At 40.6% G+C, this 143,134-nt stretch overlaps 5 protein-coding genes and 1 long non-coding RNA gene across 9 annotated transcripts in view; 4 read left to right on the top strand and 2 right to left on the bottom strand.

Moving 5' to 3' along the window:
* Positions 1 to 26,237: 26,237 nt before the first annotated feature.
* On the top strand, positions 26,238 to 63,342 carry mmp17b (matrix metallopeptidase 17b). The gene is made up of 10 exons (XM_073486441.1): positions 26,238 to 26,375; positions 30,104 to 30,236; positions 30,379 to 30,538; positions 30,726 to 30,834; positions 31,017 to 31,194; positions 42,105 to 42,281; positions 44,409 to 44,502; positions 47,878 to 47,951; positions 48,100 to 48,249; positions 62,951 to 63,342. The coding sequence occupies exons 1-10, from the start codon at positions 26,247 to 26,249 to the stop codon at positions 63,340 to 63,342; spliced, it is 1,596 nt and encodes a 531-aa protein (XP_073342542.1). The 5' UTR covers positions 26,238 to 26,246.
* A 1,177-nt stretch (positions 63,343 to 64,519) lies between these two features.
* Positions 64,520 to 65,785, bottom strand: LOC141012763 (uncharacterized). The gene is made up of 3 exons (XR_012180407.1): positions 65,747 to 65,785; positions 64,956 to 65,018; positions 64,520 to 64,869 (listed from the first exon to the last, which is right to left on the bottom strand). It is a non-coding gene; the product is annotated as an uncharacterized lncRNA (long non-coding RNA).
* A 5,795-nt stretch (positions 65,786 to 71,580) lies between these two features.
* Positions 71,581 to 93,377, top strand: setd7 (SET domain containing 7, histone lysine methyltransferase). 3 transcript variants are annotated; one of them, XM_073486274.1, is made up of 8 exons: positions 71,581 to 71,650; positions 72,978 to 73,107; positions 81,366 to 81,567; positions 81,846 to 82,035; positions 85,773 to 85,854; positions 85,965 to 86,082; positions 88,090 to 88,247; positions 92,475 to 93,377. In XM_073486274.1, the coding sequence occupies exons 1-8, from the start codon at positions 71,611 to 71,613 to the stop codon at positions 92,665 to 92,667; spliced, it is 1,113 nt and encodes a 370-aa protein (XP_073342375.1). In that variant the 5' UTR covers positions 71,581 to 71,610; the 3' UTR covers positions 92,668 to 93,377. The 3 variants fall into 3 exon arrangements, with proteins under 3 accessions (XP_073342375.1, XP_073342374.1, XP_073342376.1); XM_073486273.1 differs by having other exon boundaries at positions 72,948 to 73,107; XM_073486275.1 differs by lacking the exon at positions 71,581 to 71,650 and adding an exon at positions 71,892 to 71,933.
* Positions 93,378 to 94,261: 884 nt separating this feature from the next.
* On the top strand, positions 94,262 to 106,179 carry LOC141012760 (uncharacterized). 2 transcript variants are annotated; one of them, XM_073486278.1, is made up of 6 exons: positions 94,262 to 94,699; positions 95,411 to 95,470; positions 102,558 to 102,689; positions 103,589 to 103,735; positions 105,453 to 105,510; positions 105,646 to 106,179. In XM_073486278.1, exons 1-6 carry the CDS (start codon positions 94,535 to 94,537, stop codon positions 105,747 to 105,749), a joined length of 666 nt encoding a protein of 221 aa, XP_073342379.1. In that variant the 5' UTR covers positions 94,262 to 94,534; the 3' UTR covers positions 105,750 to 106,179. The 2 variants fall into 2 exon arrangements, with proteins under 2 accessions (XP_073342379.1, XP_073342378.1); XM_073486277.1 differs by having other exon boundaries at positions 105,643 to 106,179.
* Positions 106,180 to 106,231: 52 nt separating this feature from the next.
* Positions 106,232 to 113,228, bottom strand: rab33ba (RAB33B, member RAS oncogene family a). The gene is made up of 2 exons (XM_073486276.1): positions 112,545 to 113,228; positions 106,232 to 111,368 (listed from the first exon to the last, which is right to left on the bottom strand). The coding sequence occupies exons 1-2, from the start codon at positions 112,770 to 112,772 to the stop codon at positions 110,868 to 110,870; spliced, it is 729 nt and encodes a 242-aa protein (XP_073342377.1). The 5' UTR covers positions 112,773 to 113,228; the 3' UTR covers positions 106,232 to 110,867.
* A 19,890-nt stretch (positions 113,229 to 133,118) lies between these two features.
* hspa9 (heat shock protein 9) overlaps positions 133,119 to 143,134 on the top strand; it is a 31,774-nt gene continuing 21,758 nt past the window's right edge. The window contains exons 1-2 of the mRNA XM_073486270.1: positions 133,119 to 133,417; positions 134,078 to 134,127. Coding sequence (XP_073342371.1) covers positions 133,337 to 133,417; positions 134,078 to 134,127 — 131 coding nt within the window. The 5' untranslated portion in view covers positions 133,119 to 133,336. The remainder of the gene's footprint in view (positions 133,418 to 134,077; positions 134,128 to 143,134) is intronic.

Raw genomic sequence — 143,134 nt, 5'->3', positions numbered from 1 at the left:
ATCCTTAATGCGGCCATATAAAGATGCATTTATGGACCTGTACAAGTTAATATGCATAGCCCTGACACTTCCTGTCACATCAGTGAGCTGTGAACGCGTTTTTTCTTGCCTGGGCCGTGTAAAAAACTACCTGAGGAACAGCAGTGGAGACACTAGGACCAGTAATCCGGCACTTCTGGCTATAAACACAGAGAGAACGAGGACCCTTGACTGCGACAACATCATTGATGCCTTCGCACTCAATCACAGCAACAGACGTATTGTTTTGTTGTGAAGACGTCTGTGGTAAGTGCATGATTTTCCCCTCTGTTGGCTATTACAAATGTAATTAATTTGGTGGTTGAAGCACAAATCTTGGCTCTTCATCTATGATGCTCCAACAATAGGAACACTGCTGATTCATCATTGGACTAGTGTTGGTAACTGGCTGTGTGATTTCGTGATCTGAGCATTTTAGGCCGAAGCGTGCACAGTGTCTGTTGCCTTCTGTTGCTGCTGTATGGTGCTCCGTTGTATTCAGGGCTCGACTGTGACAGAATTGTGTGAAATATTATTTTCAGAGTTTTACATTGGCAGGCTTATGTATGTTGTATCTATAGCCCTTGTGTTGAATACTTTCACATATACCGTATATGCTTATAGTCGCGGAACGAGTATAGTTAATGTGGGCGTGTACGCATGTGTATATACCAAGGGTGGTCCGATGCGACCTCCATAATGAAACGCCCCAAAATTCAAAGCACCTTCTCTTAAGTGTTGAGCATCCCCATAGCACCTGCAACAGAAAATCTCTGGAGCCGCCACTGTTCAGATGATGACCACAGTTCAGTACACAGTCATAATTCCTTAGTTAGTGACAGCGCCTCAGAATTACTTTCTGCATTCAGCTACTCAGAGCGTTACAGCCCTGAGCCACAGTTCAAGCAAAACTTAAACTCCAAGAGCTCCAGAGTTCACATCTGGTAACTAACAACCAGTGTTGGGCACGTTACTTTTAAAAAGTAATTAGTTATAGTTACTAGTTACTTCTCCCCAAAAAATAACTGAGTTAGTAACTGAATTACTCCACTATAAAAGTAACTAGTTACCAGGAAAAGTAACTATTGCGTTACTTCTTTTTTTTTAAGTTTAAATATGTCTAAGAATTTGGATTCTTTTCTAAGCAGGTTTCACAAGCCAGTTGCATAGAGTAGAACTGCATAGACACCTACACAGAACCTTTAATATTTATTGCACCTCAACAGACCACAACTGGTAGACATACTGTACTTCAAGTATTTTCTTCATCACAGAAATACACAGTGTAACAATATGAAGTGCTTTTAACTCTCTGTACATACTCTACTGTTCAAATATTTTCGTAAAAATAAAAGTAAACAGTTTAAATATGAAGTGCTTTAATTCTCTGTAGTGTAAATTAAATAAATCAAACCTTCACACAAGTTACTGTACTGACATACTGTACTTCAAGTATTTTCTTAAAAACGAAAGAAACAGTTTAACAATATGAAGTACTTTTAAAATAGTACTGCAAAAGTATATGAATTACTTGGACAAATCCAAGTTCAGCTGCTTGGACGGCGTGGCTCCATGTCCTTCTTTGTTAGCGGAGCTCACGTTAGCCACACCTGGCCTGCAGTCATCATCAACAGTGTCAACAACGGTGTTTTTGGCCACTAGTTTTGTAGAAGCGTGTGCCGTTGAGAGATGCTTCATTAGATTAGAGTTGCTTACAACGGACGTGGACAAACACTTTGCTCTGGGACATAATGTACACTTCACATGTACGTTCTTGCCTTTTACCTCAAGGAGATTAAAGTAGTGTCTGTACTTCCACTTTGAAAACGACAACTTTCCCTCCGGACTCGCCATTGCTGCAGCTTACCTCTGCTAGTTTGTGTGTGTGTGAGGCTGCTGTGTGCGTTTGTGGTTTTTGTGTAAACTGAACACTGCCTCTGATTGGCTTACGAACTCTTACTCTACCTTAGCCAATCATCATCACTTATGCGGTTGTCTCGCCCCTCCCTACTCAGCTTTGCAGCTCCTGTGGCTGAGAGCCAAGTTGGAGGACAACAGCTTCAACATTAGCTTCAGTTTATAACACGCCACATTTAATTGTCGGTAACGGTAATGGCGTTGTAACGATGGAAATAGTAATTAGTTAGATTACCCGTTACTGAAAAAAATAACGCCGTTAGTAACGTCGTTTATTTTTAACGCCGTTATTCCCATCACTGCTAACAACTCGATCCATCCCTGTACTGACTGTTAGCAATAAGTAACTTACTTTCGTACAGTTACAACAGGCAACCTTGGATTTGTTAGCAACAGCAGCAAACTCAACCATTCTGAATTAAGTAATAGCCAAACACCATGCTATTGAGATAAAATTCTGATTGGACAGAGACACCACTGTCCAACTTTGTAAATACATTTCGAATAGCTCCTTCGTTGTATTTCTCTCTCTTTTTTTTTAATAAATCAACTGTTGTAAACCTTAGCTTAGGACACTACATTCTGACCTCACAGAACAAGACATACACATGTCCTCATCCAACACTGCTTTACAAAATTACCACACTGTAAAACAGGAACCATGATACAGTCATTTGGACTTTCACATTTGTGACACCCTTCCGCAGTAAAACCTGCTTGAAGAACCAAATTGTAAGTCTACTATAATAAGTCTGACTACCACTTAAAGTAATCAGCATTTAAATCAAACGAGTGACCACAAACACTCTTGGACACTCCAGAAATGACTATATCATTGTAGGTGCCACTCTCTGCATCTGACTCTAACAAATTGACATCACTAACTTTCCTGTTCTGACTAACCCAGAGATTAACTGAGAAACAAATATTTAGTGAATTCAATGCCATAATCATAGTGTTTATCTGGATTTTTTTTTTCTTTGTGTAACTTCTGTTCTTGATATTCTGTTCATGATTCTTGCTTAGCCAAGATAGAGAGTTAGCCAATGCCCAGCTGGTTACTGAACTGCCCAGATGTTACCAGTATTAATGAACTGACAGATGAACTCCTTCAAACTATGGATTATGCATGTGGATTTGTGCTCTCAGGATACCACGTCAAGCGACATCCTGAGACCAAAGGGGGGATGATGCGAGAACCACCATTGTTTCTTTGTTCTGCCAGACACACACACGCACGCACACACACACACACACACACACACACACCTGGTTATAGTACATGTTAGAGTGTTTTAATCTTTGTGTTAAATAAAAGACTTTTGAACATTCATGCTGTCTATTTAATATTGTACAAGAGTGAACGTTGCCAACCTCTACTCTGTCAAGAACTCCAAAATCCTTCAACCATTACTAGCTGTTATGGTAATTTTGGTTGTAGTTATTAAGTTAACGATTAATCAGAGTTACAAACAGTTTAGCACCTTTTTCTGAGACTGATTTGGTGAATTGGCTATCTTTTTCCTTCTTCAAGGCAGGTGCCCCGGGGTGATCTAATGTAAATTGGATCTTATTATTAATCATAATTAATAATTATCCCTGATAATCATTAATTATTATTGATAGCCAAATTTAACCCAAAACTCCCTATTACTGTTGCATGAAGCACTACATTATGGTGCCTCGTGTGATGTGAACACAACATGAGTCAATCAATCAATAAACGGACATTCTAAACTTAAAAAAGAGGTGATATTTGAAGCTTGTAGTACTCCAAATGATTAGAAAATTCCTTGCTGCATAAGTTTCACAAATCAGTGCTCCTGTCAACAATTCCACCTGGGCGTTGAAGTACCACTCCAGTGTGTTTCAGTATTTTTATGATCTTTCCTGACAATGTTTTATAATTTTGACAAATAACTTAATTTTGTGCTTAAATTTAAAGAAATTAAGCTGTTGCTAAAATTGAAATGGACTACAGTAGAATCTAGGACTTTCTTGATATCCACAATGCTTGTTATAAGAGTGGCGGGGCTCTTTAAAGAACAGGGAAGTTTGTAGTGAGTGAGTGGAGAGCGATGGTCGGTGGCTGAGCTCAGAGCAGACAGGCTCCCACTTCTTGTAAAATCTACAGTCAAAATAACCCAAAAAGTGGGATTTTTTTCAGCTCCGAAGCTATATTTAGCAAGATGCAGGACCAAATAACTTCTAGATGTGCCAGAACTACATAAATACTACACCGAATCAAAGTTTGGTTGAAAGGGAATTAAATGCTAGATAGTTCACTCTGGTAAAAAAAAACATGACTTCCTGTTATTAATTTGATTACTGTAACCATTCTGCAAAAACTATTTAAATGAATACAAGTTTCTTTAGGGTCTCTTGGAAATTTCAACTCAATCCAGTGAAAAATAAGCAATTGGTGAGGTTCAGAATACACACACAAGGAAGCACAAAAATGCTGAAATTTAGCTCAGAGGACCAAACTAAAAAAGGACCAAAACAAATCACGACTTGAAAAGTATTTGGTAATTTATAATTTAATAGAAGTTTTAACATGTTTTCTTTGTTTTTTTGTTTGTATTTGAGAAAATCCATGACGTCAAGTGGGAAAAGCTCTTGTTTGGGTGAGTTGGCATGAAATAACCCCTTTATGTTTAACTTCCTAAAGCATCCTGCCTACCATAGCTCTACTTCAACTGAACTATCACATGATCAAAAGCCAGAACAGTAGTTTCTGTGTTCAACTACCTTAAGTTTGACAAGAAAGCAAAATACAATAATGAAGATTTCCAAAAGCTGTAGCTACGTCGCATGGTACTAACAGGTTAAACAATGTAACGTTACTAGTTTTGTTTTCGAGGAACCAGATAGTCAATTAAGCCTAAATTTTTTTTAGCATATAAAGTTGCACTTTCTAAGACCTAAGGGCAGGTTACACTTTCAACTTACCTACATCACTGGGGATTAATTTAATCCAAGTAACCGACGCAAAACACGCGAACACCAGCAGACATCCAAATTTTAAAGAGTAAATCCTCATTTCATTTATTACTATCAGTCCGTCCGTTTTTGTCTACCGGCTTGTTGCAGATACCTTCACACCAGAAGGCAGCAGGCAGATGTGAGCGGTTCAGGTAAAGTGCAGATGATGTTACACTTCAGGTGAGGGAGAGTTACAGGTGTGACTGCCCAGCCCCAAGGGCCAAAAACACAATAGCATGCCATAGATACACGGTCACATGACAGGTCATTTCAAAACGCTGATAAACTGTCTGCGAGTGACCAACAGGTGTAATATTTATGTGGGTGCAATAGCGACATCTGCTGGTGGAAGGAGAGGACGACGCTTGTCCTGTGGCCAGGGCATGAGCTGTGTATTTCATGAACTAGTAATTGGTAAATGCTCATTGAATTTCAGAAATAACACAAAGTGATTGTGTATTAAATGCCACAGCATGAAACATCGTAATCATTATTATTATTATTATTATTATTATTATTATTATTATTATTATTATTGATGTTATGGGAATATTTCATAGCTTATCATGTTTGATGAGAGAGATGAACGTGACATTCATGTAATTATGTCTACACATTTTCAGTAAGTCTTAATCACTTACAAAACATTTTGTTCTGGTGTTGGGTTGCAAGTTTTGCAAGTTAATGTTTAGGTTAGGCTATATTTCTGATACATCATGAAAGGTCTGGGTGGAGTATTTCTATTACATGTCAGTGAAATAGATAACACTATGAAAAAGAAACCGGTTTCTGGTGTAGAACATCACTTTTCGGGACTGGGGCCCATTACATCATAGTAACATTGTAACTGAGGATAAACATTGCCTTGATTATTCCTTAAATAGCATCCACCTTCTGAGATCTCTGAAAACCGTATCAGTCTATGCACATCAAATAATTAGTAACATTAAATATGGAATAAGAAATCAAGTATATCAGGAGGTGATTCCTTAACTCTAGCCTATATACTAAAACAGCATAATAGACAGTGTTTCCGCCAGGAATTTTTTAAAGAGTGGCGGCGAGGGTGGGCTGATCGACGGGGGGGGGGGGAGGGGTGCGCGCGACCGGATCGTCGACTAATCGCTGATGACATCATTCATATTTTTCCCATCATAACTAAAATCCCAGGAGGAGGGAAATGCTCTGCAACAATCTGTTTCACTGACTGACAGCTCATGCACAGAAATGAGTCCACAGTACAGCAGCTTTATAAACAACAAGCTGTAAATCAGTTTGTTTTTTTGTAACATATAGCCTACAGGTGCAAAAGAAAATACTGTAGCTACTGTTCATTAAACAATTAGGGAGGAAAACGACACACAGGCCTCGTCACCATCACAGTCCTGCTCAGTCACAGTTTCACTCACAGTTTTAGTTTTTCCTGGTTGGTTGCTGCTGTTGTTGTTGTGCGCGACGTAAAGCTGTCGATATGAGCGGAGTTTTTTTTTTGTTTTTTTTAATTGCCGGCAGCCCGGACACACTGCCCGCGGAAGCGGCAGTTTCTCCTGCTCTCTCTCTCCGCGCCGGTCAAACATCAACCCGTCTGTATCTGCTCGGTTTTCCAAACACAGGTCTGTCTCTAGCGCTGTATGTAGCCTATGGATGTGTCTTGTGTGCAGACGCAACTGACAAATACTTATAGACGGACAAGCAAACTTAATCATCATTTATTTTATTTTGAAAATTGACCGGATTCTCTCGCCTTTTCTGTGCCCGACTTCCTGTCTGGTACGCGCTCGTTCTATCCAGCTTGACTGCGCTCGTATTTTTTTCATTCAGCGCACTCAGCTGTTGTTTCAAGCCGCTACTCTTGTAGCCTACTGTTACATGATCAGCGACTAGTCGACGTCAAGCTCAAAACGTCATTGTGGAGCAGGGGACTAGTCTGTGCAACCTCTAGTGGAAAACCTGCTTTACATTGTTTTAACATAAAAAAAAAAAAAAAAAATCATCATTCTGAAGGTGTGGCGGCTTTTATTTTGCCGTGGCGGTGCGCCACGATCAATTACATGTAGCGGAAACCCTGATAGAATTCCTGACATTCAGTTATGGCGTTTGGTTTTGGTGTGCCACCCCAAGATTTTCAGTGGCCCCATATGGCCACCCTATTAAAAATTTCTGGAGGCGCCACTGATTGTTTTTCAAAATACAAAGCAAGGACATAATTTGAAATGATCTTCTTGGTATCATAGTCACATACTCAGTGTCTAGCAAGTTGAAGGGGTGCACTTGGGTCAATACATCAAACATTGATATATTGATAAGACACTGGTAGTGTAACCTTCCAAATAATAATAAGGTTGAAAGTATACATATTATATTTTGTATTTTCTCTCTCTCTCTGTGTGTGTGTGTACAATATGACAATATGAAGGGCATTATATTTTTAGATTTCATGTAGTACCCTACTACATTTTTGGCAAGATTTTCTTTTTAAAAAAACATTATTTAAAGTATTTTCTTAACAGTATACATGCTCAGTACATCATTTGAACGACTCTGCCGTGAATGCACATATACATACAGTAAGACAAATACAAAACTAATGACTAGATATTATCAGCAATATATAACCATATAACTCTATTCTCTTCCAGACAGGCTCAACAACTTCTTTTGGATGCCTCACTTGTCACTCAAACAGAAGGCAGGGCAGAGGGAAAATCCTGGCATAGATCAGGCAGGCCAGCCAGGTCACCAACTAAGGAGGGTGGGTCCTCGGCTGGAGCGTGACAGTACCCCCCGTCCCACGGACGCCACCAGGCGTCCCAGTCAGGGCCTCCGGAATCCGTCGGTTGAAATCTGTGATCAGGGTGCGGTCCATAATGAACCTGGCAGGGACCCAGGTACGCTCCTCTGGGCCATAGCCCTCCCAGTCGACAAGGTACTGGAGGCCCCTGCCTCGGCGACGGACCTTCAGGAGCCTCCTCACCGTGAACACCTCGCCACCATCAACAACCCTGGGAGGAGGAGGGGGTTTAGGGGGTGGGTGTAGGGGGCTAGAGACAAGGGGTTTCACTTGGGAGACATGGAATGTAGGGTTAATGCGACGCATGGCCAGAGGCAAGGCAAGTCTGATAGAACAAGGGTTGATTACCTTTGAGATGGAGAACGGTCCAATGAACCTGGCATTCAGCTTGTGGCATGGGGATTTGAGAGGCAGATTGTGTGTGGAGAGCAGTACCCTCTGGCCCGCCTTGTATGCTGGAGCTGCAGATCGATGCCTATCCGCTTGCTTCTTGAAGGCATCCAACGAACGCAAGAGCTGGGTCCTGGCCCGAGACCAAGTCCTCTTGCAGCGTTGCACGAAGGCTTGAGCAGAGGGAACTGCAACCTCCTCCTCTTGAGATGGAAAAAGTGGGGGCTGGTAGCCCAGGCAGCAGTGGAAGGGGGAGAGGCCAGTGGCAGAGGTGGGCAAGGAGTTGTGAGCGTATTCCACCCAGGGGAGAGTCTTGCTCCATGAGGCTGGGTCCTGGGACGTCATGCACCTGAGAACCACCTCCAACTTCTGGTTGGCCCGCTCAGTCTGTCCATTTGTCTGGGGATGGAAACCTGAAGACAAGCTGGAAGAGGCACCAATTAGTTTGCAAAAGGCCCTCCAGAACTGAGCTGAGAACTGTGGTCCACGGTCAGACACAATATCAGAGGGGAGGCCATGCAGACGAAAAACATGAAGGATCATCAACTCAGCAGTTTTTTTGGCAGATGGTAGTTTGGGTAAGGGGATGAAGTGGGCGGCTTTAGAGAAACGGTCCACTACTGTCAAAATACAAGTGTTACCATCAGAATTGGGGAGCCTGGTTACAAAATCAATGGCTATGTGTGACCAGGGGCAATGAGAAACAGGGAGAGGCCTTAGTAGCCCTGCCGGAGGCCTGTTACCTGACTTGCTCCTGGCACAGACGTCACAGGCTGCTACAAATGTCTGGATATCCTTCTTCATGGACGGCCACCAAAAACGCTGTCGGATCAAGGCCAGGGTTCGGGTTGCCCCAGGATGGCAAGGAATTCTTGAGCTATGCCCCCATCTCAGCACCTGTGGGCGAACTGAGAAGGGCACAAAGAGATGGTTAGCTGGTTCGTTGCCTGGTCCGGGTTCCCGATCCTGAGCCTCCTGGACGAGGGCCTCTATCCTCAGCAGGGCAGCCCCGACAAGGCATTGAAATATGAGAATGGTCCCCGGAGGAGCTGGGTCCTGAGCTGGGGTGAACTGCCTTGAAAGAGCATCTGACTTGGCATTAGTGTTGTCACGATACCAACATTTTGGTATCGATACCGGTACCAACATGTATTTCGATACTTTTCGATACTTTTCGATACTTTTCCAAATACAAAGAAAACACAAAAAATGTCATTAATGGCTTTATTTTCTTAGATAATCTTTAAAATCTTAGAACTATACATCAGTAAATAAAATAAAATACCATAAAGACAGGCTTTTCAAACACAATTTTAAAATAAAAAATAGTACGGGAAGATGAATAAAATAAAAAATAAAATACGATTCAAAACACTAACATTTTCTTATTGCACTCAAAACAATTTTAGAACAGTGTGTAATAAAATATGATTCAAAATACTAGGCTTTTCTTATTGCACTCAAAAGACTATTTTAGAACAGTCAGTGTGAATAAATAAAAATTAAGTCACAACAATGAGAACAATTGAAATTAAAATAAGCTTAACAACTGTAGCAGCAAAATCTCTTGCTTTTCTTTTAACATTATGTCCCTTCTCCCTGCTCCCTCCCTTGCCTACTACTAGGTGGCTGATTCTGGTGTAGAGTCTCTACTGAGACTGACTCAGGCTTTTTGCCTTGTTGAGATTCTTGGCCAAGAAAACAAGAATGTCTAGGTGTTCCTCGCTCAATCTAGAACGCCTTGGACTACAGATATTTCCAGATGTGCTGAAGACACGTTCTGATGCACAGCTTGATGCTGGAATGCACATATATTGTCTTGCAAACTGAGCCAGGATGGGCAGATCAGCCTCATGTTGACCCCACCAGGCCAGGGGGTCCTGTGCAGCACTTATGTCTCTTAACTGTCCATAGTCAGTCATCTCATTGTTTAGTTTGTCTTTAGGTGTTGTCAGTGTGGAAGAATCTTGTCTTGTTGTTGTTAAAGTATCAGCATCCCTCTTTTCGGAGGTGATTGTGCAGAGCAGGCTTTTTAGATCACCTTTTTTTTTCTTTGCTACTGCACCTGTTGGTTGCTGCTCTGAGTCTGAGTCTTCTCGTTGCTCTGCTGCTCTCTGCTCCCCTGGAAGCAGAACTGTGTGAGCTTTTAGGAGCAATTCCCCTTCAACTTCCTCTTCCATTGTAACAAATGTGCTTTTAAATCTTGGGTCTAGGTAAGTGGAGATGTTCAGTGCCATCTTAATACTGTGGCTATCATATCTCTTTTTAAAGTCTTCTCTACATTTCTCCTTCATTTCCAGTGCCAGTGGACTGTCACCTTCCTCATCTTTTAGGCAGGCTTTCATTTTCCACAGGAGTGGCAGGACTGATGAGAGAGTTGTTTCTTTCTCTCCACTGAGGGCATCTGTGAAATCACTGAGTGGAGCCAGGACATCCCTCACTGTTTCCAAAGTTGTCATGTCTGTGTCTTTGGGCATGAAGTACCACTTCTTTCTGTCATCAGCAAGAACAGCACAGACTGCTTGCTGCTGCTCACAAAAGCGTTCCACCATATCATAGGTGGATCCCCACCGTGTAGGCTCATCATGAATCAGCTTATGTTGTGGCAGCTTTAAAAATTTTGTTTGTCCTTCAGCTGTCTTGACATTTTATTTGATCTTGAGAAGCCTGACACTGTCTTACGTAGCCGGGACAGACAGCTTGCCACGCGATCAATTTCTATGGCTTTCTTGACTGCCAAATGCAAATTGTGCCCAAAACAGGGAATCCAGAGGTAGTTTGAAAATGCCTTGCGGTTGTTGGTAGCATTGTCTGTTGTAATTCCAGACATTTTTGCCATATTAAGGCCCCAGGAGTCCATGATGACATCTTCCAGGGCCTCTTTCAGAGTGTCTGCTGTGTGGCCAGACTGCAATGCAGAGCATCCTATGCACCAGGACTGCATTTCCCAGGATGCTGTAATGAACTGCAGAGTTACAGCCATGTATGAACTCACAGCTCTGCTTGTCCAGATGTCTGTAGTGCAGGAGAAAAATGGGTTGTCTGCCAGCTGTGCACTAATTATTGATCTCGTTTCTTCATATATTTTGGGAATTTCTGTGTACATGAAGAAATTCCTTGAGGGGAGGTCATATCGTTTGTCCAGCTGCTGAACAAGGTTTCTGAACCCAGCCTTTTCAACCGTATATACTGGCACTTGATCCATGCAGATGAATTCTGCAACTGCTCTGTTGAGCCTTTTAGCATCTTTAGAGTCTTTTGAGTATTTTGCATGCTGCTCAAAAACAGCTTGAAGGGTAGGTTGCCTAGTGGGGGCACTGGGTGGGGTCACTCTCTCTGTACCAGAAGCACCAGACCTCTGTAGTGAAAAGATAAAATGAAGGTGATACATTTGTCATACAAGCTGAGGCCTTAATTACGTTGAGATACATAACCTAAAAAATATTTTCATTAAATATAGCCTGTCTTATGTAGGACCAATGTCTTTAAATGATACGTTACATTACTATGCTGTACTCTTTATAACATATTAAATGGCTAAATGTGTATGTAAAAGTTTATTACTTCATAAAGACCATGCATGTGTGCATTTACAGCTGTGGAAAAAAAATTAAGGGACCACCGTTCATTTATTATAAATCAGCATGTCTAAAAAGTTTAAAAATCACTGACTGAGAATATAAATATAATATAATATAATATAATATAATAATATATAATAATATAAATAGGCTATTTTAACCAGAGAAAGTGGTAATTGCAATGCAGCTTTAATTTTTTTCCAGAGCTACTTTTGTGGAGAGTGAAGGGGGCTGGCGTTGCTTGCTTTTAACACTGAATGTGGCTTTTTTTTTTCATGGGTAGGGTATATAAGTTATTACCTGTCGTTCTTTGAACTCCTTGTGCAGGTCTGGGTTCTTGTCCTTTAAATGTTTGGCCAGGTTGGATGTGTTTCCACCCTTTGCCAGACATGTTTTATAACACCGTTTGCACAGTGGTGCTTCGGTGTTCATGGCTTCGCCATGCTCATTTGTTTTGAAGCCGAAGTACTTCCAAATTGCACTTCGCGCACCTGATTTGTCCATAAGTTGCGGAGTGGTGACGGTTGCAGCAGCTGCCATTCTCTCCCTGCTCCTGTCTCTCTCTCTCTTTCTCTCCGTTATCTCTCCCTGTGTCCAAGCTTTCCTCCTGCTCCGTTTGTTGCTCCAGCAACTCGCTCGCTCCCCCACTTGCTCCGACTTCCTCGCCTCGGCTCAAATTACAATGCGGTGACGTCACGCGGCGCCGTTACGCGGCAGCGCGGCGCTATATAAAATGAAATGAAAAAAGTACCGGTCTCATCCAAGCGCAGTATAGTACCCTTTTAAATGCGTCGGTACCGCGGTACCAATTTAGTACCGGTATACCGTACAAGCCTACTTGGCATTTCTGGATCCTGGGCGATATGAGAGAGAGAAATTGAACCGTGAGAAAAAGAGAGACCACCTGGCTTGCCGTGCATTTAGACGTCTGGCGGTCCGGAGGTATTCGAGATTCTTGTGGTCCGTCCACACAAGAAAAGGGGGATCAGCTCCCTCCAGCCAATGCCTCCACTCCTCCAAGGCCAGCTTGACTGCCAGCCTATGCCATAGTTCCTTTCTGCTGGGGAGAGACGGCGAGAAAAATAAGAGCAGGGGTGCAGCTTATTATCAGTAGGTGACCTCTGTGACAAAATGGCCACCACCCCTGCCCCTGAGGCATCAACCTCAACTACAAATTGGACAGAGGGATCGGGGATGGTAAGTATAGGGGCAGAGGTAAACCTGTGCTTGAGGTCAGCAAAGGCTCTTTCTGCGTCCTCATTCCACTAGAAACGAGTCTTATTAGAGGTGAGTGCGGTGAGGGGGCTGGCCACGGAACTGTAATCCCTGATGAACCGCCTGTAAAAATTGGCAAACCCCAGGAACTGTTGGAGGCCACGTCTGGAAGAAGGGGTGGGCCAGTCCGCTACCGCCTTCAGTTTCGAGGGGTCCATCGCGACCTGGGAGGGGGAGATGATGAAGCCCAAAAAGGAAATAGAGTTCCTATGAAATTCACATTTCTCTGCTTTGACAAAAAGTTTGTTCTCGAGCAGCCGCTGGAGAACCTGCCTGACATGAAGCCTATGAGAGTCAAGAGTTTGTGAAAAAAATCAATATATCATCAAGGTAAACGAAAACAAAAATATCCAAAAAATCCCTTAGGATATCATTGACCAGGGCTTGAAAAACTGCTGGGGCATTGGTCAAACCAAATGGGACTACAAGATATTCATAGTGGCCTGTAGGTGTGTTAAAGGCCGTCTTCCATTCATCCCCCTCCCTAATCCTCACAAGATGGTAGGCATTTCTTAGGTCAAGCTTAGTGAAAAACTGTGCCCCCTGGAGTAATTCAAAGGCAGTTGACATGAGGGGCAGAGGATACCGGTTCTTGATGGTGATGTCATTTAGCCCACGATAGTCGATGCAGGGGCGCAGGGATCCATCCTTCTTCCCAACAAAGAAGAAGCCAGCGCCAGCAGGAGACGAGGATGGGCGAATGATTCCAGCGGCCAGTGAGTCTGAAATGTACCTGTTCATGGCTTCTCTCTCTGAAGGAGAAAGGGAGTAGAGTCTGCCCTTAGGTGGAGTGGTGCTGGGGAAAAGTTCTATAGCGCAGTCATATGGCCTATGGGGGGGGAGAGAGACAGCATGAGATTTACTGAATACAGGCTTAAGGTCCATATACTCCTGGGGCACCTTAGACAGGTCAGGGAAATCCTCGGGAGCTGGGGGGGGGAGGTGATTACCAGAAATTCTTAATAACACAGGGGCTGTCCTCTTGGTGATGGGGTTAAGAGAGCTGCCATCGAGGGTCTGGACAGTGAGGGGTTGGTCTAGATCTGAAAGGGGAATTCCGAGACTTCTGGCAGTAGCTGAACAAATTAAGTTCTTGTCGGAACCTGAATCAATGAGGGCTTGAAGGGCATTAGACTGCTCTCCATGGGTGAGCAAAACAGGGAGATAGGATCGCCGGATAGGGGAATGATTCTGGACTGTGCCCGCCAGGCCCCCTACTCTCACTGGTGGGCAGCTCCTTTTAAAGGGCATGACTGGCTAAAGTGACCCACCTTTCCACAGTAGAAGCAAGCGTTCACGTCTCGTCGGCGTTGACGCTCCTCAGGGGTGATCCGAGCTCGGTCAACCTGCATTGGCTCGGGATGGGAAGTAGTGGGCAATGGGGGAGTGGATGGACTCAACTTGGTGAATGACCGGGTCCTCTCCCATGCCCTCTGCCTTAAACGGGCATCGACACGGCCAGTCAGGTCCATGAGGCCCGCAAGGTCTGGGGGCAGCTCTCTTGAGGCTAACTCGTCCTTGACAGGATCAGACAAACCATTCAGGAATGCATCAAACAAGGCATCATCATTCTAACCACATGAGGCCGCCAAAGTCCGAAAATCAATGGCATAATCATAAACTGACCGTGAGCCTTGGCGAAGCGTCATGAGCTCCCTTGCTGCCTCTCTGCCAGAAAATGAGCGGTCAAAAACTCTCCTCATCTCGTCAGTGAAATCCTTGTAGTTTGAGCAGCACGTAGCCTGGGCATCCCACAAGGCAGTTTCCCACTCTCGAGCCTTTCCTGTGAGGAGTGTGATGACGTAAGCGACGCGGGAGCGTTCTGTGGGGAAAGCCAGAGACTGAAGCTCCAGAGAGAGAGAGCATTGGGAGAGAAATGATCGACATGTACCAGGAGCTCCATCATATGGCTGGGGAGCAGGGAGCCTAGGTTCTCTGAAAGGAGAGGGAAGACCTTGAGGGGCAGGGCTTGGCACTGGGGGTGGGGGAGGCGGTGACTGAGAGGGGTTAGTCAGTAGCTGCTGCACCTGGGCAGAGAGGGTATTAAATTTCTCAATAAATGTCAAAAAGTTGTGGTTCACCTGGCTGATCTCCTGTTGATGAGCTCCAAGCAACACACCCTGTCTCTCCACAGCGGTCCTCAGCTGCTCTGCGTCTGCTGGGTCCATGATGACCAGATTATCCTGTCAGGGCCAGTGAGGCCGGAAAAGTTTGTGGACCCAGAAGCAGACTCAGGAGCAGAATGATGGTTAGGCAATTTTATTTTACTGTTCTTCAAACAAAGGAAGTTCATCAAACATAGGTTTTTTCAAGCCAGGCACAGGCTACAAAAAGATCAAACTTAGAAAGTCTCACAAAAAAACTCTGGCAAAAATGCAGGCAGGGCTTGGGCAAAAATCCAGGAGTCAAAAACAGGCAGAGTTCGGTACACGGGCAGGCAGGGGAAAACACAGGCAGCAGTACAAAGGGGCTTGGCTAGACTCACATGGCTGGGCAGAAGCAGGGTTGGCAACGGCTTGGCAGTCAGAGTACAGGCATCCAAAGAAGAGGCAATACATGAACGGGTCTCCTGGGAACAGACGTGATAATCTGGTGAAGACTGTCAGTCCTGGTGTGGCTTTTAAAGCCAAGGCTGATGAGGAGAGTGGAACCAGGTGTGGAGCAGCAGGCAGCGGTGAGTGGATGCCTCACTTGTCACTCAAACAGAAGGCAGGGCAGAGGGAAAATCCTGGCATGGATCAGGCAGGCCAGCCAGGTCACCAACTAAGGAGGGTGGGTCCTCGGCCGAGCGTGACAACAACTCCATATTTTTCTTAAGTTGATCTATCCTTTTCTGCCAATTTACCAGTAGAAGATCTAATTTTTGGCAAGATTTTCAGCAAAAACAACAGCTATAATTTGTTGGTACAGTACATACAGTCGTTCAAAACTGATGCAGGCTAACAGATAGCAATCTAACATTCTGAAAAGGACCATTTTGAAATATTTAGCATACTTTTGATACTTGAATTTATACTTTTTCCTTTTATCTAAGCATCATTTTGAATGATGTAGGCTATTTTTTGTCATAGTAGTTTTTATAGTATAGCCTTCCTACTTCAATAATGTAGGCTACATTTCTCTTCCAACACTGGATACCATAAAATCCAGTTATAGAGTAACACAGTAATTTGTTGCAAAATGTGTTCCCCTGTGGTGTTTGTGTCTGTGGTATCAACTTATTCACAGATAGTGGAAGCAAGACTATGTCTGATGGAAAATCTGTGGGAGTTGGTACAACTGTAGCTTTCCACTTGCAAGGTACACACGCTATAATGTTTTCCAGTATTTCCTCCATTGCTGGCCAGCCACCTCTGCTGACAGTGACGTCAGGAGAGGAGAGGAGTACTCTGTCAGACATGGTTCATGACATTCATTGCAGGCTGGGTCCCAGTTGGCATATGAGGCCATTTGTGGAGTCTTTTTCCTTGTGCTGTCCTGTTCTCTATTTATCATTATACAGTATACAGTCAAGTATACCACTAAATCTAAGTGAGAAAAAAGCCATGACAAAAACATCGAAAATTGGCCTAACTTTTATTAAGATGGTACTTTTTGGGGGGTTAAGACTAAATTCCATTTTTAGGAATCCAGTTATTATATAAAAAAGACCACAGCAGAGAACATCATTACTGTCCTGGCAGCTTAGACATCCACAGTAGTAATCGCAGTTTAACACTGCTGTCTTTGTGGACCTGGAGCCCCAACCTCTCCTCCACCCCAAGATCACCCACCACCAGGTCAGCCTCATCAGACCAACGTCAAGGAAAGCCAATGTCAGTAACAACTTTAAACAGTGTACTATCCTGTTAGCCCAATGCTAATGAAGCCACAGATACTTCATCATCAGCTATCACACTCTTGGAGACATTTCCATCAAATAATTCAAGTGAAATGACTGCTCATCTTTTGTTGAGTCCTGCCCACATCAACATTTTCAAACTTCAGTGAAATCACGTGGAACACATTGTTGCACTTTAAAATCATCCACCAGCCCTTCAGACTGCATTCCCACATGGGGGACACATGTCAGATGGTTGGTCTGAATATTTTAGCAATCATACACTGCTCTCTATCTACTGGTATTTTACCCTCTAGTTTTGAACATGCCACGGTTTACCCCTCTTAAAGAAGCCCTCTCTGGATTCCTCTGTTTTAAAGATATAATTAAGAATTTGGTATTAAAATGTCCAAAAATGACTAGACCTTTGTAATATATTTTGTTGAGCTGCGTACCTACATTTTCCCAAATGTTTCTAACAACATTCAAACCCAGAGAAATCGACAAGTTTACTCAAGGCAGCAAAGTTTTTGATGTGGTCGCCTGTCACTTTTTCCGGGTAGGGAAGTCTGCAAACAAGACTAAACTTATACCACTTAAAAACATTACCTCAACTTGAACATTTGTGCCTGAGTCACATCAGATTTTCATCAGCAATGGTGGTTAAAGGTGTATACATGAACTGTGAAGCCAGTTTGACACCTGGAACAGTTGTGTTTATTTGTGTTACTCATGCAGTGTTTATCTGTCCCAAACAGCCAGCCGAGCAACAGCACACACTGAGGGTGTGTGTGTCTGTGTCGTCAAATTCAGGACAACTCTCAGTGAACTCAGCACTCACCAGACACTCCAGCTTTCCCCCTCTCCTCTCTGTAACGTTACGTTCATGTACATTTCCCCTCAAGCTCCAATCAGCAGTCAACATTATAAACACCCAACAAAGGCGGTCCTCTCCATGGATTGCTGCTGCAGTCGGGTTGATAAACAGGAGTAAGGATGAAACTACTTTTTAATCTCAAAAGTAATCTCTAAGCTCTCCTCCGGTCAGTAGTACTTCCAGATCAGAGCAGAATCCGAAATGACTTGTGGTGTTTATTCTGGGTCTGGTAATCCAGACCCTCCAGCTGATTCCAAGCTCCTGAGCAGTGGCTTTCCCCCCTGCTCCACCTGGCCCTCCACACAGCTCTCCAGAAACATTGAAGATTTTAGAGAAAACTGGTTTATTTTATGAAACAATCATATTTTTGAAAAATTTAAATCTTCCATTCACTTCACAGCATTGAAACTGCTCTGGTCAAGGGACACCAGCACTGCTTTGTCCAAGTGAGACTTTTAATAAGATCAGGCCATTCCTTTTCTATCTGTAGTTTCAGATAAGATCATCCATGCTTTTGTCTCATCCAGACTTGACTGCTGCAACGTACTTAATTCAGGTATCAGTAGGCGAAACATACAAGGGTGCAGTTCATACAAAATGCTGCTGCCAGGCTTTTAACATACACTAAGAGAAGCAACCAAATCAGAGAAATCCTGTCCTACCCTTCAGCGGTTACCTGTGAGTTAACAGTTGATTTTGTGATTTTACTGCTTGTTTTTAAGGCCTTGAATAATCAGGCACCTGCCTATATCTGTGATATAATTGTGGACTAATGGTTCTAAAATCTCAACTTGTTATTATCATTGTGTTTTTTGTTATTTTACATCGGAAATGGCATACTTGAAAATCTATTATTATCTAGTACTGGAACAAAATGTGGTCAACTGGCAGCTCCAACCTCAAAATATCTGAGTGGATATTTGCCCTTTAAACCATTTATCAGTCAAATGATAATGCAGACATGCACAGAAGGATCCCATAGATGCAGGACTTCAGAGCAGAAATTAACCAAGATCCCCAACAAAGCCACCAACCCAGCACTCATCACCCCAAGTGATCTTTGACCTGTCCCAGCAGCTGCATTCATGAGGAAGTAGTCTGTTGTCACAGTGACAGATGAAACATTTAATCTCCATTTACCCAGTACTGCAAAGTTCCCGCAGCACCACTTGCTGCTGCTCTGCTACCCTAAGGAGTTTCTTGTAAACAAACAAAAGTTAAGTATATATGTGACTAAAACATACTGTGTGTGTCTTTGAGGTCTAACAAACACTTTAAATGCTATTTCTTCCTCATAAAACATTTGTAAAGCAGATTTCCATTAAAAGTTTGAAAACCTACATTGTCAAAATACATGTTTACTTGCAGGCTTTGTCTTACTGAAGTGTTTTTTCTTTAACTCTTTCTTTATATTTAACTATATTATTATATTTAAACTATATTTTTGGCTTTTATTTGAAAGGACAGCTTAGAAAATTACAGGAAATGTCTCTCTCTGTGTGTGTGTGTGTGTGTGTCAACAACAATCTGTTAGAAACACACAGTTACACCATTTACTTGCTCCTGCTTATAACCACTTCTGTGAACAACATTGGTCACAGTAGAGATGGGATTTATGGCTCTTTGAGGGGAGCCGGATCTTGGTGAGCCGTTCCTTTCAAAGAGCCGTTCAAAAAACTGGCTCATTTGACTGATTTTTATATTTATTAAGTTTTAAGAAGCCAGCCTGGTGGTAACTCATTTTATCTTGGAAATAATCACTGGGAGGTATGATGGGGTGAGATTTGGAACAAAATTATACAAAATAAGATATCCCACCAATATCAGAGTTTGAATTATTCTGAAATATTGATTATAACCTCATTTGACATGTGTAAACTAGATTTTAAAGTCTGATCTGGATTCATTGTAAATATTCCACAAGGTTGCGCCATATCACTCTGCTTTGACAGTGACATCACTATTGCCTGAGTCAGTTGGCTCTCTTCTCACATCTGCCACTTTCACTGTTGGGTGTTGTGTTTTCAAGTGTCTATGCAAATTATTTGTTGAACCGGACTTAAAAGAAATATTTTTCTGACAAATATTGCATTTTGCCTTACTGTCTTCCACAAGAGAAAAGTGCATCCAAATGCTGCTCCGTTTCCTTTGGCTCATTTTGTCCAAACAACGACGTCAGACACACGACAGACTGACTGTCCTCCTCCTAATTAAGACCGCTGCAGCTGCTCTGCTCTCCGAGGCAGGGGCAGTCACATGTTTCTGTTTTTACGCGAAGGCAGCGTGCACAACTCAGGTGGCGTCATGCTACATTTGCATATCTAATAAGCACCGTGCAGCTGAGCTGCGCTCCTCCCCATGTAACTTTTTTTCCTCTCCTGTTCTCTGTCCCACTCAGGGGAGGAGCAAAGGTGGAGCTTTTATGTGCATCTGCGTGAAACACACTGATAAAAAAAAAGAAAAGAAAAAGAACGGTTCCCAGCTGCGACTCGGTTCCCATCGTTCATGTTAACGAGCCGTTCAAAAGAATCGGTTCGTTCGTGAACGTCACAACACTAGGTCACAGTGATTCCACTCAAATGAATTAAGTAAATCTACACTGAGGAAAAACAGTTGCTGCAAATGTGAACAGCTCAAAGAAGGCTTCTTGAAGAGCATCAGTCAGTGACTCAATCTGCCTCTGATACTATATCAGATCAGAGGAAATCAAGTTTCCTGCAAAAACGTCACATCAGCCCTACATGTGTTTACAGCCATTGTCCCTCAGCAGACAAAGAGCAGATTAGATGGAACATAATGATCCCAGTGGGATGTTTCAGCCACTAATAGGAACTAGATTCAAGAGAAAAAAGAATATTAATATTGCCACAAATTAGTCTATAGCAATATGGAAAATAGGAGCTAGTGCAACATACACTTATCTCATGTTCTTGTCAAGCCTTCTAACAGATTAATTTCACTGTTCCACTTTTTGATTTAGCTTTTTAACTTTATCAAAAGATTTTAGTAGAGTGATATTAGATCCACTTAAAGAAAGAGGTCAAAATGCTGGCTGTGTTGACCCTCAACCAGTTGGTCCAATGGCTTAAACACAAAGAAAGAAGAAACACAAATCTGTTTGTCTTCATTTTACACTGTTTTAATCCTTGCATTAAGAGGATTGTGTGTAAAATGCTAATGCCATCCTGAGAGATACACATGAACATGCAGATATTGCACACATGCAAATACGATGCACTCACAAAATCTAAACCCATCTTTGCTGTGTAACACTCACTAATCCTCTGCAGGTCAAACGCAGTATTCCAGATTCAGAGAGTATCATGCTAAGGACTAATTGTTTTTTGTTTTTTTAATTTTAGAAGAGAGGAATTATATGAAATAAAAGCATTTATCCTCATATATGTTAAATATGGGTCAGGATGTGCAGCTGATAGATGAAAAGAGAGTGACAGAGTAAGTGAACACACTGATGCAGGAATCAAAATTTTCTAAAGTGACAGAAAGACACTCTTTCTGCAAACATGCAAGCCTCCATTTGTCATGGCAGTGTGGCAGTGGGTGGGGGTTAGGAGCTGAATTTTGAGGGACGCAAGAGAAGAGAAAGGACCCATCTGTTCCTATAGTGAGCGATAAAGTGAGAGAGGGGACGGATGCAAAGGAGGAGGAAGAAGGTAAGCATGAAAACACTTCACTTTTTAATGCAGTTCATCTGCTGGACTAGATTTGGAGTTGGGGGGTTTGACATTTCATTTCACGATTATTTTGTAAGTGTTAGATGTTGGACCAGTATAGCTAGAGTTACTGTACAGCTGCAAGCAGTGATAGAGTGACTTGGCTTCTATACAGGTATTTAGTCTCTGGGGGAAAAGGAAGGTAGCATTTTAGAATTCAGTAAATGTTAAATTAAATGTTTGTAAATGTTACCTTCATGAAGCTCACATTTATTTCGATTTAGCCAAGCTAACAAGATTTCACTTCTGCTGGAGAAATTCTGAATTATTTTTCTTGCCTGAAACCTCAAAATTCAGCAATCTGCCTGTAAAGGTTTGGACCTCAAGCCATGGACACAAATGGATGATTTCAAATCTTTCTCACAATCAAAATACACTTTAAAAGTAAATTCACTAATTGATAATTTGTCTTGGAAAAGGCTTGGTTCCTTCTGCTTTGCAGCTTAAAAAAAAAGCTGCAAAGCATGTGGCACATTGAATGCACTGTATGGCTAAAGAATAAAATATTTCTCAAAATCATGAACAAAGTTTGGGTTAGGGTTCACGTTTCTTCGAGAAAATAAAATTTACCATGCTGGGGTCAGAAGCTAGGATGGAGGGATGGGACAGGAGGATATACAGTACATGTTCCAAGACTGCGACACCATAGTCAAGGGTTCCTGTCCAGACTTCTGTCTGTGGTTAGGTTTAGGCAACAAATGCACTTTGGTTTAGGTTTGGGGAAAGATCATGATTTGATTTAAATGTTAATAAAGATCTTATGTCTCAACTAACTGCTGACTTTCCCCCTAAACTTAACCAAAGGACGGCACCTAAATATAACTATAAAAAGTTGAATAATGCTGTAGTCACAAGATTGCCTGCTTTGGTGGAAATCAAGAAAGACGTTGTCACTGAACCACTGATACCACTGATGACCACTGATACATTCAATATTATATATTTTTCTTCATCATGTTAATAGAAAACTTTTCGGTTAACTTGAGCAGCTTAACAGATTTTTTGTTTCTTTTTCTTTTTTCAAGTTGGTGGAGACCAAAAACAAAGCTAAATAAAAGTTAATATTGGATTTACATTAGTCAAGTGGTAAAAAAACAACTGCAAATAAATGTTGCTCTGCATCTTCTGGATATATAAATGCTATGTTAGCCATATCAACCTCTCCTCAAAGGTATGCCAGTGGTGTGTCATATACATTAATGGTGTGTTAACTGGTTGTTCTTCTGCACCCAAGTGCACAAAAAAGCTATCAATGCAGCTTTAAGTAGGTTAACTTTAGCATTAACATATTTTAAGTAATACAAACAAAATGTCAGTTTTTAAGATAAATGGATGAGTTTACAATTTGTCATTCATTCTTTATTCTGATATTAACTAACTTTCAAAAATCCTGATAAACAATAAATAAACAAAATTACCTCCATTTGAGACGAATTGTTTTTGTTTTTTTGTTTCACTGACATTTAGAAAAGAAAATCCAGAGGAAGCTCTCGAAAAGTTTGTTCGAGCTCATGGCCAACCAGACAACCGGTGCTTAATTGATGTATATGACAAAAATCGGTGTTTTTCACAAAATAAAAATAAAAAATGTCATCCTAAAATTAAGTTAATATTACCTTTGTTTAAGGGGGAATGTTTGTTGGTTTTTAACAGTCAACCCCCTTTGGCTTTTGCCCTCTATTCTCTCTGCTGCTTTAATCTCATTACTTAAATACTGTTCTCCTCCATTCATCCCTCCCTTTCATCCTTGATGAAAATGAAATGATATACCCTCTAACTTAATTAAATTAAGCATCTCCTGACTGACACATACAGACACACTCACATCCACCAGTGTCCTGTACAGCAGTCAGTGGTGCTCTCCCCTCTATATTTTATGGTAATTTCCCTCCATCTTCTGATTGCATCCACGATATTGTGTCCCCAGTGGGAATACAATATAGATGTTTTCCATCAACTTCATTCACTTACTGCTTTAACTCATTCATGCTGTTGTGACACTGGGTGTCACTGTGTGTTTACTGATTCTACAATGGGAGAATTCAGTCATCTGACCAGGAATAATTTAAGGCATAGAAAGCCAAAGCAAGGTAAAGGCATTTGTAAGAAAGGGGTTGTGTATGTGGAAAAGTGTGGATTAGTGGTTTACTGTAATTTTTAGGTTCTGGATGAATATATCGGGTGTGAGAGCACACTGTGGATGACCAAAGAGCTGACAACACTTTACTGGGCAGATACAAAGTGGTTAATTTAACAGTTTTCTAAAGGGTGACACAGCACCAGAGTGCTGTGACCAACTAGTTCAAATTGTTTCTGAGTTATGACATCAAAACCAAAAATTGTTACAATTGCCCCCTGTTCTGTAGCCCATCTATGAAGACAGGACAATTCTGCCTCGGGGTAAAATAGCTGCTCACAATGTCCCTTTGTTTTTTAAATGTCACGTTAAAAGTAAATACACAGTATACAGTATATACAGACGACAGTTTTACATGGTACCAGACAGATGACATGCTAATACAAAAGTACACATAAACTTTCAGAATTCTTACACCAACATGAAAACTTTTTTTGCTAACATAATGTGACATGGTAGGCTAACTGTTAGCAAGTCAGCTTTCAATAATTTTCAACTGATGATGTGTGTATAGATGTACATATTACTATATAACCATTTTAATGTTAGCATATATAAAAGGCACCAGCAGTGACGCAAAAGACAGGCTACAAACCACTGCTTTTGTCAAAGTTAGCCATTTTCAACATTCAATCATAAACCCCCCCACAGCTAAGTGCTGTGGTGCCACAACAATCTAACAATACTTCCACCTTCACTCAGGGGCGGTCCTGGCTAGATTTACGCCCTGGGCGAACCATCCCCCCCCCCCTCAAAAACAGCAAAACTATATATTATTTGTATTATTTTATTATATATAATCTTAAATACAAAAGGTAACAAGAACAGAGAAGACATAGATTGCGCCCTGGGCGGTCGCCCACATTGCCCATAGCAAAAACCGGCCCTGCCTTCACTTGACATAGATCAGTCATTATTTTCATGGCTACTTCTCAGAAAAAGGAATAGGCATAAATCTGTTGATTTTCTGGTTAGGAAAATCTCTAAGATTGACACAAAAAAAAATGTCAAGACTGAACCGCAGGCTTGGATTCAATTGCAGACTCAAACATAGAAGAGAAAAATCACTGTCCATTTATTGTACAAGGGTCGGTACACAGGAAGTCAATCAGATCAGGCAGAGGCATAAGAATCAGTAGGAAGAGGCTTGGTCGAAAGGGAGGCTATCATCATATCACTAAACTCACATAAACAACTCACACAAAGTAAAAGGCTGGAATGCTGTCAAGGGGGAACAAGACGACTGTCACAGAGGGAACGGAACGCAGACAATAGTGATGCGTTCCATTGCACTTGGAACTCGGGAAAAAACGACCTGTAAATACTACTTTTTAGTTGTCATTTTCACTTTCATTCAGTGGATCTGTGCTCAGCAGGAGTCTTTGAGAGTATGCTTTAGCAGCCGCCTCCTCCTTTTTAAGTGTGTCTATTTAAGTGTCCTTAAATGTTAAATCAGCTGCTGTAGCCGCCTGCAAAGTTCGCAGACTTTTCCAGTGACACACCCGTTTGCACTGAGCGGCCATGTTTTTCCGAGCAGATGCACTGGGACGCTTTTAGTCAGGAATACCGGCTCGGAAATTCCGACTTCAGACTTGCAATAAATACTTTATACATTATTGGGAAGGGAAAAAGAATTGTGAGGAAAACGTTAAGGTATTGCAATCTAACGTAAAACATATTGCAAGGGAATGCGCGGTATTGCGAGGCAATGCGCAAAATATTGTGAGGGAATGCAAAACATATTGTGAAGTAACGCCACTTTAACATGTTCTTGTACTAAAAATATAAGCCTCAGTTTATGCTACATTTTCTAACTTTAAAGTGAAACTCTCGCCAAAATGCAACCTAGGCTGTTTTTGTGAATGTACCCGAGTCAAACCTTCGTGTAAAAGCATAATTACGACGAAAAAGCCACTTTTAAGATTTACCGTAGTTTCGTTTTCGGGTCAAAATCATTTTCAATTGTGTACTAGGGGCAGCTGTATGGTAGCATCAAAATATTTTTAAAACACTAAGAAGACTCGACACAACATGAAACTTTGCAGTAGCAGTAGCCGTCCTGCCAGTCGAAATGCGTCGATCCCTGAGTGCGGCGTAACATGGAGGAGAAAGCTCCATGTTACGCTGCACTCGGGAATCGACGCATCTCGACTGGCAGTACGGCGACGAGCAGAGCAAGCAACTGCTAACGTGAGTTGTTCAAAAACCTTCTTTTTAGTAAACTCTGTGTACACAGACAATGTTCTCAATGCTCGTGTTCATGTGTAGAGACCCTGGTGATGCTACGAGCAAAGTTTCATGTTGTGTCGAGTCTTCTTAGTGTTTTAAAAATAGCGATTTTGATGCTACCATACAGCTGCCCCTAGCACGCAATTGAAAATGATTTTGACCCGAAAATGAAACTACGGTAAATCTTAAAAGTGGCTTTTTCGTCGTAATTATGCTTTTACACGAAGGTGTGACTTGGGTACATTCACAAAAACAGCCTAGGTTGCATTTTGGCCAGAGTTTCACTTTAACTTAGTCATTTTCATTGCTGTATTTTTTCAGCATTTGCAGCTGCAATTGCAATTTTTGCTTCCACATATTTAACTGTCAGTGTTGTTGGTATTGGTTTTTTTTTTTCTCTGTATGGATGAAAGCACCATCTCTGACCCCAGTGGATTTTACGAGTGGCATTGAAGATTTTTCCTTTGTGAATATTTCAAACATGCAGCCAAGATGGAGATGTGGATTCTTCTTCTGTGCCTGAGCAATGGATGGATGCAAACATCCTGCACTGCTGATGTCACCCCCACACCTTCCTCTTCATCAGTGTCACCCACTGAAGATGAGAGTACCAAACTAGTGGTAAAATAAACAGCATGAGTATTTATAAGGGCCAAGGAATGCACATTTTCAAATACATCAGTTAGAGTGACCTATATGGACCCAGAACAGTGACAGTGAATTTTGGCATCGAATGAAAATGAAATTTGTCATCAAAACAATACCAGAACTAACAAAGGACACATTTGCATTGAAAGATTTGTAGATGAAAAAGTTTTTTGGAACTGAAACAAATATTTGGCACTGAAAATAATTGCATTGAAAAATAAAACATAGACATTAAAAATTATTTAATTCTATTTTGATATTTTTGGGGGAGTTTGATGTGTTTTTCAATAACAATCTTCCGAGTTTTCCATCATGTCTGTCTTTTTTCAGTAACAGGATTTTTTACGATGTCAGTCATCTTTCAATGTCATTGATTTTCAGTTTCAACTGTCTGTCACTGGGCAACTACGGCTCACAGTCTGCTGCATCAACTCCACCACTGGCTGTATTTTTTTTTTAACAACTCTGAGAAAATCACAAGCACAGCCCAGTTAGCCACTGAACATACAGTTAGGAAATACCATGCTAGATAGCCAACTCTTGTCTATTTTGTAGTCTGATTAAACAGTAAATTCATTGTAAGCCACTGAGCTCCCTCCCTCTCTCTGGTTGTACATCAGACTACCAGGTAACCCAGGGGAGTGTGGACACACGAGGACAAAAAATAAAATGCATTTGATTACCTTTACTTCTAAATACTTCTGAATATTTCTGTATCATGTTCAGTGTTGGGGGTAACTTGTTACAAAGTACTCAGTACTCAGATTACTTTTTTGTTGCAATAGGTAATGTTACAGGTTAGTTCTGCAATTCAAGTAATCTGTTATTTTGTTAGTTTTTCATAACAGTAATCAGTTACTGAAAAAACTGCTGTCTTTTCCTTTCATTTTGTCGCCACAAAAATAAAATTAAATCCCTGAAGCATTTGCACTGTTTCTGTTTGTCTCCTGCTGCTTAGCAGAGATGGTGATGGCCAGCTGAAGGTAATCCTACAGCTGCGTGAGTGCACATGCGTTGCTAGCTAATTCAATGTAGCAAGATGGCAGAGATGACAGCGTTAACTCCATTGAAGTATTCACATTATTTAGATTTTTGGGCGAAAAGGACAAGAACAACATCATGGTTAAATACAAGTTGTGCCTGGAGGAAGAGTGCTTGTTGTATTGTTTTCAGTGAAACAGCCGTGCCTAAAACAGGTTGATGAAGGTTCTCAGTCATCCAGGTCATGGTAATTCTAAGTGCTGTATTGTAGGCAACTGGAGCAAGGGAAGCGGAAGCCCTCACTGAACATATACTGTAAATGCTGTGGACAATAACATCAAGTTCACACGGGAAGATGTCAGACGGGACAGTCTGTCCTTCATGGACTGTGCAGTACACATTGAAGAAGACAGAAGCCTCAACATTGAGGTGTACAGAAAACCTACACACACAGCTCAATACTTGCTGTTTGACTCTCACCACCCACTGGAGCACAAGCTGGGGGTCATCAGAACCCTAAACCATCGGGCTGAGACCGTGCCCACTAAGTCAGAGGGGAAGGAGAAGGAACAGAAGCACATCAGGGGAGCACTTAAAACCTGTGGCTACCCTAACTGGACCTTTGTCAAAAGCGCTAAAAGATTCAGAGCAGCCAGACAGGAGGAGACGAGAAAACGTAACAACATCGTCATTCCCTATGTCTTCACCCTAACATCCAAACATCATATCCCGGTTCACTTTAAACCTACCAAAACTTGTCCATCCTAAAGACAAAACACCCAGGCCATAGATAGTAATGTAGTTTATGCTGTTCAGTGCAGCAAGGACTGGACACAGATTTGTACACTGGGGAGACAAAACAACCTCTCCATAAACGAATGGCACAACACAGGAGGGCCAACTCCTCAGGTCAAGACTCTGCTGTCCATTTACATCTGAGGGAGAAAAATTATCCCTTTGAGGCAAGGGCGTAGGTTTGGTCTCAGCTTTGGTAGTGACATTACCAACCTCACCCCACCCGCTTCTTGAATAGGAAGTCGAAACGGTAATACCACGCATTTCATTACCACTAAGTGGTCAGTAGATGGCGACTGTGCACCGCAAATAACAGGCAAAACATTAACGGTATCCAAGATCATAATGGATAGGCCTATGGATATTTAGACCAGCACAGCAGCCCCAGTACTACAAACAAAATGACTACGCATTAAATATCCAGAGACTCATGGCAATGCATATAGTTCAAAGAGATGAGAAACTGTCAATTCAATGGGCTCATTTGACAACATTATGTTAAGTCATTTTGAGAATTTAAGTCTGATCTGATCATCTGAGACATTTTTAAAAGCCAAATAACTGCACAATGTATGCTGGAGGGGGGAAAATAATGATGTGAAGGCTGTTGGTGTTATTGAGTTAAAACACAGTAGGCCTAGTACAAACACTATGTCCATGCTTACCTTGAGCTATTACTAAATCCGGGTTATTAACGGAGGGTATAAAAGAGCCTTTACACGAGGGTGGGAAACGGGGAAGACACACTTAGCTAAACATCGCACTCTGAATGCTATTCGTTTTTTTACGTGATTCTGTGCACACTATACTTACAGCCGCGGTAGTGAAATACGTTCGAATGTCCCTTTTCTTTTTTGGAGGTGGCATTGTCTCCGGAGCTTAGCCTACTGCATTGAAGTAGGAGTCCCCAGTCCCGATTGACAGATGCGGGGCGTTTTAATTTCAGCACATGGACGTTTGTTGTTCTTCTGAGTCGCATGTGGGGCCGCGGGGTTACCTGACTGACACCAGATCAGCAGTGGCCCACTAACCATCACTCTGTCGCAGCCAATAAAAACAACGGATATGGGTCGTCATAGCACGGAATCAATGTCGGAACGTGGCAAAAAAACAAAACGTGAACAAATGTAAAATAGTTTTTATTAATGCTACCATATGTGTACTATATTGAAAATTTGAAATAGTATTTCAACATTGTCAATGAATGTAGATTTTTCCTATATAAAATTAAATTGACAAATATTGGTAGTGACTATTTTGCAATCCTCGAACATTGGTTGTGACATGTCACGACCATCTATATAGAAACCTACGCCCATGCTTTGAGGACAACAATGTAAACATCTTGGCCAGAGAAGACAGATGGTTTGAAAGAGGAGTAAAAGAGTCCATCTATGTCAAACTGGAACGTTCATCTTTGAACAGAGGAGGTGGCCTACAACATTACTTATCACCCACCTACAATGCAGTACTGAGTTCCCTGCCCAGACAACCATTCACACCTGGGCTCGGTCGTGTCCTTAACGACTCTGTTAGGACACACCTTCACAGAGTTTAAAAGCCTGCAACTCCCCTCCAGTTAGGTAGAACTGAAGAAGCCTCTTGGATGAGAGGTGAAACTGAAACAAGTCCAGTTGCCTACGATACAGCACTTTGTATTACTTTTTTCAAACATTCAACTTTTCACTCATACTGTTAAGATGATTTTATAATTTTTAAGAAAAAAATAAGTATTATATTAAAAATAGAAGAATTTTGACTAGTGGTCAAACTGTACCCTACTGTATGAATATACACACAGTTCACAGCTAGTTTATTAGGCACACCTAAATAGCTAACACTAGTGCAGTCTAATACAACGATCCTGAAACTAATGCTTTTTGAGACCCAGTTCAAATTGACAATCTACTCTTCTGTGTTCATAGGATTGGTTGATGAAGTATGGCTACCTCCCACCCTCAGACCTCTCCACGGGTCAGCTCCAGGCCTGGACAGCTGTCACTAAAGCTGTAAGGGTAATGCAGAGGTTTGCAGGCCTCAAAGACACTGGAGTTGTTGGTGAGGATTATAGATGGCAGCTGTGAAAAGCTGTATGCTTTTCTGTGAGACCCAACAATTTAGGCTACTCTTTCTTGTATCTTCCATTCTATATGTGACTCATTGAGTCATCTCTGGGTCTTCTGTGCTTTGGTGTGTTCAGATGAGGAGACAATGGCATTAATGAACAGTCCACGCTGCTCCCTGCCTGATCGAGATGAACCATCCAAATCACTGGCTAGCGAGGGGGAAGAGGGGGGAAACATGAAGAGAAGGAGGAGAAGGACAATAACCATGTGGACATGCAGGAACATCAACTGGAGGTTTGATAAAATCAATTTTTTTGTAATGATTTTAATCTGGTTAACTGGAACAAACATATTTATTTATTTTCTTTTTTTTTATTGAAATAGTGAATAGAGTTATGTGCTTCAAGTTATCTCTAACTGGGTATGATCCTTCCCTTTGTCTCTCTCTTACACACAAAAACACATTCTGTTACATTTTTAGATTGCGTTCATACCTGTCCTCTCCCCATCTGTCCCGGGAAACGATCCACATCCTGATCTTCTATGCTTTAAAAGGGTGGGCAGAGCCAACACCACTGGAGTTCCATGAGGTGAGTACAATTACCTGATGTTGCATTTACGACATAAGGGAGAGGGCTGGTAAAAAACTCAGGTCAGTATCTGAGCACAAGTACCTATAGCTGTACACACTTTGTGCTCTTTGCTCTAGTTGCACAAATTTGCCCTGAAGATCACCATCAAACCCCTCTTTTCTATTATTCCTTGTCTTTAGGTGGGCAGTCCAGAGGCAGCTGACCTACAGGTAGATTTCCTTCATGGTTACCATGGTGATGACTATCCCTTTGATGGAGCAGGCGGTGCAGTTGACCATGCGTTTTTCCCATCAGACCCTGACCGGGCCGGAGGGATTCATCTGGATGCAGAGGAGAAGTGGACCTTCAGACAGTCAGGTGGAAACATGTTAAGAAAACTTCTGCACAGTTTATCTTCAAATAGTCTGACTCACCAGATGTAGAGTGTAGGTTTGAGGCTGCTATTGGCTGACTATTTCAGGAAGCATTCTCTTCTCCTTCTGCTTTCTGCTTGTTACCATTTTCAAAGTCCCCATCACTACGGGAAACAACAACAACCTCAGAGCTAACAACCTAAGTTGCTACCTATTAGATAGCAACTTACCTTAACGAGCAGAAGAGAGAAAATGGAAAAAATCACGTCATGCTGATGACCTTGCTCACTACCACCACCTCCTTTCTGACTTCACCTCAACTGTATCAGCAGCCAAATCTGCCTTCTACCTGTTAAAGATCAACTCCTCTGCCTCAGACCCCAGGAAATTATTCTCCATGTTCTCTTCCCTCCTAACCCCTCCTACCCCTCCCCCTCCTTCCTCCCTCACTGCTGATGACTTTGCAACTTACTTTACCAAGAAAGTAAAATACATCAGCTCCTCATTTACTCCTATGCCCATCCAGAAAGCATCTCCCCCAACCCTCACCTCTCATGGCCTTACCTGCTTCAGCCCTCTCTTCTCTGAAGATGTTCACACACTAGTTAGGTCTAACCATGCCACCGCCTGTTCCCTTGACCCGATTCCCTCCTCCCTTCTCAAAGACATCTTCCACAACATCTTGCCATTCCTCACCACCCTGATCAACTCCTCCCTCACTTCAGGCCTTATTCCAGCTGCTTTCAAGACAGCTACAGTAAAGCCACTCCTAAAGAAACCCACCCTAGACTCAGCTGACATCCGAAACTACAGACCTGTATCTCTTCTTTCATTCCTCTCTAAAACCCTGGAACGCGCCATCTACAACAATCTGTCCTCCTATCTTTCACAAAACGACCTCCTTGATCTCAATCAGTCAGGCTTCAGGACTGCTCACTCCACTGAGACAGCCCTCCTTACAGTGACTGAATCCCTCCGTGCCGCCAGAGCCTCGTCCCACTCATCTGTCCTCATCCTCCTCGACCTATCTGCTGCGTTTGACACAGTCAACCACCAAATCCTCCTCTCCACTCTGGCTGAACTTTGCATCTGACTCCGCTCTAACCTGGTTCACATCATACCTGACAAATCGCACCTTTAAGGTCATATGGAATGGCTCCTTGTCCAAACCCTGCTTTCTGGACACTGGTGTCCCCCAAGGCTGACTACTAGGACCACTTCTGTTTTCACTATACACTAGATCGCTAGGCTCTGCAATCACATCACATGGATTCTCTTACCACTGTTATGCAGACAACACCCAACTGTTCCTGTCTTTTCCTCCATCCTCCAACACCCACGGACAACATCTCGGAATGTCTGGCAGACATCTCCGCTTGGACAACTGTGCATCACCTCAAGCTCAACCTTCATAAAACCGAACTCCTCTTCATCCCAGGGAAAGACTGCCCTAGCATGGACCTGTCAATCACTGTCGAGGACGTCACAGTTTCGCCTTCATCGACTGCGAGGAACCTGGGCGTAATCCTCGACGACAGACTATCCTGCACCCCCAACATCATTGCTATGTTCGATCCTGCAGATTTGCCCTCTACAACATCCCCATCCTTTCCTCACAAAGGACGCAACGCAACTCCTGGTCCAAGTGCTGGTCATCTCCTGCCTGGACTACTGCAACTCGCTCTTGGCTGGACTCCCAGCCTCTGCAACTAAACCGTTGCAGCGTATCCAGAACGCTGCAGCGCACCTCGTTTTCAATCTACCTAAATTCTCCCATGTGACCCCCCTCCTCCGTGACCTCCACTGGCTTCCTGTTGCAGCCCGCATCCGATTCAAGACAATGGTACTGGCCTTCAAGGTCGTCAACGGAATTGCACCCATCTACCTCCAAACACTGGTCAGACCACATGCCCCAGCGCGAGCACTTCGCTCCACTACATGAGCTGGCCGGCTGGTACCGCCATCGCTGAGAGCAAACAAAGGTTGCTCAGCGAAGTCACAACTCTTCTCTGTTCTGGCGCCTCAGTGGACGAAGATTCAAGACTGACTTGTTCAGACTTCACCTCGACCCAGCATAGCATGACTCCCTCTCTACAGATAAGTTAAAACTAAGCATTTCTTTATGTTGCAACTTTACATTTGTTTAGGCTGAATTTTCTATCTTTCTCTTGTCATAACTCTGGTGAGGTTTAGGCATGACAACCATGGCTTGGCTTAAAATACTTGTTTTGGTCACCACAATCATGGATGGAGATGGTCCAACTTCCTGTGAAAAATAGCTGGTTCTGGTTTTGTACAAAAATGGCTAGAAATATCTCCAGGTGTCCTGAAAAATATCCATTACCTTTACTCACACTGCAGTCTGCCATTTGGCAGCCTTGTTGGCTTGTAATTACGCCACCACCATACTTTCCACCACTGATGTAAAAGATGGCTAATAAGAATATAATATGAATGTGATATGCCATGTTTATTACAAATAAATCAACATTGGATGTTTCTGTGGTTTGCAGAAACTTTTACTGCTGACATTATATCCAGGTGACTGACAAAACAACATGACCTTTGCAGTGTAACAGCAACACACATAACAGACTTTCATATGGTAGCAGTTTGATTAGGTTCAGGCACTAAAACAACTTTGTTAGGTTTAACTTACGTGACTTAACTACGTTACTAAGTTAGAAGAATTTATCGCTGACTTCTGGTTTCACACTGGACAAAAACAATGGTCTCCTGCATAAAAGTGCTATGTTTGTTTAAACCAACAACTGACCTGCCTGATCCTGCATAATGTCTTGCAACAGCAGGTCACTGAGTCTGTCTGGCCAAAATGTCCTTTTGACCAACACTTTGGTCCATCACAAGGTATCTTGAAAAGTAATGGCTGCATTTTCATTAAATCTGCTGTGTCATGGTCCCCAGATGATGAATCCGAATGATTTTGGTGAGGGTTAGGGTTAGGGTTAGAGTCCTTAACAATTCCTCTAGCACCATTGTACCCTTTCGGAATTAATACCATATTTATTTGTTTATCTGCTTTCAAACCAGAGATTGTGTCATATGGGTAAATAATAAAGTTGAACATTAACATTCAACTTAAAGAAAAATCTACATTAACAATCTTCCCCATCTTAAACATAAAAGATAAAAAAGTCATTTAGTCATTCAATGTAACCCAGGGATTTTGCAGAATTTATATTCTTGTCTGGCTATACCTAAGCTGTAAATTATAAATAATATAAAAGCAATTATATAAAAACAATAATAAAAGTCAACAAAACACATTTTTGAAGTTTGGCCCTTTCAGCATTCTTGTGATTCTTTGTATGCATATTCTCAGCCTCACTAATCACTAATTTTTCACTGGATTGGGTTAAAATTTGTCCTGAACATCAGGGAGATACTAAGGAAACTTGGCAACATGCATTCATTTAAAAAGTTGTTGCTTGCTTTAGGTTCTGTGTAGTATTAACGTAGTTCAATCAGTTATTTGGTCCTGCATAAAAAAATTTGTGCCACAGATCTTGGTAAATATAGCTTTGAAGTTGAAAAACACACTTTTTGGGTAATTATTATTATAATGATTTTCCCAAGAAGGACTATTTTAATTTCCTTTAATGGTGCTTTTTGTAAGAAAAAAATCAAGAACCATTGAATGAGAAGGTGTGTCCAAACTTTTTGACTGGTATTTTATTGTCAGAACATCAAATAGAATAGCGATTTGAAATACAGTTTCCAGACACTTATGAATAGGGATGTCACAATTCTCCAAAACCTCGTTTCGATTTGATTTTCAATTTTAAGGTCACGATTCGCTTCAATTCTCAATCTTTTTTGTTGTTTTTTTCTTTTAGTACAAATGGCAATGCCATTTTTAGACTAGTCTAGTCTAGGATCATTGGTTTTATGCCATGATATCTTATTTAATTTTTTAATTCTTATTTCCCAAGATTAAGGCCTTATTGTCAAATTTAAATAATTTATTAACAATATAAATGTAACAATAACTTGTTCACCAGTCAATTGGAAACTAACTGTAAACAAGAGAAGAGAAGTCAAAGAGGGTACCTGCCATCTAGTGACTCTTTATTGTAACTGTAGCATATGCGACACGCGCATAGCAAGCAGATGGTGGTGCGGTGAAACGCCACAGTTTGTTGCAGTTTGAACCCCCGCTGATCAGTTTGCCATAAGGCAAAGTTGCTATGTTGTTCTGCTACTAGCATGCTAGACCTACTAGTGATTGTTTGTCTTCATGTTAAAAATAACAGTATTGTCATTACTGTCATTACTGTGTGTTTTAAACTGGGGCACAAGACCGACCAAAGTGAAAGTGAAACTAAACGCTACACAGAAATGTCTGTTGTGTTCCCTCTGTAGTATTAATCAATGCTAAATAACACGTCCTGCTACTGTCCCGTTCTACTCTGCTTATGATCTCTGGTCATGTCTCTGCCACTGTGCCACAGTAAGTTACACATGCCAGTCCTACAGTGATCGTCTGCATCCGCAGATGTGTTTTAACTGGTGCACAAAGCCTCAGTGAATACACACAACACATTACTTTAAACTCAACCTTGGCTTCAATTGTAGTCTGATCGCCAGCTTATGTGATTGGCCACCACAATGTGACGTCTCCAAAAATTGACTGCGTCTCAACTTTTTTGGCACGCACCACCGCAGCCAGAACGGACTACCCTCATTAAAATGAATGGGAAAACCTTTTCACCGCAACGCCGGATCCAATGTGAATCCACTTATTTCAACCTTGGATTTCGAATGTCGAGATCATGACATTATTTTGATCAATATCTGATTTACAATCCCAAAATAAATGATAATGGTTGGCTATATTTAAACCACATAACCTCCAACAATGTGCCTCTTTTGAGCAGGGGTAATGAAGAATCTCATGATGCTTTTCCATCCAAATTCCGTCCAGCTGTGTGAAGCTGTGGTTTTCCAATGTAATTTACAAATATTTCCCCATTCATCTTCAAATATAAACATTCCTCCTTCTCTTTCCCATTTACATTTAACATGTTAGTTGTTTGAATTTAAAGCGCCTTGAAAACTTTTATACAATAGTTATTAGTCTACATCCACTCCCAAATTTGTAAGTTGTCACAAAGACATTTAGTACTGCACTGCTTCTTCCAATCCCTAAGTCATAATTTAATTAAACCGATGCCTTACTCTTAAATATCTAAAGAAACCCTGGTTCTCCAATCCATAATCTTTTTTGAAAGTTTCAAAACTCTTTAAATTCCATTCTCTGAAGCAACAGTATGCTGTATGCATTACACAGCCATGTTTTAAATCTGGTGTCTGTTCTGTTTGGGATAAACTCTACATCATATGCACACCATATTCCCTTGTTAATATTTTCTCTGCATCCTTCAGGTTATGCTCTTTGACTACTTTCTGCTTTTATCCAAGGATTATTTTTATCTGCAAGGTTGTTTATAAGTCTGCTGTCTGCTATTTTGGCTTGTAATGGTGGACCTACAGATTGTTTCTTCTCTATTTCTTTCCACCTTGCCATGAACTGTGTATCTACATAGCACAGTAGCAGTATCACTTTCTTTTTCAAGGGAGACAAGCTACATTTTTTTTAAAAACATTTGTTTATTAAGAATTTTGAGCATTTAACAAACAAATAACAACACAACGAGGCACATAATACAATATAACAGGAGACTTCCAATGAGAAATAATAAGTGTTGAATCTAGTTATGAATGTGAAAGTCCACAGGTTTTTCCTCATTCGTAGCACACACAGAAAATGTTCATGTCACAGTGTATAGTGTGCTACAGTCATTAGAATCAACTGGGCTAATTACATTGTAAAATAAATAATAGTAAAAATAGATCAAAGAAAAAAAAAAAAGGGGAAACTCAATCCATCTTTTCATCCATCCAACCATGATCGTCTACATTGTTATTCTCAAGGAAGTTATAGAACATGTTCCATATTTCCCAAAACATGTCAAGCCTGTTCTGTGTTGTGTAGCTTATCCTTTCTAAAGCCAAGTAAAAAGTCATACCCCTCAACCATTGCGATGTGGCACAGGGTGTATCTGATTTCCATGAGCAAGCTATACATCGTTTGGCTTCCAGAAAACAAATATTCAGTAGAGATCTAACTTTTTTAGAGGTAGTGAAGTCCCCTGGATAGAGATTCAGTAGGCACAATTTAGGACTAAGAGGAACTTCCTCACCTATGATTTGGCTAGCAAGGTCTAAAACTTTCCTCCAAAAAGAAAGAATCTGTGGACATTCCCGGATACAATGAAATAAGGTACCTTTTTGGTCTTTGCATTTGAAGCAAGTATCAGGTATATTAGAATTAAAGTGGTGTAACTTAGCTGGTGTTATGTATAGTCGGCTTAGCCATTTATATTGCAGCAGCTTGGAGTTTGTGTTTATGGATTGGGTCTGAGCTAGAGAACATGCTTTGGCCCATTCCTCCTCTGTTAAATTCCCCTGCAGGTCTATTCTCCAGGCTGAAAGTAAGCGTTGTGATGACTCTTTAGACTTGCTTATGTAGCGTGGTGCAGAGGGAAGTTGCCCTACACTACACATTTAATTTAAAGTCTTTTATTTTGTTCTGCAAAGAGCAAAAATATGTCATATTATCATCACAGTTCGCCACACACACCGTAACTTCACATTCAAGTGTGTGTTCTCGTTCTCTGAACGTATATGATATTCTAACACAGAAAAATTATGAACATCTAGACTAACATCCAAACAATAAATCATGTCTGTTGCATCGCTATTCCAGACCAGTTTCATCATGTACATTCAATATCAACTTGTTTCTCAAATACACAGTCAGCTAATCATGCCTGCCAAACATTGTCACATTAACCAAATCAATCATGTATCTATTTTAAGTTATTTATTTATTTATTTATCTATGAACTACACACGAGCAGTGCGGGCTCTTTAGACCGGCTCATAGTTCTACTCTCCAGCCTCACGCTCACTCGCGGTAAATAGGCAACCAGTGCTAACTACTGGCTAGCCATTTTCAGTACGTTTCGTTCGCTGAACGAGTAACGTTCATAAACAATACCACATAAAGTCCAACCGGGATCATAAACTACCACATAACATGTTCACCCATCAATTACACAATTCTAACTCTCCCTTCTTCTTACCTGCAAAGAGCAAAAATATGTCATATTATCATCACAGTTCGCCACACACACCGTAACTTCACATTCAAGTGTGTGTTCTCGTTCTCTGAACGTATTCACGCGAGATTCCTTGTCCCTGCACACTGTGTGTGTAGCGAACGCGCCCTCTGCTGGTCAGAGTTAGACAATGCATACTGCTAGATAACACTACATTTTTCAACCAATAAACCAACCTCTTTCCTTATCAGAAAACACACAGACAATTTTCACCACACTCTGAACATGAGCTGTACTAAATGGAAATCACGTTAAACATGTAACTAATAATAATGTACCACTGATGGCTCTGTATGCCACACTTACAAAAAGCGTATATAATAATGAAACCTGCCCCCTAGAATGTAAAAACTTCAAAGTGTAGTCCTCTAGTTTGGATAGGGGAGGAAGATTCAAATTATTGTTCTGCTTAGAAAGGATGAAGCTTCTAAGTTGTAGAAATTTTAAAAAATGTTTTGCAGGAATCCCATATTTTGATTTGAGCTCTTCAAATGACATGAGAACCAGGTTTTCATTGTAAAGGTCAGCTATCTTGGCTATACCCTGTGATGCCCAGATCTTAAACCCCAGATCTGCTCTACCAGGTTGGAAGTCGTCATTACCATAAATTGGAGAAAACTGAGATAGTTTAGTTATCTCTCCCAGATATGCAAGAGCATTGTGCCAGATCATTACTGTATTTTTGAGAAAATGATTTTTTGTATGTTTGAGTAGCTTCTGTTTGTTGGCAGAGTATAAATATAGGTTTAAAGGAATGTTAATTAAATGTGCCTCTATTGAAACCCAGGCTGGAGGGTGGTTTCTCTCAAAATAAAACATTCCTGCTCTGATTTGAGCTGCCCAGTAATACCACTCAAGATTTGGTAGTTGTAAGCCACCTCTCTCATATGGTAGATACAGTAGTGAGAGCTTGAGCCTAGGGCGCTTGTTTTTCCATATAAAGTTAGAAAAAAGCTTTCCAAGTGAATTAAAGAGTGAGGGTGGGGGAGCGAGTGGGATAGATTGGAACAGATACATGAATTTAGATAAAAAATTGACATTTTTACCACATTTATTCACCCGATCATAGAAATGGGTAAATTATTCCATCTGTTTATAAGTTGGGTGACTTTATCTGTTACAGTATTGTAGTTATTAGGAATAACTTTGTCGGTGGTGGGGGCGATATTAACACCCAGGTACGTGAAGCCATTGTGTGAAACCGTAAAAGGAGTGTTAAGTGGAGGGTTTAGTCGATCCTTTTCATCCATGAATAATACAGACTTGGAGTAATTTATTTTGTATCCTGCAAATCTGCCAAAATAATTAGTTAGGTCCAGTAAAGCTGGTAGACTCTGTTTCAAATTAGAGCAAAACATCATGCAGATCATCAGCATACAGGGCTATACGATGTTCCATATCTCCTATCCTTATGCCACTTAAATTAGTATGATTACAAATTGCTATGGCAAGTGGCTCGATTGCCAAGGTAAATAACAGTGGAGACATGGACATTTATTGTTGTCATCTTTGTGCCCCTGTGCAACTTAAAGGGTGCTGAAGACAGTCCATTTGTTAAAACTACAGCTTGGGGGTCAGCATAGAGTAGTCTAATCCAGAGAAATTCCTTCTTTATGCCAAATCTTTGAAGTACCTCAAACAGAAAGTGCCACTCCACCTTGTCAAAGGCCTTCTCGGCGTCCAATGACAAAATAGCGGTGTCCATACAGCCTGATTTTTCAAACACAATATTAAGCACTCGTCGTATATTATGGAAACCTTGCCATCCCTGAACGAAGCCATTTTGGTCCTGGTGCACCATTTGTGGAAGATTTGTAGAGATGGGGGGAGAGACCCACTGCCCAAGGACTCTTTATACATTTCAAGCAAAAGCGGCAGTAATGCATCTTTAAATATATTATAAATTTCAATGGGGATCCCATCGGGCCCTGGAGTCTTTCCCCCTTCATACTCCTAGTGGCCGCAGACAGTTCCTCAATGGTTATGTCAAGGTTTAGATCAGCCAAGAAGTTTTCTTCAAGAGGTTTGATGTTCAATGAATCTAAAAATTCTTTTTGTTTTTGTAAAGCTGAGGGTGAAAGATCTGTGCTGTATAAGTTCTCATAGAAACCTTTAAAAGCTTTGTTGATTTCTTTAAGGTCACTAGTCTCCGAACCATCATCTAGCTGAATTGTATTTATTGTTCTTTCAGTTTCAGATTGTTTAACACGCCAAGCTGTTAGCAGCAAGACTGTTTCAATTTCAACAGGCTTTTAGTTGCTTTATTGACAGATAAAACATTTTACTTAGCTCTAAATTCATTAAGATCTTTAAATGACTGTTGGGAAGGATTTGCTAAATGTTTTGATTTGGTTACTTTAATCTTTTTTTCTAACTGTTCCACCTCCAACCTCCAAGATTTATGTTTATAGCTTTATAGTTTTTTATATGTTTATTGTAAAACGTATCATCTGTCCTCTCAGGAAGGCTTTAAAAGCTTCCTACCGTATAGTAGCCTCCGCTTCAGGTGCTGTGTCCAAAGTGTGCCGTCTTCCCCTGATGGTCACCAGAAGAGCGGCTGGATGAATTATTCCGTAACGCAGGTCACGGACAGAGAGGGAAGCCAGTTCTTTCTTTGCGGCATCAAACACCTTTCTGCGCTTAAGCAGATCCACAGACATGTCGGGGAAAAACATGACACTCTTATCGCCGACAAGTATCTTTCCTTTGCTCCTCGCCGCTTTTATTACTCGTACCTTGTCGGCGAAGTTCAGGAACTTCATTACCACCACTCTGGGTCGCGCTGTGTTTTGTTGATCCCCCTCTCTGTTGTTAATTCTGCCGACTCGGTGTGCCCTTTCTATCAGCAATGGTCCCGGAAAGTTGTCTTCACCAAGCACCTCAGGAATCCACTTTTCCAAATAAGCTCGCATGTCGTGTCCCTCTGTTGACTCGGGAAGACCCACCAGACAGATATTCGAGCGGCGTGCTCGGTTTTCCAAGTCATCCACCTTGAACGCTAGCTCTTCCATGGCCGCTTTCATGTTGGTTGACTGTGTTTTCAGATATGCTAAGTCGTCCTCGTTGATGCTAATTCTTTCTTCTGCTTCAGTCATTCGGCCAGTCAATGCCTTTAGTTCCCCCTGCACACCCCAAATAGCGCCCAGCAGCCCATCAAACCTCGACACAAAGTCTTCTTTCATTGTATGAATAGCGTCCACAATTTGACCAGAGCTAGTTGTGTCATCGTTGCTAGCATCGGAGTTAGTTAGCTCGGTCGGGGTGGGGGAGCCACCCGAGCCACCCGGAGACCCAGCGGAGCCCGAAGTCTTGGCTTGCGTTTTCTTGGGCACTTTAGTTGTTTCTTGCGTTTAGAGGCCAGTGGTGACTGTTTACTACTTCCTGTAGGCTAATTGATTGCTAATTGATGGATTTTACATGGGAGCTCCCCGTCACATGTCCGCCTAGCAGTGCACCATAACCGGAAGTCCTCGACAAGCTACATTTGATGCTACTTGCCACAATTTCCGTTTTTAAGCTACCAACTCATAATTTATTTTAAAAAATGTAAGTTGGTGGAGAATAAACCTGATTTGTAGTGGCACCCAGAGGTCAAACTGTACATTTGATGTTCTTGCAAGACTCTCAGAAAAACTACATTGTCTTTCTCATCAGCTTATCATTTTCTTTATCTCTCTGTCTGTCTCTCTTCCCCCTTTCTTCCTTCCAGCCTCTGAAGGTACTGATCTGTTCACAGTGCTGGTCCATGAATTTGGCCACGCACTGGGCCTTGCTCACTCCTCATCCCGCCACTCAGTGATGAGGCCCTACTACCAGGGTCCTGCTGGGGACCCTCTCCACTACAGTTTGGGACGCCAAGATCTGGAGCAAATCACCCAGCTCTACGGTAGATAGACCTTTCTCACGCCTATTTTGTGGAAAGTCAGAATGGGCCTTTCTCAGATTTGATCTGTTGATTTACTGACCACATTCAATGCCGTGTTGTGTTGATCAAGGAAGACGCTCCATACAAACATTCCCTGCAACTACCCGTAACACAAAATGCTCAGACCAAGATGGACATTTATTGTTGTCATACAGAAGTTAACAGCCATAACCATAACCAAGGTTACATTGTATCTAAGATCAAATATATGATTGTAAAGTGTTAAGGACCTGTTGCAAATACCATGCAGCATATAAACATCACAAAAAAAGAAAAGAAAGAAATACCATTTTCGAAAGATAATGGTAATATGAAACACTCCCAAGAGGGAAGCTCGCCCAAAAGCTTGCTGCTGCCCTACATCTTAATGAAGGGTGTTTCAGTCAGTTGTGATTGAGTCTACAAACTGAGTACACTCTGTGACACAGTGGGAGTGGGGAGGGTAAAGATTGAGAAAGGCTCAATGTCCAGTGGTGTAAACAGCTTTTTTGGTCACATGATGTTTAATCCTTACACTGTTTATTATTGTTAGGACTTCACAGGAAAGGCCATAAAAGGCATAATAGTTAAGCTTTTATGAATGAATGAGAACAACTGTGAACCAGTTGCATGTCCTCTGGTTTGTTATAGAGGAAATACAGAAGTGTCATTTGTTGTCATTATCTGACACATTATGCTCAGATGTTCATGTGAAAGCCTTGCATTGTAAAGAATCAAAAGGTCAAAATCAGGAAATTCTCTGTGATGAATTGTGTGACTGCATTGTTATTTAAAATAGCCATTCTTAATCCATTTTGCCTGTCCATAATGTCATGCATGCTTCCTCCAGCCCATGAAATGTTCCTGAGACAGACAGCTGTCTGCATTAAAATACAAACTTCTGGTCAAATGCATCAGCATGAGGATCAAGCAGCTGCTTTGTTGCTTTTAATAAATCCTCCCACTTGGCTTTAAGGCTGCTGTTTCACAGTTCAGGATTCAAGGTAATTTATTATACAACACAGGATTGAAAGTTTGTAACTCCTTCATGTTATACAAGCATAGAACACATATACAGTTAATCATATACATAAACATGTAGTGCAGATCCAGCCTTAAATCCAAGCTGACTTAAGGCTCATTTATACTCCCTTTATGCACAAAAATAGATACATCTGTTTCAAAGGATTTAACTAACACTGACCACGTACTTCATGCATCCTTCATGTTAGCATGGATGTTAAGCAATACAACCACCAGAGGGCGCCGTTCAGAGTCAAATCAGTCTCACAGGGACCTCCACTTTTCCTTCGCCACCCATTCAACTCACACTTAATTCCTGTCCAGTCACCTCCCAGCTGTTCTGTAATAGCTGTTTGTCTCTGAGCCCAGGTGAAGTAACATCATACAGATGTTTAAATCTTCTCACCAACTCACATAACCTCTCCTCAAAAAGTTCTGCCATTATTAAACTTTTTCCTCTAGGCCTGTGGTCATGTCTCATTTGAACTATTGGTCATTGTCATGGCTGTGGGCAGCAATCGTCTCAAAGTCTACTTCTCTTAATCAAAAACCTGCACTTTTTTTTTCCAGTGCTGATGAATTTATTCATAGGTGATAACTTGTGTCAGCAATAACGAGATGTGCAAGGGGTAATTATGTGGTCGGGCCACAACTTTGGTCCAGACAAAAATATCTCGGTAACTATTAGATAGATCTTGAGTGATCCTTAATGGTATCCATTTTATCTAGTGCTATATCAGGTTGCATTTTTAAGTTGTCCAATACCCTGGTTTATGACCAAATACATTCTTTTCAGCAGTCTTTTATCTTGTTGCTTGCAGAATTAGCTCAGAGTTTGTCTCTTTGTAGTGACAAACAGCCAGATACCAATAATGAAGATATTGATATCCTTCATTGAGTATGTGCTTATGATGATCACAACTGTAGTCAGTAAAGATAAACCACAAGTGTTTGAGTGCACTACCTCAAACACTTGTACTTTATCTTTTCTGCCTGCATAATTAATGCTTCATCATTAATGTCAAGTGGATCTAGCTGCTTATTGGTTTGTCATTAGGGTTTAAATTGATTTGTTTTTTGATTTAGGTAAAAGGAACCAGCTGCTGGCCACTGATGCTCCTCAGCCTGCCCCAGAGCCTCAGTTACACCACAGAGGCCACAGCCACCATCATAGACATGGGTATGACTCACAAGATATGTTACATTAGCAGATAATTCATTTTAATTTGAATCAATTTTCAAGTCCACATGTCTATGCTCCATATTTCACCTATACATGTGTATGAGGCCCAAAAGCGGCAAAAAAGCCATTTTGTTGGTGTTTTCAATTGCATTTTAGAGTTTGTAACTTCCTGGAAACTCATTAAAAATGTTGATGATTCATCCTGCACTCAGGGGTGTATATTAATTTTTTTTTTTTGATAAACTCTTTCTTTATTTTATGATGCTGTCATGGATGTATAAAAAGAAGAATGTCGCCAGAGGAGCATGTTGCTCGTGACCGAAAAATCACAAATAACTGTACAAAAACAACTTTATAACTTTATTCAGGATTTAGGTGAAACTAGGTCATGTTTTATGGAGAAAATATTTGCTGGTTTTCCCTCTACTTCCTCTACTTGCCATGAGCAGTTCTGGAACTGCTGTCAAAAGTGATAACCAGCAGCTTCTCAATGAACACCTCCGGGCCAGGGCCATGCACGACCTCTGAGAATGATGACCAAGGCCAGTTACAGTAACAAGGTGATTTATGTAGTTGTTGTTAGCTCAGTAAGCAACTCTTGCTGACTCAGCCCTGGGTTGCTGGGTGCCAAACCTGGCAAGAAAACCACCATGGTACTGTATTCTCTTCGTCAAATTGGCCTCCATCTTCTCGAAGGCTGTGCTGTTCTCTCCCTGACTCCGCCTTACTCTACTAATTGGAAATGAGAAAAGAGTCAGAGCGTGGTTGGAGATGTAGCTCACCTAGCTGCAAGCTATCAAGCTTGCTATTGCTATCAAGCGTCAATGCCCACACATAAAGAGAAGTGAATTTTGACTGTGGGTTTTTTCGCCCTAAACAGACAGAATACCTTACAACAGGGGTTCCCAAACTTCAGAGTGCCGTGGCCCACTTTAAAATCTGAAAATCTCTTGCGGCCCACCCAACAACTCTGATCAACACACAAATTCAATTACAATTCCCCCGTCAATAATGAAATGTAAGATACGTTCCGGCTCATAAATAGGTCAGATAAATGAAGAATAACACGTAATTTAAATCACATGTTTTTGTTTTATTAGTTGTGATTACTTTTTTAAATTAAAATATTTAACCATAAATATTTAATGGTAACTTAAAACTTAATTACAAAATAGAAAATGACCTCTCGCGGCCTACCTGCAGTACCTTCGCGGCCCACCAGGGGGCCACGGCCCACACTTTGGGAATCACTGCCTTACAACATATTAGCTGCAAGATAGCGAGCAACAACTGGCACTGAGGGTGTGTTCAGTTTAATGTGAGCTTCTGACGAAAGGCAGCACTCACCATTGTCTTTGTTTCTCACTGTTATCCTGCAGTATCTTTTCTTTTCCCCCATTTCTTCTCTGTATGTTCACAAAGTAAAGTATATTCCCCTCCATTCAGCTGTCAAGTAAGAAATAATTACAATTCATTACAGTGGATTTCAGTACCTCTGTGGCTCATTGCTGCAGACAGATTGAGAAGCAAGAGTGAAGATAAATCCACTTTTTGATCTCAAAAAGTTTCAAAAACAAACTCTATGCTGTCCTTGACTCCAGATGTTTATTGCTTCAGAAGCTCTGGGCTCTGCCAATGGCTGTCTCCTCCAGAGCTCACCAGGGTGTTTGTTAATGCAAAACACCAGCATTAGTCCCTCCAGTCCAGTCTGTTAGTCTAATTAACCACACAGTGTCGAATATTATATGTCTGATATTTGCATTAAAAATTCTCCAAAAGGCATCAACACTACAAACACGGATCAGAGGTCAAAATCAGTGACTGGAATAAGCTGAGTTGAAGCTAAGCAGATGCCTTGTAGCTAGCCATCACTCAAAGCGGCCACTCCCATAATTATTCATAACCTATACAGTTGTCATGAAGGGGGAAATTAGCTATGGAGACCAAAACCATCTTTTGTACCAGACGTAAAGGGCATTTTAATATGGGCTCTTATGGGGATTGACTCACATTTGGAACTGTGGTTTTTTTGATACTTCTCCATTGGCTTCATTTTTCAGCCTTCAGCCTCTTAACAGCAGACATCTATAGTAAAGACAGTGGACATCAACAACAGACTGTCTCCTCTCAAAATAACTAATCAAATCATTTTTTATTTATATAGCCCAAAATCACAATCACATTGCCTCAATGGGCTTTACAATCTGTACAGCGAACGACATCCTCTGTCCTTAGACCCTTGATTCGAGTGAAGAAAAACTTGCCTTGTTGATGGAGAAAAAAAAACAACTTTTAATGGGGGTAAAAGAAGATGGAAGAAACCTCAGGAAGAGATACAGAGGAGGGATCCCTCTCCCAGGACATGCAATAGATGTCACATGTACAGAAAAGAACAACAAAATCACAGTTTATAAATTGCATTGACAGATTATCTGATACAAATTATAATATATGTAAAGTGTGTGGATCCAGGAGATGACTGAGCAGGCCGAGGCATCACCAAGTGGCGCCTGAGCCACGCAACCTCCGTGGTGACCTGGAAGAGGGCAGGCCACACACGATAATTAGCAATAGACAGAGAGATCAGAGTGAAGAGGCATCAAATTTGATATAATCAGATATAAGGAGATAGTAAAACAGAGGAGAGCAATGATCCAGCGGAGCCCAGGGTATGACAATCCAGATCCTTTAATATGTAAGGCAGCAGGAGCCAGGAGAGGTAGATGACCCCAGGGGCCCCATGGTCCATCAGAAGGGAGCCTGAATGAAAAGAGAGGAGGAGGAGGAGGAGGAGGAGGAGAGAGAGGAGGAGGAAGCTATATCTAGTGAGCGAACGACACAGCTTGCAGCATGTGGGGACAGAAAACAAAAACAAAAAGTTAGAAAAATGCGATGTTAGTCAGATTGTTTCTCGTCGGCAGGACAATGTAAATTCTAATACAATAGGTAACTCATTGGGTTAGAGTTAGGGTTAGGGTTAGACTGAACATAAACTAGTACTACACAACTGTCAGGTTGTTGTGATATGCTACTAATACATGAGGTTACATCATTGCTTTTTGTAACTTATTTGGCTTAAGTAAAAATGTGACATTATAAAACATATTTGGCTTATTGAAATGTTACCTCAAAAAAATTATGAATTTAAGTCTGTTTCATTTTGTTGATGTCTCATCTTTGTTATGAGAAAAAATGTTGTTGATGAATTTGTCAGAGTTAACAAAACACTGCATGAGATAGTCTTAATTATCCTAGTAGTAGTAGTAGTAGTAGTTGTCCTTCGGTGTTAAAGGTAATCTGTGATATTAACCCCACCAAATGAAGGCGTGAAGCTCTTCAAACTAAGTCTCCCTGTGTGTTTTCTTCCTGCAGCCCTTCCATAGATCACTGTAACACAAGTTTTGATGCCGTAGCACGGATCCGAGGAGAGACTTTCTTCTTCAAAGGTCTGAATACACCAGAAACTTACTTGTTAAGAATGTAAACTTAGAAAATATACATTAATAACTACTTTTGAAGATGAAAGGCGTTCGGCTATAGCATTATCACTTCCATCTTCCTCTTATGTTCCTCTCATGTTTCTCATCCCTCCAGGTCTGATGATGTGGCGAGTCAATAGTGGCGGCTTGGTATCCGGTCGTGGGGCTTCTGTCTGGAGGTTGTGGAGGGGTCTGCCACCTGACCTACCTCGTCTTCACGCTGTGGTGGAGAGACATTCAGATCATGCCATCATCTTTATTAGTGGTATATCCAATAATGTAAAATATAGTATGACTATTACCTTATTTTAGATCATATCCGATACATCTGGATTTAAAGCTCATTTAAAGTGTGAAAGAATCCATTAAGGTCCCATATTATGAAAAACACGTTTTCTCTGGTCTCTACATATATAAACTGGTCCTCCCTGAGCCTACCAACTCCCAGGATGAGGAAAGCAAACAAGTCCTGCATGGTCTCTGCAGCCCACTCACTGGTAAAACGGGGCTCCTACAGGCTGTTCAGATTCAGCTCCTGTCGTTACGTCATGACAGGAGTGATTTTCATAGGCCGGGCTCTTCTGCGTGAAAACACTCCCCCCTCTCCCCGGAGATATCCGAGAGGGGGGTGAACGCGGGGCTATGTTAACTGGCGACCATGAGCCGAATGCGTCAGTGGTCGCCGTAGCCACAGCAGATGTTGAAAACGGGAAGAGAAGACGTAGCTGTCCGCGGATATGCCTCTGTGTTCAGATTGTCTCTGTGCAAAACATACCCGATCCGTGGTGGGCTCCTGTTTGAGTAAACATGTCTAACCCTCAGTCGCTGTATCAATGTTGTTGGTTGTCACGGAAGACGTTGTAAACAGGAAAAGGGAGAGTTGCTCTTCCTGTGAATGTTAATCTCTAATAAATCTTCATGAAATACACTCACTCGTCTTCGCTTCCTATTTGAGTAAACATGCATCACACAGAAGAACTATGGAACCCTTTTAAACAAAAAAAGACAAAAGAAAGAAAAAAAAAAAAAACGGGACTCGAACTCACATTGATTGAGGGAAAATAAAGGTCTCCAAGGTAGTAATTAGCACACCACGCCAACAAAGCCACACAGGTGACTGGCGGTACAGCCTATTTCACTCTTCACAGCACACACAGAGTCACCTTTTGGACACAAGGTGGTCAGATCAACTTGTGACCGCAGTGTCTATTCACCATGTCGGTACTGTGATGGTCCAATAACAAATAAGCAGCCGTTTGAAAGCAGTCAATTCAAAACTTATTGGGTTGTCACAAATTCTTGATGTAATCATCTGGAAATAGTGAAGTTCAAAGAACCCCCATCGGCCCCAAAATAACACCAAAAACTAGTCCACTGACAGCCCTGGCAAGAAAACATAGGCGTCAAACTGTTGTGTTTTAAATCCAGCACAGGCCAAAATCAAATATTGAATAAAAGATTAGCAAAATACATCAGAATATACAAAGATCGTGATGAACAAATTTACAGATATGGAGAGTAAAACAAGAGGGAAATGATCCACGGGGGCCAAGGGTATAACCATCCTTTATGTGGCCATTTGTTGGATTATCTAAATCAAACTTCATGATTTAAAAAAATAAATGGGCTTGTAATATACACAGGCAAAAGACATTCAATGTCAAATTGATTTTATTTATAGCTCAAAATCACAATCACATTGCAATCACAATGGGCTTCACAATCTGTACAGTGAACATCCTCTGTCCTCCCTCTCCCAGGACGGACAGACATGCAATAGATGTCGCATGTACAGAGAACAAATCACAGTTAACAAGTTTCATTGACAGAATATCTGATACAAATTATAATGTATGTGGATCCAGGAGACGACTGAGCAGACGAGGCACCGCCAAGTAGTGAAACAGGAGAGCGTTTTCTCTCAGCGATGGCAGTACCAGCCGGCCAGCTAGTGGAGCAGGGACAGCTGGGTTGGGGGTCACTTGCAGGCAGGACAGGTAAACCCCTGCTGCAAATTAGGTTACCCCACACACACACCCAGTGGAACCAAAGGCTGCATGTGTCGCATTCAATCTGAAAGAAGATATGAAAATGAGATTTTGGGAAAAATGACATCCACACTTTACTCTTTAACTGTAGTCTTCCTACCCAATCATCCACAGTTGTCTCCAAAGGGTCCCCGTCTCCTGTGTCCCTCCTCCCACAGAACCGACACAAATCTGCCATGTTGTCTATTAACAGATATTTCAATTTCACACTGGTTCAAGTGTATGCAGATGTCAGCTAGGTCGATAAATAGATTGAAGCTTACCAGATTGGTCGATCAGCGTAAGGGCCAATTCCGTCCGAAGGTGGTCAATTCCCGCCTTGTCGACCGGGAAAACGATTGTCTGCTCCTTAAGGAGTAGCTCTGCAATCTTAAAGCACAGGTAATTGTCAGTGCGACTCAGTTCGCACATTTAAAATGCTTCAAAGGGTACATAATCTTACTTTGCAGACAATCACACCACAGGATGTGGAATCCAACTGGCGTGGATGCAGGACTGTATTGCAGGTCCACCTTGAAATGTTGAGACCCTTTTTCCGCATGAAGGCCCAAAAGCAAAAATGGAAGAAAACTGTTACGTTTGTTACTTGCACATGCATAATAAATCCTGGATTTACTGACCTTGTTGAATCCCTGCACTGTTGTATCTGAGTGGGAGTGGCTCCAAAGGGGTCGACAATGATTGACCTCCTCTCCTTTGGATACATGGCCTTTTACAGATAGGATACCTCAATGCACTAGAATTTACTTGTGTATATAGTTGCATAAATGGCAGTCATCAAAATACACTCACGACCAAGCCCCAATGAGCACATCCCACTCTGATATGTCAAGCTGAAAGTGAGAATTTCAGATTTAAGATGTGTAATTGTAGTGAACACATTTGAAAACAACCATTATTCTCACCATTCTCATCCCCCTTGATGTTCCATTCCAGATCGATGTCATCTCAAATGAGTCCACCACCTTCACCCTTGCGGGGATGGTTTTCGATACCACCTCCAGATATCCATTTAGATCTGCACAAAGAATATTGATATTATTAACTTATATCAAAGGAGGAAAAATCTGAAACAACTCACAAAACTCACCTCACTTACTACTTCCCTCCCAGGTGCCAGGCTTTGGAGATCGGCTGTGAAGAGCTTGTAAGGCCCCACCTTGGCCCACAGGAGCTCTACTCTGCTCCTCCATATAACTTCGAGTGCTGGAAATTTTAAACACGGTCATTTCAAAGCATATTTAGCGTTATCACACCGTGTCACATTACTGAACAGGACTTACCATTGTGGATTGGTCGACTCTTGTGTAACATGGCTGCTGGAGGGTTGCAGATGGGAGTCAAGTTGAAGTTGGTGAGGCTGGTGGGGCTGGATGGTGGTTGTGTGGGGGGGCGAGCCAAAGGAGAGCCGCTACCTTTACGGAGCTTGGCTGGTATTCTCTCCTCTGGCTCTGTGTATTTAGTCAGTTGGTCCATGTTTGCCATCAATTTAGCCGTTTTGCTGGCCAGACTTACACTTTTGTCCCTTATTGCGGTGATCGTAAAGGGCCCCAGCATGTCTGAGGCCATTTTACCCCTTCCGTTGCTGCTCCCTGATGTTTTTTTTGAGGACAATGTCTCCAACTTCAAAGTTGTCATTGTGCCCCTGTTCTAGCTTGCGCTTGGCAATTTTCTGTTGGGTTCTTGAGACATTTGCCCTCACATGGTCATACGTCTCAGGCTGGTTTATAAGCCCCTTGAAAACATCCTCCTGCACCACCAGGCTCTCCACTTTAGCTGTTGTAACCTAAAGTATAAAAATGCAAAGTGGTGTTACATTCCAAGCCATTTATCAAAGTCATTACCACAACCCCTTGACTTCATAAATATAAAACTAATAGACACTTACCTCATACTCCTGTGGTACCTCTGATGGATACCTGGCCTCCCTGCCAAACATTAAGAAGTACGGGGTGTACTCTGTGGTCAGGTGCTTTTTGGAGTGCAGACCAAACATTGCAGCCTGCAAGTACTGGTCCCATGTGCTGGGCTGCTTATGGGCCAGCTTGTTGAGGGACCTGACAATTGTGCATATTAGTCAACAAAACAGCAGCCATTTTATGTCACCAATTCAGTCTATACCATTCATGTCATGGGTGTATGATTACCTGCCAATATCACAATATGCATCCTACCTCTGGATGGTGCCATTTAGTTTCTCCACCAAGCCATTTGTTTGTGGGTGGTAAGGGGCACAGAAGCTTCTCTGAATCCCCAGGGACTCACAGAGTCTGAGATTCACCTTAAATTCAATTTTGAAAATGATTCAGCATTTGCTGTATACCTGAGTGAGATATAAATGTTTCTCATATTTTTACCTGGTTTTTAAACTCTATGCCCTGGTCTGTAAGCAGTCTCTGAGGTGCACCAAATTTGTATACAAAATCAAGAATACACTTGGTCACCTCCACTGCAGACTTACTCTTCAGAAGGTAGGCCTCTGCCCACTTTGTGAATTAATCAACCATTACACAAATGTATTGATTACCATCCTCTGTAACAGTCAGCCTCATCAGATCCATCCCCACAAGCTCAAATGGCTCTGAAACCTGAAAACAGCATAGGATAATTAGACATCTGAACAAGGAGTAGTTGGTAGGTAAGCACATTTTGCTGCATGTGAGAGGCAGTTGCACAAGTAACCTCACTTGTATTGGCTTGTACTGTGTCTTTTTCTTCAGACTTGCCCGCTTGGCCTGGCAGTCTGGACACTGGGCAACCTGAAGCCAAAAAAATATTCAAATAAATGTGGCTCATAGGCCTTTGGTTTTAAAAAGATCTGACTGTTTAATTCAATCCAATGTATTATTGCTTCAATTTGAAAGATTGTTTTGTTAAGTAGGCCTTAATGTCAAAAACTCAAGGTAAATTTGAGTGAGCCGACTGACTTACCCACTTACGGATGTCAGCCTCCATTCCAGGCCAGTAATAGCGGCTGATTATGGCATGATGGGTTTTTTCGACGCCGCAGCGGGAGCCCAGTGGACTGCAGTGCATCTCCTTGAAAACCAGGTCTGCCTCTGTGGCTGAGGTGACCACTTTGGCCAAGTGCTCCATCTTGTCCTGTCTCCTTCTACATATGTAGTACAGACCATCATCTGGACAAGAACAAGTCCTCAGTCTTTATACAACAGAACAAATGTACTTATTGTAAATGATGGTAGATCAATTCAATACTTACCCTTGAGCACATAAGTTGAGGCTCTTCTTTTTATACTATACCTCTGGTGTTTGGTGAGGCCCTCGGGCAGGATATTGTGGGTTTTCAAATCCAGGATTTCTTTGTAAATCTTTGAGTCCATGACTTGTCTATTGTATTTTTCTTTTTCAATTACTAATCTCCCTACTTCCAACACCGATGCCATCTCTGCACAGCCTTATATATGTTCCCTCCTATTGTTTTCTAACGAGTTGATGAGAAGAGGCTTTGACTAATGCACCCAGACTGCACCTGGGCCTATTTTGGGGACAAACAAAGCCATACTAATACCCATGTGTTTTTGATGGGTTTCTCAGCAATCACATATGGATAAAATAATTGGGTGTTCATACTTCTGGTCATAGATTGTATGTTTTTAGGAAATGATAATCTTCAATCTTGTTTTACAAATGAGGATTTTATATCCTCTTCCTTTGTTGGACATTTTGAGCTTGGCCTCCTTATTTATGGGCTTTCTTGGTAGTGATCTTCTATATAGAAGACAAAAAAAATGCTTGAATGATGGAAAATAACTGGGGCTATCTTAGATTTTGAGCAGATAAAGAGGAGGACAATTTTCATTGATTTTGGTATTGACCAGTTGTTGCATCCTTTGGGCAGCACATGGCACCCTGATACTGTTGTCATTCCCACACATTTACAGTGGCCTATAACATGATCTTACAGACACTAACATGTATTGATTATATTTTTTGGGAAGCACCCAACCCCAGCACATCCCCACTTTGTCTATTTATTCTATTTACATGGACTTTCTTAACTACCTCAGTACCAACTTGCACCTTATGTAAATACTGCCTATATCTCTTTTTATTCTATTCATAGCTTTATATTTCTCTATTTTAGCGGGGCTATGTTAACTGGCGACCATGAGCCGAATGCGTCAGTGGTCGCCGTAGCCACAGCAGATGTTGAAAACGGGAAGAGAAGACGTAGCTGTCCGCGGATATGCCTCTGTGTTCAGATTGTCTCTGTGCAAAACATACCCGATCCGTGGTGGGCTCCTGTTTGAGTAAACATGTCTAACCCTCAGTCGCTGTATCAATGTTGTTGGTTGTCACGGAAGACGTTGTAAACAGGAAAAGGGAGAGTTGCTCTTCCTGTGAATGTTAATCTCTAATAAATCTTCATTAAATACACTCACTCGTCTTCGCTTCCTATTTGAGTAAACATGCATCACACAGAAGAACTATGGAACCCTTTTAAACGAAAAAAGACAAAAGAAGGAAAAAAAAATACGGGACTCAAACTCACATTGATTGAGGGAAAATAAAGGTCTCTAAGTAATTAGCACACCACGCCAACGAAGCCACACAGGTGACTGGCGGTACAGCCTATTTCACTCTTCACAGCACACACAGAGCCACCTTTTGGACACAAGGTGGCCAGATCAACTTGTGAAATATGGATTTATGTCAACATCTTGATTTTTGGTCATTTGAAGTTTTGTTTGATTTTAAATAAGTCTTGGCTTTCAGAATTTAAAACTCTTATCAGCAGATTCAGACAATGAACATATTTCTGAAGCCAGTAAAGGCATGATGACAAAAGCTAGCAGCAGTTTATCAAGTGCACTCTGGTCCTACTCAGAACTCTCCCTCCCTCGTGCTCTGTCTCCCTGAGTGTAGTAACTCACACTGGAGTCATGGTATCTCAGGAAGAACGGTTTTTACTTCACTTAACTGGAGGAAGGCAGGTAGGGTTCACAACAACACACATCATATTAGTATGACCCCGAACATCAACAACTCTCACTTCCTCTATGTGTGTATTGTGGTTCTCTCCACCAACTGCGCCACCTTGTGGCCTTCTCATTACTACACTGAGTTTATGAATGAAATGCTAAGTGTTATATTAACAAAGCAGACAAGCATAGGCGTGTGTTTGGTTCCTTCAAATAGGAGTAAGGCAGTGGACACTGAGCTGTTTGTTTAGGGTGTGGATGGTATTTTTTTTTTTTTTATGTTTAAGCCTAGATGTAAATACAAATGTACAGATCATTGGTTTGAAAAGGCAACAGTACCTGCCTTGAAATGTGTCCTTCAAGGTTCCATACTTCCATATAGCTGACAAATTTGAGTGAAAAATGTATTGTTTTGTAATTACAGCACTTGTTATTGTTGACGATTGCACTAGGAAGTCTCTTTTCAACTGCCTTTTTTGATGGTCATTGCCCTATAAAAAATAAAATTAAAAAAAAACTTTCAGTGGTGTTGACCAATGAGCTCTGCTGTTGCTTATGGCCCTGTAGACTTATTTGCAACAACTCTCACTTCCTCTATGTGTGTATTGTGGTTCTCTCCACCAACTGCGCCACCTTGTGGCCTTCTCATTACTACATCTCTCCCCCCTTAAGCAGGTTCTATGCATCCAACAGAAACATGAAACATTACAACACTTTTTTTTTCTTTTACAACAGGTGTCAACAACACTCTCAGCTAATCCTCTAGTTCAACTGAAAGTCTTTAAGGTGACTGGGCAACTTAACTTCCCGTTTTGACTTTCTCCTCATTGGACTCGCATTTATCATAGTCTCTGTTTCAGTCTCTGATTTTCCTGCAGCCTCTGCAGCTGCTGACTCCTCCACCTTATCACTGCTGAGAACAACATCCTCCACCTCCAGCAATGTCCCGTCATCTGTTGTGGTGTGACTTTGCTGCATTGTCTCAGTCTGATGTCTCTCTGTGATTTTCTCTGATGTCTGTTGATGCATCAGAATCTGGTCCACATGTCTCCTGACTACACTCCCATCACCCAGCATCACCTTATATGACACAGGTCCTGTCACAGACTCTATGACTCCCAGGATCCACTTGGGGCCAAAACTGAAGTTCCGGGTCAGCACTGAGTCTCCCACTTTGAACCAGCGTGCCTTTGCTTTGGTGTCATGATCTCTGGCTTGTCGTTCTTGTTTCTTCAGCACTTTCCTGTTCAGATCCGGATGGATCAGATCCAGTGTGCAACGCAGCTTCCTCCCTAGAAGTAGTTCTGCTGGTGATAGACCTGTTGTAGTCTGAGGGGTTACTCTGTAGCCAAATAACACTCTGGCCACCTTTTCTGTCAGTGTGCCTTCCTTACATTTTTTCATCATTCTTTTAAATGTCTGTACACCTCTCTCTGCTAACCCATTACTGGAGGCATGGTAGGGTGCAGAGGTCACCTGGCGAATACCATTTTTTTTCAAAAAGTCCTTGAACTCCCTGCTTACAAAACAAGTACCATTATCCGACACCAACAACTCAGGCAGTCCATGGTTGCTGAAACTGGTGCGCAGGCACTCAATGGTTGTAGCTGAAGTAGCAGAGTTCACCGGATACACATCCATCCACTTGGAATGTGCATCCACGAGCACAAAAAACATCTTTCCCATGAATGGTCCCGCATAATCCACATGGATACGGCTCCAGGGCTTGTCGGGCCAGTCCCACAGGTGTAAAGGGGCTGGGGCTGGAACATTTTGGTGCTCTTGACATATTGTGCAGGCTTTGACAGTATCCTCCACTTCTTTGTCCAGCTTTGGCCACCACACATAACTCCTGGCAAGCGCTTTCATTCTGGACATCCCTGGGTGGCATTGATGAAGCTGTCTCAAAACACTGGCTTGGCCTGGCTGTGGCACCACCACTCTCGCCCCCACAATACACAACCGTTTTGGATACTGAGTTCATGTTTCCTCACTGTGTAAGGTGCAAACTCACTTCCTTTTAGTTCTGAGGGCCAGCCTCTGTGCACCATCTCCCTCACTCGTGAGAGCACTGAATCCTCATCAGTCCATACTTTCACTTTGTCTGCAGTAACTAGAGTGATGTCAGAGCTCTCAATCATGAGAACCCTCTCTTCCAGTCCCTCTTGGTCGGATTTCTCTGATAAGGGCAGGCGGCTCAGGGCGTCTGCATTGTTGTGATACTTTCCTTCTTTATACACTATTGTGTATTCATAGGCTCTCAAGGTGATGGCCCACCTCTGTATCCTTGGAGATGCCATTTGTGGCACTGCTCGCATCTCACTGAAAAGTGACAGCAACGGCTTGTGATCTGTCACTATGCTGAATTTCCGTCCATAAATGTACTTGTGGAAGTGTTTTATTCCAAATATGACTGCCAGTCCTTCCTTGTCCAGTTGTGAATAGTTTTTTTCTGCTGCATTTAGTGTTTGTGATGTGAATCCTATTGGTCTTTCAGTTCCATCTGCCATATGATGTGACAAAACTGCACCTACTCCGTACGGTGATGCATCACATGATAACACAATGTCCTTCTCTGGGTCATAATGCACCAGCACCTCCACTGACTGCATCATCTCTTTTGACTTCTCAAATGCAGCCTTCTGTTCCTTTCCCCACTGCCACGTTGTGTCCTTTTGTAGCAGTTTGTGCACTGGGGCAAGAAGAGTGGACAGACTTGGCAAAAACTTGTTATAATAGTTTAACAGTCCAAGATAAGCCTTCAGCTCTGTCACGTTTGAAGGTGTAGGTGCCTCCTTGATTGCTTGCACCTTTTCATTGACTGGGTGTAGTCCAGTTGCATCCACCTTGTGACCTAGAAACATCACTTCCTCACACATAAATGAACACTTGCTCCTCCTGAGCCTGAGACCGGCATCCCTTATCTTGTTAGCCTCAAAAAAATGTTGGAGAATCTCACAATATTCCTCCCATGTCTGAGTCCGGTTATCAAACGGAGCAGTACTTCTGACCATAGCCACCGCCATTTTTACCCTGTTAGCTTCTTTTTCCATTGCAGCCACTTAGCAGTCCAACTTACGCATTTGTGCGCTTTCCCACGAGGCAATACGCTGAAAACTTTATCCTCGTCGCCATTTATGTAGTAACTCACATTGGAGTCATGGTATCTCAGGAAGAACGTTTTTTACTTCACTTAACTGGAGGAAGGCAGGTAGGGTACACAACAACACACATCATATTAGTATGACCCCGAACATCAACAACTCTCACTTCCTCTATGTGTGTATTGTGGTTCTCTCCACCAACTGCGCCACCTTGTGGCCTTCTCATTACTACACTGAGTTTATGAATGAAATGCTAAGTGTTATATTAACAAAGCAGACAAGCATAGGCGTGTGTTTGGGTCCTTCAAATAGGAGTAAGGCAGTGGACACTGAGCTGTTTGTTTAGGGTGTGGATGGTATTTTTTTTTTTTTTTATGTTTAAGCCTAGATGTAAATACAAATGTACAGATCATTGGTTTGAAAAGGCAACAGTACCTGCCTTGAAATGTGTCCTTCAAGGTTCCATACTTCCATATAGCTGACAAATTTGAGTGAAAAATGTATTGTTTTGTAATTACAGCACTTGTTATTGTTGACGATTGCACTAGGAAGTCTCTTTTCAACTGCCTTTTTTGATGGTCATTGCCCTATAAAAAATAAAATAAAAAAAACTTTCAGCGGTGTTGACCAATGAGCTCTGCTGTTGCTTATGGCCCTGTAGACTTATTTGTTCTGAGCTTGGTTAATTTAGGCTTGTGGCAGTGGTAATATAACTTGTAACTGCTATCCTGTCTCTCTTTCTGCCCTTCTGGTGCCAGCAGACACCTGGAAAGGGCGTAGGGCGTACTTTGCAAACACTTTGCATTTCAACAGTGGCGGCTCCTGACAAACTTCTCAGGGGGGGCAACTGTTCTGATGATGACTAAGGTGACCTGTTCAATGGGAAAATTAATAGGCAGCAAGACAATTGCCACATCTTGTTATTTTCTGGTCAACTTACATAGCAATACCAAATGTAACGGCTACAGGGAAAAATTACATCCAGGAGTGTTCAACAAAAGAAATTATCTTGGCTCTACAAATGATGATCAACATACTGTGAATCAGTTTACCTTCAAATATCTTTGAACATGGATGGATATGCTTGCTTTACCATTAATTACAAAGGGGACTACATATAAGTCAAAAACATTAAAAGTATTTATTTACAGTTCTTTAAAGTAGTTTTTTAATTACAATACATGTAATATTTTGTATGTTAATGGAGTGGACAAAATATTAGGAACACCAGTCAATATAATGCACTCTATTACTCCACAATCACCCACTATGACCTCAGTGATAAATAAAGTAGAATTATCACCTTATTGACATCAACAAAAACTGAAAATGTATAAATGACATTAATGTAGATTTTATAGCAGAGCTGTTGTTTTGGATTGTATTAAGTTACACGTGTACCTAATAAAGTGGCCAGTGAGTGTATTTCTTTATGACAAGGTTCAGTATTGAGAAGGATTGAACAACATTATTTTATCTTACCTTATTGCCTGCACACTGCTTGTGAAGCTCTGGAGGGCACGCTTGATGAAGACTGCATCAATGTCCTTCTGCAGCTGCTGGTACAGCATGTCAACGTAAGGCATGATCTGATGAAACAGCTGCAGAAAAAACTCGAAGTCCTCATCCTGCAGCATCCTCAGGAAGCCAGATGCCTCCCTCACTGTGGTGCTGTCAAATGAACCCGATGTCCTGATGGATTCAAAACACTGCATGAGGTCATCAAGGTTCTCATGCACAGTGTTGACGATCCTGCTGTTGAAGTTCCATCTTGTGGATGAAGCTCTTGGCAGCCTTCTTTCAACAATCTGGTCAAGTATGCTGGTGTGTTTTGGTGACCGGGTAAAAAAAGTGTCAGATCGACTCAGATGTTGCATCCATAACAGGCAGAAACTCAAAGAAACACTCCTGCACCGCATGGTTTGAGTCGATGTATCTCAACACAAGCACCAGCTGCGTCTGTGTTGACACGTTGGTGGTCTCATTCGCTTGGATGGCAACAAATTTAGCTAACTTTACCTCCTCCGTGATATGTCCCCTGATGACCGCTAGATGCTTTCCAGGAGCTCATTCTGCACAGTCTTTGACGTGCCCTTGAAAACTGTGGCAGTTTTCAGGTGCTCCTCAAACGCCTCATCCAGCGATGCCACCAAGTCAACCAAGTCACGAAAAACGCCTGGGTTGTTAGAGCCCTCACTTTCATCTTTGCCTTGCAAAGCTAACTCAAACACTCCACAAAACTTGACACAGTCGATGAGGTGGGCTAGGATGTGTCAATAGCAGCCATGCGGTCCGCATGGCTGCTATTGGTCAATTTTTCCATCCATTCCCCTCGCTCACTCTCCTGCTCCTGGTCACGCCTCGTCCCGACCCACTTCCACATTTGCAAGAGGTTTGTTTGGCCCTGAGCAGTTCAGGTATGGAGGGAAAGCTGAGCGACAGCAAGCGGCCTCTGCTTGCCCCACCGGCAAAGGCTGAAAGAAAGCGAAAGTCTGTCACTGAAAAGACAGAGACAAAGTGGAGATGCGACATAATGAGGGCTCAAACCCAAATAAACATTGGTTCATTGTTTGACAGTGGCAAAAGCTCCATGAAGATATGGACCTGAAAAGCGATGCTGATACAGCAGAGTTTCTGTTGAGCAGGTAATCTTTCGTCTTTATTATGGATGTTGTGACACAGATAACTTTCATGCCGATGCTGGCTTATGACTGTGAAAGCTGCTGTTAGTTTTTTTCTGTGTTATTAGACGGCGTCGAAAAGATTTCTGTCTCTCCAATATTGTCAACACTTGTTTACTTGTTCGACGGACACGTTAGCCTCTATGTTAGCATTGTAAGCTAAAATTGCTATCATGTTTACACCAAATCAGCTTATTTATTTGCTCATGGCAGCTAAATGAAGCAACAAGTAAGATGAATGAATGGATTAATGAAACCCCTCCACTTCGCGTTGGGGTTTCATTCATCCTGTCCGGATTTATTTCTCCATAACAACCTCTTGCCCGGTCAGTACTCAACTGTTTTGCTAACCCTCCTCCCGGTCTTGTCCATTTGTTTTCAATGAAGCCTTTGCTAAATCAATATGATGGATTATCATATGCGTTACGATGTGTGTATTTGTGTGTCTTATCTGTCATAAACAAGAGATTACGGTTTACGGGGCACGTTTTTGTCGCGGTCGTGGTGCTACTCAGACAACAGCTGGGACACAGCTGGGTCCGAGGCTCATGCAGGTTTAGTTTTCAGCTACAATGTGGAAGCGATCGTTATGATTAAAGCTAACGGCAGCATCTGTTAGTCTCTTGGCCCTCAATAACTTTTAGAAGTGGCTAACTTAGCTGTTGATAAATAGTAACTTATTACCTAGCTGTAACGTGTAACATAGATGTAACATGCTAATGACGTTGCGCTAGCTTGGCTGTGGAGCTTAGCTGTGGACATTGTAATGACTTACAAGATTTACGTTAGTTTCAACGTGCATTGTAATAACTTTACCTGTGAATCCGACATCGTTACTCCGCATTCAAAGCTGGCACCGTATTTGGTTTCTGCCGGCTGGCTTGTTGCTCTTGGTGCTTGTTGCGGGAGGGGGTGTGTCGTGGGAAGCTCCAAGGGAGGACGATATGAGCTCGGAGGGGAGGGATTAAGGAGCACAGAGGGGAGCACACGACTCCAAATGAATGATAATTTTGTTCTGTAATTTCTAAACGTGTAAATGCTAGCCCATTTTCACTCCCAATACATCAAATAAAGTAGCCTGATTAGTGGCCTTACGCTTCTAGGGTTGCCTGTCACTTATTGAAATGCCCCTCCAGTGCAGTAGAATAAAGAGCTAGAAAAGTCTGAGTCGGGTGGTTGGATAGGTCATACACAGAATTTTCCCACCGTAGACAAGAGTTTGCGTCCTGTTTGTGACCAAAAGTAAAGACAAATTTGTTTTTAAATGATGTTACGTAAGTAAGTTAATGTACATAAATGACTTAACTTACACCTATGTTACATGAGTTACGAGACTGAATTAAGTTATTTTAACCCAAAGTGTGATCTTTTCCTAAACCTAACCAAGTAGCTTTGGAGTCTAAACCAAACCAAACTGCGACTGCTTGACAACATTAATTAATGACAATATGTGAACTGTTTGTATGCAAACTTCATTTTGAAAGTCTAACTGAACATTGCGTATTACGTATTATTGCTAACTTTACCGCGGAGCCTTTTACGTGCAAAACTGACACTAGAGGGATAGGTAGAGCATCATAGTTTGAAGCTTGAGGCCACTGACTAAGCTGTATTTGACGAGTTTAGAGTGAGAAGTATCGGTGAATATGCAACTTCTTACTAACAAGTTCACCAAATCAACTTAAATGGTGATGCTATGTCAGTGTTTGTGTTCACAACTTGTTTCTGTTCCACAAGTGGCCAAAAAATCTGTTATTGCAGGTTTAAATTTAGTTTTGCTTAAATCTAGTTTAACAAAAACTGTAAATGACCTTAAGCATAATCCAAGGTTTTAAATGGATATGGCAATGATAATTTACAGTATTATTATCGAGTTTAAGAACTGACCAATCAGAAACAACTACTGGATTGAACATATGAATGACAAAGAAATTGTAGTGTATGGTTGCAATTTGTGATTTTTTTTTTGTAAATGGACGTACCAGACTGCATGGCAAAATGTCCAACATAGTTGCATAGAAGATTAATCAGGAGATTTAAGACAGGGAGGGAGTGGGTTGTACAAGCACTTTGAAGCTGTTTGTCACTGTTAAACAGAATAAATTAACATCTGTTATGGAGAGCTGCAAAACATAAAAAAAAAACCCCATGCAGTTGTTGGTTGTGAAAACTTCTCTCCCTCTTCTCCAGGCTCCATCTATCTCTTCAAAGGTGACTCCTACTGGAAGTTCATGTTTCCAGGCTCCTCACTGCAGAACGGATACCCACGATCCTCTGCTGCAGACTGGCTGGACTGCACTGACTCCTCCTCATCCTCACCTGTGGTGGACGACCTCTCCTTGTCTCTGTCTAGAGGAAGACAGGAGCTCAGGGAGAGATGGAGGGAGGATAGGGAGGAGGAGGAAGCAGCAGGAAAGATGAGGGACATTGGGAGGTACAGATATGTAAATTCACATAAAGACATACAGGACAGAGGTTCACACATCTGGACACAATGCACTTGCAAAAATAAAGCCCTTTGTAGTCGAACATCCTATATTTCTACCTTGCTGCTGAATATATGGACACTGTTGGCTTTTTAAACCTAGTCAAGACAACAGAGAAGAGCAACTTATCAACAAACACTCACCATGAGATCAGGAGAACCATACCACACTACCAAAAATTGACAATAATTGCTTTTACATTTCTGATGGTGTATGGCTTAACTGAAATGGATCTAATGTGTTAATTGATAAGCTTTGGACATGCTGGTAAGTTTATTTTTAACTTTGGACAGAGCCAAGCTGGCTGTTTCCTGGCTTCCTGGTTAACCACATCCTGATTTCAGGACTGATTTAGCATTGCAAAATGGATCAAGAGGTCCTGGCTGCAGACCTCCACTGTGAGGTCGCTACCGCCGCAGGCTCCACTCTCAGGCCGCCTCCACTGTCAGGACAGGAAATGCACGGGATACATTTCAAAATAAAATCGCGAATGCACTTCCGGTTGAATCGTTTTCCTCACAAATGCATTAATTAGTAAACAATATGACGTAAAATCTATTAATTCCTTGCCTATAGTATAAATCGTTATATCGTATTTATATAGTAAACTTTTTTGTTTGTCGTTTTTGGTCTGTGTTTTCCTTTTATGTTGCGCATGAGCCCCAACGTGGGCATTTTGATTTATTCTGTCCAAATCTAAGACAAAAAGCCAGACTAATATACACTGCACTGCGTAATTTTACAACTTAGTCATTACGAAAAACAAACGGTGGGTGATATGACTCGGGGCTCAATAGTCTATTTGTAGCCTACTACAAAGCTGAGGATCTTGAAAAGAGAAGGTCAAATAGTTGATAAATGAAAACAATGGAGGGCAGGAATAAAATTGCTCAGTGCACAAATTGTCTTTTAAGTTATTACTCATATTCATAAGCCAACATCTCATAAGATGTCATTGGCCTATCCATTTTATTGTGCACTATACAGTACTTAACTGACTTTTTATCATTTAACTTTGACTTTATTGCACTGATCTTTTTCTATATATTTTTTCAATTTTTTTTCCTGTTGTATTATTCTGTATTTTTATTCTTTACCACCATAAATTTCATGTTTGGTTCTATGTCTATGCTAATTATGTTCTTGTTCTGCTGGAACACCCAAGTAGCTACCACTAAATACCACCCTTACTCTTGATATCTACAGTATAATCCAAGTGAATTATTAAGTGATCAATGAGACAAACAAAAAACACACCAAGTCACAACATGAATAAATGTTCTGTAGCCCTTTATTCTTTATTCTAATACAAACTCACTCATCTGTGTGACATTCACAACAGGCCAAATAATTTCTTCTGTCCATTATTTCTTCGCAGAATTTCCACATGTCCTCAGTATTGTAAAACGTGAACTTGAAGGGCTCCAGGATTGTTTCCTTTTCATGCTCATCCACCTCTTCTTTCCACACCCTCCCATATTGCAGAGCAGCCTCAGCCTGTTTCTCCTCCCCCAAGCACAGAACATCAGGCAGGTCCACTTTGGCAGACAACAGTTGTCTGTTGGCCTCAACCAGCTCTGCTGCATGTCTGCAATCGTGAAGAATGCGATCTTCAACCGAGTCCTATGGAAAAGACAGAAAGAAAGATGTCTGTACCATAGCTGCTGCACCAACAGTATCTGAGCAATAGATTCTGTGAAAAAGCTTACCCCTTCCACTGGTGTGTCCACATCGGCAGGTCTGACTGAGACCTCAGCCTGCTGCTCTTCTTCCTGAAAATACAAAGATAAGCAAAATGATCAGTTGTAATATTCAAAACACAAGCTCCAAAAAGAAGAAAAAGAAAAGATCCCATCAGTCAGTCTGGAGGTCAGAGGGCCCTTCTCTTCTCAGACGTCACTCTAAATGTGTACTTCCTTCCTCAGTATGAAAAATAAAAGTACTGATGGTGCAGAAGCTACTTCTCAGTAATTTCAGTTACTATTTGTTTTGTTTATATACTGTAGTATACAACAGAGGTGGAAAAATAAAAAAGTAAAAATGTGCCATGTAGTCCTGCCACATTTTGATTCCACTAGTGCACTTAAACAGGTGATATCACTAATTAGCTAGTCGACCTCTGGCAAAACATCATGGTGTGTTGCATCCTGTTGGCAGCTTGGCTGTCTCACATATCACGTCTGTGAGTTCAGAAAGACACGTTTTCAACTTTGTGACGATGCCCAGCTGATGCAAGGAGAGTTTACAAAAATGTTTTATAACGTTACATACAAACAAATGCGAACAGTTACTTTAGGTTATGCACTATACAGTTAATAATCCCTGATAACTTACGGTGTTGATGCTAACCGCCATTAGTGAAAGTTAACTTTGACGTTATCTAACTAATTTGCATCATTAATGACTTCTATAACGTTATTATTTTACGGCACCTATATTGACGAAGAACACAAGAAACCATGCATTTACTTTCTGTGGATAATAAAAATCAGCAACTCACCGCTACTCGGAACACATGCTCACTCGCTGGTCTCTCTCGAATGAAAATACAGGTGAAATCCAGATTTAAATGTCGTCACTTCCCGTCCTGACAGTGGAGCCTGCACCGGAAGCGACTTCACAGTGGAGGCCTGCAGCCAGGTGCCTCTCAAATGGATGCAGCAGAAACAGGAATGTATCCATCATTTCACAAACTCTTCTTTCTTACAAAAACCTGACGCCTACATTACCCACAATTGGGCTGTCAAGAAATTAGAATTTTACTACACAATTATCATCGTCATTTCGGTCTTAGCGCGGTAGCAGCATTAAGGAGTGTTATCGCCACCTACAATAACGAAGCGTGAATTGAAAGAAATGTAAATGATTTAGGAGTTGCTGTATTATTTACCTATCTGTAAATATGTGTGAACATCCCTGAAGCATTTGCACTGTTTCTGTTTCTCTCCTGCTTCTTAGCAGGTTGCTGCATGCCAGCGGAAGGTAAACCTACAGTTGTGTCAGTGTGCATGCGTAGCTAGCTAATTCAATGTAGTGAGTAGGCAGAGGGGACAGCATTAACTTCATGGAAATATTCCCATTATTTTTAATTTTGGTGCAAAAAGGACAACAACAACATCATGGTGAATGCATGTTTACGTTTACGGGTTGATTAGTTTTTTTAAAATATCATATTGTTTTCATTGAAACAGCTGTGCCTAATACTGTATGCCCCTGCCAAGTTCGCTGTCAGATTGTTAGCAAAATAAAGCTCTAAATATTATATTGCGTCTGTCATTCCTATAGTTGGTAATGTCCTGCAGGCCTCTCCAAACTGGCGCAGGATCATTGGCTGAGAAGCTGTTTGTTATCTCGTCTTAGCTACCCTGATCTCCTTTGTCAGTGAGTTTCCGGCCTGCTTATACAGGTCCCAGTCCAAACTAATGTAGGCCTCCTCCTTGGCCTGACGCATTTGCCTGAGTTTAGGGGTGAACCAGGGTTTATTGTTGTTGTATGTGTGGAAGGTCTCGGTTTGCACACACGTATCCTCACAAAAAGTGATGTAATATTGTCACAGTGTCAGTGAGTTCATTAAGGTCTGAGGCTGCAAATTCAAAAACACTCTAATCAGTGCAGTCAAAGCAGGCCTATGACTCCAGTTTTGACTTGTCCGTCCATTTCCTCACTGTCCTCACTACAGGCTCAGAAGTTTTTAATTTCTGCCTGTAGGTCGGGATGAGATGGAGCAGACAGTGCTCAGAGAGTCCGAAAGCTGCACGGGGAACAGAGCGATAAGCTGTATAGCAATGGTCCAATGTGTTGTTGTCCCTGGTGGGACACTTTATATGCTGTCTGTATTTTGGTAGTTTGTGGGTAAGATTTGCTCTGTTAAAAACAATGATGAGCAGGGAGTCTGGGTGTTTTTTCTCCATGTCTGTTATATGGTCAGCCAGGTGTTGTAACGCCTCCATTACACTGGCTTGAGGTGGGATGTGCACACCATCCAGAACAAATGAGGAGAACTAAATGGTTTACAATTCATGGATAGAGTCTCTAAGTGAGGGCTGCACAACTTCTTCAACACTGTGACATCTGTACACCAACCTTCGTTTATGTAGAAGCAGGTACTGCCTAGAAATCATTGGAACTCAAGACTGCCATAATATACATTTTCTTTGTTCTCTGAATGTTTACGCTGACACTCTAATCAGAATGAAAAAATACATAAAAATACCCAAAATCTCTATTAACCTCTTAAAAACCTGGATTTTCATGACTCACAAAGTCAAAACACTCTATACACTCTGTTCTATAATATAATGGGAAGAACGCATGAAGCTGAAGGTGTACTAAACCTGAATCCAGATAGACCTATTGAGCTTAGGGATCCACACTGCAGCACTGCAGATACTTTAGCACACAGAAACAGTCTTAGTTAAGATCCATTGTCATTGTAAAGCCATTTCGGCCTTAATGAAGCAATTTCCTTCAAAATGTGTGCGCTCTGAGTCATTAGGTCAGAAGCATTTTCAGATATTGCTCTTCCTATTGAATTTAAGTATTTTTCACACTGTGGATCATATATAAAGACAACCAGACTGGGAAAGGTTTAAAGAAATGTATTGACAAATGGTCAGGTAATAGTGCAGGTGGAATAGCTGGCAGGGGCTGAGTGCAGGGAGGCTTCATGAACAGAGGGGTTACTTGATGTCGAGCTCAGGTGAGTGCTGGACAGGTGGGTTGCTGGCTTGGTGGCTGTGCTTTGGCACTTCCCGCTGAGGTACAGAGTGGAGCTCGGGTAGGCAGGCTCGGAGAGCTGGCGGGGTGGACTGAGACGAGTGGCAGTGCATAAGTTGGAGGCTGGTAGCTTGTGAGGCTGGAGCTTGAGGAAGATGTCCACACTGGAGAACACAAAGACTCCAAATCATGACAGTTTTATCTCTAGTGTCAATGTTCTTGTCCACCTCGGTTGTGTTCCACAGGAGTGGTTGAAATGCTTCGTCAAAGCATATTGTAGGTGTAACAGGCCCTGCTATGCTGGGCGTGTAAACAGATAATTTACCTGTAAAACAGGAGAAATAATAAAGCAGAGGAATCTTGCTGCCGTTCGTCTGGTCGGTCTTGCCAGAATTTATTGAATAATCACATTGTCAAATGCATTATTTTCCTTATTGTCTTACTCATTCACTTCAAACCAAAATCTCTCATTGGTTATCATTTCTACACATTCACCAAAATGTAACATATTCCATAAAACAAAACCAGTAAAGGCACATTTATTCCTAAACAGATGGGGAAATGAATCCACATGCTATCTTTGTGGTGTAATCTGGATATACAGGTGTATGTCAGACACTGGAGGGGGCTCTAAGCTAAGGTTTACCTGAGCCGCAATGCATGTCGGGAGATTGTTGTATGTTTGACTAGCAACGAGTAAAGCACGTTAACTTAAGCTCTCTTGCAGTCACGTCTTTATTCACTGGCATATAAAGAACCCAACACGACAATCTTATTGATATAACAACACATTATAAAGGAATATAGACCTTTCATCACATATTAGTGCTGTACTCACTTTAGACAGACTGGCAGGATAGCGGCTTCACCTGGGGTGGAACATATCAAGGAGGAGACTTAGAGTTAAAAAAAACGTCTCACAGCCGCGGCACAGTGGAGGAGCGTTCATAGATAGGTCAAGGCCACGAAGTTGCGGCACGGTAGATAAGACATGAAGGGGAAGTCCAGGATACCAGCTGCAAAGGGACTTCAAAGCGTATGCCCAGTGAGGAGGCGGTCTTGACAGATGTTGGCATGGGTGGGCACATGTTCAGCCTCGTGCAGGGAAATACCCGAGTCAGCAAAATTTGATACATAGACAAAGGAAAGAGCAAGGATTGGACAAACCCCATCTTAGTGAATATAAGGAGGATATTTTGTATTGAGAATTTGGGTCTTTTCTCATGGGCTTTTGTCTGTGAGATCTCATGTTTTAATTGTCGACAATTAAACATTACTGCACTCAGCTTTTGAGGACTCCTGGAGATTATTTCCTTTTTATTGGTGACTTTTTGAAACTCTGAAAAACCTTTTTGAACAAACAAAAAATAAGAAATTCAGACACGACAATTGCATTGCTGTTTGCAATACAAATCAGCTGCCATAAGAACACAGACACAACCAGAGAATATTTTATTAGCAGTGCAGTCAGATATAGTTGAAATCCTCCATGCTGAAATCTCTGTCAGAAACTCTTTAACGCTGTTGTGATAACTCGTTTCACTGTAAGCTACTGATGAGGTAACAACCAATCACTGAAGACAGACAGCAGAGTGTCCCTCCCCTGTCCCTCTGGCCCATCGATTCTAGCATCAACCATAGAGTGCTGTAGTAACGAGTCCTAAAACCCAGGAATCCATTAGCATTTTTGCACATTTGGTTCCCTCATTTCCGAAGTAAATTGTTTTTTTTTTTTTTGCATCTGTTAAATGCCTGAGTTAGGTCTATGGTTACAAGAGACTTAACATATTTATACATTTTGTTATATGACATAAAACATTAAATCATCATCAGCCATCATAAAGTGGCTAAATGAGACTACAGAAGTTGACACCTACATTGAACGTCTTCATGCCAAACACAGAGACTCATCTACTCACTTAACCCTCGACAGGCAGACTTAGTTGCAAACTATTCTAACTCTGACTTTACAACTTGCAGATTGATCAACTTACAGGAAACGTGCATAGCAATTGTGTAGTAAGACAATTACCGGTGGTGACGTTTAAGTCATGCAACTGCAATGTAGTCTGATTATAGCCTGATTATAGTGTTCATCTGTGAATATTATCTTCCTAAACAAAATGTGTAAGTATCATAAGTTTGTGTTTGCTACAGAGCCTTTTTTGGCAATAATTCTAAATCCAATGCAGGGAACCAGGGCGATACTAACTTCGGGGTTAGTCTACAAAAATATGTCTACTCCCCTCCACCCTCTCCTTTTCGTCTTCTCTGTGTTAGAGGCAGATAGCAAACCAAATTTTAAGCAGCACAACACCACCCCTACTGTATCGGGGGAATTATCAGCTATAATTTCACTATCGGAATAATAAATAATAATTAAAATTTCCTGTTATTGGCCCGATAGTTATTGTGAACCCTTAATAGCAAACAAAAGAGACATATGTTTTTTAAGGAATTTGTTGAGACAAAACATGCATAATGGGAAATGAATCTTCGACTTCTATTCATTAGGTGACCAGAGATACTGCAACAGACTTCTTAAGGTCTCAGTATGCTTTGACCGAAGTCCATATTGAATAGTGTCCTTGTGGTGTGTCATGATCCTCGTTTCTGTTGTTCTGATATTTCCTGTTTTATTTTGAAATTGTGCCCTCATGTGTTGGGTGTAGCTTTTCAGTTCCTCCCATTGTGTGACGTCCCCCCTTCCATTGTTTTTTGTTCATTGATTTGGACTTTGCTTTTGTTTGCACTTTGTTTAAGCTCTTTTGTTGCTACTTTATGTTTTTGTCTTTTTGACTCATTTTCCTGGATTCTTGTTTTTTGTATCATTCAGCTTTTGTTTAATAAAGCTCGCCCTTAGTTCCTGAATCCTGTCTGCCTCCCGAGTGTTTCTGCATTTGGGTCCTACCCTTCTCTGGAAACTGTAACATGGTGGCTCTCAACAATCGATTATTGCAGCTTTAAGGAGAGGAACTTAATATGACAGGCAGAATCAAAAAGGAACAAAAACACACTGTAAGCAGTATCAGATTTCATTAAATAAGACATGAAGCAGGATATTAAATCCTCACATTCACCAAACTGTCCACTCTGAGGATGAAGCCTATTTTCCATCAAGGGGGGACACAGCGGATTGTTGTACCATCAGATCACCCTACCAATATGATTTCTTAGAAAGCAGAAGGTCTTATATTCACCAAATTATATTGAATCTCTACATGGCGGGTAGACCCAATTTTCACCCTATCATTAAATTATTTCAGTCAGAAACACTACTGCTCCAGAATGGGGAGGGGTTGATGTCATCTGGTTTACATTCATATAGGGAGAAATGTATGATATGTGAAAATCGCTAAAGAAAACCCAGAAGGATAATCTAAAATGCGGTCGTGTCATGTACCACCCAGAAGAGGGACTGCATTACTGCAAAATGAGATTTGATAGAATTGTTTAAAGTTATTTGAACAAATAAATCAATTTAGGCTATATTAAAATTTATGGACGACCATTTCTCATTTCATGATACAGTGAAAACTTCCAGGATCACATTTGAACTCAGTTGTCACATCATGCTATGCTCATGACGCCCCATGGGTGACAGGAAAAGCAGTCAAAGCTGTGGTGTGGTCAGCAGCCTCCTGCAGCATGGACAGCGATGATGAAAACATAGAAGAGGCCGTTGAAGGTGAGCAACATCATCTTCCTTCTATTGATTTCGATATAAATAACGACATGTAGCGTATGTGCGATATCCGTCTGTTGATTTGAGTTTTTGATGTCAGTTCTCCGTAAATCTCCATGAGTCAGTCAGTGGGCCGGCTCGGTAACTTACAGCGCCACGGACTTTATTTCACCAGCAAATCCGCTTTACAAGCGAATGAGGGCGGCCTGAGTGTTGTCTGTGTCCCGCTGCTGGGGAAGCTGCTGTTAAGATGTGAGCAGGCAGGAATTGTAAAACTACATGAAAGGTTACATTTTTATTTTCCACAGTCTACTACACGTGTGCTCGGTTTTGTAATGCATGAACAGGTGTGGTGTTGCCAAACGTTTTTATCTCGTGAACCGTCGTAAGCGTTCAGACTGCGAATTATCTCATCAGTGTTTGTTAGCACCGCTTTTATGAAGTTCTTCTATTTAAAACACACTCCCCTCCATGTGTATGAAAACCCAGCCCGAAACTGGAAAAATAAAGTTAGCTTCTTATTGACATGTTGCGCGTCCTTGTAAGGTACCTCTAGTGAATTCGGCATACATTTGGAGAACCCGTATAAACCCTTCGAATCAAACTTTTCTAGGACGGACAGCTTTTGATTAGTAGAAGTCCTGTCAATCCTGCGCCACCCGGGGAAGTCACTGACGGCCACAAGGGGCACTCGTAGTACGCTCAAAGAATGAGGGTTAATGGGCAGATGTAACAAAATCTCAAAACCACTGCTATTTATGGGGTTTCTTGCTATATACTGTATCTCCACTGAAGTTATGGAAGTTACAAATGTATGTTTGTTTGTGGCTCATCGACATGGCTAATGAACAGGGTTGTAGAGATCTTTTTACTAATGCTAAAATGAGAGAAGCATGCGAGTACTGAACCCAGCACCTCCTGAGACATTAAAAACATTGAAGCTGCGCTGCACTTATCAGTGTTCTTAAGAGTGGATGAAAGTAGGACTCGCCATATGGCCTTAAAAAAATATTGCAATATTTTTAGGCTATAATGCGATACACAATACATGTAGAACAAGCAGAATAATCTGGGAACTTCATAAATGACATCACTTTATTGTAATGCAGCCTTTAGAACCAGGAAAAGACAACATGTCTCAGACGAAACATAGTCTCATATCATAATATCAATGTATTACCAATATGCTGTCCAGCGCTAGATAAAATGATTGTGTAATGTAAAGTACAGAGAGTCTGGACTCAAACCGTGAGGAGCTAAGAATACATTCAGTTGAGTCCAATCATTACACTCAGTTTAGCTCTGTTTGTGTGTTTGTGTTTGTATTCAGGTCCACTGGATGAAGATGGTCAGCCACATGGGTTCTGCACAGTAACCTACTCATCTAGTGATCGTTTTGAAGGACAGTTCACCCATGGAGAGAAGAATGGCAAGGGCAAGTTCTTCTTCTTTGATGGAAGGTACTGGAAAGATAAAATGGAAATAGACATTTACCTCAGCCACTGAGCCAAGTTTTCTAAGCATGTTCTGCAAAACTACAACTGTGTATTAGAGCCACGGAAAAAAAGGGACATTTCAAGAATTCAGTCAAAATATTTGAAAAAACGTTCATAATATTGCAAATATTGTATAAAAAAGTGACAAAAATATTCTCTAATATAATGACGTATTTAGATCTGTATTTAAACAGGTGAGAGCAGTCCGTCAGCTTTTACATTTCAAATTTCTAGGTTTCACCAATAAACACCATATTGTAATAGATTTTTAAATATTGAGATAAAAGGAAACCACTTCTATCCATAGTCAGACATGTTTTGAAGCAATGACCTAAGCACTGTGGAGTCTTGGTTTCCTCCAGACTGAGCCAAAGAGTGCAGAATACAGACCAGACACAGGTTTATGGCATTGGAAAAGGATAAAGCACAGTGGACTTAATGACTCCTGAAATGATATGAGAGGCAGCTGGAGTCAATGGTTGTAGAAGCGAAAGGAATACCAGCAGATGCTCAGCTGGTATCTTGCTTATACACCAAAGACATACACAGTGGCTCAAGGCTCTGCCTGACAGGCATCTTGCCCTGTTTGTGTGCTTTCCAAAGAAAAGCTGTAGGAAGTTTGCACCATTTTGTTGTTTTATAGGAAGTGGCAAATAACATGTTAACAAGATATTAACAAGATGTACATCTGCTAAAGCAACTACTACACTATTATTCTTGAGGGCTTTTCCCTGGTGAAACACATATATACTTCCTGTAAAGTGTAAAGCTGAACTTTAAGTGGCTTGCCTCCACCACCATTTATAGTAATTGCAGTGCAAAGCCTCCACACTCTGAGATGCCTCGGATCAGGCCTTCCCAAATTGCACTAACAGGCACATTTGGTAATCATATTGCCAAACAAGGGACTGAGAAACACCGACTTGAGACTCGACTCGGACTTACGATGTAGGACTTGTGAACAATCTGTGTTTTAAAGCTCGGGTTGGTAATTCTAATCAGAAGCCTTTTTTATTATATTTGTATAATATCTCTTAACATACAGACAGCAATCAAAATATGAAATGCTTTGAGAAAAAGGAAAAAATTCCATGGTCTCTGACAGTGACAGGGCTATAATAACTTCATCCAATCAATTCTAACAGCCCGAAGATATTGTATGGACAGCCTACCTGTCTATCAACCTGTCCTTACCTACCCACCCTGCCCTGACTCTGCCCACCACTCATTGCGCATGACCAGAGTCTACGCACCGCACTGCTGGAGCTGTGGTGGAGTGAGCTCATTGTTTAAGGACAAGAATGGCAGAGAAAGTACAGACACACTTCATTACCTTCATTTCAAGATGGCGGCGCCCTGTCCGGCTGCGGCTACACTGGCTCATGATAGTTTAGAATATTTATATCAAAATCTGCCGCCTAGGATGCCAAAAACCGGCAAAAATATCTACAAATTAATATATGATCGCCATCTCTTGCTGGAATTACGATCATCCAGTGACTTCGGCTTCATAGACACGACTATTCGGGAGTGTTTACATAACCTCAGAGTGCTACGCTGACAAGACCCAGTTGCTCTGGACGCTCCTAGCATCACGAGCCGACAGAGGAGCAAGCGGAGGCGGTGTGACCGAAGGCGGAAGCGCGGCTGTTGGGGAGGACTAACAGCCAAGCTAAAAGCTAACCCCTATAAAACGCCACTTCCATCTATCTTTCTCTCAAACGTTTGTTCCCTGGAAAACAAAATAGATCATCTACAGCTGGAATTAACGAGTAAACGAGAGATGAGGAACTGTTGCGCAATAATTCTGACAGAGACATGGCTAAACTCATCAATCCCGGACATTGCTGTCAGGGATATGTTCAAAGCAGCTGCCACTTACAACGATCACATCAACATAGATGAGTATGCCATGTCTGTGTCAGCCTACATCAACAAATGCACGGAGGACATCAGCGCTAGCAAATCCATCACCACCCGAGCAAATCCATCACCACCCGGGCCAACCAAAAACCCTGGATGTTGGGCTGGGCGATATGGGAAAAAATCCCGATACAATAATTTTTTTCATATCAGTCGATATCGATATATATCATGATATAAATCAAATTACTATTTTTGTCAAGCTTAAATGTTCTGTTACTCATAAGTGAGTTGTGAAGACATCAGAAGGTTATTTTTGATTTAAAAATATTTATTTTCTGTCAGAAGTTGAACATGACAGATGTACTGAAGAACATTTATTTATCTGAAACAGTTGTATAAACAGGTACATATATTTTAAACTAAACACAAAGGCAAAAGCTTTCAAGTTTTAAAAGGGAACACAAACAAAACAGACCATTAAATTAGTTGGTCAACTCCAAATAAATAAACTAGGTATTATAATATAAAATAAATTCTCAAAATCTCTCCTTTGTGTAAAGACAGACTAAATTTGTATATTCGCCCCACTATCAGTTGTGATGCAGACGTGTTTGCCTTCACTCAGTCCCCAGGATGCAAGCGCTTCTGTCAGTCCTGAAGCAATGACTTCACCTGCATGGTCGTCAGGAAAGTAGGCAGTTTGAAGACATTTGCTTTTCAAATTCCAATCTTGGTCGATGAAGTGGGCAGTGAGGCTCAGGTAAGGTTCAGACGTGCGACTTGACCACATGTCCGATGTGGTAGCGAAGTATGACACACTTTGCAAAGGATGAGGAGAGCCCTCCTGCCCCCGCCCATCCTCACTACATTCTACAGGAGCACCATAGAGAGCATCCTGACCAGCTGCATCTCCGTGTGGTGTGGAAGCTGCAAAGCCTCTGACTGGAAGAATGTGAGGAGAGTGGTGAGGACAGCGGAGAAGATCATTGGGATTTCTCTCCCCTCCATTCAGGACATTGCTCCCAAGTGCTGCATGTCCCGAGCTGGGAATATTATCAGAGACTCCTCCCACCCTCGCCATGGACTGTTTTCCGTGCTGGCCTCTGGAAAGAGGTTCTGCAGCATTCGGTGCAGGACCACAAGGCTCTGTAACAGCTTTTTTTCCCCCATGAACTCTAAGTGAAAATTGTCGGTTATTCTGGATACCTTGTTTCCTCAAAATATTTGCACTACCTAACTCAACAATGTCACTTTCAATAATTTGCACTTTCAGTATGTTTCTGTTTTTGATATTTATTATTCTTATTGTGGTATTTTTTTTATATATATACTTTAATATTTTAATTCTATGCTGAGCCTCTGAAACAAAATTTCGTTCTGTGTTCACTTGTTGCACACTGAATGACAATTCAGTACCGACATCAGCAGCCTAACCTGTTGGCCAACACTGATCTGTGTTTATAATCAGTCAAGAAACCTCTGGACGTCCTTCCTGTATATAGTTGTTTATGCTTATTGTACTGTATATTGTCTAAATGATAAAAGGTATACTATTTTTGTAGTGTTATTTTATTTTTTTGCATGTGTTCTAAAAAATTCCAAAAATTCTTACCTGATTCAGTTGTTATTATTAGTGCATCAAGCAAAATGTAAGAACTGTAATGGGTTGGGTGTTTATGCTGGAAGTGTAAAGAAAAGGCATTTATCATTTTCAAGACCTTATTCAAACAAGTTAGAGGTAATGCAAAACAAGGAGTAAATACAGAACAAATAAATAGGTGTCAGAGTTCCAGCACTTGTTGTGATTGCTCCAAACGTAGTCCTCGAATTCTGGCCTGTAAAGCAACAGATGAGCAACATGATTAGATATTTATATGGATCAGAGCTCAACTGTCCTCAGCATACTGTGAACTTATACACTTTCAATGGTGAATACTTTATACATTCATGGACAAAACTGTATAGATGTCCCAGGTTATATTACTTTTTTTTTCATTATATCTATTCATGCTTTTGACTTGAACTACCAGCCCTTTATCTTTCTTTACATTTTTCCAATTACTATGTTTATTGTTATGCACCAAAACACAAATTCAAATTGTGAAAAATTACTTTGCAAAAAATGTGATTCTGATTAGGGTGCTTGTGAGTCCAAGTTACATGCCTGGTCAATATACTGTACAAACACAAATAGTTTAGTTGTAGGTGGCGTTAATCAGAAAAAAAGCAAGTAATGTTCTACTTTAGATACCTGCTCATGTGTAATCCTTTGAGCTTGAAGATCTTCTACTTGACATATGTAATCTTTTCCAAGAACATCTGTTCCTTGACCTGTCGCACTCCCACATCCACGGCCTCTGCCTCCCTCCTGTCGTCCGCTCTGACGTGATGATGTGCTTCGCTCTGGCGTGTCCTCATCAGTCAACTATGCTCTCATCGTGGAAGCCTTAACATGCAAAACATCATATTATTAAGAGTCCAATACAATATTCACGTTCGTCTGTGAATCACTGAGGGTAACAAAAAAGTGTTATAGCTTTGCTATTGCTAACGTTACCATAGCCAGCTGCTGCTAGCTAACCAGCAATAAGTAACAACATCAAAATGCACTTTCAAAACAATTTCTGAATGCTAACAAAGCTAGCTTGACAGCTATCAATAGCAATGGCTATGAGGTTGTTTACGTTCAATATGATAATATTAAATGTTTACTTACAGGTGAATGAGACATGAGGTAGCTACTTGTAGTTAGATGTTGTGATGAAAACGATGCACCGATACATTCTTCTTCCCACTGCTCGTGAGGACTCGGGACCCCGTCTGCGGTATTTGGCGGACAGTGTGCGCTCATGGTTTGCCTCAGTGGGCTTTACAAACTGTACAGTGAACGACCTCCTCTGTCCTTAGACCATCGATTCAAGTGAGGAAAAACTTGCCATATTGAGAAAAAAAAAAACTTAACGGGGGAAAAAAGATGGAAGAAACCTCAGGAAGAGCCATAGAGGAGGGATCTCTCTCCCAGGATGGACAGATATGCAATAGATGTCACATGTACAGAACAGAACAACAAAATCACTGTTTATAAGTTGCATTGACAGATTATCTGATACAAATTATAATATATGTAAAGTGTGTGGATCCAGGAGAGGACTGAGCAGGCCGAGGGATCGCCAAGTGGCGCCCGAGCCACACAACCTCCTCTCCACCGTGGTGACCTGGAAGAGGGCAGGCCACACAAGATAATTTACAGTAAAACAGAGAGCAATGATCCAGCGGAGCTAAGGGTATGATGATCCATATCCATCAATATGTGGAGCAGCAGGAGCCAGGAGAGATAGATGGTCCCAGGGGGCCATGGTCCAAGCTTGCTGCTTGTGGGAACAGAAAACAAAAACAAAAGTTAGAGTAATGCAAAGTTAATTTTCTCATCGGCAGGACAATGTGAATTCTAATACTATAGTTAACTCACTGAGACTGAGACAGACCCACTGAAGAAGCTAGCAATCGAAGTCAAGGACTACTTAAAGGCTAAGTCAAAGAAGTAAGTTTTGAGTTTAGATTTAAAGGCGTCAATAGAGCCAGATTCTGATGTCAGCTGGGAGGTTATTTCAGAGGAAGGGGGCATGATAGGAAAAAGCCCTGCAGCCAGCTGACATCTTCTTAACCCTGGGAACCGTCAGGAGCCCTGAATTTTGAGAGCGTAATGCACAAGGTGGAATATATGGTATAATGAGATCTGACATGTACGACAGGGCAAGGCTGTGTACAGTTTTGTATGTCATCAGCAGCACCTTAAAAGTCCTGGCTAGGTTAACTTCTGTGATCTCAGACTGCTTCAGAGAGATATTGTTTGGCGCCAGCATGAATTACAATGATGCTGTCGCTTGTGGTGCTGTGTGGTTGGGTTCCCTGTTTCTCCCTGCGTGATGCCAGCACCCTTAGATTAGCCTCTGTCGGAAGCCCCAGGTAAATAGACAGTGGCTGGCAACGCTTAGTTAACGTTGCGGGCAATGGAGTCTCCTATCACTAGTGTGTGGAGTTTAACCCTGTCATTGGGACCAGGCCACACAACTGGTGACTTGCTCTTGCGCCCTCTCCCGAGCAGGGACAGGGCTGCTGATAACAACCAATCGGGTGTCCCTCCCCATCCCTCCGGTCCATCCATTCTAGCCATCAGCCATCCATCAACCTTGTGAAAATTAATGTTAGCATCTATGGATGGTTAACATAATTTTTAAGCTCAGCATAAGTAGCTATCTAACGTTAGCTTGCTTGATTAGTTTGCCATTGGATAGATATTTTGAAAAGATGAGTGTTTGCTTGACACACTTGTTCACATAGTGCTGGCTTTGCTATGACTGGTCAGGCTGGCTAAGTAGGTACGTAGGACCTCAATACTGCTCTATACTGTAACTAAATGTTCATGTCACAAGTAGTGTTGCTTTCGTCAATGAAAATTATGACTAAATATCGTCGTCAACGAACCTTTATCACGTGACGGAAACGAGACGCAACGTAAATGGTGGTCATGTGACGAAAACTATAATCAAATATATAATGCAATATTGTTGACGAATAAAAACGGACTAAATGTGGTTTACAAAATAAAAACTCTGCTAAAATATCTCTTCATTTTCGTTGACCAAAACGAGACGAGACGAAATGTTATAACGTTATTTTGTCTCGCTATTATTATTAATTTGCAATATTTCTGTTTCCTGAGTCTCAATTCAGGGGCTGCATCAGGTCGCACTGCGCAGACGCAGGCGACGTCGCTTCCTCAATCCCCACTCGCACAGCATTATTTAGACGATGCAGCTGCGGTGGGTTAACGTTAACGACAACTCAAGACACAAAGTTAAGTCTGACACAAAGAATTCAGTAGCCTACTATCTGTTATTTGTTCTTTTCTGTCAACGAATTCCCATCTCATTATATCTCCCTAAGGTCCAAACCATTTGTAGTGTTATATCTTGTAATAGTTTTTATGATGCAAAATCTGACTTCAGTTTACAAGCAATACAAGTCACAGACACACACATTTTATTTGCACTTTTTTATTATGTTATTGTAGCTCGAGCATTCAAGCACCTTGTTTCTCTTTAAGTTAAACTTGAATGTAATGTCAATTTTTTCTGGCATTGTCATTTGAAGCTGTTTTATTTATATATTTTATTTAAATTTATGTGTGTGTAGCTACTTCTGACATGTTTGGTAGGTAAAATAAATGTGTTGTAAATTCAAATCAGAGCGTCTTCCGTGTCTGGAATTGAATGTATTCTTGAGTCTATAAGGTAACAATAATATAATAATAAGAAAACCTTGTTTGACTTGTGAAATGGGTGACTTAAAGAAAATGTTGGTTTGGTCTATTCTATACTAGGTACTTGTACTATATTAACTGGGTTAAATAGAATTGCATTACTAAAAAGAGACTAAAGTACAATTTTCATTGACTAAAACTAGACTAAAATGTCATCAGTTTTCATCGACTAAAACTAGACGAAAATAGTCATGGATAATTCTGACTAAAATAAGACTAAAATGCTCAGACTTTCAGTCGACTGAAACTTGACTAGACTAAAAAGAGTATAAACGTGACTAAAACTAATAAAAACTAAAATGACAATTTGACACAAAGACTAGACTAAAACTAAAATTAAAACAGGCTGCCAAAAACAACACTAGTCACAAGGCAAAATACAGTTATGAACTCTAAGGGAAAGTTTTCATTGAGTGTTTTTTCATATTGAAATGCAATAAACCTGTATAAAGTGATCATATACCAAAAAACTGATCAATGCTGATACTGTATGCTAATAGATAAAGGACTGATAATACCAAAGTACATGCTTTCAGTTCCTTAGACATAGGCGTAAGAGACTTAAGACTTGACTTGAACTTGTGACCAAAGACACGAGACTTGATTTGTACTAGCAAAAATAGCACTTGTGGTCATCTTTGACAAGAGTTGATATACTATAGTCTGCATACAGAGACCACAGCTTTGTACTGGTCACAGGACACTAGGACACTGACATTGTAGTCCAATACCAGAACAACAGTAACAATAGTACAGTACAGCGTCAGGAAATGCTAAACCAATGCTTACAAAATGGCATTAACACTTTGTTGTACTTAATAGTATACAATAGACTATCAATATGATTTAATTACAGCTTAACACTCATTACAATAAATGCACTCTAATAATTCCATTTTAAGATAGTTTAAGTCATTTTACATGAATGAAACTGTTGTTTAGATTCTTTTTTACCTTTAGGTGATTGAATTTAATAATGGCTTGTTAGTTTTATTTTTTTTAACTGCAGTTCTGCTGTCCCTCACCTCCACAGCACCCTGGAAGGTTTCTATGTAGACGATGCTCTACAGGGCCAGGGGATATATACATATGAAGATGGCGGTGTCCTCCATGGGACGTATGTGGATGGTGATCTGAATGGGCCCGCTCAGGAGTTTGATGGAGAGGGGCACCTAGTGTTCAAGGGCCAGTACAAAGACAACAACCGCTGTGGGGAATGCTGGGTCTACTACCCTGTGAGTCAGCTCAGCGCTCACTACAACACAGTGGCTATGTTTATATGTATGGAGAATTCACTTGGTTACATGAATTCAAGCACTTCTCAGGCCATATTTCATAAGTTCTGTATTTATCTTGCAATTAGAAGTTCTATATGGCACTAAATGTCCTTGAAAGCCATGTTTAAGACAGGGAAACAATTCTGATGTGGTGCATGAGTTCTGCACATATAGAACATAGTAGAAGTATTAACTGTGTGTATTGTGCATGTCGGTGTGTACTGTGGTGCATCTAGGATGGAGGCTGTGTGTTTGGAGAGGTGAATGAGGATGGGGAGATGACCGGTGAATCTGTAGCATACATCTACCCTGACAGACGGACGGCTCTCTATGGAAGCTTTGTGGATGGGGAGCTAATTGAGGCTCGCCTCGCCACCCTGATCTCCAATGAGAGTGGAAGGCCACGCTTTGAAATCACACCCAACAGTAAGTACAGATGTCATCTTTATGATATTGAATTGGTACTTAGTTTGTAGATGTTGTACAGGTGACCTTTTTACATACGAGCTTCAGGAATTAATGGATTTAGAATCGTCTTCTTTTCTGAAATTGGTCACATGTAATATTCAAGATGTAAGTGTTTGATCTTTGAGTGAGTATATGATATACTCACTCACTATATGAAGTTAATAGTCGGATATGAACAAAATCTTCTATATTAGTGTTTTTAATTTTATATTACGATAAAGATCCGTTATAAAAAATAAAATAAACAAATAGGTATTTGGCATCACAGGTTTTTGGAGCTGAATACCTTAAAAATACAACATCATATTGATGCCATAAATGCTCTCATAGGGACAAAGGGACACTATAAACAGTACACAGTGGCACATCTCTGACACGTCTTATTGAATATATCAGGGTTTTCCCAAAGCGCTGGCCGAAGGCCAAACAGCTGGACATTCCAGCCAAACAGCTGGACATTCCAGCCGCCTGTTCTTTCCCCCCTGACGTCCTGTGTCTGTTGGAGAAACGCTGATTTTTAATGTGAAACTGCGTTATTGTGTTTTGACCATTTTAATCAGGTCCGTTTATTTTCGAGAGAAGATCTCTGCGGATCAGTTTTTTTTAAAAACGCATATTTTTCCCCAACTCGCCATCTAGTGATCTGCACAGTCTTGCTCTGCCCCGCTCTGTGTGTCAGTGCTGCACAGTGAAAGATAACCTGAAGGTTGACGTGAACTACGCTTGTAGTTACTGAAAGTAAGTGCAGTAAAACCTTCGCTAGTAAAAAGCCAAAACTTAATCAATACACCTGTCCAAGCTGCATAAACATGAACATGTAGAGTGCGATATTTTAATCTGCTCTGTCTATCCAGTAACAAGCACAGCTCACAAGCTCAGCAGCTAACAGCTAATTTTTACAAACAAGCTAAAAAGAAAGCTGTCTATATGTGGTTTAACCGTTTAGCTTAGTTTGCCACAAATCTAAAATACCGCTGCTGACTGAGACAAGCAGCCCGCCCTCCAGCAGCAGCACAGGAGCACATTCTTTCTAAACTTCACTCACTATTTTGATGTTAGGAATATGATTTAATTCATTGACATTTTAGATTTGTTTCTTATGAGATATTATTGAGTTTATCTAGAGTCATTTGGAAATGCACTTAGAATTACCCATGCACTGTGTAGTCTAATTTAAAAATTAAGAAAAAGATAACCCACGGACCCAAGTAGGTCTGCTGCTTCATCCCTCTCATTGCATGTAAATGCATTCTACCATATTACAGAGAGGCATAAAAGGTTGGGCAACATTAAAAAGAAAAGGACAGATGCTTTTTTGAGAAATGTTTATTTTAATTTTTATTGCATTTTAATTTTTATACTACAGTAGGTCACATGTTTAGATGAAGGGCTGAAGAGAAATGAAAAGAAAAAAGAGCAGATGCTTTTTTTTTTGCTTTTTTACATTTTATTGTTTTTTTTATTTTTTATATAGTAGGCCAAGTTCCAGTTCCAAGTTTTATCTTTACTTTAAAGGAAATAAAATAAATATAGTAAGACTACAGCTTTGTGTATATGTGTATTTGGGTATAGACACACTGCCCCTCCATACCCCCCCCACCCCAGCTGGCTACTACTTTCACCCAGCTGGACATTATGTGCACTAGCAGAAAACACTGATATATCATCATAATACCTAAACCTTGTGGAGCAGCATTTTAACAAGATTACCGTGAAGCAAAGACCTCTGTTCCATGTGAATAATGAAATAATGTTTTTCCTAGCTAGTTTAGGAACTGTTTTGTGACAATAAATCAAGGAAAAAGACAAAAACATAGATTAGTTGCAAATCAAATGAGGAGTTACCACATTGGTTATTTAAATACCATGCTTCAATGGGTTAATGTACTTCAAGGTTTTACTGCAGTACATAGGTCATGTGATTTCAGGTACACAATTAAATACATTGCCTATAAAAAGTATTCACCGCACTGAGTCTGTGTGGATAGGTCACAATCAGGCCTGCACATCTGGACACTGCAATTTTACTCCATTCTTCTTTGCAAAACTGCTCAAGCTCTGTCAGGTTGCATGGTCATCGGACGTGAACAGTCTTTTTCAAGTCCAGCAACAAATTCTCTATTGGATCGAGGTCTGCGCTTTGACTCGGCCACTCCAGAACATTCACCTTGTTATCTTTAAACCATTTCTGTGTAGCCTTCGCTGTATGCTTCGGGTCATTGTCTTGCTAAAAAATAAATCTTCTTCCAAGTCATAGTTCTCTTGCAGACTGAATCAGGTTGTCCTCCAGGATTTCCCTGTTTGGCTGCATTCATTTTACCCTCTACCTTTACAAGTCTTCCAGGGCCTGCTGCTGAGAAGCATCCCCTCAGCATGATGCTGCCACCACCATGCTTCATGGTGAGGATGGTGTGTTTGTGGTGATGTGAAGCGTTTGGTGTCCGCCAAACATGGCTTCTAGTCTGATGGCCAAAAAGCTCCTCTTTGGTCTCAATAGACCAAAGAACCTTCTTCCAGTTGACCTTGGAGTCTCCCACATGCATGAACTCTAGTTGAGATTTAATGAGCTTTCTTCAACAGTGGCTTTCACTTTGCCACTCTCCCATAAAGCCTTGAATGGTGAAGAACCTGAGCAACAGTTGTTGTATGCAGTCTGTCCCATCTCAGCTGCTGAAGCTTTTGTCTTCCTTCTCTCACTAGTCTTCTTCTTGCACGGCCACTCAGTTTGTGAGGACGGCCTGCTCTAGGCAGATTTACACATGTGCCATATTTCCTCCCAGTTCTTAATGATAGATTTAACTGAACTCCGGGGGATGTTCAGTGACTTGGAAATGTTTTTGTATCCATCCCCTGACTTATACTTATCCATAACACTTTCACTGAGGTGCTTGGAGTGTTCTTTTGTCTTCATGGTGTAAAATATCCAGGAATACTGATTAACCAGTGACTAGACCTTCCAGACACAGGTGTCTTTATACTACAATCACTTGAGACACAGTCACTGCATGCAGGTGATCTCCATTTCAGTAATTGTGAGACTAGCACCAATTGGCTGGTCCTCTGTTGAATTAGCTCAGTCACTTTAAAGGGGGTGAATATTTATGCAATCACTTATTTTACATTATATATTTTTAATTAATTGACATTACTTTGTAGAAATCTGTTTTCACTTTGACATTAAAGGTTATTTTTTCTTTTTTTTGTAAATTCCAGCCAAAGCCAAATTATATTGACCATGATTCTGTTTATAAAAAATGCTTTTATAAAAGGGGAAAATATCCAAGGGGGTGAATACGTTTTTTAGGCACTGTACAATGAATGTACAGAAATGTAGCATGTGTTGCCATAATAAATAACTGACTTTACATTAGATATTCAAAATGAAGCACATGATGTTGCAATAAATATACAAAATGCAGACAAAGACAGTGATGTAGTCTACATTGTGTATACTCTTTACAAAATGTATGATGACATGGATATTCAGGTACTCCTGTGTAAGTATAAAAATCCTAGTCAACAATCAAGGTTGACAAGGACCTAATTCATCATATATTTTGGACATCATAGTGTACCACATTTACAATGATAATGGTGACATCATGGGGTGAATTCTGGTTTATATTCTTCTACTTGTATTTAATGGAGACAGGCATTTGTGTAAACAACTGTATATTAACATGACTGTTTTTAAGGTGCTTTGTACTCGTATGACAAGTCTACATCCACCTGTATTGCGACTCACACTCTGCTTCCTGACCCTTATGAGAGCCAAAGGTAAGTAGACTTTTTACTGTACATTCTACTATGAGAAAAATATATCTGAATTCAGCATACTGGAGCAGAGCCACTTGAGAACTGCTCTTCATATTGTCCCTGTGTGTCAGGGTGTTTGTGGCAGACTCTCTGATCAAAGGAGCAGGACAGGGCCTGTTTGCCAAGACAGATGCGGAGACTGACACTGTGATGGCTTTTTACAATGGAGTACGCATCACACACTCTGAGGTATGACACATCAGTGCAGCGCTGCACTTTTATTTGTCTGTCATTATAACTACTACGCCAACTGCCAAATAGCTAAAAGTATAAGCTAGCTATTGCTAAATTGCTTATAATTAGGGCTGCCCCTAACGATAATTTTATTATCGATCATCTTCAATTATCAACAAACAAATATGACAGAGTATGCACTGCAGGGCATTATTCCCCAACAAAAAATAGCCCAGTCGTATCTGGCAATCTGTGTAATCCTAACATATATATATTAAGTTTGGGTGGGGACAAAAAGTAAACGGGACATTAGATCAGGCGTTGCGGTGAAAACACAGGTTTTCCCATTCATTTTAATGAGGTTGAAGCCAGCTCAACTTTTGAAGAAACCCAGCTAACGTCACGATCCGGTGGCCAATCACATATACTGACTATCAGACTATGACTGAAGCCACAGTGGAGTGTAACGTAATGTGTCAAGTGTATTCACTCAGTGTGGCATTGTGCACCAGATTAAAACACATCCGTGGGTGCAGACAATCACTGTAGGACCAGCATGTTTAACCTGTTTAATCTGTTGATGAGGACAAACGATCACAAGTAGGACCAGCATGCCAGTAGCAGAACAACATGGCAGGTTCGCCTTTCGGCAAACTGATCAGCAGGGGTTCCCAACACACGGCCCATGGAGTGACATTCCCATTGCTCCTGCTGCCATCTTGAGAATTTGCCCCGGGATGCTTCCGCTTCAAGTGCTCGAGCATGCCGGTAGTACTCTTGTGATAAGCCATTTCTAATTTGCAGAGCACCATGTTGTTCAGTCTCTGCTTAAAATACTCACACTGTAGATGATCGTGGGTGAGACGTCGATGCACATAATACAAATCGAGGTATTTACGTAATCGATTACATCGACGCATCGCACCAGCCCTGCTTATAATAATAGATAAATAGTTCAAATAACTGTAAGTAAAAGCTAATTAGTGATAAATAGTTAATATAGCTAAAAGTATAAAAGCTAGCTAGTTGTAAATGGCTTACAGGCTGGACACACTGGATGCATGTGCTTTTCTTTTTGGCGTCCATGTTAACAGGTTAGACCGTTCACACTGGATGTGTCTCAAGTGTGGCTGCTTCATCACGTGATCTAGAGATCTTGTCTATTTCTACCACAGCACGTGCACAGTTCTCATCAAAAATTTACCTGAAAACTACCTGTAGACTGTCATATGGACATCATACCAGCATTTCACTACAGTTTTAATATCTGTAAGTGTAGAATATGTCACAGACATGAAGAGAATACACACAACAGGGGAGGGACAGTTTCTTTCCTGTGTACTCTCTTCCTTTCACTTTCGCTCCCTGTAGTGCCCCCTACGGCTTTTTGGTCTTTCAGTGGGGTAAAGGAAAATCACATCATCATATTTATCTCTAATTATCAAAGTCAAACTCCATATAAACAGATTGGGCAGGCAGGAGCTGCCACGCAACTTATGTGAACACAAACACAGTGAGCCGCAGCAGCTCAGTAACGCAGCCGCCACACAGTACACAGGCATCAAGTGTGTCCAGCCTGTTATAGTAATGGATAAATAGTTCAAATACCTAAAGGTTAAAAATCTAGCTAGTGGTAGATGGCCTATAGTAATGAACAAATAGTTCAAATAGCTAAAAGTAAAAGCTAGTGGTAAATAGATTGTGTGGATAAATAGTTCAAATGACTAAAAGTGACAAGTTAGCTTGTAGACCTAGTAATGTATAGTTCAAAAAGCTAAAAGTAAAAGCTAGCTAGTGGTAAATAGTTAGCTTATAGTAATGGAAAAATAGTTTAGATAGCTAAAAGTCATGGTCAAAATAGAAGGCTTGAAGATAAATGGTTTTACTATGTAGTTAAAATTAATGGGTAAATGGTGCTAAATGAGAAAATGTTACATTTTTGCATCCTTTCAATGCATCCTTAATTTTCTGTGTAAGTTCTTACTAAACTATTTGTTTTTTTTCATGAATATATCGACTCAGGTGGACAGCAGGGACTGGGCACTGAATGGGAACACAATCTCATTGGACGAGGATACGGTGATCGATGTCCCGCCACCATATGAGCAGACGGAGAGATACTGTGCCTCTCTGGGTCACAAGGCAAACCACTCCTTCACCCCCAACTGCAAATATGACCCGTAAGTACAAAGAGATGAGGATAGAGAGTAGGACAGATTCATATACACCGATCAGCAACAACTGACAGGTGATGTGAATAACATTGATGATCTCGTTATGATGCAATGTTCTGCTGGGAACCCTTGGGTCCCGGCATTTATGTCGATGCCACTTGACCGACACGACCCACCCAAACATGGTTGTGGACACCACCACCACCACCACCCCCATTTTTTGACTCATAAATAAAATTAATAATAAATCATCCAAACTGCATTTTCATTTTCTTCTTCAAGACTGCTCATTGTGTGACTTAATCAAAATGAAAAAGAAAAGGACGTTTAAGATTTAATTTTCAAAAGATGCCACCAGCAAATAGTTACCAAAATTCAATTTGAAATGTCAAATTTGAAAATTAAAATGCATTAGCATTTCAAGGTCATAGCTGCATTATTTGACTCATAAATACAATGAATAATAAATCATCCAAACTGCATTTTCATTTTCTTCTTTAGGTTGCACATTTTATGACACAACTAAAAAGAAAACAAAGAGGATGTTGCTTTTTCGTTTTCATGCCCGCCCCGCAAAAAAGAGTCCATAATTCAAATGAATTGGCAATCCCAAGCAGCGCAGGAGAGTGACGTCAGTGGCCGCTCTTCTTCTTCAGCCCCCAGTCTGACCGTGCTACGCATCTAATACGTTAGGGGGCGGTGTGCATATTTGACGCTGGAGCAAGAGAAGAGACAAGAGGAGAGTGTGAAGGTTGTGTTGGTACCATAGACCATAGACATATATACATAGATGCCTCATTGAGCGGATTGGCCCGCTGCTGCGATACGTCGTCGTCACCGCCATATTGGAGGAGGCAGCTCTGCCCTGTGAACTAATACAAGTCAATGGAGTGAACTTTATAAAGCTCCTTCTACAAAGTGCTGTAAGTTAATGTCTCTCATTTACACATTCACACACGTACGAATATATTCAGGAAACAGACAGGAACCAAAAACAATGTCTGTAACGTTCTCTGATGATTATATACGTTAACTACTCCTTACATGTTCAGTATACAGGTAGGCACCAAACCACCGGATGTATTTTTATAATGTTTTTATGAGTGTTTACAGCTGCCAATGTATGTAACTCTTTTACTGTGATGATAAATGACGGTTAAATGTTGAATCTGTGTCTATAATAACCAGATCCTGACATGTAAATGTGACATCTGTGGGAATAAAAAGCACCAACGTCGTTTTTTATAAATACAGTGATTTTTGATAATCTAAGTACTGATAATAACAATCATGGAGACAAAAAATTAACAAAGTCTGAAAATCAAGATAAGAAACTGCAACTGGCAGTGAGCCTGCTTTCTTTTCTTTTAGCAGTGAAGTGATAAACTCCATGACAGAACATTATAAAATATGATATTGTATAAAATAACATTTCATGGTAAAAAAAAAAGTAAAGTTGCAGTAGGCTACTTTTATAAATATGCACCATATATCAGACTCAGACAACTTTATTAATCCCACCAGGGGCAATTGGTTTCGGCAGCTTGCATACTGGCACAGTACAAAAACACAGTACACACAATAAATAGATAGGGAATAAGGTAGAGTAAGTAAATAGAATGCCAAGGAATAGTGTCATCAAGGATCAATAGTTGAATAGAGTGAATAAATAGATAGGTTGCACATGTTGACCAATAAGATGTACATGGTAAAGGAATAAAAGGAATTTAAGAGACGAATAGCAGAGGAGATAAAAGATTTAAAAAAACGGTTAGTCTTACAGACAGGTGAGACATAGCAACAACCTGAGGGAAACAGAGGAAATTCACTTGCAAGCACGTGACCAGGAGAAGACAAAATGTTGTTTGCTTTCCTCAGAGTTTGTTGGTCACAAAAACTGGTCAGGTCCCTAAATTTCACTCCCGTGATCTTGGAACATGTTTTAATAATGCTGTACAAGCTGTTTTTATCTTTCAGTGTAAGGCTGGGAAACCAGCAGATGAATATATGTAGTTTTTATTATTATTATTATTATTATTACTATTATTATTACTATTTTTCTGCATATTCTTGACTTTGAATGGGAGCAGCTGTAACGCAAACAATTTCCAGTCGGGGATTAATAAAGTATTTCTGATTCTGATTCATATATTATGCAGTCAGTTGTCCATATTTAAGTTGACAGTATGGTAGACAGATGTCACATTTACATGTCAGGATCTGGTTATTATAGACACAGATTCAATATTTAACCGTCATTTATCATCACAGTAGCAGCGTTACATACGTTGGCAGCTGTAAACACTCATAAAAACATTATAAAAGTACATCCGGTGGTTTGGTGCCTACCTTTATACTGAACATGTAAGGAGTAGTTAACGTTTATAATCATCAGAGGACGGTACAGACGTTGTTTTTGGTTCCTATCTGTTTCCTGAATATATTCGTACGTGTGTGAATGTGTAAATGAGAGACATTAACTTACAGCACTTTGTAGAAGGAGCTTTATAAAGTTCACTCCATTCACTTGTATTAGTTCACGGGGCAGAGCTGCCTCCTCCAATATGGCGGCGACGTCGACGTACGGTCCAGCGCTCAACGAGGCGTCTATGTATATATGTCTATGCGTAGCACGGTCAGACTGGGGGCTGAAGAAGAAGAGCGGCCACTGACGTCACTCTCCTGCGCCGCTTGGGATTGCCAATTCATTTGAATTATGGACTCTTTTTTGCGGGGCGGGCATGAAAACGAAAAAGCAACGTCCTCTTTGTTTTCTTTTTAGTTGTGTCATAAAATGTGCAACCTAAAGAAGAAAATGAAAATGCAGTTTGGATGATTTATTATTCATTGTATTTATGAGTCAAATAATGTAGCTATGACCTTGAAATGCTAATGCATTTTAATTTTCAAATTTGACATTTCAAATTGAATTTTGGTAACTATTTGCTGGTGGCATCTTTTGAAAATTAAATCTTAAACGTCCTTTTCTTTTTCATTTTAATTAAGTCACACAATGAGCAGTCTTGAAGAAGAAAATGAAAATGCAGTTTGGATGATTTATTATTAATTTTATTTATGAGTCAAAAAATGCAGCTATATTCTGAAAATGAAAAAGCATTTCTGTTAATCCATTTTAATTTGGATTATGGTCCAGATTTGCTTCCATAGATAAGTGTCCCGTTCTGAACACACTTGGATGCCAATATTTGCTTACAGGCACAGTGTCCCCTAGTGGCAGCGGGAAATAACATTTTTTTAAAACAATGACGTCCTCCTAGTCTGATGACCACAGAGGCCTCAAATATGCTGGGGAAACTCCTAAGACCATCAGGATACTGTATTGTGAAGATTGTGAGTTTTTGCAGAAGGGTCGAGGCCGCTGCGCTGCTGCGAATGTCAATGATTCACCTTGAAACAGGAAGTTGATGTAACTCCACTACACGTGGTCAAATCTGGACCAAACTTTACAAGCTTGATAAGGGTCCCAGTCTGCACATATAAACATCTCAAATTTCACTTACAGTTGTAGTGCCACTTGGTGGCATGGGAAATGCCATGTTTTTCTTACTTCTAAGTACTCCTGCTATCAGTTTGACCTAATCTACCTCAAATTTGGTCAGAAAATCCTCAAGGTCTTCATGATGGTATATGGTGAAGATTCTGAGTTCTGATTGGACATTGATGCAGTAGCAAGGAATTATACGCCTTAAAAACAAGGAACTTAAAAAAGAAGAAAGGGCCATTACGTCACCGAATCTGGCTTTGAGGTCAGACTGTGGTGACTGTGGCTGTTTTGAAGACATTGGGAGATGCATGGAGAAATACACTTCAACCTAACATATATACGTCGTATGACTTCTGAGGAAGAAATGCCTCCAGAAAATGAAAGAACACACTTCAGAGAGTAGGTTACCGTAGGTTATTTATCTATGTTGTTCCTTTCCTCAATTTTGTGTGGGAAAGGCTCCTGTTCACGCTGCTGTTCATGGTGTAAGTGCAGTCTTATCAGTCTGGCCCCAAAGATGTAATGACCATTCCTTCTTTGTTAAGACCCTTGCTTTGAAACAGGAAGTTGTTAGAACTTCTTTGTAGATGGTCCAATATTTTCCTAAATTTCACATTTGATCAGAGTCCTGCCCGTATGTACCATGTAATTAGTCTGTTTTGTCTACTTGTTATTGAAATATAGATCATCACTGCATGCAGTTTTAATTTTATTTTGGGTTTGTGCAGGTTTGTCCACCCTCGTTTTGGGCCTATCAAGTGCATCCGAACCCTTAGGGCTGTGCAGAAAGACGAGGAGCTAACGGTTGCTTATGGTTATGATCATGAGCCAACGGGGAGGAATGGCCCCGAGGCTCCTGATTGGTACAAGCAGGAGCTGAAGGAGTTCCAGCTGCGAAAAGGGGCTCCCACTGGCCAATAAGAACACAGAAGTCCTCTGGACAATAAAACACCCCTCTACCTGTGCTACATTCTCACAAGACTCTCTCGCAGCATTATGATATCCCCTGCGACTGCATACCACACTGTAGATATTTGAGAAGTTCCTGTGCTTCATATGGTATTTGAATTAGAATACTGCTTGAGCAATTCAGTGTGAATGAAGGTCTTGGGAGATCCAAGGCCAAAGAAACACAAGAACTATGCAAGAAACCAAATGTTATTGGAGGAGACATGCCTCTGGCCTGAGATGCTGTTTTGTCTGTCTTCACTAAACCATATGCCACTTGTGTTACATAGTGGATGCAGTTTACTGAGCAGGGCTGTCCTTAAGGTGTTGAGTTTAACAGAACTATCTTACCACGCAGTATTTATTTTATCTGTTTAAACAGTTTAGCTCACACATCATTGAACTAATTCAGCTGGCCCAATTCATACATTTTAAGTGTTACTTTATAGCCTATTCACCTTGTAAACAGTAAAAATCACAGAGACTAATTTATTTATAATATCTGAATTGGTAAGGAACTGTATTTCCTGAGCTTTGTAGAGGTGATTTGTAATGTAAGCACACTGGTAGGAAATAATGGATGGTCTACCAATACAGGAAAGACCTACAGTGAGCCTGTTGCACTTTTCTAACCTAATATCTGTGTTCATAACCTACAAAATAAAGTCCAACATAAAAATCAATCCAATTGCAATGCTTAAGTGATGGAATTTGTGTGTGTTTTTGCCATAGATGCTATCTAAAACTACCATTTATCGCAAAGATATTGTATTGTTCAAAGGTGTTTTGTCAAGTTTTAAAAGAAAAAATATTTCACATGAATTTATGAATTGGGTTTCTTTAAAAGACATGAAAACGGTGTTTTCCTAGTTCCTCGAAAAACTTAGCTGTACTACTACAAGTACTCTGGTATTTTTTATATATTGTACACTGATTTACAAGTATTTTGTGTATAGCGCACAGATTTAGTATTTTATTGTGGATCAAAATTGAGAGCTAATGTCTGAGAAATTATTTGAAAAGGAATGCTATTAAATGCCTTTAATGCAGATAATTGGAGTAACTGCAATGCTAAAAGCTAAGTAACTTAATATAAATCCAAAGGTAGTATTATGGATCTCATTTATATTTTTTAAATACCAGGTGATACAATAGTGAACTTTCTTGCTAAATTTGAGCTAATTTTGAGTAGCCAACCATTTAATTTTGTAATGAAATGTCAGATTTTTCAACCTAACATTTTTGTCAGACTATTAATTCGTTGTTAAGGGATAGTGCTAGAATCCCACGCCAAGTATCTGGATTTAAGTTCACCCCTATGTAATGTAGTCATGTTACTGGTAGAACTATAGAAGCAGAAATTATTTAACTCTGACTTACACATCCGTGTATTTAAGTTAGATACTTGAGTTGACGAATCTTATCTTTAAAAGTCGAAATAATTCTAAGGCAGGAGTAGGGGCGGAGGTTCTTCTTGACAGCCTGAGAGTCCAAATGCTGGGCAACAAATCACCGCCACCTGCTGACGGTCAGCCAGGTTAATGGATAAACTTCCTACCTGCTGAATCAACACTGAAGCCAGCCTGCGGACCGGAAGATAGACACTACTGGATAGAAATACTGAAAGTGTGTCTTGCTGTAATGAAAGCAACCATATTTTAGAGTTAATAAATTTTAACCGCTGTTGTGACCACGGGGACTCGTGTTTTTGACACAAAAAGCCCACAAACCGACACCGAGCATCAAGCTAACGTGAAGTTTCACAAACTTGCTAAACTTCACCTCTGACCGCGGAGAGATACTGACTGGTAATAGTGACTTTCTAGCGGATTAATAGGAGATGGACCGATACCGGTACTTCATTTTCAACCAGAAGAGCATGCTCGTCCTCGGGATCCTCCAGCTGGCTTGTACGGGTCTTTGTGTGGTGTGTGGGTTCATGGACGCTGTTTTTCGCAAGGATACCCCACTGAGTACCACCAGGACGCCGGTGTGGGGAGGACTGGTGAGATATTGATCCTCTGTCAGAAACTCTTTCTAGTATATATATATATATATATATATATATATATATATATATATATATATATATATATATATATAGAAAACTCTTTCTATATCTATATCTATATATATATATATATATATATATATATATATATATATACACTTAAATATATATACACTTAAATATATATTTATAATAGACCGGACCTCTGAACACTTTTTTAATTTACTGTTCTTTGTTGTTCTTGTTCTTTCTAGTTGAATGTTTGTTATGTTATGTTTATGTTCATGTTTACGTCTATGTAGCCTACATCGGGTGCTAAGAAAAAACCGAAGTCAAATTCCTTGTATGTGTTTAACATAGCCTACTTGGCCAATAAAGCTGATTCTGATTCTGATTAACACGCAAGTCAAATTTGGCAGCAAGATTCCTCTTCATGTCTAACATGTAGTTGTTGTTTTTTTCGCCAATTTTCACACTTGTTTTTCACAAAGGTTTCTCGATAAGACTACACTATTATTTCCCGAATATTGAATGGGTTCTGGTTAAACCTAATGTAAGAGATAATTGGACATATTGGGGCTTAGCTGTCATTAAGACATTTCTTGTGTGTATTTTAACAACCTGTTGAAGCTGCTTGTCCGGGCCTTTGTTCCTGCCTGCCGCTTTGTCTGTCATTTAATTCAGGCCGCTCTCACCTCCATTTAGATCATGGCCTCTCCAGGTGTTCTGGCGCTGTTTGCCTCCCAGAGGAAAAACTCAATACTGGTAAGTGTGACGGTTTTGACTCTTCGTGACAAGAAGTCTGAGACCACCACTGGACAAAATTCTTCTTTTTTGCATTTGTTTCAAATCTATACTATTTTCCTAATACAAGTGATAATATCAGTTTAACAATCTGAGTGAAAAGTTGAATCTCAGAAAAATGTCCATGAATTTCAGAATATCTTATATAATATTCGGTGTGTCCTCCTTCTGCTTAAACAACAGCATGCACTCATGCTGTGTGGACTCCACAAGTAAAACCTGCTGACTCATGTTATTGACAGTGATCCAAAAAGCTTCTTGTGATGCCACAGAAATGCTCGGCTTCCTCAGTCTTTAAGTACCAGTATAAATGTTCAGTGGGGTTGAGGCCAGGTGACCTTGGAGGAAAATCCATGACAGTCGAGGCATCTTGGTCTTGAATGCAAATTGTTAAACTGATACCATCATTTGTGATAACAAAAAGAAAGTGTGCACAAGGGGTGGGTGGATCGATCTACCAATACTCTGCACTCCAGTAAACAGAGTTTACTGAGTCTTTTCAGAGAAAGGGGTAATATCCAGGTACATGCAGTGAAATAAATATTTTAGTCACACTGATAAATTATTGCATACTTTACTCAGACATCCAAATAATATACAGTATTCAGGAGTGACGCCGAGATCGAAAAGTGGCCGAAGGTATGTCAATTGCTGCTCAGCGGCATATACCAATCCCTGGACTGGTATTCTGATCCTTGGAGTGGTATGCTGCTATTATGCCACTGGTATTCCACCGACACATGACCGTATGTGTCACTTGAGACTGTTATGCCATTAAAAGACTATTGGATGGATACCGTTGACTAATCGATAGCAGAAACTTTGAGCCAACCAACCAAACAATACTTACTGACAGGTTTTCTTTATTAGGAGAACACAATGATGCATTACTTCAAATAAAATCTACGTCACGAAACATTAACCATTGTGGCATATTATGTATCATGTTCACTGTACTTTGAATGACTGGAATAAGCTGCTAATAAAGAAAAAAGTATATTATATGGGATGTTGTCTGACACCTGGTAGTTTTACTGTTTACTGTTTTACTTCTGGCTTATTGTGATAAGAAAGTGGTGATCCAGCATATAAGCCTTTGGGCATCGATATACCAACTGATCCAGCAGTATAAGCCTTCGGGTATTATACAGGCTAAATTTGGATATACGTCTATTTGATTGATTCATCTTTTTCTTTATTATTATTCCGGCTTATTCCGGTCATTCAAAGTACAGTGAACATGATACATAATATGCCACAATGGTTAATGTTCCGTGACATAGATTTTATATGAAGTAAAGTATTATTGTGTTCTCCTATTAAGGAAAACCTGTCAGTAAGTATTGTTTGGTTGGTTGGCTCAAAGTTTCTGCTATCGATTAGTCAGACTGGCTACAGTGGCTGGGCTAGCATTAGTCATGTTAGCTGAGGCTAGCTCTTTCATTAGCTTTGAGTAGTTTATAACAGTCTTTCAATGGCATAACAGTCTCAAGCGGCACATACCGCCATGTGTCGGTTGAATACCAGTGGCATAACAGTGGCATACCACTCCAAGGATCGGTACACCAGTCTAGGGATCGGTGTATACCACTGAGCAGCAATTGACATACCTTTGGCCACTTTTTGATCTCGGCGCTACTGGTATTCAGCCCATTGACACTTGTTATCTAAAGGAATTATTTTAATGAAACTGAAACAAAATAATATACCTCAAACCTGAAATATGAAAATGGCTGAATACGATAACCTTTTTGTGCGACTGAAAAAGATATATTACGCTTAAACTTGTTAAAGTCTCTCCTGCAACCCCTAATTAGGACTGGAAGATGGTGGTATAAGGCAATATGCCTTTAGAAATACTCCTGTGTCTTAATGATAAAAAGTATCGGTATCAGTATTGGTTTTATTGGCCTTGTATTACTTGGTATCAGATTAAAACAACATTTTGTGGTATCGCCCACCCCCAATGTGCACTTTCTTTCCCCTCAAAGCAAAATTTTCCCCTTTGGCCTCTTTTTGGATTATCTTTGTATTTTTCTAATTCTTTTCCGTCTTTCATGAATAGTAGAAAGGACACTTTTCCTTGATGAGTATGTGACACTTAACACAGAGTTTATAATATAGAGAACTATTTATTTATAACAATTCTTTACAGCATTTTGATCTTTTGATGTACTGTAATATCCTTGTCCGATCGAAAGTACAAATTCACAGAAAAAAATTATATAGCAGTATTCCACCTTATCTCAGCCATGGACACATTCAGGAGCATTGGTGTTGTGTCCAAGTCTGTTCCCCCATCAATTTTTGTTTTCCCCTACCTCCCCTACCAGCCTAAACTTAACTTTAGCCATATCTCAAAAAAATCATTTCTGTGACACCAAAACATTTCATGATTAATTCCAAATTTAAAAAGATGAAGACTTAATGAAGACTTGAGTTCTCTGTCCTGAGCTAACGTTAGCCTACGTATCTGAGAGTCATGCCACCGAAGAAGCAACCAGTGATAGAAGCAGTCGACCACATAAAGAGGTCGCTTGCCTTTCTGATGGAGGAGGTTTCTGCCATCAGGCTGCAGCAGCAATCCATCCTGGACCTGGTGGCGGAGGTGAAGGCTCTGAGGCTACAAAACACCAAAAAGGACAAGAGACTCGCCTTCCTAGAGAGCAGAGTGGCCGACCTAGAGCAGTACACTGTGATGAATGATGTTATTGTCACTGGGCTCAAAATAAAACCCTTGTCATACGCTAGGGCACTGACCACTGACCACGATGTGTAGCCCGGTGAGTTAGTTTCTGACTCCGTGGAGCAACAGGTGGCAGCCTTTATGCAGTCCAAGGGCATTTAAGTGGACTGTAACATCACTGAAGCATGTCACCCTCTGCCCCAGAAAAACGACGACGACGACAAACCAGCCATAATAATGAGGTTTGTTAACAGAAAACGCAAAACTGCACTGCTAAAACAAGGAAGGAAGCTGAAGAGAACAGATGTCTACATGAATGAACGCCTAACAAAACGTAACGCTGATATTGCCAGGAAAGCAAGATTCATGAAGAAACAGAAGAAAATACAATCCACACGGACCACAAACTGCAAAATATTCATTAAACTAAAAAGAACACTGGAGGAGGCCAAAGTGCTGGTAATCAAAGACATCAAGGAGCTGGACAAATTTAAATGAGGATCAGGATCGAGTGGACTGTAAGGTAACTGGAAACACAAGTGATTAAATACACAAACATGACACACTTTCACAAACATGAAGGAAATCATTCATCTACAACCGGAGATAATATACATATAACACACAGGAGCACAATTCACAGGACATGGAATATAAATATTGACACGGAAAATAACTTCTTTAACATCAACGGCGACTGCTGCTATTACACAGATGAACAGTTCAACAAGACCATCAAGACAGATAAGAAAGTATCTTCAAACTAACTTTATTTTAACAGTAGAAGCCTATTCAAATTTCCACAACATTAAGGAATATTTATGTGGACAAAAACTTTAATTTCAAGGTGTTAGAGAGAATGACAACTGCAATCGGTAGAAATATACATGGAAAAAAAGAAGAATGTAATTGTTAGCTGTATTTATAGAGCACCGGATTCTAACATTGAAAATTTCAAGGAATGAATGAAAGACATTTTTACAATGTCAAATCAAAAGGTCGTGTTCATCTGTGGGGATTTTAATATAGATCTGCTTTATCCAAACAACCACAAACCAACTGAAGGCTTTATCAGTACAATGTACAGTTTAAGCCTTTTTCCAAAATTCACCAGACCCAGCAAGATTACATCTCACTGTGCCACATTGATAGACAACATATTTACTAATGTTACAGAGAACAATGCAATAAGTGGATTACTGATCAATGACATCAGTGACCACCTACCAGTGTTTAGTCTTTGACAGTAATTACAAGAAGGGAAAGCAGGACATTAAACTCGAGTACAGACGAGTAAGGGCAGAGGAGTCAATGAACGCTTTAAAAAATGAATTACTAAACCAAAATTGGTAAATAATATATAAAGAAGAAAACCATGACAAGTCAGACAGTCCATGGATCACTTTGGAATTACAAAATGCCTGCAAAAAGAAAAATACAGAATTGGTAGGAAGGAATATTATAGCAATCTGTTAGATAATAATAAGAACAATATTAAAGGTATATGGAATATATTAAACAATGTTATTGGAAATTGTTCTAGACAAGTTAATTATCATTAGTACTTTATTGATAATGATAAGATTATTAATAATATGGATGATGTAGTTAATGGCGTTAAGTGTTGGACCAAAACTGGCAGGAAAAATCCTTGATTCAGTGACATCTGAAGAGAAGAATGGTGATTTCATCAAAAATAATCCTAACTCAATGTGTTTTATGGCAGTGATAGAGGGTGAAATTATAGAGATTGTTCATAAATGTAAGAACACAATTTCTACTGACTGGAATGACATTGACATGAGAATAGTTTAAAAAATGACTGAGGGGAATTGCTAAACCACTAACATACATCTGTAACTTATCACTCCAAACTGGTAAATTCCCAAGTAAAATGAAAATTGTAAAAGTCATACCACTGTACAAAACTGGAGACAAACACCACTTTACAAATTACAGGCCTGTTTTCTCTGCTTCCTCAATTTTCCAAAATCTTAGTTAGTAAAATGTATTTATCAATAAACAAAGAGTTTTTCTAAGTCAATTGGATTCAGATCCAACAGATCAACATCTTTAGCAGTTATTGAACTAATTGAAGAAATCACAAGCTGCTTAGACCAAAAGAAATATGCAGCTGGGGTATTTATTGATCTCAAAACATTTGCTACAATCAATCATGACAGATTAATTAATAAACTGGAACGGTGTGGTATCCGGGGTTGTTTTGAATTGGCTGTGAAGCTATCTAGATGACAGGCAACAGTTTGTGAAGATGGGTGAGTTAATGTCATCATGTTTGGACATGTGGACTTAATAGTTAGAATACTTAGATAGTTAATCACATCTGAAATGAGCAAATTAAAAAGGTGGTTTGATGTTATTAAATTATCAATAGATTTAAGCAAAACAAAGATCATGTTGTTTGGAAAATGTAAATGAAATAATCAAATATCAAATAAAGCACGTACTGGATCACAAATCACTGCACATTCTCTACTGTTGACTGGTCTTACCATATTTAAATTACTGTTTGGAGGTCTGGGGTAACACCTTCACACTTCAAAAATGATCCATAAGAACAGTTCATAAAGTAGGATGATCACACCAACTTATTGTTTTTAAATTCCTGTGTGTTAAAGTTCATTGACCTGGTTGAACATCAAACTGCCCGAGTAATGTATATAGCAAGAAACAAAATACTACCAGGTCATATTCAGAAACCTTTTTTTTATAGAGAGGGGGGGTTATAATTTGAGGGAAAAGTTTAATTTCAAGATGCTAGCTGTTCGCACGACTATAAAAAGTAAGTGGGTTTCAAGCGGTGGTGTGGAATGGTATTAGTATGGAGCTAAAGCAATGTCCAAGCATGATCCAATTCAAAAAAAGGTACAAGGTGATGATTTTCAAAAGATACAGGGATAAGCGAGGGCTTTAAAAATCGGTAGGTGTTTTCATAGATGTACGCATGTGTTTGTGTGTATAAAATATAAATGTTATGAAATATAAATTTGTGGTAATAACTGAATTTTTACAATAAGATCTAGAAATGTGGTCTGTATATATATTATGTATATTATATGATAAGCTATGTATATATATTTGTATGTATGTGTGAGTTTATGTATGTATGTGTATGTGTGTTCAGCACATATGTATATATGTGTGTGTATGTAAATATGATTATGATTAACTACTGAGTTGTGGAGAAGGGGTAGGATTAAATAAGTGTATACTTCTTCCTACTCTTTTTTGGGCATGTCAGTGCTTGTTAATGGAATATACTTATGTATAACATGCTTTTCGTTTTATTATGCTTATTTGTCGAACTAATTTAACTTCTTTTTTGTTTTGTTTTCACGTGTTCGAAATAAATTTGCATTCATTCATTCATAATGCTACATGTTAAAAGTAAAAGCAATTATTTTATTTACAACATTTAACTTTCTTTTGAAATGAAAAAAATGATTTACCAATATCTCATTTCAAAGTATTAATGAAGGGATACATGTTTTCACAAAAGTTTACAAAAACATGAATAAATGGTTCATTATGCTAATTTATGATCCTTGTGCATGTATAATGTATTGCTTAAAGAATATATGTTTTCAGCTTTACAATAACGGTCACAAGGAGCATTAATACATGGTTAATTACAGTTTAGGGATGCTTATTCAGCACTCTTTTGCATTTAAGATCCGCTAGCTGTCCGTTCTGTGTACGCACCTTAAAACAAAAAAAACTTGGTCTTCATACAGACTCCTGGCTCTGTAAATGGAAAACAAAAACAAGGTGGTTTGACTGGTGGGTAATTTTAGTGTTGCTATGTTTCACAGAACCATCTATGACTTTGGGGGTTGGAGTTTCTGAATGAGCATTGATGGGATGGGTATGTTTGTTTGGCTGCAAATTCAGATATCAACAGTCTTTCCCCGGAATCAATGACAATACCTTTCAGGGATGGATGTCTTCAACTTACAATAAGGGTCACAAGGAGCAGGGTTCGAGTTATGTGGGAGTCAATGGGAGCTGAACTCCTATAAGGTAGGGTTTGAGCTCCCATGAAAGCAGTAAAATCACAATGCGTGGGGGTCATTAATACAGTACATTAGCAACAACCATTATTTTAATCATAACTAATGAATTTTTCAATGTAATGAATATTCTTTACATTAACAATATAAATCAGTTAAAAGAAACACGTGGTTAATGTCACTGTCATTCAGAGAGAATATGGTGCGTATTTCCTCTGGAAAACGTAAGTTTCTCTCTGGGATGTGCGCTGTCATACATTTTCTTATTTAGGAGTTTTATTTTAACATATTGTAATTTCCTTTTGCCGAGCTTGTGTTGCTGTCCCTGCAGGTGGGTGTGATGGTTGTAGCAGCAGGACTCTCCTGTGCAGCTGCAGTGTTTATATCCGGTTACTCCTGCCTGACACTCACCTATGGAGAGGAGGACAAGGAAGTCTTCCACCACCACGACAGTCCTCAAGTGGTAACCAACATGCGCACACATGCACACACGAAAAGTTTTTTATAGTTTTGTATTGAGACTATCAGAGCTTATAATTCAGCCTGATGGTCATTGTGGAGACAATAGCTCAGTCATTTTTTGAGGTTTTATGTACGAGAACAAACTTGGAATGATAAGGAACTTGGTAAACTTAATTGTCATCAAGTTTCAACCTTACATTGTCATACATGCAAGGGGCATACACCGGAACAAAATTATGTTTACTTGACTTGCAAAATACAAAAAGCAGCAGTTTGTCTGTCTACCTGCTTTTTGTGTATAAACGATTCATACTTACCAAAAGTTTTGGAATTGTTCCAGTAGATCTCCTCAGCTGGCAGCCACACCATAGGTGCAATGGCTGTAATGTAATACTTTGGGGAAACTCCAACCGTCAAAGTGACATCCACTAAAAGCACCTGTTTATCACTGACAGGCTGAGGTTGGTTATCTAAGTTTCTGACAACATTACGGAAACAATTCCTACAGAGAGAGACCTTTTTGTTAAATAATGAGATTGGTTTTGTAACCAAACACAGGTCTCATTGCGGAAGGAGTCTTGCTCTGAAATCTTGCGAGAGGTGGAGTAGTCCTTTTTAAAACTACAAACTGTTGTCCTCAGACTAATAACTACAGCAATTGTTGGCTAATGTTTGCACCAGTAGTAGTGAGGCCTGAGGAAGTCATGCTCAGTCAGTCTGACTCTTTGTTACAGAGCAAGATATCTTAACAACTACTGGCCAGACTGTCATGAAGTATGTACTATATGTCTGGGTAAAATCCTAAAGGCCACACTGTAATCTCATGGAAGTGCAAGAACAACCACATTACAGCTGTGACTACTTAATACAGGTTTATAGACAGTTTTTCTCTCCGTTCAGACGTTTGTGCTCCATCGGATGGTGAAGGGGGCTAATGCCACCATACTGCTGTCCTGCACCATCAGCCTGGCTCTCTCATCTGTCATCGCCTTTGTGGGTTGCCGTAGTCTTCCATGCTGTGGCTGCTATGATGCCAGAACAGGATTGGTAGGAAAGAACACAGTCACCAAAATGGCTTTAAAATTAGCAAAACCTTTTGTATTTTGATATACTGTATTGTTCTGTTCTGCAGATTTTGCTGTTAAAGGTGGCAGATTTACCTCGCATAATTCTTAGTCATTTGTGAGACAATGGGTCCTTGATTTCAGACTGAGGCAGAGAAAAGCATCTTCTCATTTTTAGTCAGCGGCCCTGAATTTTGTTGGCTGAAATGTTAACTGTCACAGCTGGCTTGTATCATTTTCTTCTTAATATAACCCTGTTCAGATACTTATGGTACATTCTAATGTTAAAAACATGCGTGGACAAGTAATCCAGAGGTTAGATTTATGGTTCATTGTCATTAAACAGTGAGTTTCGCTTTCAGTGTTATAAGAGAAAGTATGAGGGAAGTATAAAGACAAACTGATGAGTTTGGCAAAAATATATGTTAAATCAGGGAACAAGTTTGCCTGTGGCGAGTAAACCTACCATAATATAATAGAAAGCAGGACAGAGCTGCTAACATCGTCCTAAACCTGAACAGATAGATTCCATTGGGCACACTGTGTCACGTTCTGACTGTGATGCAGCCACCAGAGCTGATAGCAAACATTCTATCTAGACAATGCTTGTGATTCCACCAGACACGTGCGATGCATTTCAGAAGTGTCCCAGAAGTGACTCTCTGCTTTGCTCCACTTAAAATATGTGCCAGATCTATTTTTGATGAGGCTGCGTGAAGCTGTACCATAGATCTAACAAGGGAAATCTGTATACAGTGTCAGAGGCGGAGTTCTGTTCATTCCTATGAAAGCTGCAAAGTGGCGCATGAAGCTATAAAAGACTTCCTGGGTGTAGAATTACCTGGATTGTCTGGGTTGTGAGGCCCATAGAGCAACAGCCTAGCCGGCTAACTTCCAGTTTAGTCACCAGCTAATTTGAAAAGAGTTCAAATGATTTAATCATGTGGCTCGACTAAACTTGAAATGTTATCAGACCAATGGCTCAAATTATGACTGAGAACTGACTGAGCATCTGACAGGAAATCAGACAGAGGAGTGGTATAGAATATCCAGCCAAGTTTTTAAATAAAACACCCTGTGCAGACTCCGACCGCAAAAACAAACAAAAAAAGAAACTATTTCACTACATAGTCTACTCACCCATGGTAGAATCACAAAAATCAAGGAATATGAGTCAACAAATCAACAAAATCAGGCAAGCAAAACTTTCCGCTTCTGGTGGGTTCTGAAGTTGTGAGGAGGATTAAATAAAACTATGTTGCTGACACAATGTCATAGAGCTGTGCCTGGTGGAATCAAGGCATAATATAGGAGCATCCAGAACCAGTAGGATGAGTGTCTACTATAATCAGTAACCCCACAATATATTGTAGTTAGCTAATGATATGCTACTTTGCCTTGAAAGTCATGTTATGTTGGTGCTAGGCCAGAAGACTAACGGTAAACTAAGACTGGACATTCACTGATCGAAAAAGGGGTTTAGAGTCTCAGACTACTTCAAACACCAGAGATACCTCTGTTCAGGACATGCTGTTGTATATTGTAACATTGCTTTGACAACAAACTCCCCTCTAGTGGTTTATAATGTTTTGCATCTACGTGACCAAACAAATCATGTCGACTATTCTGAAAATAAGGCTTTTGTCTTCCTAATAAGAGTGACATTATCTCCAGTGTTTGTTTTTGTCTGTGTGTTGCAGGAAACACTGGTTCCTCAGTGTGACCCTGGGGATACTGAAATGGTTTGTACTTGGCAAGGTAAGAACTAATGTTAAATGTTGTTTTTAGACCAATCCTCTGCCACAGTTGCTGCTGATATTACTGTGTTTGCTAGTGTTGTAGCTTCGCTCTCAGTAAGCAGTCCTGATTGTAATTCTCTTCTGCCTCCAGCAGGAGGTGATGACAGGCTCTTCAACTCTCCGGCTCAGTCCACTGACAGGTGCACCACTGAAGACAAGGCTCCCTCCAAATTGCCTCCATATAGCAGACTGACCTGACACACCTCTACATTAGAGACTGGTCCTACACATTCCTGTTTGTTTCTCCACTTTCGAGGGGAGGGGGATTATTATGGATTATATTTCCTTGAAGTTTGCCTACACATTTCTTATTTTAGATAAATAGAGAGAAGAAATCTCAAGACTAAATATAAGATCAAGATATCAAATCAGAAAGTTGTCTAGAGATGTTTTAGTTAGATTAGTTGTTTTTGCTCTTGATTAGACCAAGCACTTTGGACTGTGGCAGTGTCTAAACAGCTCTTTGACCAGAGATTTGTTGCCAAACATTGTCGAAGTTGAAAACCTGTATATGTCACATGTCAAGACGGACATGCCTTATTCCCTGTGTGCTGTGTTAAAGTGAGTTATGTTCTCAATATATAAATTCTAAAGCGTTCTATTTGTATTTAATAAAGAAAAAACCGGATTGAGCTGTTTGAGTTATTACAATTGATTTTCTAAAGAAATATTACCCCAAATTTTGAAATGTTCAAGGTAGTTTATTGCAAGGTTACACATGACACAACACATTGCAGCTGCTTGTCCCCAGTTAGTTCATTCATTTTGTGAATCAATACAATTCTTTAATTTATTTTTGTCTTTCTGGACAATTGCAATAAGGGATACAGTAGCATTATTTGCCGTTCATGGCTGTGGTGAAAAAACTAAGGCAAAGGAAATTATAGAAGGACCTGGTGTGAAGGTAGATGGGGGGCAAACACAAAGGCCACTTAAAGAACAGAAGAAAGCGGCAACTAAATCTAAATCAATAAAAAAAAAAGCCTTCTACTGTTGACACACTGCTGGGAAGCCACAGGTCCAGATAACAGCCAATGTCTGTGTCTGTTTTTTTTTTTTGGTCCATATGCATAGACTCTGAACACTGAGTCATAAGAGAAGGCCTTTTGGTTTGATTGATAGTCCATATCTCTCAAGAAAACAATGTGCAGCATAACCTGGCGTGACCAACAGAGGAGCCACAGGACCAGCTGTGGCCACAACACACATCCAAAGCTGCGAAGTAATACCACTCAGAAATAAACTGTCAGCTTTTATCATACAATGGCATTGGCAAGACATGCTGAGTATTATAGCACAAGCTAACATACAGGAGAAGTTGTGGGTATAGGCATCCATGTATATGTGGAGGTAAACACTATGAGAGGTATGGTTTTAACTTTTTGATTCATTGGCTAGCCTACAGAGTACTATACTCTTGTTTATCAATCTGGCTATTTTGTAGACTTTCCTATACAGACGAAGGAATGGGCAAATACAGTTAAAGACAAAGCAGACGTAAACAAAATGGAGATTGGCACGGTACAACAACTTGCTTTCGAAAAACAAAAGCAGAAGATTAAAGTCTGGATAAATGGGGAGATGCGGTCAACAAGGATTTTCTGTTTCTATTCAAGAACTGGGGGTGAGATTTTAAGATTCTGTCAACAGTAGTATGCTAGCTAACGCTAACCTCAAGGGCTAGAATGTTTCCTGTTGCTTAACAGCGCTGTCAGCTGTTCTGGGATGCCTCTCATTGATTGTTTTGGTCGTGTTCGGCAAGTACCAATGTACTCATCCAGATTTTAAATCATAAATATCAAACATTTTGATATTATCGGGGTGGCCTCGATGAGTCAGTGAGCAGTTCAGGAGGATTCAGACTGGATGTGTAAACCCCTCACATTACCAGATAATCTGTACCAAAAAGCATGTTTTGAAAGGGCACTACAAGATTAGTAATACAATTGAGTTGGAGAAAATAGGGGTTAAAAGGGGCCCAGCAACTCATTTTTGACCTGGGAATTGTTTTCCCCTTTTGTTGCTTTTATAAATGGAATCATGGTCAATATAATATAATAATTTTGCCACATATGTACAAATAAAACTCTTTAATGTCAAAGTGAAAACAGATTTCTACAAAGTAATGTCAATTAATAAAAAATATATAATGCAAAATAAGTAATAAGTATTCACCCCCTTTAAAGTGACTGACCTAATTCAACAGAGGACCAGCCAATTGGTGCTAGTAGCCTCACAATTAGTGAAATGGAGATAACATTAGTGCAGTGACTGTCTCAAGTGATTGTAGTATAAAGACACCTGTGTCTGGAAGGTCTAGTCACTGGTTAATCAGTATTCCTGGATATTTTACACCACGAAGACAAAAGAACATTCCAAGCACCTCAGTGAAAGGGTTATTGAAAAGTATAAGTCAGGGGATTGATACAAAAACATTTCCAAGTCACTGAACATCCCCCGGAGTTCAGTTAAATCCATCGTTAAGAACTGGGAGGAAATATGGCACATGTGTAAATCTGCCTAGAGCAGGCCGTCCTCACAAACTGAGTGGCCCTGCAAGAAGAAGACTAGTGAGAGAAGGAAGACAAAAGCTTCAGCAGCTGAGATGGGAGAGACTGCATACAACAACTGTTGCTCAGGTTCTTCACCATTCAAGGCTTTATGGGAGAGTGGCAAAGTGAAAGCCACTGTTGAAGAAAGCTCATTAAATCTCAACTAGAGTTCATGCATGTGGGAGACTCCAAGGTCAACTGGAAGAAGGTTCTTTGGTCTATTGAGACCAAAGAGGAGCTTTTTGGCCATCAGACTAGAGGCTATGTTTGGCGGACACCAAACACTGCACATCACCATAAACGCACCATCTCCCTGTGGAGGGTGGTGGTGGCAGCATCATGTTGTGGGGGTGCTTCTCGGTAACAGGCCCTTGAAGGCTAATAAAGGTAGAGGTTAAAATGATTGCAAATATAGGGAAATCCTGGAGGACACCCTGAAGTTTTAAAGGTGTATCTATTAAATAGACTTGAAGGGGTGTGAATACTTATGTAATCACTTATTTTACATTATATATTTTTAATTAATTGCCATTACTTTGTAGAAATCTGTTTTCACTTCAGCATTAAAGACGTTTTTTTTTTTTTTTGTAAATTCTTGTCAAAAAAGCCAAATTATATCGACCATGATTCCATAAAAGCAATAAAAGGAGAAAACATCCAAGGGGGTGTATACTTTTTATAGGCACTGCAAGTGTGAAAAATGTGAATGTGGTGACTTCAGGGTATTTCCCATGGTTTTCTTTAGTATGAAAATGACATTTTGCTTATGACAAACCCTTGTTTTTCAATCAGTAACGATATTTCGATTAGCTTGATATGCATCTAATACAGACCATTAATATAAAAAAAAAACTTACCCTAACCCTTACGATTGCACATTTCTTTAAAGGTGCAATATCTAAGGAGTGGCCTACTGTGGAATTCATACTCAAAACAAACAGGGGGCAGCATATCACCACTAACTGCTGGTAACTGTAGCTGCCGTTAACTAGTTGGCTTGATTAGCCATGCATCTATTCGTCAGGACTGGTAGCTTGGAGCCCATGGGGAGTGTTGGTGTTTACACAGCTAGCACAAGAATGTTGGACCGGAACAGGCTAGTGCTAGTTGGTTAGCATTCTAACTTCAGTAGATGTCTGTGTAATACAATGCAGATGTCAAAACTGTTATTTCTTCACATTCTTTTGATAGTTTTAGTTTATTTATGAATGTCTTCCAACTAAAATTTGTACATATTGCACCTTTAAATTTAACCTGTATAGTTTTTGACCACTGGTAGCTGCCACTATGGAGTAGTGTTTGTATAACTCTGACATATAAACTCCAGACATATCCAGAGAATCAAATCAGGATATTGTCCACATTTGTCTGTTCACACCTGCAGCACACAAGAGGAGATTGTCTGTGTCAGATGTGTTCATACATGTAATGAATACTCTGTATGGTTTGGGCAAGGGGACAGACTGCTCTGTAATGATGACTGTCTTTGCATTGATATCAGCACTACATGTATTTGGACGTATTCGCAATATCAACGAAAGAGTGGAAAGTAATATACAGGCAAGCAAAGAAGAGTAAGTAGCAGCTACACTCTGTGCACGAAGACCCCATCGTAAAAAGAAAGCTGCAGCATTTTGGATCTGTTTTCCACTGGTCAAAAATGCCATTTAAATCTGCTAAGATCAGGCTTTTGTGTGCAATGGGAATGTGTACACTCAGCATTTACACCCGGGTCAATTGACTCTGCAGTAGACTCGGGTTTTTATCACCTCGGCTCAGCTCGGCTTTGATCTAAACGTAAGACCCAGGGTGAACACACAAAATTGTGACGTATTTTCGCTGCGTGAAGTGATGACGCGTTATGTTGTGTTATCAACATCCGGTGGTGGTGCATAAATAAGGATACTGGAGTAAAATGTATAAACCGGTGATCAACATAACATCGTCAATGGCCTCCATGCTGCCTACCGCTTGCTTGTGTTGACTTTAACTGGTGTTGTTACCTGTTTCGGGTGCATTTGTGCCATGAAATGTGACGTCAGTGACGTACAATGTAGCGCTTCAGATAAAAATCGCAGTCAATAGGTGAATTTTAGCGGGTTGACCCGCGTTTAAAAAAACGGTGTAGACCTGCTAATTTTGGTGGAAAAGTGGCATGACAGTCTAACACGAACACAAATGAAATGGCACAGAATGCATTAGATTATAATGTGTTCTGCTATTTTGTCCACCCCTTACAGAATGAAGACATGCAATTCTTCTCTCCCATCAGGTCATGGTAAAGCTGTTTTGTAACGAAAGAATATGGTATTTTCCACCCCCAAATCCCCTTTTTTAATTAATGTCATGGTGTCTCCATATTTTCTGTTAACATGAAGCTAAGAGAAATTTAACTTCATCAGTGCATGTTCACAACATAAATCATTGAATGAGGTGAAATAATTTAGAATCAGATTTCTGGCTATCTGTTCAGGATAATTTCCAGGTACCCATGATCGATTTTGGCATTCTGAAACAACAATCACACTGTAAATTATACCCCAAAACCATTTTAAGTCATTTGTAAAGTTAAGCACAAGCACTGGAATAAAATGTATCCTCCTCTAATGGAGACATTCTTGTGTTGTGCTGAAGCCACTTTGCAAGAACCATCCTTTCTTTCTAGACCACCACTCATTCCTCAACTCTTTCCATTGTCAATCTCTCCGGTCTGGTGCAGCCTCAGGTTGACGTTGTCTCACCTCTTTCCCTCCATTTTTCTCCCTCAGCAGCTGCTGCAGCCCCAGCTCCTGGCTCTGTCTCCCCCGTCATCCCTCCCCCTACTCAGGTTGATGGTACCTCCTGATCCCTCAGCTGGCTGGCTCAATACCAGAGGTTTCTGAGACTTCAGCTTGTGGGCCACCGTCATAAAAATAGCCTCAACATGGTCACTGTTTCCTCCACCATAGTTTCCCTCTCCCTGGGTGTTTGGGTTCTTTGCAGATGTCTCAAACAGGGGCAAGGAGTGGGTGTCAGCAAACTGTTGCGCCACGTCTGTGCCCACTTGGATGGACTCTTGGAGGTCACACTTGTTTCCAACTATGATCCTGGGTACCTCTGTGCCTAGTGCATGCTGCTTGCATTCCTCAATCCAGGCTGGGAGGCTGCGGAAGCTGGCAGCATTGGTAACATCGTAGACAAACACAACAGCATGCACATTGCGGTAGTAGTGCTGCACCATGGACTTCCTGAAGCGCTCCTGACCTGCAGTGTCCCACAGCTGGATCTGTGGGGGGACAGTGTGGAAAAATCCCAAACACCCAAACTAACGATTAATTAAATCTACTAACAGGTAGAGCTGCAACAATTAAACAATAACCAATAATCAACTGTAACTATGAGAGCAAAGTTATGTAACTATTTGACAATCAAAGCTTCATAATCATTTTAATGTAACAGTGACTTGGAGTAGAGTGAATGATGTATCTGTCTATGCCACTCCCCCATCACTTGTTTCTGCACTACATACTTCAATGAGAGGGTAGGCTCACAGTGCGTAATGCTTTACAGCAGTACATCACACAGTACCAACTATCAGTGATTTGGGTGAAACTGGATCATATTTTAGGGGAAAAAATGTCCTCTGGCTGTTCTGCCTCAACTCTCCATGATTTACACAAAGAGTTAGTGAGTTTCCTGAAAATAACCTGTAACTGCTGCCTACTGTAGCTACAAGTTAGCTCTGCTAGCTAACTCTGCTTGGAGCACTGCCCGGGATCGTTGGTGTTGGTACACCTCTATAACAGAAGCGATGGACCTCGGGGAGGAGGTTTTCAGGTTCAGGGGCCAGAATGGGATTATCAGCCTCTACAGACATCATGACAGAGGTACACTGAAGAAAGACAATGTTGATGCATGAAAAGGGAAAGAAAAAGAGAAAGCCAAATCGCACAAAATGTGTCTTCCTACATAATGTTGCTTTAATGTGTCTCTGGCAAACCTCTCAGCTTTACTCAAATTAAAAACATATAAATTGCAGGAGTGCCCCTTTAAATGTGGGCTTATAGGAATGATCAGCTATTCTTGACCATTGCTACTTTAAATCGACTGTGGTCATCTTAATGACCTGAATGCCAGTGATCCTTAACTTGCCCAAATGGAATAAGTAGCACTTGTTGATCATTTATTACCATTGACATGCCCTTGAGCAGGGCGTGTAACTGTTGCAGTGGAACTCAGTGGCCAACAGACAGACTGTTGATAAACAGACTCCACCAACAACAGTGAGCCCACATATAACCACAACTATTTAAGTGACTTTCTTTAATGTTTATCTTACAGTGAAAGGTTACATAAGTCCCTACTTCTTCTTCTACAGTGTAATTCAATTAAAATGACACGAGATCTGCTTCTTCTCTGGATTACTGAGTATGTTGGTGGTGACTGTGTCTGCAGTGCACACCTTGATTTTCTCGCTGTCAATTTCGACCAACCTCTCCCGGAAGTCCACCCCGATCGTGGCCTCGGTCTTCTCCGGGAACTTCCCGGCACAGAAGCGGTAAGTGAGGCAGGTCTTCCCGACACCCGAGTCCCCGATCACAATGATTTTGAAGATGCGGGTCCTCGGCGGCGGAAGAGTCGAGTTCGCCAGAGAGCTGGAGAATTCAACCGACGACCCGCTCTCCGCCATATCAGACCGACAGGCTGGATGATCAGCAAGGATAACCTTCTACAGCAGCAGCTCCTGCACTAACGTTAGCAGTCGGTCAAGACACTAGTGCTGCTCTATGACAAGGAAGCTTCCGATACCAGCTACCGTTCTTCGTCAAAAAGCCACACGTGAAGAGTACATACCATTTATTCGACATTAATTATATTGTCGATATACATACAGTTTCTTAATCTTAAACAAGTGCATCCCAGTAAACACTCCCAGTGCTCAGCTGTGACGCCACGTACAATGTTGCCAAAGAAAGACTTCTCGCGAGATATATTGTATGTAGCATTCAGAGCCCCGTGGGGAAAAAAAGTCCATCCTCAGTAAAATAATTAATTTACTCCAACCTTTAGGCAGTAAATACTGCTGACCTCAGCTTTGAGTTTGTTAACACCACTAATACAGAATATCATTCACTCCAGTTCGCATTGCTAACTACTACTCAAAAATGTCTGCTCGGCTTTCAGTATAATCTTCACCTCAGAATTCAGATGATCTAGAAAGCACCACCCTTAGGCCACATTCAGACGAAATCAGGAGATGCAGCAAAACGCCTTGTGCGGCCAGCGCTGTTATGGTTGCGACGCTTCCATAAACTCCTGTTGCAATCGGAGAATGCGGAAGTGAAGCATGTCATGGGACAGCCGATAGTTCAAATACGGAATAATTGCAGCACTGAACCCCGTTCATTTTCAGTGTTTTCCCAAGCACGTATACGGCTGGCTGTCTTGTGAATCATCTGTCAGTCATTGTGATCATCTTATCCATAACATAAAAAATATTAAATCATTTAGTTGTTTATTTTAATCTGAATGTGCAAAGTAAGTTATCAGAAATGTAGTAGCTGTGTGATAGATAGAACAATAGCCTATATGCCTCTGAAATGTTTTATTCACTGTACCATTTTCAGGACAAAATATGTTTTTGACACAAACACTGACTAGATGGCAGTTTTCTGTGCTACATCTTTCATAGTTTTGTTATGCCAAAAACTGTTATGTGGCGGACGGGGCATAGTTAACAGCAAGTTTAAATTATTATGATTCCAATCAGATAATTAAAAACATTCTATTAAACATATCATGTTTACAGTCAAAAGTGCTGTTTGGAACTGTTGACAGCAACATGAACCATGTGACTATGTGGTGGCGAAATCAAAGAGTGTCACAAGTCATATATTCAACAGCATTGTGCAGAGTAGAACTGGTCAGCAGCAGGCCTGTTATTTAGCATGGTTAAGTGCTACAGTAGCGTTATGGTTAACTTGTGATCACTCGGTTTGGTCTTGTGCCCTAGTTGAAACAAACAGTAATGATCGCATCGTGGTTGTTTACTGTTATTTTTAATCCGTCGATGAGGACAAACAATCACTAGTGGGACCAGCATGCTAGTGGCATAACAACATAGCAGCTTGGCCTTTTGGCTAACTGATCAGCAAGGGGTCCATGTCACACACACATGGACCATGGAGTGAAAGTCCCACACTGCTGCACAAACCTGCCGCGTTCACACCACCTGATTTTGGTCTTACATTTCATGTCAATAAAGTAGGATAGAGCAGATGTGGCACAACACACACCTTGGACAGGAAGTACATGCTGGAAGCCTGAAGAGGCAGCAGCACCCTGAGGACCAACAGTCTTGTGAGCTGGTGAGAGGAGTGATCCTGTCTGATGTAGTCAGATCAATCTGCAGTTATATGCCTGTGTGTTTGCTCATGTGTGAAGAAAATAAGTCCAAACAATCACAAAATTAACTAGCATATCAACAAAATGTAAAGAAATTACAATTTTGATGTTATGTCAAAGACATCTATGTATTCTGATGAAGGGATATCTACTGAAGTTAGCATGCTAACCAGCAAGCCCTGAAAACCCTCTTTTTCCCAGCGGTCCAAAACTCCTGTGCTAGCAGTGATTTTGGCATAGCCCAGGTGTGTGGGAGTGTGTGACCAATATAACATTTGATATAATCTGATTTCTGAATCTGCATTCACACAAATATTCTTTCCTACTTTCCTTTGCCCTTCTTTCCTTTGGCACTATTTGTGTCATTCCTTATATACATTGCTCCTTTCTTTCATTGTTTCCTTCATTCCTTTCCTGCTTCAGCTGATCTGAAAAATCCACAAAACTGGACATAAAAGGTTTTTAACTCACATTCAAAGTACCCTTATACAAAATGAATATTTTCACTTTTGATATTTGAGTACGTTTTACTTCTAAAATCTGCTGACTTTATCTCAGTAATACATTTTTAAGTAAAATTAATGACCTCCATTTTTTAATTACACAAAAACTACTGAACAGATCGGCCTTGGCGGCGGTATTCATTCTACTAAGTGCCATTCTAGTTCATAATGTTATAATTTTAGATATTATTACTATTCTTTAATATTCAGAGGCCTGGTGAAACCAACTATCAAATCATAGGTTCTTTTGATTTGTTTGACTTGTAAAAGTCAATGACTGCTGGAGGAGATCCGTGAAACAACAGACAGGACCAGCAGAGCTGTGTTAGTGTTCTGTATCTGTGGTCTTTGGCCCCATCACGGCAGATTTAAATGTGTTGCTGAAAAAAGTCACTTCTAAAACGTTTTTATTCATTTAAATAAGCAGAAACATTACAAAAGAACACCTTTGTTTTTTGGACGAAATAAATGATTTGAAGCCCCAATATTGGACACATTTCTTTTTATTGTCTTTGTCAACTTGCCCAAGCGGCCGAGGCAACCAAATGAGGAGATCCAGACAGACAATGTTCCGCACATGGTCTTTTCTTTATTTTATGTTCAGCACGTCATGTTTACCACATCCTAACCCAACCTGATCCTCCTCCAAATGACCCGCTTAAATACCCCAGCACCTTCTTTCACTAATTGGCACGTACCATTTCATTCTACACACCCACCTAAACATACACTAAATAAACAAATATTTACCTAAACTTCCCTACCAAATATAAATACAATAAATATAAACCCCTGAAACTCACCCAAATAAATACCCATAATAATTTACACATATTAACATTTAAACCCAGCAATTAAACTCCCCTCTACCTACTCCCCACTTGGTGCCTCCCGCTCAACCAAGCAGAACTAATAAAAGGTGACCGACGTAACGGCAGTCCGTCGTTACAGTCTTACACTGTAATGATTACTAAATTAATTTTAAAAAATGAAATCAACAGATTCATCAATAATGAAAACCATAGTTGCAGCCATTATTTGGAGCTCTGTTAATGTTTTCCTGCCATGAAGAGTAAGACTTCTTCTCTTCTAAAAGGGACACAGCTCTGTAAAGACAAACAGTAATATTAATATTTGACATTGAATTATTTCATTAAAATCCCAATGAAAATCAGTCAAATCAGGGCAATGCAGCAGCAAATGGAAATCAAATAAAAATGAGCAAATTGAGTTTTGTAAATCTTTTATTCTATCAACATGAGTTAGAGAGCTGTGGGCCATTTTTACACGGTATCTTAAATGGGTATGCCACAATCTTGTCGTTGAACATCTACCGTTCGACATGGCTCTGAATTTACATATGTTCTGGACACTGAGTGAAGCCACTAAGTGGCGCTTGAGAACACTCCGTGATTAACACTAGGTTCGAGCATATCGAGGGTAGACCACACCATGAAAATGTAATCTTAGTCAAATGAAGATTGTCACCAAAGACTTACTTCCGGTTACCAGCAACCAATGAGAATTGCTCGCTGAGTGCACTTGGTGTCTCTTTTATAATGGCGGTCTATGGGCAAAATGCTTTGTGGGCCGTAGGGGAATTTTTCGCTACATTACAACCACTGTGCCAGACTGGAAGAGAGGGGCTGCACTCTCCTTTCTAGGTTCTATTATTAAATCCATGGAGGTGGCGCAATGACTTTAACTCTGAATTGGCATGTGAATGTCTTAAGGCAGGGACTCTTATCAACAGTGTTGGGGAGACTTAAACTACATGTAGTTGAACTACATAGCTTAACTACAATTTGCTGTAACTTGCTGGTAGTTAAACTAAATTCATATTTTGCGCTTCGTCAAGTATTTCAACTACTTTTTGGGTCATTTTTTGTAGTTTAACTACTTAATTTACAAACTACAATTTTGGACAATAACATGAAATATTTTTTTTTATAAAAAAAAAAGACCTATATAATATAAATTTTATTTTATTTTTCTTTGAAAAAAGGCATGAAACTTGTCATGACATGCTAAGCCAACGCTGCCTCTGATTGGCTTGCCCTGGCAGCACTCAAATGCTTCACAGAGTGGGTGGGTCTTTATGCCATGGAAGGCAGTGCTCATATGGCACGAGCACGTCATGGACAACCCTCCTGCTACCCCCGATGCGCCCCTGAACACGCCAGCCCAACCATGGCCATATTTATGGCCATGGTTGGGCTGGCGTGTTCAGGGGCGCATCGGGGGATATGCTTGAGGGTTGTAAAGACGTGTTAGTGCCATACTGAGCACTGCTTCATGGATAAAGACTTCACCCACTCTGTCGACAGCATTTGAGTGCTGCCAGGGCAAGCCAATCAGAGGCAGCGTTGCGCCTCTAGCATGTCATTGACCAAGATTCATGCTTTTTTCAAGAAAAAATAAAACTTGAGTTGAGAGGCATATTTCTGCTGGCATGTGAATTTTTTGTAGGCTATTATATTTTGTTTCATATACACCATATGTTGATTTATTTAACGCTGAGTTAAATGAGTATAATGAGTATAAGTAGTTGCTAAAGCTACTTTTTTAAACAGTAGTTTTACAAACTACATTTCTCCAGGGGTAGAAATGTAGTTTGTTCAAACTACTGCCAGGCTGAACTACATGTAGTTTTACAAGCTACGCTTGCAAAGTAGCTTCCCCAACACTGCTTATCAACCATGTCAATTTGGGGAAGATTGGACAATACACACTCAAGTTAAAAGAACTTCCTGTTCCATGGTGAATAATATGTTGCCACAGCAACAGCATTCAATGAAAACTTGACAACATGGCATCAGACCAAATTTCCAGTGCATCTGGTCAACCTATTAGGGGATAATTCTATCAAAGTGTAGAAAACTGTCATTTCCCATGGGTAGAAGGTGGCGCTGTGACCAAATATTGGAAATTTAGATGTGTTCAGGACAGGGCACATATCAAACCTGTGAAGTAACAATAACTCTCTTTTTAATGGCGAAACCTAAAAACCTCAAAATCTGCCACTGACTGTTAACAGTGTTAACAGTGCACTGATCCAATGAGAAATTTATACGATTAATCCTCTAAGTTTGTTAAAGTACAGTGCTTGTAAATCACATAAAAATAAAAAATAAATTCAAAATCACCAACTTCCTCTTGGGTTTAGGGTGTGGCACCAAGAGTTTTTTTTGTAGACATACAGTGTGCCTATATAAAGTATTCATCCCCTTATTTGTTTTCCCCTTTTATTGCTTTTATTAATATACAATATACAAGATTTGACCAAAAAAAAACTTGTTAATGTCAAAGTGAAAACAGATATCTACAAAGTAATTGTTTAAATATTCAACCCCTTTGAAGTGACTGCCCTAATTCAACAGAGGTCCAGCCAGTTGGCGCTAGTATCCTCACAATTAATGAAATGGAGATAACATTAGTGCAGTGACTGTGTCTCAAGTGATTGTAGTATAAAGACACCTGTGTCTGAAGGTCCAGCCACTGGTTAATCAGTATGCCTGGCTACAATTACACCATGAAGACAAAGAACACTCCAAGCAACTCAATAAGTCAGGGGATGGATACAAAAACATTTCCAAGTCACTGACCATCCCCCAGGGTTCAGTTTAATCCATCATTAAGAAATGGAAGGAATATGGCACATGTGTAAATCTCCTCACAAACTGAGTGACCATGTTTAGTAACAAAATGTATCATTTGCATTTAACCTCACATATTATTGTTACCTTGGACTACCTTGCACTGTTTTACTTCACATACTGACCTATGAACTAGCACTGTGAATTACGACCTGGCCTAAGTGTTAGACTTACTTTTGAACAGTGACCGCGCTGATCTATGGGAAAGTGTTTGTGCACAATAGCACTCTGTGCTGCTTATAAGTTGTATGTGGGTACTTTCAAGGCCGTTTGGACATCTGATGTCTCCCCTCTGAAACCTCCCTTTTTTGTCTTGTCCTGCTACTATTCTATAAACTGTGACTTTCACTGTAGCTCGATGTTAATAGCCCTTTTCACGCAGAGACTCTGCATTATCTCCGCAGCAAAGGCTTGCCAATTCTCCAAATTTGTTTGTTCATGTGACGCACACGAAATGTATGGTCACATTTTATGTAATTTTGTTTATGTTTTTATTTTGGGAATGTTATTTCTATGAGAGAAATATTCTAATATGAGCCATAATGGTGAATTATTGCTTCCTGGTAAGAGTACAAGGCTTCTTTATAATACAGCATTTCAGTGTTGCCAGCAGGAGGCAGTGTGGCGCTTTGCTTCTCTCCCATGGACTCTCTTTGCGAGCTGACTCTGATTGCTTCCTCATACTGCTGAGCGAAGCTGCACTATATTTACATTTACATTTAGGGCATTTAGCAGACGCTTTTGTCCAAAGCGACTTACAATAAGTACATTTGTCACAAGAAAGAAACCACAACATATCACCGTTGATAAAGTAGAAAAGATAGAAGCAATATTCAAGCCCTCATCAGAGGAAAGTAGCTGCTATTTATCAAGGATACCTTTCATAAGTGCTATGATGTAAGTGCTAAAGGTAGGAACATACAAGTGCATATAAGTACTTTTTTTTTTTTTTCTTTTTGGGGTTGGGGGGTTGGTGTTATGCGGGGTCAAGGTGAAGTCTGAACAAGTGAGTCTTGAGTCTTTAAATAGAAGCACCTGTCGCCTGTCTCACTAAACACTACATCTACATTAAATCACTACACAACACTAAACAGAAGCACCTGTCGCCTGTCTCATTCTTTCTCCTGTTTTACAGGTTTGTGATGTTTTAAAACTTGTATAATGATATACATATGTTGTTTAACATTTTAATTAACTGTTAATTGATTTTGTAGGGGGAAATTAGTACATTTATATGGTTTGTGAACAACCAGAGAAAATACTGTTTTCCTTTGTGTCGCGGCTGACCCAAGATGGCGCCTGCTGTAAACTTTTCGTTGAGATCAAAGTAAGATCCAAGCATGTTTTAGTTTTTGGCTCCAGCACATTTCCTTTCGGTTTAAAATACTATTTTTCTTGATATAACAGCTTGTTCTAAATGAATATATTATTGGTGTTACAGTTTGATGTATATATTCTTGAAAGTTATAAGCACTTTGAAAAGTTGAACTTTGCAAGCCTTCAGCTCACGCATTTGTACAGAACTGACAGTCATTAGTAGCAATGTGCTATGTGTGTTTTCTTTATTTTGCACAAGGAGTGAGGTTAAATAAGGGAACATATGAGAACCTAGAAATGCTACATTTCATAGTAATGTTTTCTGTTAGGTGGTTGTGAACTAAATGGAAACACTAGTTCAGTTAATGGACTGACTGAGAATTCATTAATGCAGTAGTACATATCATTTTAATGGTAAATGGAAAATGTGTTTTATTTGAAAGCAAAAGAGATTGTAACTAGCCTAGGTATTTTGTTTATTTTTGATATTGTGGATCTTTGTATTGATAAAATAATATTGCAATATGGAAAACAAAATACTGAAAAAAGAAAAGAAAGATATATTTTGCATATTGGCAAATACATTCTGCTGAGCGAAGCTGCACTAAACAGAAGCACCTGTCGCCTGTCTCTTTCTTCCTCCTGTTTTACAGGAATCTTATCTGTCTATGGGTTCTCAGTCTGAGACCTGTAACATTCACACAGAACCAAGCAGCTACGGCGTAAAAGCCACACCAGTGTGTCAATTCATACAGCACTCTGGCGCTGCCGATCCAAAAGAGGCTTGACGGTACACCTCATGATGTTGTCATCTGTGTGGTTTTTTCAACTTTTTTCCCCCGGTGTCCACCTGTTAATCTAAACATGTACCCGTTGACTGTTTATAATCATATGAATGCAGTTATAATGTGTTGTGATTGAGATCCTAACCCACCATGCATCGTGGAAAGTGACAAAGGGAAGTTTTTCGCTCTACATTACATAAGTAATCAACATCAGTAAACAGAGGACCCTGTCTGGCTTTCGCTCGCGGGGAGGGATGCTGTTTTCTGGGGGAAAGTTCACTGAAGTCTCGGTCGGGAGGGCTGACTGTTGCGGTGATTTTTTTCAATACAAGTTGCTGGAGACAGTAACTACAACAACACAATAGTAGAAGGCGACAAAGACATGATGAGTTAAAGTTTTTTGCTCTGAATTGCATCGTATAATCACTGCCATTCAACTGCGGGAGCCCCCTGGCTCAGCTGCCAGGGACAGACGCAATTTTTGGGCAGAAATGTGATGAAGAGTCAGTAGGATAGACAGGATGACAGAGGCTATTCCACTTATAAATGTGGTATTTTTTTCCTCACATAAGTTGCTAAATACACATTACCACATGTTACCACGTTACTGTTGTTTGGTACTGTAACATTGACCTTGATTGCCCAGACCTCAATCAAACAGAGAATTTGTGGCTGTTCATGCCCGATCCCCGTGCAAACTAGGCGAATGCTAAGGGCGCCGTCATCCACGGGGGGCGCCCTTAGCAAAAAATTAAAAAATTACTATTTTTTACCAGTGCTATTACTAATATTATTTCAAAATATTATATAAGCCCACGGCAACATAACTTCATAGCAAAGCCTATTAAATAATGGAGAGGCCTTTTTTCTGGGTTCCTGGCTAGCTTGTTGCACTGTACCTGCCCTCTGTGAGGGTGGGGGGGCGGGGTCGAGATGCGAGCTGCCTGAATCTGACCGGACCGTGACCCCAAGACCAAGAGAGAGATTTATTGATACTGTAGCAGAATGACAATGTCCAAAAGACTGAAACCATCCGGTGCCCAGGGAAGGAAAAGAAGGAAAGAAGAGGAAGAAAAACATGAAAAAGAAAGAGGTACAGTAACATCAATGTGATGAAGTGAATGAAACTAATAGTTTAATGATCGTAGTTACCGTTGTTGGAGCAGAGTGTTAATTTGCTAGCTTACTTCGGACGATAGTAGCATTATTTAATAATCAGGAAATAGCTGAGTCGACGTCAGTTAATGTTACTCCCACCTTAAATTCATCAGGGACATTTGGAAAGTTAATGTCACCTGTTCAGGTGTTATTTTAACCTGTTGTCTGTGTTTTCCCTGCTTGTATGTCAGTTAAAATGCTATTAGTTTTCCATCCCCTTTATAAGTAATAGGGTAGTTGTAAGCCTTTGGTTTATTGTGTCACAGTTTATGTTTGTTAAAGTTTACATCAGTGTTAAAGTGCAGTTAAAGTGTATTACTGTTAATACTTAGCTTTCCCATATCATTCACAGGCTATATGTGTATATATGTATGTATATATATATATTAATTTCACTACTATATATATAATTAATTTCACTGCACTTTACTGCTTTTTGCACTCTGGTTAGACTGAATTGCATTGCAATGATGATAAAGTTGAATGAATCTCATCGTAGTTTCATTATTAGTCTATATTAGTCTTATGTAAAGCACACACCAAGCATCTGTTTTTTATTAAAATGTAACATCCAGTGGTCACATATACTTCTCTTCTCTCTTCGGATGCACTTTTAAAATATTTCACCACCACCCCCAGTGACACAGCATCAGGTGCTCCTGTCCCCTCTACCTCAGCACAGCAGAGTGACAATATTCTTTAATATGTTTGTGCGATGCCTTATTTATATTGTATTTTTAATGTATAACTTGTTTCTTTCTTCAGTTTTTATTTGGTGTGATATTTTTGACTGAAAAGAAATTAAATCTTAAATACATACATGCAGTTTCTGTGTGAGTGTATGAAAATTGATTGTGAAATTGACTGCGATGCGAGGGGGCATCAGCTAAAATCTTGCCTAGGCCACCAAATTGGTCAGGGCACTGCACACCTGGGCTCACCTAGCCCTAGCAAACCACATGAAGGCCGGTTAAGTCAACGACCCACAAGTGGCCCTAATGACTCTGAAACTCAGAGTTCACACGTGACCTTAACAACTCCATAAGGACACAACCACACAGGGTTTAAAGCCTGCAACTCCCCTCCAGTCAGTGAGAACTGAAGAAGCCTCTTTGATGAGAGGTGAAAGGTCTTCAAGAAACTAAACATGTCCAGTTGTATACAATATAGCACTTAGAATTACAATGACCTGGATGACTGAGAACATTCATCAAGAAAGAAGAATGGAGTAAAATTGTAGTGTCCAGATGTGCTGGCCTGATTAAGACCTATCCAAACAGACTCAGTGCTATGATTGCGGCCAAAAGTGCATCTACTAAATACTGACTTGTGCAATCACTTATTTTACATTATATATTTTTAACTAATCGTTATTACTTTATAGAAATCCATTTTCACTTTGATATTAAAGCATTGTTTTTTGCAATTCTTCTGTTTTGTGCATTTTTTTATATTGACCATGATTCCATTTATAAAAGCAATAAAAGCGGAAAACACCCAAGGGGATGAATACTTTTTATAGGCACTGTAGTTGTGATACATCATTAAATCATCTTTCTTACCTTTGTTGGTGTCGTATTGAAACTTTGCTGGCTGGGAAAACTGGAGGCATGCAGCTTGTTTCCTGAAAGTGTCCAAATCAGAGGCTGCTAGAGTCGTATTCCCTGCAGAGATTAGTAGCAGTCATTGTCATTCTCATTAACTGTCACTAATAGGTCTTTTCACCATTAAACCACCAAAGATGTAATCAGAAACAGCTATTCTTTTCCTACCATGACAAGTCAAAATGTTGGCTGGAAAAAGGACCTATCAAAAGATCCACAAGACATGCTGGCAGGCCCAAATGCCAGGAGGTGGTAGCTCATCGAAATTTGAAAGGATTTCAGCCTGTGAAGGAACTAGAGTGATCCATCATGGCAGCACGACCAATGTTTGTGGCGGCCTCTCCCAGCGACTATGCTGTGCTATAGAGTGAAGCAAGTGGTGTGAAAGGAAAGTCTGTGGAAAGAAAGTGTGTGTATCTGATTGGTAGCTTCTGTTGGACATCCGAAACAGTGTCTCTTGTCACAAGGAGCACTGGCCAAGTGTGCTAAGCAAGACTTCTATGCTGTGTGGGTCCAAAGGGGGTCCAGGGCGGCATTCCGAAGGGCCGCCATTCCGAACGTTCACTTTCATGTTTCGGAATGCCAGCCCTTAATTATTTTTGAAAAAAGGTCACCATTCCGAACCTGAAACCCTAACCTTAACCATAACCCGGTCGGAACGGCGGACCGTCGGAATGGCAGTCCTTCGGAACAGGTGTCACCCCCCGTCCAAAGGAGCCTGCAGCCTTGCCTGGAGCAGCACCAGTGAGGATACACCAGAAGCGGTGCAACAGGATGCAGAAGCGGGGCAGACGCAGAGGAGTGAATGTTAGGCTAACCGCTAATCCACTCAAGCCAGCAGTTCCTTCACTCATACTGGCAAATGTCCACTCACTGGACAGTAAAAATGGATTACATCAGACATTGGAGGGCCTCACAACGCAGCATGAGGGACTGCTGTGTCTTGGTTTTCACAGACCTGGCTTAACTAGAACTTCACGGGCGCCGCGATTCAACTGGAGGGGCTAACTCTACACAGAGTAGACAGAGTAACTTTGCTAGCTGGTAAGCTACGGGGAGGTGGACTGGCCGTGTATATCAACAAATCGAGGTGCCAGGATGCTGTGGTGGTTTTTACACTCTGCTCACCACACATAGAGTTACTAACTGTGAAATGCCGACCCTTCTATTTGCCGCAGGAGCTGGCCGTCGTCATTATAGTGGCAGTCTATGTACCACCGAGTGCTAACGTGATGGAGGCTATGGCTGAGCTCTACAACAAAAGCTAAATCAGCACGCAGCAGACGGCTAACCCCGATGCCTTCTTCATAGCAGCTGGAGATTTTAACCAGGCAAGTCTCAAGTCTGTTCTACCTAAATTCTACCAATATGTAAACATTTCAACTAGAGGCAAGAGCACGTTAGACCTGGTGTATACAAACATTAAAAACCCTTACAGAGCAGTTTCCCTTCCCCACATTGGCAACTCAGACCACCTGGCTATTAAGCTCACACCTACATATAGACCAGTGAAGCGGGACAAGCCAATAGTCAGAGAAATCAAAATGTGGTCACGGGAAGCAATTCCAGGATTGCAGGACTGTTTTGAAACAACACAGTGGGCCATTTTTTAAAGAGGCAACAACATTTGACAGCGACATCAACATTTAGGAATACAGAGCCTGTTATCGGCTACATCAACAAATACGTTGATGATGTGATGGGGGTCAAAACCATCAAGATGCAGGCCAATCAGAAACCTTTGCTGACTGGGGAAGTCTGTTCACTGCTGAGAGCCCAGAATGTTGCATTTTAATCTGGGGACATTGCAGCATACACATTGGTGAGGAAAAACTTAACTTAATAGCCACTTCAGAAATGACAAAGACTCACGCCATTTGTGGCAGGGATTTCACACCATCACTGATCACAAGCATCCCTGCTGTGAGCGGCTGGTCAAGCAATACATCAAGACCTGTCTTCCTGCAAACCTCGACCACAATCTCCATTACACTCCACCTCACTCTGTCACATCTGGAGAGGAAGAACACCTACACCAGGATCCTCTTCATCGACTTAAGATCAGCTCTCAATACAATCATTCCACAACAGCTGATGGAAACGCTAGAGGTGGACACTGGCATCTGCAACTGGGTCCTCAACTTTCTTACACATCGGCAGCGGACGGTCAGGCTTGGCAACCACACATCAAGAACCATCGAAGTGAGCACAGGCTCACCACAAGGCCCCCTATTGTTCAGCCTGCTCACCCATGACTGCCCTGCCAGACGCAGCACCAATCACGTCATAAAGTATGCTGATGACACAACAGTGGTGGATCTCTTCAGTAACAATGATGAGTCAGCATGGAATAAGGTACCATGGATGGAGGTGGAGCTGCTAACAGCATGGTGCAGATCCCACAATCTCACCCTAAATGTGGACAAGATGAAGGAGATGGTAATTGAGTTCAGGAGGGCTGGTAAGCAACTGCACACACCGCTGACCATTGATGTTGCTGCTGTGGAGAGGGTCAGCAACATCAAGTTCCTGGGGGTTCACCTAGCTGACAACCTGACCTCCAATACTAACACTACAGCAATCATCAAAAAAGCCCAGCAGCGGCTTCACCCCCTCCGGACAGGCAGGAAGGCAGGTCTCCTCACTCCACACCTCACCACTTTCTACATAGGCACCATTGAAAGCATCCTGACTTACAGCCTCACCTCCTGGTTTGGGAGCTGTAAGGCTTACGAACAACAACAGCTAAACAGGATTGTGAAGACAGTCAGCAAGATCATCGGTGCCCCCCTCCCCTTCCTGATGGAGTATGCAGCAATGTTGCATTGGCAGAGCAACAGCCATCATTAAGGACCCTCAACACCCTTCCCAAGGCCTGTTTTGACTCCTGCTGTCTGGGAAGAGGTACAGAAGCATCCGCTCCAGATCCAGCAGGATGCTGAACAGCTTTTCCCCACAGGCAGTTAGGATTATAAATAGACTTAATTTTCACATATAAATAGTGAATCTGAATCTGATGTACCTGAGTACATTATGTGGTGACTCTTTTTTCTTTTAATCATCTAATCATACCTACCAAGTAAGTAGAGTGCTTGGTAATTGTTTTCTTTGGTGTAGATGTGCTTGAGCAGACAATCAGGGCAGGTTTGCAGGAACCTGAAGCTGAGTGAGGCAGCTTTGACTGGACAACACAACACAAAGATTCACAATGAGGACAACATTCTTGACACACTGAGTATGTGTAAATCTAAAATGTGTGTCAGTAAGTAAAAGTAATACTTTGTTCATCAAAATTAGACCCCATGTGAAGAACGACTCACTATTCATCACCCTTAGTTTTTACATGTACAGTAATAGGTGTGATTGCATGTCTTAAACAGTGTGCCCTCAATGAGACAACTTATGGCCAACCTCTAAGTCTTCGTTATCGATTAGGGTCACATTGCTAGTAGTTCTGAGGCATCGACCGCTCCTAAAATTAAATTATAAAACAAATAAACTTCAGTGAACTTAGTGGGAAAAACTGTGTTGTTCAGCACTGAAAGAACAAACAAAACTATGATTTGACAATCGTGCAAACAACTCTGTGAGGAGGTACTTAATGTTTGCTTGTTGGATGGTCGAGTAGCTGAAGAAACCCCCATTCTGACATAGAGAACCGTATGTGAATAACTCAAGCAATATTATGAATGTCCTCTATCAGACAATCTCTGACAAAGTGCACTGTTATCAGAGTATTTGTTTAAAGTTACAGTTGCACGTTTTAGTAGGACTTGATTCATGAGAAGTATGTTTGTTTGTCTTTTTTACAACAATAGCAGAGCACTGTGCACTCTTAATTATCTGATATATTCCAGTTTGACTTTGTCACAGTACATCTCCATTCTCACTTTTATTAAGGGTATATTTAAATGTGGTTTTCAAAATAAACAACCAATAATTAAAGCTGCTGAAAGCATTGTCACTTACTAACTTACCGTCCACTTTGCAGTTAGCAATTCCCTCCCTCCTCTCTACGTCACCACATAAATGTGCAGCAGTAATCACCAGACAACAGCAAACATGACAATCCGCTCTCTGTGCATTCACATGCCGACAGCACCGCCTCTTTGTGGAGTTCCCTGTCTTGATTGGATAAAGCGGGCAGATACCAGAACATTTCTTTTCCCTTTTACTGCATGACATACTTATAATGAAAAATATATCACTTACAGCAGTTTTAAGTTATGTTTTCATGAATATTCATCATGGATATAAATATAATGTCATACTTTGTCAGGTGGTTGGTATGCTACAAGATGTGTTATTTTAGAATCATCTTTTATTAATTTTAATAAGTTTGCTGTATTCAAATCACAGTTAATGAAAACTAAACAGAAGTGAGAACTTTAACCAAACCTTCAGGGAGAGCGCCAGGCTTTGAAGCCACCTTTCATAGTGGCCAAACTGTGTAATTACAAAGTCACATGAGGCACGGGGACCCAAAAAGACTTTTTCTCATAATCTTACATTGTTACAGTGGCTGTAAAACAGTGGACACATTTTTTTGGTATCACAACCCCACAACATGGCTTGTTTAACTATCATAATTTGAGCCATTCGTTTCAAATTAAATTGGAAAAGTCTTGAAGAGCCATAGGGTTATATCATTTAATCTCTACTCAAGTTAGCTTGGTGCTACATCAGAAGTTAGATAAAGCTTTGGGTATTTTTACCTGGGAAGTCAAGCTTTTTGGGCTTCATGCTCCACTCCATACAAGATGACTAGATTAACTGTGAGGCAGAAGAAAATAACAGATAATACAAAGTAAAAAGACTACTTACACTAATGGTATATGTGGCAGGGATTTGACCAGATGCTGGGATTGGATCTGATCCTATTGGGATTGGATCTGATCCTGTTGGGATTGGATCTGATCCTGTTGGGATTGGATCTGATCCTGTTGGGATTGGATCTGATCCTGCTGGGATTGGTTCAAATGAGTTGTATTTTGGGATTTGTGTGTAGGCAGTGGGTTAGCCATCTCTAACAGCAGGGTGTGGTTGTCTGCTGTTGTGCTCAGCATCATCCACAGACTCAAAAGTGCCATTATTGGAAAATCCCTCAATAAGAATCCATCTGCCCAAGATCTGTTCAGAGGAAAAAACTAGGGTTGAGCTTAAACTGGGTTTCTTACCAATGTTATTAATATTAATACAGAAGTATGTCTATGTTAATTTTACATCATGGTGAATTTACTTTAACAGCGCCTCTTTTTCTGTGAAATAGTGGCATTTCACTACTATTGCCCGCGGTGGAAGGTTGTCTTGCAATGGTTTGCTGTGGAGAGTGCGCTGCACCTGGTCTATGGTCGGGAGCTTCTCGAGACAAGGAGCCTCTTTTAGCAAATTAGCCACAAACTGAGAGGGAAGTTTCCCATGCTCGCGTCCCACCTTCACCCCCATGATGCGGATATTGCTGGGCCATGATCTTGCCTCTACATCTTCACATCGGTCTCTCAGCTTGGCCAGTTCTTTTTCCATGCTGCTGACATTAGACTCCAGGCAGGTGATTGAATCAGAGTGGCCACCAACTGCCGTCTCCAGCTCGGACACTCATCCCATGGTTGCCTCCGTTCTTTTATTAAATTGTTCCACTGCACTACGAAATTCCGTCCGAATCTGGGTAGTCTGGCTGCGAAGTTCTGCTGACAGTGCTGTCGCCTTTTCTTCCATTTTTGCCATCAGGGAGTCTGTGTCTAAAGGGGAAAGTACGGCTGGCAATCCGCTCACAACCGCAAACACGCACATGTATAAATGTTCATTACAGCGTAGGCCACTTCAGTAGGTTACAACGTCTGCTCTGCGTAGAGTATTCTACTGTAGTCTATTCCATTTTAGTGACAGCTTAAATTATTTTTGTTTAAGCACAAAAATAAGTTATTGGTCAAAAATTATAAAACATTGTCAGGAAAGATCATAAAAATACCAAACCACACTGGAGTGGGGCTTCAGAAAACCAGATCCAGCTGGAACTGTTTACACTGTTTTACTTCATTTCCTGAATAAACTAATGTTACCACCAGTAATTCCCAGCTAATTTTCCCACTTTTTCCTCTAGAATCCACTTTGTTTGAAGCATCAGACAACATCCAATCAAATTTAAGAACAAACTATGAAGAAGTGGGTTACGTTACTGAACACCAGAGCTGTTGAATAGGCAACTCGCTGGACAGACATGCAACGGAAGATTATTGCGTTAGGGTATGTGGCATCATACCCCACTGCGCACAAATGACGGACTGTTGGCCAATTTGATCTTACAGAAAAAGATAACAGAAAAAGCACAACCCTATGGGTGAATGAAACTGTTTATGCATTTATGTTTATGCAACTGTTGTGTTCCTGCCTCTCTCTCCAAGATGGCAACAGGAGTCAAAGTAACTTTTGAATGATGTCTTAATGTTATTTCTAAGAAGTTAATACACATTTTAAAAACCAAACATGACTTTTTGTAAATTTTATAAATTAGTGCTAATGGCATGTTTAGGACTCATAATTCAAAGTTTAGGACTTAGGACTTGACTCGGGACTTGAGAGCAAAGATTAGAGACTTACTTGTGACTTGAAAAACAATGACTTTGTCCTCCCTCTGGAGTGAACAGTTTAAGTCGAGCATAGAGATCGAAACCAATGAAGCCAACCAATCAGAGGTGGAGTAGGACGGGTGTAACGAGAATGAGTCTGTCTTCTTGAGCAGTATGATTGCACCCTCTGCTGTTCAAACAGAACAATACAATGACAAGGAGTGATACAATGCATTTATTCTGATTTCCCTTGTTATATCCATGAACTTTACGAGAAAAATAACCATGTGTTATGTTGGTAGCTATTGTCACAGTCCAACAACGGTGTAGCAGCATTTTTTTATTGCATATTGCGAAATTTGTCGTTACATCCTTAGCAGTCATTGTTGAAAATGTGGACACAGTTCATTCACTTGTGTTTAGGCATAGTTTTACAGTATGTGGTAAATGTGGAGATGAGATGTGTAGCAACAGAAACTGTTATAAATAAGCTATGTGTAATCAGTGTGGGGAGAGTAATAAAGCATGGTGAACAGACTGTCCAAAAAGAAATATACTGAATTAATGAGAATCAGAGCCAAGAAAAGGTCTTTCCAGGAAGCATAACCACAACATAAGTAAAGAAAGGTAGGAACAGTTAGGAAGCATGGTGAGTATTGTTTTTGCAAGGACCAGATTAAGTTCCTAGCTTTTCTGGCCATGGTGATTAACCGTGCTGCCGAGGCAGGAATACAATCAGAAAGAACAGAAATAGTAGTTGTTCTTGGGTATAACAAGGTTTTCAGGCCCTCTCAGAGCCTAGATTGAGAAGACAAGGTTTACTATATCAAAGAATGAGATGAGAGATGGGGGGAAAATATACTCTTTCCTTTGCTTTTCTTTTCTTTTTTTCTTGTAATCAAGAGTTGATAAGATCATGTTTATTTTCAATCTCAAGGAAGACGCTAATGCAACATCTTTTATGCAAACCACCTCTTAAAACCACCGAAGAAGAAGAAGCCTAATCCAGACCAAATGTGCACAATAAATTATGTCCTCTAACAGACTTTTTCCAGCAGGGGATAAATGCACTGTCAGTACTTTTCCGCATGAGCAGTATGTGTTTGTATTTTTTTTAATCTCTTATTATGACGTTAACATGATGTAATCTATTTAGTGTGCACACCATGTCATGTATCATGTTTGCCTTTTTGCAGACAAGGTCCAAGAAAAGACACTTTACAATATATTCTCATTGCAAGCAAGCAGTTTTTTTATTCTAATGAGTGCAGCATTTTTTAGTCACTCTTGAAATGTAAGTTACTGAGGACAGTACAATTGAAGAGTGACCTCATAAACTTCAAGCCAAACCACTGCAGTGAGCGAAAACATGAATAATGAGCAAGAATATAATGAGAAAATGAAAGCAAAGCAGAGTTAACGGTTCAACAAAACATTATTAATTCTACAACAAATTATCTATGAATGTGTTGAATAAATTAGATAGCTCTGAATCAATTTACAGCCCTGCATACATAGGCAGTTCTTATAATATTAAAAAATCCTGAAAAAATACATGTAATTCCTCATTGCCAAAGAGGTGCACTTGTGCACTTGGAATCAAATGAATCCCTCCAATGAACTTTTAGGATTTTAACTGGATACAGACAATAACTTCGGTCTAATTTTGCAATACAGATATGGAGGTTGAGAAGCTTTAAGTTACAAGGTGCCATGCTCAGGGCTTTGCTGTGGTTGCAAGTGTTATACACTAACTTCAATAACATCCACTGCTGCCATCTAGTTGACAACATCAAACTCACATTATTGGTTCAGAATCTTTAGTAATTAACTGTGTGTGATTGCAAAATATTGGTTCCAGCTTTTCAGTTGCAATGATTAGCTGTTTTCCTTTGTGTGATCTGAGTTAATTAAATTCTTTGGGCATTGTTGGTCAGATAATACAAGACTTCACCTTGGTTTCCAAGAAACTGTGGGTACTTTATTGTTCTTGTTCTCATCCTTATTTTGTAATATTTTATGGACAAATTGATTCTTAAGAAATAACTGCTACAGATAAAGAACATATTTGTTACATTCCTAGATTTAGAAATGACCTCCTCATCAGCAGAAGATACCTTAGACTTTGTAAAAAAAACCACCAACATTTGTTCTTTCGTTCTAGTCACCTGTTTGATATTTGACGGATTCATTTGCAAAACCAGATACCTCCATTTTGATTTATTTTTTTAACCCTGATTTTGTTGTTGTTTTTGTGCACTCTTGGGAATATTAATCTAACTGGTATTAGGTTTTTTCAATAAAATATGTAACATTTTTTACATTTTCCTAATTCAATTTTTTTTTAACTGCACACAAAGGCATATCAATCAAACTGTTGTTGTTTTTAAATTAAGAATGGCTTTTATCTGTTTTTGCAAATGAACTCTTCATTTCCTCCTTTGAATTATTTTATTTTTCCACACAATGTGCGAGTTGGCAATCTCCTAATTTGTCCAGTAGGACCTATCACCTCGTTGTAGGTCATTGTTTTAAACCGGAATTCCAATGAGAATAATAGAAAGAACTGCTCCAAGTTTGACTTAAGGTTGCTCCTTACTCTGTTTAGATATATATTCATCAGAAATGTATGGATATTGATTATCATAGCGCATATGCACATACAATCGTCTGCAAAAAAAAAGGAATTGTATTTCATGATACAGCATATAAATTCATTCAGCATCCCTGACGTAACAGACGTGAAACCTCCTTGTACCCCCGTTACATCATGACCTTCACATGCCCACTACGTGTATCTGTCCTATTCTGTTCATGATCACAAAAAAGCAAAAAGAAACATAAATGTGTTCAGTTCCGATATCGATAACGTTTAATATCGTATATGTATCATATTACCCATAAAATACTATATCAATTTCAGAAACAATTCAATAATAGTTTTTTAACTGATCAAAAAACACGCAGGCAGCAAATGTGTCACCCGATTAGAGGTCCTTCAGCGGTGCATGGTGCAACATGTGTTGGATAATTCCAGAAGACGCGTCGCAGTTCCTTTGCTGTTGCGGTCCAAAGACGAGAGGCTTTGCTGAACCAGAGCACTAGCTATACCTAGGGCACACCGTCTGCGTGTCTACCCGGAGACTTTACAACTTTAATCTCTTCATAGCTGTTCAGCAGTTCGGGGAGTTTGTTTCGGCATTAAACGCCGCCGCCGTCGATTTATTTAATTTAGTTAGCCTGGTAGCTCAGTTGTCAAAATGTTGAGTGTCGCCAGAAGCGTTTCAAGGACTCTCCCGACAAGAAGCTGTACGAAAAATGTGTCCTCTTTAATCAAGAAGGTGAGTACAAAAACGTACGCACGTAAGTAATCACTCTTACGCTAAAATAGATCTAGTTGTGAGATTTGACAAGAAGCCGACTAGCTTAGCATGCTAATAGTGTTAGCTTGAGGCCAGCTGAAATAATGTTGACTACCAAGATGTTCTTTTTAGACAGCTATGAAGAAGCGGCCTGCGTTGTTAACCTGGAATTGTTAACACGAATATTAAGTTGTGTTACGCTAAAAATTATGAACTACTATGTATTCATTGATGCATTTGCATTTACACTGCTGGAGAGATACTAGGTTCTTGGGGCTAAGCTAACAGCCAACATTTTACAGTACGTCTCCATTCTCACGCAGTTGGTTAAACTGCTTAGCACCGCATTGTGTTTAAATTATGTCTTCAATGGTATCTTAATCGCTCGATTGGAGTGATAGACCCTCACTGGTTACAATACTGCAGCGGATGATCGAATCGGTGACCTTCAGTGAAGTGTCCCCTTTCCCAACATGCTGCAGCATTTCTCACATGTTGTTCTAGAGTTAGATAAATACATTCATTTTGACGTAAAACAGAAAAGAAGCTGACATGTATTATTGTTATTTATGTTTAAGGTTCTTGCTCAAATCCAACATTTGATAACAAGAGTGTAACTATTGGGTGATGTATTCACAGGCATGCTGGAGTGGCGATGCTCTCAGGGCTCTGTCAAGGAGGGACTATGTGTGAGTATCAACACAAAAGCTTTGATGACATAATGTGTCCTGTAAAAATCCAGTTGAAAAATGATGACTCGCAGCAAAGTCATGAAGTAGTAGATTTAAACCAGCAAATATACTGGGATAAATCTGAGTTCCTATCCCAATTGGGACTTTTGATTGGAGTTACTCACATAGGTACTCAGTTATTAGGAGGGCTGTTCCAAATGTCATTTTGTGACATCAGAAACTCCTCCTAGGGTTTTTAAATTAAGCTTTGTATGTTGTCATATTTTATGATGTCTTCAACCTAAAAAAAAAAAATCGTCGAACAAAATCCCAACTTTGAATAGATTGTTGCTAGACCGCCCCGGTAATACAGGTATTTGCCCCCCTTTGTGTGTGGCAAGAGGGAAAGCAAACATTTCTTTGACAGAATATATCCTTTGATAACAGCATGTTGTGGATTTTGGAAATAATTACATCTGTTTTTTCAGTTAGTGTTGACTTTAGGACTTAATGCTCTGGAGTTATTGGAAATGTTTGGATCACATGATTTGGAAACAATCCTGTGCAGCCACCATTGGAATATAATTCACATAGGTAAAGTAGAGTGCATACCTCCATCAAGGATGTGAACTGAGTACGTCTAGTCTACTACTATACCACTTGCCTAGCCAAGTGCACAGCTGATGCAGAGAGCCCTCCTCCCCCTCACCAATGGCAGACTATGCTGTATAGTTAGTGATGGGGACGCCTGGATAACTCTACATGAGACAAACTTTAAATAGCGATTAGAGATAGACCGATATAGTTTTTTCAGGGCTGATACCGATTATTAGTAGTCAAGGAGGCCGATAACCGATATTTGGAGCCGATATTCATTTGCAGTAAAAGGGAAAATATTGGCGTCAAAATTTTGAATAATACAAACTCCAACACTTAACTTTGTTTAAATGCCTTTAAGCATATGTTTATTAAACAGCTTATCAGATTTGCAACATGTTAAAGGTTTTTTTTTATCTTAGACAATAGACATCTTTGTTTTAAAATTCTAACAAAAAGTGCAGGGAGCTCCCAGGCTCAGCAGCATGTCTTATAAAGTTAAATGAAAACTTAAACAAATAAATAGCTCCCTAAAGTTTTCTACAGTAAATAAAGTTTTCCAAAATTTCAATATAACTGAAATGTTAATCTTTCACTTATCTTTGTTTTAAGTTCAAACAAAAACAAAAAGTGCAGGGTGTTCCCAGGGTCAGCAGCATCTCTTATAAAGTTAACTGAAAAATTAAATAAATAAATAAATAAATAGTTCCCTGAAGTTTTATAAAGTAAATAAAACGGAGTTAAATAAAATTTGCACAGAAATGTGAGTCTAAAATCAATCAGTGTTTATCATAGGAACAGACAGCTGCCGCTAACCTATTGGGCCTCACAGTAACGTTACTAGTCGTGAGTTGTAGAGTTTCGCTACAGTCTGCTGAGCGTCTAGAGCCAGAGAAGGAGAAAGCGGACCGGTGGGCTAACGTTGCGCTAAAAGCTAATCAGCCTTCACCTCAACGTGCTTCCCTGCAATAAAACTGGACTGAATTGAGTTCATTAGGTTTTTACTCTCTCACTCACACACACACAGACTTCTACTATCATGGACTATTTCCATATCGATATTATCAGCAACCTTGTTTCGAGTGATTAACAAGCACGTCTGGAGGGACTGCGAGCGAGCAGAGCTGCCGCTTATGTTTATATAACGTTAATGGGCTCACAGTAATGTTACTAGTAGTTGTTGAGTATAGAGGACTGTGAGGTTTATTACAATTTCGGGAGAGTCTGCTGCCTTAACTTACCTTCGAAACCAAGCCCCCAGGAACAGCGCCGGGCTTTGAATCCAGTTTTACGTGGTGGCCAAACAGTGGGATTACAACTTCTGGGTCCGTCACGTGATGCACACTGGCCCAAAAAGACTTTTTCCCATAGACTTACATTGTGAAAAAGACGTCTGTAAATCAGCGGATAATTTTTTTTGAGTGTCACAACCCCCGTGAAATGACTAGTTTTACTAGCAGAATTTGATCCATTCGGTCCGATAACATTTCTAAAGTCTAGAAGAGCCGCACAATTGAATTGTTTGATCCCCATTCAAGTTAGCCTGAAGTGCTAACTCCCGCCAGCCGGCAGAAGTCTCTGGTACGCACGCTCCAGGAGGCGGGGTTAAAGGAAATGTTAGTGCGCCTGCTCTATGGGCCAGACAATGCGGAACTGATGCGGAAGGTCCGGGTATTTTTATGCCCGCCATGACACCCGGAAAACAAACTTTTTTGGCATCATGCGCCACTGAGCAACGTCTGTAGGAATGAACGGGGCCCCGCCTACAACACTTTATCCAGTTCTCTTTATACATCCATGTTCGAAACATATATCTGCTCTCCGGACCTTCTCCATTCGGCAAAACGTTTTCTCCTCTCCGCCGTGTGTGTGAGCACTATGCATGCACAGCTTTCACTGCTGATTGGCTGTTACCCGTGCCGTGGCTCTGCGTGTAACCAATCAGATGGTGCTGTGGGTGGGACAATGCTGGAGACAGAGTAGTGACAGCAGACAGAGAGGCGCGGCTACATCAGAGCCAAAATAACCCAGTTTTAAGTTGATCTCTTATCGGCCGTCGGATTAAAAAAAAAAGGCTGATGCCGATATGTGTCAAAATGCCGAATATCGGCGCCTATAATCGGTCTATCCCTAATAGCGATAGCTAAATGGGTGGCTACTGCTTGCAGGCTAGTTAACATTGTATAGTTAACCTTTACAAGTGTAAAGTTGGACATTATATTGTGTTGGTATTATTAAAGAATGTTACATTCAGGTCAGTATGCCCATCTGTTGTTGCTTGTTGGGCTTGAGTTTGCCATGTTATGGTTTGAGCATATTTTTTGAGCATGCAGTACCTTTGAGGTTATTCTGGAGAATATTCTATTCTATTCTATTCTATTCTTTTTGATTGTTGCAATAATAATTTGATAGCCGGTCTGGCTTCGTGTGCATATTAGTGCATGTGAGCCTCCTCCCTTTGGAACCATTTGACCGCCACATTCATAAATACTGACTTGTGCCACTTTTGGTGACAAAAGACGGGATTTGCATGAAAATGCGGTTAACCTAACCTTAAATACTTCAAAAGTACCCTAAGGACTTCCAGTTTGGTGAGCGATGGAGTAGGCAGCAAGTCGGGAGGGCTCTGTCACCATTCGACATCAACTTGATATTTGCACTATTATTTACTCATTTGGAGCGTGGTGAACCCACTTCGAAAGGCTTTCTCCGCAGTTGTTACCTTTAACACTCAATTCATCATGGGTAAAAAAGGTAAAAAAGCTGAAAACGAGAGCGGACAAGATGGTGGTTTAGCCTCCGAGCAGCTAGCTAGCAAAGAGCCCACAGAGGACGAAAATGAAGACAACCCACCGGCAGCGTCCCTGGGGGACATGCAGAAACTGCTTGCGGGCATGGAGGAGCGGATTATTACAAGCCTGACGGCACAAATTTCAGCCAACCACACCGCCATCACCAGACATGACCAGACATGACCAGACATGACCAGACATGACCAGACATGACCAGACATGACCAGACAATCCAAGCTATTGAAACCTCAATGAATGACTTCCAGGGGAGACTAACCACGATGGAGTCCACAGTTGGCAAACTTGTTAAAGTGAACGAACAACTGCAATCAAAGGTGGATGACCTCGAAAACAGGTCGAGGAGGCGCAACATTCGTAAAACAGGCATACCAGAGGGGACCAAAGGCAACAAACCAACCTCCTTCATTAAATCCCTCCTGGGAGAAGTCCTTGGCCCCGACGCTTTCCCTCGTCCTCCAACTGTGGCTAGAGCACCAGCCTGGCCATCCTAAGGAGACAAGACGGCTCACCCCGACCCTTCATAGCCTGTATCCACCACTTTCAAGTGAAGCAACGAATTATGCAGCTTGCCCGAGAGAAAGGCTCTCTGACCTACAGAGCCACGGAGATTCACATTTATGCAGATTACAGCGCTGAGGTGTCCAGGAAGAGAGCCGCCTTCACCCCAATCAAGGCTGAGCTGAGGAGAGCGGGATACCAGTTCAGCCTACGCTTCCCCGCAAAGCTCTGCGTAATCGCCGAAGGGTCCCGGTATGAGTTCAACACCCCGGCTGAAGCCGCCGTGTTTCTGGAGGAGTGACAACCAGCTGGGTGAGTCCCCTCCACAACCACAATGATGAAGGAAAATACGGGGGGCGTTATTCTCTTCTACCCCGATCTTGTTGGGTTGTTTGTATCTGGCTAATACAGACTTATGCCATGCGCTTTGGACACTATACATACGGCGGGGTGTGAAATATTTAATTTATCCATTACTATTGCTGTTCTCTGTGTTGAATTTGGTCAGGGGACTGTTTATGCCTACTGCAGACATGCCTTGGTCACTCCGTTAATGACCCGGCCGCTTCTCCTTTCTCCTTTTTTAATAAATAATGCCGGCTGGCCTATCCGCTAAGACTGTATAACCCAGGATACCAGTGTCATTTTATTACATTTAACATCCGAAATCTTCATCTACATCATCACTACATCATTATTAGTATTTTTTTTTTTTTTTTTTCGGGTTGTATCTTTTTTTCTTTTTTTTTTCCTCTCTTTTACATGGACACATTACAAATGTAAACTTTCACCAGAGGAATGAAGGGAAACGGACTTTTATGACAACTGCAGAACTCTATTTTTTTTCTTTCTTTGTGGTGGAACTAATATATGTTCAAAGCCCCTGCCTCCCTGTGATTTTCAACTACAGTAAAGGTTTTAAGGGACAGACTCCCTAATTTACTGAGAACCAGTTACCTTAGTTCACAGCTTTAAAGGTTAATATCCCTTGTTGTTTGTTTACTGGGATTAATGTAGAAAAATCAGCTATTTTGCCTACTACCCAAGGATTTAAACATAATCTATAGAATTATTTCGAACATACCTTTATGCCTTGATGATATCTGATGACATACTCGTCGGTTATTTATAATTTTTCTTTCCAGGCCAACAATACTGCTTTTCATAGTACTGCCACCTAATTATTTGGGCGCTGACTAAGAAACAGTCTTCTTGTATGGTTTTGCTTGGATACTTGTAAAATAGTGGTCCACCAGACTCAAACCTACTTTTTTATGTATTCTATGGAAATGTTTTTCACAAAGACAGAGCTTGAAGTGCAGAGTTAAACAAAGCACAAATGAATAAAGGCACTAGCCGAGAGATAGGGACTATAGGTTTACACACACGTGATTGGAATATTGTTTCTTCTTCTCTTTTTTTTTTCTTTTTCCTCTTTCTCCTTCCCCCCTTCCACCAATGTTTCCTGCTGCGACGTATCCCTCAGACAATACATCACCTTGTTGTCACTAATCCATTTTGCGTCTCCATCTACTCTTCTCCTAAACAAATATGAATAACAATCTCAATAAGGGGATAGACAACGCCACTAAGTTCATGTCCTGGAATGTAAAAGGAGTCAACAACCCGGTTAAAAGACAAAAAATTATATCCCACCTGCAGCAGTTGAAGGTAGATGTTGCATTTTTACAAGAAACACACCTCTGCAATGCTAATGCTTCCAGCCTTAAGCGAAGCTGGGTTGGTCAAGTGTTTCATTCCAAATTTAATGGGAAAGCGAGGGGCCATATTACTTAACAAAAACATCTCTTTTCACTCCCAAGAGGTAATTAGTGACCCCAACGGGCGGTACATTATTGTTGTTGGACAGCTCTTTACCAACCCGGTAATTCTAGTGAACTTGTATGCACTAAACTGCGACGACAGTAATTTTTTCGAAAAACTACTCCTGACAATTCCAAAGATTGATAATGGATACCTCATAATAGGAGGAGACTTTAACCTTGTACTGGACGTCACCCTTGACAGGTCATCAACCAACCCCCAGAATCTTACTAGGTCAGCAGGAGTTGTGAGAGACTTTATGGGTCGGTGCATAGATTATTTTTTACTTGACAACAGGCTGTTACCCAAGGTTAGAATGTGTTCATATACCAGTATTGTGATATCAGATCATGGCGCCATCCTTTTTGACCTGGACCTCCCAAACCGCCCTCCCTCAAATAGGATTTGGAGGCTCAACCCCCTTCTACTATCGGACGAGAAATTTGTAGAATTCATTTCATCCCAAATTGACTTTTTTCTGGAGACAAATACTTCCCCAGAGATTTCACATGCCACATTATGGGAGACTCTTAAAGTATACATTCGAGGACAAATCATAGCCTACACTTCCACATTTATAAAAGAAAAAAAAATCAAGATTACAAGATATCTCTCAACAAATATCAGATATTGACTCAAAATATGCTCAAAGCCCCACCCCAGATCTGTATAAAGACCGCTAAAGACTACAAACTGAATTTGACCTGTTAACCTGTTAATTCCGCAATATTCCGCATTAAAAAATAGATTCCATTTTAATCGGCCAATTCCGCGATTCCGTCCGAGATTCCGTGAACGCGGAAATCATAGGGCCCTATAAACCCAGTTGGATCAGCAAGATCCACCTCCAAAGACCAAAACACTCAGGAGGGCTGGCCCTGCCAAATTTCCTTTTTTATTATTGGGCATACAACTTTGAAAAATTAATCCACTGGCTTGAAGATAAACCAATCACAGGAAGGGCAGACTGGGTGCAATTAGAACTCTCATCATGCCGATATCACTTAGGCTCAGTGATTTGCGCAGCCTTGCCCCTTGTTTGTAATAATTTGACTTCAAATACAATAGTTAACCATTTTGGAATACAAGGTCCTTCTGTCCTCTCCCCTATTAAGTTAAATCACATGTTTACTCCCTCCTGTACAGACCCTACATTTACCCAATGGTTTGATAAAGGGATCAAATCAATTTGTAACTTGTACATAGAAGACACATTTGCGTCTTTCTCACAACTATCCCAAGCCTACAATCTATCTAAAAACCATTTCTTCTGTTACTTACAGGTTAGAAGCTTTGTACAAAAGACGTTCCACTCATTTCCAGATAAGCCCACAAAATCACATATAGACTGTATTCTAGAATTGAAATCAGACAGTAGAGGACTGATTGCCCAGATCTATGACCTCATTCAGAAAATTGACCCACACTCCACTGAAAACTTAAGGAAGGCCTGGGATTCTGACCTTGGAGCAGTTTTCAGAGATGATCAGTGGAACTCCGTCTTAGATCTGATAGATACATCATCTACGTCTGCTAAACACGGCCTAATCCAACTGAAAGTCGTACACAGAGTTCACTTTACTAAGGCTAGGTTGGCAAAGATTTATCCGAACCATGACCCACTATACCCCCGATGTAGAGGCCAACCTGCAGACTTAATGCACATGTTCTGGCTATGTCCGAGCCTTTCTGCCTTTTGGATAAGTATTTTTAAAGCTTTCAGTGAGATGTTTGGAACCCGATTAGATCCCGACCCGATCTGTGCCCTCTTTGGTGTAACATTTGAGGAATCTCGAGCTGCCCTACCGACTAAAGCTTATGTTGTCATAGCTTTCACTACACTCCTTGCGAGACGCTTGATCCTTTTCAGATGGAAGCAACACACACCTCCATCCTTTTCTCACTGGGTCAAAGATGTCATGTATTTCTTAAAGTTAGAAAAAATCAAGTACACACTTAAAGGGTCTTCCCAATCATTTCTCAAGGTATGGAGGCCCTTTCTTGATTATTATGACTCCTTACAAGAACCCCTTGATAATGAGTAGGCTCGAACACATACATGACCTTTTGCATTGGTGGAATTTTCCCTCCCATTATTTCATGTTTGTATGTATTTATTTACTTTATCCTTTTTTTTTTTCTTCTTTTTCTTCTTTTCTTAGTTTTCATTTGGTTGCTTATCCAAGGTCCAATTCCTTAAGTGTGTTCTGTAACCTGTAACCCTATGGGTGAGTGAATGGGTGGGGGGTGGGGGACCAGTGGGACGTTGGGTGTGTGGGTGGAAGGGGTGGGATAAGAAGGAAAGGGTGAACTCAATGGGCCAATGTAACTGAAGAACAACGCACCCTGTGTTTTGGAGATGACTGTGTAAATTGAAATAACATGTACATGTGCTGTATTCTTGTGGCGTAAAAAATTCCAGAAAATCAATAAAACATATTTACAAAAAAAAAAAAGTAGCCTAAGTCTGCAGACTTCCACGAGAAAATTGCATACTTGGGCTACAAAGTACAGGTGCATCTCAAAAAATTAGAACATCATGGAAAAGTTCATTTTTTCTGTGATTTAATTCAAAAAGTGAAACTTTCATGTTTTCTAGACTTATTACACATAAAAAAAAAATTCCAGTATCTCAAAATATTAGAATATTACATAAGACCATTCAAGACAAGGATTTATAATACAGAAATGTCGACCTTCTGAAAAGTATGTTTATTTATGCACCCAATACTCCTTTTGCACGAATTACCGCATCAATGCGGCGTGGCATGGAGACGATCAGCCTGTGGCACTGCTGAGGTGTTATGGAAGCCCAGGTCGCTTTGATAGTGGCCTTCAGCTCGTTTTTAATGTTGGGTCTGGTGTCGCTCATCTTCCTCTTGATAATACCCATAGATTCTCTATGGGCTTCAGGTGAGGGGAGTAGGGATGGGTACCGAAACCCAGTATTAAACGGGACCCAGGGCTAAATTTAGAAAGCCCGCAGTATCAATAAGTGCCGACGTAATCTGCTAATAGTAATGGAAAAATTAAAAAAATTAAATTCATCTATGATGGATTTTCACTATTCCCAATCCTGAACAGAGATCTTTGTCACAGCCTGTCCTGTGCAGGGGGTGGTGTGGGCTCTCAATGTCTGTCCGTCACCTCACACACACCAGAGACACAGACACCCTTCTTTGAGTGGCAATGACGGCGAGAACCAAACATTCAAAAGTGTGGTTCTACTTCATGAGAATCGTTGCAGACAATACTCATTGCCACAAGTGCAACAAGTCTTTTTCTTATGTAAG

Source organism: Pagrus major, chromosome 18, assembly GCF_040436345.1.
Source record: "Pagrus major chromosome 18, Pma_NU_1.0".
Classification (NCBI taxonomy): Eukaryota; Metazoa; Chordata; class Actinopteri; order Spariformes; family Sparidae; genus Pagrus; species Pagrus major.
Note: the sequence above shows the minus strand (reverse complement) of the source record. Positions and strands in the feature narration are given on the sequence as shown.

What these genes read in the sequence shown, in the direction of transcription:
- LOC141012760 (XM_073486277.1), top strand. Translation starts at nt 94,535, where the DNA reads ATGGACCGATACCGGTACTTCATTTTCAACCAGAAGAGCATGCTCGTC. An exon ending in AGAGGAAAAACTCAATACTG is followed by an intron (nt 95,471 to 102,557) that starts GTAAGTGTGACG and finishes CTGTCCCTGCAG; the next exon opens with GTGGGTGTGATGGTTGTAGC. An exon ending in ATGATGCCAGAACAGGATTG is followed by an intron (nt 103,736 to 105,452) that starts GTAGGAAAGAAC and finishes TGTGTGTTGCAG; the next exon opens with GAAACACTGGTTCCTCAGTG.
- rab33ba (XM_073486276.1), bottom strand. Translation starts at nt 112,772, where the DNA reads ATGGCGGAGAGCGGGTCGTCGGTTGAATTCTCCAGCTCTCTGGCGAAC. An exon ending in TTGACAGCGAGAAAATCAAG is followed by an intron (nt 111,369 to 112,544) that starts GTGTGCACTGCA and finishes GTCCCCCCACAG; the next exon opens with ATCCAGCTGTGGGACACTGC.
- setd7 (XM_073486273.1), top strand. Translation starts at nt 71,611, where the DNA reads ATGGACAGCGATGATGAAAACATAGAAGAGGCCGTTGAAG. An exon ending in GACCCTTATGAGAGCCAAAG is followed by an intron (nt 85,855 to 85,964) that starts GTAAGTAGACTT and finishes CCTGTGTGTCAG; the next exon opens with GGTGTTTGTGGCAGACTCTC. An exon ending in CCCAACTGCAAATATGACCC is followed by an intron (nt 88,248 to 92,474) that starts GTAAGTACAAAG and finishes GGGTTTGTGCAG; the next exon opens with GTTTGTCCACCCTCGTTTTG.
- mmp17b (XM_073486441.1), top strand. Translation starts at nt 26,247, where the DNA reads ATGGAGATGTGGATTCTTCTTCTGTGCCTGAGCAATGGATGGATGCAA. An exon ending in AGCCACCATCATAGACATGG is followed by an intron (nt 44,503 to 47,877) that starts GTATGACTCACA and finishes TTCTTCCTGCAG; the next exon opens with CCCTTCCATAGATCACTGTA. An exon ending in AGAGACTTTCTTCTTCAAAG is followed by an intron (nt 47,952 to 48,099) that starts GTCTGAATACAC and finishes TCATCCCTCCAG; the next exon opens with GTCTGATGATGTGGCGAGTC.